The sequence below is a fragment of the Saimiri boliviensis genome, chromosome 8 (assembly GCF_048565385.1).
Source record: "Saimiri boliviensis isolate mSaiBol1 chromosome 8, mSaiBol1.pri, whole genome shotgun sequence".
Lineage (NCBI taxonomy): Eukaryota > Metazoa > Chordata > Mammalia > Primates > Cebidae > Saimiri > Saimiri boliviensis.
The window spans coordinates 120,334,950-120,479,128 of NC_133456.1; the positions used below are offsets into that span (position 1 = coordinate 120,334,950).

The 144,179-nt window shown below is 38.2% G+C and overlaps 1 protein-coding gene and 1 long non-coding RNA gene across 4 annotated transcripts; one reads left to right on the forward strand and one right to left on the reverse strand.

The window, feature by feature from the left end:
- Positions 1 to 20,420: 20,420 nt before the first annotated feature.
- Positions 20,421 to 36,983, reverse strand: LOC141585474 (uncharacterized). The gene is made up of 3 exons (XR_012519024.1): positions 36,757 to 36,983; positions 26,976 to 27,093; positions 20,421 to 23,294 (listed from the first exon to the last, which is right to left on the reverse strand). It is a non-coding gene; the product is annotated as an uncharacterized LOC141585474 (long non-coding RNA).
- Positions 36,984 to 37,000: 17 nt separating this feature from the next.
- On the forward strand, positions 37,001 to 73,169 carry RAB18 (RAB18, member RAS oncogene family). 3 transcript variants are annotated; one of them, XM_003938399.4, is made up of 8 exons: positions 37,001 to 37,168; positions 42,395 to 42,450; positions 60,709 to 60,770; positions 65,385 to 65,471; positions 66,396 to 66,468; positions 67,915 to 68,033; positions 68,108 to 68,174; positions 71,451 to 73,169. In XM_003938399.4, the coding sequence occupies exons 1-8, from the start codon at positions 37,101 to 37,103 to the stop codon at positions 71,624 to 71,626; spliced, it is 708 nt and encodes a 235-aa protein (XP_003938448.1). In that variant the 5' UTR covers positions 37,001 to 37,100; the 3' UTR covers positions 71,627 to 73,169. The 3 variants fall into 3 exon arrangements, with proteins under 3 accessions (XP_003938448.1, XP_003938447.1, XP_074261253.1); XM_003938398.3 differs by lacking the exon at positions 65,385 to 65,471; XM_074405152.1 differs by lacking the exons at positions 65,385 to 65,471; positions 68,108 to 68,174.
- The last annotated feature ends 71,010 nt before the right edge of the window (positions 73,170 to 144,179 follow it).

A 144,179-nucleotide genomic window follows, 5' to 3' on the forward strand; every position in this document is an offset into this window, starting at 1 on the left:
GCAATGCTAAAAAAACAGGTCTCCTGTGACCTAAGAGAGGTAATATATCTCACTTGTAAGGGTACAACTAGGTTCCTGGCTTGCTGGAAAAAAAAAGATACTTATTATTTATGTTTTTATTTAATTTTGAAATTGAACTTTAGGTGTCTTTATTAAAACTGAAAATAATATCCATATAAATAAAATGACAGATCTGTAAAAAAAAATCAGATGGCATTGAAATTGGTGGATTACACTCATTCTTTACCTACAGACATATTGCTAATATTTTTATTTCATTGTAGACGACCTACAAGCATGTTACTAATGTTTTTACGTCATTATAAGCTGCTTGTTGGCAAGAGGTATGCATACATTTTTATAGATGCTAAAAATACAGGGTTGGGCACAGTGGTGCATCCCTGTAATCCAAGTATTTTAGGAAGTCGAGGCTGGAGGATCACTTGAGGCCAGCAGTTACAGGCCAGTGTGGGCAATATAGCAAGAACTTGTCTCCACTAAAAAAATTTAAAAAGTTTAACTGGGTATTGTGGTGTGTGTCTTTAGTCCTAGGTATTTGGGAAGCTGAGGCTGGAGGGTTGCCTGAGCCCAGGAGTTAGAGGCTACAGTGAGTGATGATTTTGTCACTGTACTCCAACCTAGGTGAGATCCTGTCTATTAAACACACACACACACACACACACACGCACATACACACACACACAATTCGTTATATGATCTGGTGGTAAAAAGATTTTACATTGGAACTATAAAGAGCAGAAAATGAGTCTTCTCATTGCCCTAGACCACTTCTCTTTTCAATTTCCACAGTGTCTCTGAACTTTCCTTTCCAGTTTTCACTCTGTTCCTGAATAGTAACCATTGTTAGCTATTTTGTGTGAATATTTCCTAAAGTCTATCTACACACACACACACACACACACACACACACACCCCACACATACACACACACACACACACACACACACACAGTGCATCTGGATCTCATATATATATATACATACGAGATTGAGTTTGTCAGTTTATGTGTCAACTTGGCTAAGGTATAGTTTCCACTTATTTAATCAACGATCAACATTAACCTAGGTGTGTTGCTGTAAAGGCATTTTTTGTAGATGTGATTAAATCCATATTCTGTTGATTCTGAGTAAGGGAGATTATCCTAGATAATCTGGATGGGCCTGATTTAGTCATTTGAAAGTTCTTAAGAGCAGAGTTGAGTCTTCCCTGAAGAAAAAGGAATTCTGCCTGTGGATAGCAGCTTCAGTTCATGCCTGACAGTTCCAGACTTCTCCTCCTGATGGCCTGCCATATGGTTTTCAGACTGCTTAGCCAGCCTGACAATTGCATACCCATATTCCTTGCAATAAATCTTTTAATATGTATTTCCTACTAATTTTGTTTCTTTAGTTGAACCATGACTGATATATATATTTCTATAGCTTGTTTTTTCACTAGCAATGTATCTTAGAGATGGCTTGAACCACATCTGGCATATTATTTCTGTAGCTTGCTTTTTCACTAACAATGTGTCCCAGAGATGGCATATTTAACTGCTGCATAACATCACAAAAAATGTCATACAATAAGGATGTAGCATAGCCCATCTAACTATTCTGTTACAGTGGATATTTGAGTTGTTTACATTCAAATTTAAATTAAATTTATTTTCATTTGCTACTTTGCAAATTTGCTCCATTGTCCTTTTGCATCCAGCATTGTTATAATAAAATCGAATATCAATCTGATTCTTCCTCTTTTGCAGATAATTATTTTCCTTCTTTGAAGGATTTGAAGATGTTTTTCTTACCCTTTAATATTTCACTAGAACATAACTATGATTGTTTTCATCTGGATCAACTTTTAGTAGACTTTACAGAAGGAGCAGGGTTGAAAAAAATAAAAACATTTCAGTAGTCCCTTTCAATCTGAAGACTCATGTCTTTTGATAGTCTGGGAAATATTCTTCTGTTATTATTTTTTCATTCTTTGCGTTCTCTCTTGGAACTCCAGTAAGATGGATGCAAGGCCTTCTGGAACTCTTCCTCAAGCCTTAGTTTTCATTTTGTATTTACCATCCATTCATTCCATTGCACTGCATTTAGGGCAAGGTAATCAGTTTGATTTTTCAGCTTTGTGAACATGCTCTTCAGTCATGTTCATTCTATGCCCGTGTATTGAGTTTCATTTTAATAATGGTATTTTTATATTTTTAGGATCTCAAATTGTTTTTATAGTTGTATTTTTATAGTTATGATATCCTCCTGAGGATTTAATTTTACTTCTGTTAAAGGCTCATTTTGTTCGCTCTATTAACCTTTTTCCCTAGGGAGTTACTTCTGTTGATTCAGTTGAGTATGTCTCTTTTATGAGATTGGTTTTCCTTACCTATGTAGTAGTTGTTGGCTTGGGTCTTGTGTTTGTGTGCGGTCCGCCTCCAACGATGTGGATGAGGAACCAGATGTGTTACTGGATGACGAATGCCAGTTCCACACCCTTAGGAGGTGCTCTCTGCACTGCTTCGATGCTGTTCACAAAGGCTCTGCTCTGCCTCTCCAGCTTCAAAGCCCACACTTTCCTCCAACCTGGAGCAGATGCCTCAGCTACCTGCTACTGACAAAAGGAGAGGTGTGTGGGGCAGGAGGAAGGGGGTCAATCCATCCAGCCGATCATAGATAACAGCTTTGTCTTGGGGTTTCTCTTTTTTTAATTTTATTTTTTTCCCCCAATTAAAAAAATGGTAGTAAAATACATGTAACATAAAATTTACAGTCTTAGCCATTTCTAAGTGTACTGTCCAGTGGCATAATGTGCAGCCATCACCACCATCCATCTCCGGACCACTCGTCTTGCAAAACGGAAACCTTATATCTTTTAAACCACTCCCTATTCCTCCCTGCCTGCAGCCCCCATTTAACCATCATTCTCCTGTCTCTCTCCATGGTTTTGACTATGTACTCTAAATAAATACCTCAGACAAGTGGAATCATACGGTGGTTGTCTTCTTGTGATTGGCATATTTCACTTAGCATGATATCCTCAAGGTTCATCGTGAGTTAGCCTGTGTGAGAATTTCCTTCCTATTAAAGGCTGAATAATATTCTACTGTGTGTGTATACCACATTTTGCATACCCCTCAAACGCTGACAGACACTTGAGTTGCTTCCATATTTTAGTGTTTGTGATTAATCCTGTTGTAAACTTGAGCGTACAAAGCTCATGGTTCTTGAGTCCCTGTTGCCCATTCTTGACTTGAGGGTTTGGTCAGGGGAGGGTGGAGGAGATTCTTTGGTGACTATTTTGCTGGTGCTATAAACGGGAGAGTTACATGACATAAACCTATTTTTTCTTAAAGTTTTCATAATGTGGAATTGGCATGTACAATAATAATTGGAGGGTGTGTAAACTTTAATAAAACTAAAGGAATCTCAGGCCAAAAAGGCTGCTTAGTTACATCCTGATAATGTAGCCTAGGACAAGAACACAGGGAATTATGTTTATGTCATTTGTATCAATAAACCTAGCCCTTTACATTCGTTCATTTCAGGAGTAGCATTGTGCACTGTCAGGGCCACAGGCTCCATAGTTAGGCACCTGTGTTCACATCACGGGTCGGCAACACCTTAAGTGGGTTACCTTGGACAAGTTAAATGGGATAATTAGACTATGTGCTCCTGAGAAGCTTAGGTAGTGCTGGTACTTTGTAAGAAGTCAATAAATTCTAAGTATTGTTTTCTAAACAATATTAATATTATTAAAAATTAATATTATAATAATTATAATAAATATAATTATGATATTAGTATTTTTAATTTAAAAAGATTATAATCTATAATATTATAATTATTATAATATTATCATTTATGAGAGATCCAAGATGGCTGATCACTAACAGCTCGGGATTGTAGCTCCCAGTGAAAGCGCAAAGAACGAGAGGACGCCACACCTTCGCATGAATTCTTGTTGCTCACGCACCAGGAGATTCCCAGCGGAGGAGCCCCACGGGTCGCTAGCGCGACTCTTGTGACCGGCGAGGCGGTTTTGCCGGCGCCTCGGAGCGACGGTTCTTGGTGCAGAGTCGGAAAAGCACCATCAATCTTAACGCCGCTGATTTGGTCGGTGCAGTGGGTTGCTCAGATTTCGGCGCTGAGAATCAGTAAGTTGGACGTCCACTCAGAAACCTAATTACAAAGACGGTGAATTCAAAGACCACAGATGGATAAATTTATAACAAAGGGAGGAAAACGGCCAAAAAAGGCTGAGAATGCCCAAGATCAGAACGCCTCTCCCTCAGCGGGGGATCACAGTTCCTCATCAGCAATGGAACAAGGCTTGATGGAGAACGAGTGTGTTCCGATTACAGAAGCAGGCTTCAAAATGTGGATAATGAGAAACTTCTGTGAATTAAAAGAACTTGTTTTAACCCAATCTAAAGCAACTAAGAACTTTGAAAAAAGATTTGACGAAATGTTAATAAGAATACACAATTTAGAGAGGAATATAAGTGAATTGATGGAGCTGAAAAACAATACGAGAACTAGGTGAAGTATGCACAAGTTTTAACAGCCGAATTGATCAAGCAGAAGAAGGGATATCAGAGGTCGAAGACCAACTCAATTAAATAAAACAAGAAGACAAGATTAGAGAAAAAAGGATAAAAAGGAACGAGCAAAGTCTCCAAGAAATATGGGACTATGTGAAAAGACCTAATCTACGCTTGATAGGTGTACCTGAATGTGACGAAGAGAACGAATCCAAGCTGGAAAATACGCTTCAGGACATTATTCAGGAAAATTTTCCCAGCCTAGTAAGGCAGGATAATATTCAACTCCAGGTAATACAGCGAACACCACAGAGATATTCCTCAAGAAGAGCAACTCCAAGGCACATAATCGTCAGATTCACCAGGGTTGAAATGAAGGAGAAAATACTAAGGGCAGCCAGAGAGAAAGGTCAGGTTACCCACAAAGGGAAGCCTATTAGACTTAAGCAGATCTCTCAGCAGAAACCCTACAAGCCAGAAGAGAGTGGGGGCCAATATTCAACATCCTTAAAGAAAAGAACTTTCAACCCAGAATTTCACATCCAGCCAAACTAAGCTTCACAAGTGAAGGAAAAATAAAGTTTTTTGTGAATAAGCAAGCACTCAGAGATTTCATCACCACCAGGCCTGCTTTACAAGAGCTTCTGAAAGAACCACTACACATATGAAAGGAACAAACAGTATCAGCCTTTCTAAAAAAATTATCAAAAAGAGCATCAATATAATAAAGAATATACATCAACTAATGGACAAAATAGCCAGCTAATGGCAGTATTAAACTCACATATATTATTATTAATTCTAAATTTAAATTGACTAAATCCCCCAATCCAAAGACAGGCAATTTGAATAAAAAACTAAGACCCATCAGTATGCTGCATCCAAATCCATCTCACATTCAAGGATACACAAAGACTCCAAACAAGGGATGGAGAAAGATTTACCAACCAAACAGAGAGCTAAAATAAATAAATAAAAAGCAGAAATTACAATTAAGCAACAAAGATCAAAAGAAGCAAAGAAGGATATTATATAATGATAAAAGGATCAATGCAACAACAAGAAGAGCTAAAGATCCTAAATATATACGCACCCAATACAGGAATACGCAGACATACAAGACATAAAGAGACTTAGACTCCCACATAATAATAGTGGGAGACTTCAACATTAATATTAGACAGATCAATGAGACAGAAAATTAACAACGATATTCAGGACTTGAACTCAGATCTGGAACAAGTAAATGTAATTAACATTTATAGAACTCTCCACTTTAAATATACAAAATATACACTCTTATCAGTACCACATCATATCAACTTAGAAGTTTAAAAGAAATCTTGGTTGGCTCCTTGTTTGTTATTCCCTTCCCTCATTTTCTTTCATGTCTCCATTATTAACGACAATTATAGGCATACCCATATTTAGACTGCATTCTAGCCCGGGCAATAAAGCAATACCCCCATCCTCTCCCCCTCTTCCTCTTTCTCTTTCTTCCTCTTCTTTATTCTTTAAAAAAAAAAAAGAATAATATTATAATTTATAATGCTTGGAACAATTGTTTTAGTTGTAGGAAGGCTTTCTGATTTTTACTTTTACACCATGCCAGTGAAATGGATGCATCTAGAAAGAGTTTCTGAGGTTTTTGTGCTTTGTCCTGGCTGAGCTCTCTCCTCCCAGCACAATCCCTGGGAAAGCTGGGATGGGATGGGACAGATGGTTTATGCTATGGCAGCCTCCTAGAATATGGACCACCTGCAATACTTTCTGAGCTTGAAGATTCAAGTTGTGAAGCATTCTGTATTTCCTTTCAGCAATGTGTAGTCTGAATTTGAGGTCATTAGACATATTTCTCTGTTTTGACTCTTTAGCATACATGTCTACCAAAGGAACAAAATACCTTGCATGGCACCACTAAAACTCATAAAACAGAGAGACTTCAGAACTTTAAATTTAATTTTAAAAATTAGATATCTAGAAATAGTCTATTAGGCAAGGCAGTAGTTTTATTTTTCTTCCCCAGTGACAGTACATTGCACACAAATACACTGAAATAATTACAATTTTTAAAACTTTTCAGAGTGAAGCTCTGAAAGTGACAACATTCAGGCACTAACTTTGATAATGGGCAATTTAAACAACATATGGTAGCATTTGCAAAACTCTGTAAGTCAATGATCAGAATTAATTCATTAGACATTGAGATTTCTGTCATGTACTTGCATAGGTGTTGCCTTATTCTGTGGGGCCAGTGGTTCTTTTGGTGACATACCACGTAGCAGCTGGAAAACATTACTATTTTCTGTGCTTGTCAAAAATATTTTGCAATTATTACCCTAATTATACGTACGTGTGTGTGCATGTATATGTATATGTATATATAAACATACATATATATATATTACTAAGTCACAGTAAAGAAAACATTCATAATAAAGTGAACTATTGTGTGAAATGAATTGGATTTTAAAACAAAAATAAATATGAGTCGGATCTTGAGCTGAGTAGCAATTTTACATTAAAAGCCATACAGAAACAAATGATAGCAATTTGATTTTGCTTTCTTGAATCATCACACAACAGTTTTATATATTTTTAGTATATAAAAAGCATGGGTTATATCTAAGATTATATAGGTTATATCTTAGACTTCACAAGTCACTTCTAAGAGCTGGTAATAATTTATCATCAACATAAACTAATTAACCAATAAAAGTATTCTGAAGTGTTCAGTCTAATTATATTATTGCAGCTAAGTCAGTTGTAAGACCTCCATTTTTGGCAGTTGTGTTTAGTGTGAAAAATACTTTCAGGACTTAAAAATTGTTGTGAGTAACTGTTGACATTTTTAACCTCAGACCTAAAGAATTTTACAGATAGTAGGGAGCTAGGCAGTTATCTGGGCTACCTCCTTTATTTTACATAAAACTTTGGAGGTTTCAGAGAAGAACTTAAACGGTTTATTCCTGGTGATTGGGATCTGTTATTCCTACTTTACTTCTCTATATTTTTCCCTCTTTATTTTTACAATGAAAGTTCTGCAACACTAGTGGCTTTATTTTTGTCTATTTTTATGCCATAGCTAATAGAGTATGCTTCTTGGTTTGCTAAATGTACTTTCTTTTGGCTATTCAGTAGAAATACTTGTCTTGAGTCTGTAACTTGTTGGTGGAAATAAACTTCAAACTCTACAAAGTATTTTAAAGAGGTTTATTCTAAGCCAATATGAGTGACTGTGGCCCAGGGAACAGTCTTGATAGCTTCTGAGAAAGAATGCCCTAGGAAATTGGGTTACAGTTTGGTTTTATACATTTTAAGGAGATGGGAATTGCAGGTAAAATGCTAAATTAATATATGGAGGGTAAACATTTGCTTGGCCTAAAGAGGTGGGATATCTTGAAGCTTGCAGTGAGAGGAGGGGTGGCAGTGGGAAGGATTACAGGTCATAGGCAGATTCAGAGATTTTCTGGTTGGCAATTAGTTGAAAGAGTTAAGCTTTGTCTAAAGACTTGAAGTCAGTAGGAAAAAATGTTTGAGTTAAGATAAGGGGGCTTATGGAAACCAAAGTTCTAGTTATGTAGAAGAAGTCTCATAGGTAGCAGCCTTCAGTGAGAATTTGGTAAATGTACCTTTTGTATCTTTAAAGGTATCAGATGCTTGGTTAATCTCTCCTAGATCCAGGAAAGGGCTGGAAAGGGAAGCCTTCTCTACACTAACTGGAATTCTCTATAGGTGTCAATTTCCTCCACAAAGACAACTTTGTGGGGCAATTTCATAATATGTCAAATAAATGTATTTAGGATTAAAATATCTTGATTTCTCTCAGGATCTGCTATGTGTCACACAGTCCTATACCAGAGTCAGGTTGGCATTTGGTAGCTAATTGCCACAAAGAGTCCATTTTTTCAGTCTTATAATCTCTGTTTTAATTTTATTTAATTTTAAATTTATTTTAATCAAATTTTATTAATAAAAGTTATTACTTTTATTTGATTAATTTTATTTTACTTTATTTTAATGCTAGTCAGTTGTGTCTAAACTCCAAAAGGGAGGAGGTATAGGAGGCATGTCCAACCTTCTTTCATGTCATAGCTAGGAATTCAGTTTTTCAGGTCCCTTGGCCAAGAAGGGATCCATTTAGTCAGTTGGGGGGCTTAGAAAGTTATTTTTTTCTACAAACATATTAAACTTTCAGTGCCCGTCAGAGAAACAGTCCTTATCCTTATGGCTATCTTCTTATAATGTTTGCAGTACCACCGGCTGATTAATTTACTTAAAGTGATTAGAGTTCTCTCAGGTAAAGTGAAGAAAAATCTTTTTAAAATAAAATTACTTTAAATAATTGTACTAGTACCTGTATTAGTCAGTTATCACGTTGCTGTAATGAACTGCTCAAGACTGGGTAATTTATAAAGGAAAAGGTTTTAGGGACTCACAGTTCTGCATTGCTGGGAAGGCCTCAGGAAACTTAAAATTACTGCAGAAGGCAGAGGAGAAAGAGGTACCACCTTCTCAGGGTGGCAGGACTGAGTGAATGCAAGCAGGGGAAATGCTAGAAGCTTATAAAACCATCAGCTTTTGTGAGACTCAGTATCATGAGAGCAGTGTGAGGAAACCACCCCCATGAACCAATTATCTCCACCTGGTCCTGTCATTGATGTGTGGGGATTATGGAGATCACAATTCAAGGTGAGATTTGAGTGGAGACACAGAGTCAAACCACATTAGTAATTTATTAAATATATACTGTGGACTCTTATTAAACAACTTAACTTCGGGAAGATCTGGGGGATAGCTGGCCTCAGGAACACCTGGAACCAAGCCCTGTTTGCCCACAAGATCTTCATGGTTTATCCATTTTTTTCTGCCTGGCTTGACTTTCTTCTTTTTGAAAACAGGTGAATTTTTTCTCCAAATATCTGCGAATAGACCTGAGTTTGAATCATAAGAGTTTCACAAGTCCAGTTCTAAAATTCTAGGAAAAAGACAGTGGCTTAGCATGGGCTACATGCCTGCTTGTAGACCAGTCAGCTGGTGAAGGAAATGAATTACTACAGCAACAACATCTTGGCTCGTGTGACCACTCTTGGAGGTCAGTCAGTTGTATCCAGGAAGTGGGGTCATAGCAGCTTCCATCATAACCATGTGTGAGATTAGCCAAATCATTAAAAAATTTATGTGCCTCCATTCCTTCATCTGTAAAATGGGGTTGAATTGTTTCCCTTTCATAGAGTTCTTTGAGGAATTTTTTTTGAGAACATGCAGCATTCTTTGTATTAGTGCAAACCTGGAAGCTAGAGACAACATAAATACAGACATTCATTACTGTATTAGGCTGGTTTGTACATTGCTGTAAAGAAATACCTGAGACTGGATAATTTATAAAGAAAAGAAGTTTAATTGGCTCATGATTCTACAGGCTGTGCAGGAAGCATCTGGGGGGGCCTCAGGAAGCTTATAATCGTGGTAGATGGTGAAGAGGTGGCATCTTACATGGTGGTAACAGGAGAGAGAGAGAGAGAGAGAGACAGAGAGAGAGAGAGAGAGAGAGAGAGAGAGAGAGAGAGAGAGATGCCATGCTTTTAAACAGCCAGATCTTGCAAGAAATCACTCATTGTTGCAAGAAAGCACCAAGAGGGTGATGCTAAGCCATTCATGAGAAATCCATCCCACCATGATCCAGTCATCTCTTACCAGACCCCACCTCCAATACTGGGGATTACAGCTCAACATGAGATTTGAATTGTAATCAAACCTCATGTTGAACTGTAATCCCCAGTATTGGAGGTGGGGTCTGGTAATAGAGGCAGGGACATACAGCCAGACCACATCAATTACCAAGTGACAAGTTAAAGCAGTTGGTGTACTCAAGCAGTTAACTGCTGTGCACCCAAAATATATGTCCCCAACAGAAGGTGGGCTTCCTCCTACAACACATATGACCATTTTCCCTGGTCCCAGTTTGCAAAGGTGAGAGCAGAGCTCAACCTGGAATGTAGAGCCTGAGACAGAGAGGGACCATGATCCCTGTGTCCTAATGGGAAAGGGTTCTTCTTGAGTAGAAAGGTTAGGGCATAGTTCAACCTGCAGTGTAGAGGCTGACACAGAGAGACCATGCTACCTGTGTCCTAACGGGAAAGCGTTCTCCTTGAGTTGAAAGGTGGTTACCGAGTTTTGTTTTCTCCTATAGAGGAAAGATGAGCAAACACAGGGAGATAGGGACCTGGAAAAGAGAGGGTGCAGAAGTGGCCAGGTGGGGACACCGTGTGATGTTGGGGGGGGATTTGTTGGTGAGCTACAACCTGCAGGCAAATCCAGCCCACCACCTGATTTTGCATGGCTCAGGAGTGAAGAATGGTTTTTTACATAAAATGGTTGAGAAAGTTTTTAAAAAGAGTATTTTGTGACTTGTGAACATCATATGAAATTCAAATGTCAGTGTCCATAAAGAAAACTTTATCGGAACATGCCAGAACCATGCACTTATATATTGTCTAGGGCTGCTTTCCCCTGTTCAGAGTTGAGTAGTTTGACAGAGACCATACGGCTCCCAAAGCCTAAAATATTTATTATGTGATCCTTTACTGAAAACATTTGCTGGCCCCTGTTTTGTAGTATAATGCATGGATTTTTGGAAGAGTAAAATGAATTTAACATTTGCTGAACTCTCATTCTTGCCCAGCATGGCTATAAGTTCTTCTCATGTATGTAATATAATTCTGTGAACAATCCTATAAGGCAGGTATTATTATTATCTTCATTTCACAAATGAGAAAATTGAGACACCTTGGTAATTTTCTCAAAGTCAGGTGATTAGTGAGTAGAAAAGCTGGGATACGAACGTAGGCTGTCCAATTCCAGGTAAATAATCTAGTTTCATTTTCTGTCCTGTTATGTGATGTAACTCCTGCCAGTTATCCCTGAAAAATATCAGTATCGTTATGCAAACCATCACTTACTTGATCAGTCTTTCTGTGGAGAAGAGGATTGGCCAGCGACTATACTTGGGGTGCAATGGGAAGGGACACAATGGGAGGGGACAGTAGCCTGGAGGAGGGACACCAATTCACTCCCAGGCTTTACATTGGATGTCATAGAATGGAAGAAATCACTGCACATGCATGTGTGTTGGGGGGGTGTTATATACATAGAAAATGTCTAGAAAGTTTCATCCTAAACTGCAAATAGTATTTGCCCTTGAGGAGTGAAATGGATAATGAGGAATTGGGAGATATCTACATTTTAATTCTATGCTGTTTGAAATTTTAAATAAGGTTGTAGTCTTTGTAATGCTGTTTTCAGAAACTCATATAATCTGGTGAAAAGAACTCTGTGGCCTGTTTTTCCCTTTTTGAGGTAAAGTGGCTTAACTCTCAATTTTAAGTGTCTTAGGTATTGAGAAGAGATAGATTATTTAATAATACATTTTCCCAAGATGGTGCCTAGAGGGAAAGAAGATTATCCAGCCACCAAAAAAATGCCCAGTTCCTCTGTTTAGAATGAACCCAACTTAATCAGGAGTGGAAAGCACCTTCATTCTTTTCAGAGTTACACAAGGGCCCTGGGTTTCCCTTTGACATAAAGATATTCATCCCCTTCAGAGGATGAAACCCTTCACAAACAGCTTCTTATCTTTTCACTTTCTGCTCTTAGAGATGAAATAGGAAGTTTCTCCTCTGATGAAAAGATTAAGGAAACCAGCGTTTCCCTTTTGAGATGGGGAAAGACATGCAGTCCTGGCATCTTCATGCCCTCAGAAGGATCATATCCATTTTCTCTTGTCTTCCCTGCAAGTGACTGAGGCAAAGAACAGCCCCAGGGGTTTGGCTACTGAAGGCTGGAAAGGGATGGCAGGGCCCATTCATACTCAGCCATCACTCATGCACGAGGGCAGCTCCCAGCCCTCAGCTCTGGAGGGGTGCGGAGGGCTGGTCTTCCTGAGCTCTGCTAGGAATCTACTTGGTACCTTGGGGGACCACCTCAAGCTGATTAAAAGAGCAGTGAGTGTTGCTTCCGTTTTTGGTATAGTGTTAAAAATTGAGTACTTGAACAAGCTGGACATTTGAGTTCCACTTCTCTTGCAATGTTGAATAAAGACTCCTAATTTAGAAACACAGATTTAGGGGACAAATGATCACACAACTCACAACATAATAGCATACAATATTTTTTCCCAGCAATCACAATTAAAATAAATTCAGTATAAAGTTGCTAATTTTTATTTCTTAGAAAAAACTGTCACTTTTATTCTTACTCATATTCTTTCTCTTTTGTGGGGAGGAATGTCCTTCTTATGAAATTAATTTCATAAGAAACATGAAATTTGCAAGAACTGTTCTGGTCCTAAGGAGTTGGCAGTGAACAAGACACAGAACATCTCTATAAACATGTAGAGCAAATTCATAGTTTCAGAAAACGACAGCCCATTAGGGGAGGAGGAGGAGGAATCAAATACCTTCTCAAAATGACAGGCAAAAGGAAGATGTTAGCACCTTGGTAATAAAGTCTGCAACCAGAGCATAGTCATTGGAATATTTTCTCACAATTTTTTGTTTTCAAAGGTATATTTAATGAAATAGTTACTTGAACTCTCAAAAGAACAGACATTTTATGCAACGAAAAGCATATGCACCAAGCCAAAATACAATAGCACTTGGGTGTATAGTTCAGGGATCCTTCTAGTACCAGATAGGGGAACCCAGGCCCTCAGTGAGGGGTTGGTGGGGCTGATGCTGGAGGGAGGCTGCCCATGCTCCTAGCATATGACTTAGCTCAAAGCACAAGAGCAAATTCCAGAATACAAAAAAAAAAAAAAAAAGGCAAATATATAATGCCATACCAATAGTAGTAAGTGCTATAAGAGACATGAAGCAGAACCAGGAACTCAAGCAGTGGGACTCAACCTGGGCCCAGTGCTGTCAATACTCAAGAGCTTTAAAACATCCTGACACCTTGGTTCTACTTGGAGGGATTCTATTCCAGTTGGTTTGGAAAACAGCTTGGGAATGTGGATTTTAAAGCACTTTGGGTGATTCAGATGTACAGCCAGTACTGAGAACCACCAGGTTATAGAATACAAAACATGCTATTTTAGGTGGGAAGGTAGAGAATGCCTCTTTGACAGACTAACATGAAGAGAGGCATGAACGAAGAGAGAGAATGAGCCAAGAGCATATCTGAAGTGCATTCAGCTAGGTGCACTACACAGACAAGTCCTGGAGTGAGTGGATGCTTGGCTTGCCCTGAAAAGAGGAGGGAGGTAAGTTTGGGTGGTGCAGAATGAGTGAGGTTAAAGAATGACTTAGCATTAGATTGGAGAGGTAGACAAGAGCCAGGTCATTTGGAACCCTGTAAGGCATGGAAAGAACTCAGGTTTATTCTCATGTGATAAGAAACCATAGGGAGATTTTGAGCTGGGAGGGGAAATAATCTAATCTATATTTTGAAGGATTACTCTACATACTCAGATGTATGGAATATAGACCAAATATCAGGTGCAAGATATGTAGGGGATTGTAGGAGATGGGCCAGGGTGGTGGGAAAATTATAAGAAAGATGCAAATCTTCTTGGAAGGCTGAGAGGTTTTGTAAAACTTTGGGAGGTTTTGCAAAGCTTCAGAAAGGAATGAGCTGAAGGTGGCTGTCCTTATTCAGGGGCAAATAGGTGAAGAGTAGGTACAAAAGAATATAAAGTAGTTTATCTAAATAGCGTGTTTACTCATGTTGTCCTAAGATCGACCTTTGATCATCTGCACACAAAACTGCTCTCTACTTGGGGGGGTGGGGGGGGCGGTCGGCAATGTTAATTACCCACTAATGGTGTTTACTCGAGAATTTGTCATTTAATCTGTCCTATATAAATGTAGAGTGTCTCTGGCATATCAGGGCTCCCCAGCCAGACTCCAGTTTCTTTGGGGTCTGTGACCTCTTGGGTCCCCTAGCCACACTCACATAGACAAAACATCTGTGTCTGCATATTTCTGTCATCCATTGCTCAGGCAGAGTCTGCCAGTCAGATTTGGCAGGGGATCAGTTAGAAACCTACTGCTCTAAACAGGCTAGAAAGAATGGTGGTTTAAACTAAAGGTATTAGCAGATCCAGGTGGTGGGAAGTGGTTGCATTGGAGCTAATTAGACGAAGCAAAGCCAAAGGAATTTGCTTTTAAATTGGATGGTGGATTTGGGAAAAATAAAGGTGTAGGGCTGTCTCCTAAGGCTTTGTCTTAAGCAAATATTTCTGGGTAAACGGGGGGTGCCATTTATTAAGTTGAATGACAACAGAGAAAAGGTTTGTGTTGGCAGGAGGAGATCAAGTATTTAGTTTTTGGACATGTTGATGTTTGAGGTGAAATGATGTTGGGGTAGTAAACAGTAGATTTTTTGTTGTTATTTTAAATATCCTCAATTAACAAATGGTTGGTAAGGTTGGTCCCTTAATTTTAAAAGTTTTACTATTCTGTAAATATTTTAAGAGAGTAAATTTGTGCTGTAGAGCATGAGTAGGAAACATATTCATGTTTATAGAAATCTCTTGGTAAAACTTGTCTAAAATATATTGGAGCATTTCCACCTTTAAGAAATTAATGATCTTTCTTTGACTATGCTGTTGAAGTCAAGTGTTCTGGTTTTATTATTTCCCTGAAGTATCTACATTACAGCAGAATCAAAACATTACTCTAATATTAGATTTGGGGACTTACATAGAAATAAATTTATGAGAGTAGCTGGACCCAAATCCTTTTAGTTTCATGCCATTGTCTGACTATGACGTTATGAGACATCTGTGTTCACTGCAAGGTCTCCAAAGATGAAAATCAAGAATTTATGTAAACTAGAAAAGAAACCCTTCTCTTTCAGCATCTTAAGTGATACCAGAATATAATATGTTATAAATACTTAGAGATGTTGTTAATATTTAGTAAAGTCATATTGAATGTCTGAGATTTCTCCTATTATTTGGCCAAAGGAACAATAAAATAATTGCCTATGATGTCAGTGGGCACATTGTGAATTTGAAAGTTTGTGAGCTGGGTTCCCCTGTGGCTCAGAATGTCTGCACAAATATCAGAATCCAAAGTGTGGATTACATCATCTTCTAAATGGCAGTGAAATGAAGACTTCTTTCATGTTTCTCTGGTGACAGAAGCAAGGAACTAATTACATTCTTTTAACAGAAAAAAAAAACCAGAAAAAGCAAAAATTAAAATTTCCAAGGATCTTGATATCCTTCACTGAACCTAATTTCCTAATGTCAAATTACCTTGTTTACTGTCACTGGGCACACAGGTCTCTGTCTTGAAAATGTACTTGGCAAAATTGTAAAAGCAGTAAAAACCACCACTTGGGGACAGAAACCACATTTTGTAATTTCATTTATTGCTAATTTATTTGAAATGAAATTGCAGCTCAGTATCATATGGACACCAGTGAGATTACAAGCACGTTTAAGTTGTGCCTATTTGAGTCAATATTTTGGGAAATTTCAAGGTTCTTTTCATAAACATAAATACTGTGTAAGTAGCTGTGCAATAGTGAAGTCCCTACGATGTTTTTTACATCCATAATATGGTTTTTGACAGATTTCTTTTTCTGGATTTATGGCATGTATTCCCAAAGCAGAGCATGGTATATTTGTTGAGCAACGGCAGGAAAACACACAAAGCCTGCTTCATAGAGGCCTCCCAAAAGTGCTTTCTCCTGGTCTGATAAAGCCACTGGTGATAGGATCTGAAAAAGACATTGGGAGTGGCAATTCCCAGGGATTCCTAGTCTTCCTCTGCCTTAGTTATCATTTTGCTGCTTTTTTTTGTTGTTTGTTTGTTTTTGTTTTTGAGACGAAGTCTTGCTTTGTCACCCAGGCTGGAGTGCAGTGAAGTGATCCTGACTCACTGCAACTTCTACCTCCCGGGTTCAAGCAGTTCTCCTGCCTCAGTCTCCAGAGCAGCTGAGACTACAGGTGCCCACCATCTGCCCCACTTAGTTTTGTATTTTTAGTAGAGACAGAGTTTCACCTTGTTGCCCAGGCTGGTCTCAGACTCCTGACCTCAAGTTGTCTGCCTGTCTCGGTCTCGCACAGTGCTGGGATTACAAACATGAGCCACCGCGCTTGGCCAGTTTGCTGCTTCTTTTTTGTGAACTTTTCAAAATCATGAGAGAAGTTTAAAAACATGGTATTCCTGACTCAAGCAGACAATGAAATCCTGCTGGCAAAAAGAAAAATGAGTCTTTGTGGAGTTATTTGAGTCATACACAGACACACAGACATGCACACACACACACATCTGATAAAAATGGCTAACATATGTTTAGCATTTACTTTGCACTCTGTATTTTTAGCACTTAATCCTAAAAATGGCTCAGTGATGTAGGCATTACTATTAGCCCCATTTTACAGATGAGGAAATGGGCCTTAGAGATTAGGTAATTTGTCCCAATCTACCCAGCTACTAAGTGCAGCAGATGGAAACTCTATCATGGTTCTGCAAACAGTCACATCTATAAAACCCCCAAGAGCAGCCAACACAGTCTCCCAGGCTTCTGGGTTCATGAGTCAACCCAAAAAGGTGTACAGCACCAGCACCTTCTCTTCACCAACTTTAGGAGACCCACCACACTGCTAGGTCTGTGGGTGGAGAATAATTAATACTTTCTCTTAATGAACAGTATCCTAGAGGCTTGAGAGTTAAAGATATTTAAAGCTAGAAAGACTCAGCCAACTAACACCATTTACTTACCTGGCAAAATCTGGTTGATGGGCAAAAGGAAAGAACAATAATTGTCTAATAAAACTAACCTTGCTTTTACTGAAAATTAATTTGGAAAAGGATTGAACTTTTAATATATAAAAACTAGATTTGAAAGGGATCTCTGGCATCAACAACAGATCAATTCTGGTTTCTTTTTGTTTTAAGTACATTTTTGAACCTGAGTCTATGTTTTAACATTTTACATATTGTGAAGTTTCATCATAGCAAAACATGGCTCGCTTTCAGTTCTTAAGCTTCTCCAGTAGGAAAAGGCTTGTCTTGAAAGCATTTCTAGCTAAAAAGGCTTCAGCAAGTTCTGGCAACAGTTTGGAGTCATGAACAACCTTGTTCTTTCTCAAACTGTTCCATTCAAAAGTCATTTCTGCTTACTCCTTGCCAAATGGCTGGGCTACTCTAAACGCTGCTGCCTCCCAGAATTCATCTCCAGTCAAATTTGCCTTGTCACCTCTCCTGATTACTCTCAGATCTCTACACCTGAGAAGGGGACAGATCCAGAGGCTGGTAATACACTTAGGCAGTATTTTCCCTTTGGACTGCCAGCCTGAGGCAGGCCCAGGTGGGTGGTGATTCAAGTTGAAACTCACTTTGGCTCAGTCCAAACTTTTGGCTTTGATTTGTAGGAAAACTTTTTTTTTGTAAAGTGTGCCAGGGACATGTATTTTTGTTTTTTATATAACAATATGTGAGGAATTGTCATATAGGAGTAAGATTGCTTTGTGGTCCCTTAGCTGGGATGTTTCAAATGCTATATTACAAGGGAAATCATGTAAAGTTTAGGAACATTACATCCAAGGTTTTGCTAACACATACTGTTCTTAAGAAGAATGGGATTTAAGCACTCCTTTTAAAGAATTTTGAAGCCATCCTTGGGCTTCACAAGAAGTAAATCCACTTGCTGCTGCTACTGCTTTTTTCCCTCAAGTCATGAAAGGACTGGAAAATGATGAATCACAAACCAAGAAGAATCTTCTCATTGTTGTCTTCATCATCTGCCATGAGAGTATGTGACTATACAGAATCCTTAAAAATTATTGGCTGGGTGCAGTGGCTCATGCCTATAATCCTAGCACTTTGGGAGACCGGCCTGGGCAACACTGTGAAACCCCATCTCTAATAAAATACAAAAAAAAAAAATATATACAGCCAAGCATGGCGGCATGTGCCTGTAATCCCAGCTCCTCAGGAGGCTGAGACAGGAGAATGGCTTGGACCTGGGACACAGAATTTGCAGTGAGCTGAGATTGTACCTTTGCACTCCAGTCTGGGTGACAGAGTGAGACTCCGTCTGAAAAAAAAAATCTACCAAAGGAGATCCCATGAATTGCAAGATTGATTTATATTTTATTTGTCTTTTGTTTGTTTGTTTTTGTTTTTTTTTTTTGAAACAGGGTCTTGTTCTGTAACCCAGGCTGGAGTGCAATGGTATGATCATAGCTCACTGCAGCCTTGACCTCCTGGGGTCAATCAATCCTTTCACCTCGGCTTTCTGAGAAGCTGGAATCACAGGTGCATGCCACTATGCCCAACTATTTGTATTTTTTGTAGAGACAAGGTTTTGCCATGTTGCCGAGGCTAATCTGGTCTCAAACTCTTGGGCTCAAACAATCCTCCCGCCTCGACCTCCCAAAGTGCTGGGATTACAGGTATGAGCCACTACAGCTGACTGATTTTTAGGTAAATTTTTACATGGAAAAATATGGGTCCAAACTGATGTGAAGATCACTTTATTTCTCTTTTCAACTCTTATGACCAGTTTTTATCTATGGAATGAAGTGAATAGTTGTAAAAAATTATTAAGCAAACCACAACATTTTTTAAAACAGGAGTGATTGAAATGATTGCTTCAATTCTCTACATATTAATATAAAGCAGATATATCATTTATAGTCCAATGACCTATAGTCTAGTTGTGTTTCTCTAGTGAATTTTTTTATGATTAATATTTTAAAGTCTATCTAAGGCTTATAGGTCCTGAGAATGTGCATGATAAGAATCTGCTTGAATTAAACTAAAATTTATTATAAAGCATGTATACAAGTTAAAATTTATTGTTAATAAGTTAAAAGAATACTTTAGGTTGAATTATTTGGTGGATATATGAATGTTCCCTGTAAAATTCTTCCCACATCCCTGTCTACATGAAAATTTCCATAATAAAAAGTTGTGAAGAAAACCAGGCTAGATGTGCCTGATGGGACCTCTCCAACTTTCCCATTAGATAACCCAAGAAGATATACAAAAGGACAAAAACTGGAAACAAAACTGGAAACTAAGGGGGAGAAACGTCTGCAAAACTGAAGACAGTTCCCACAGTTTCCACTGTGCTATCATTGGAAGGGGGCAAAGGGATATGTTCTAGGACTATATGTGCTGCGAATTATAAACGAGAACAGCAAGAATAACATGGATAAAGAAAGAAAAAGGCTTTGACTCACCTAGCCTGGCCACACAGAACAAGTAGCATTCTGACCTACAGCCTCAAAGAGGCATTCAGCCATCTTCTTGCCATATATGGCTCCCTTATAAGCTGGCCAGAGTCAAGCTCCTTCTCCACTGACCCAACCCTGGCCCCTCTGTAACTGCTCTTCTCTGTGTCTATTCCAATTCTAAAACTCCTGATACCGCTGGGTGCAGTGGCTCATGCCTGTAATCCCAGTACTTAGGGAGGCTTAGGCAGGCAGATCACTTGAGGTCAGAAGTTCGAGACCAACCTGGCCACATGTGAAACCCCATCTCTACTAAAAATACAAAAATAGGCTGGACGTCATGGCACATGCCTATAATCCCAGCTACTTGGGAGGCTGAGGCAGGAGAATTGCTTGAACCCAGGAGGCAGAGGTTACAGTGAGCTGAGATCACATTACTGAACTTTAGCCTGGGCAATGGAGTGAGACTCTGTCTCAAAAAAAAAAAAAAAAAAAAGAAAAGAAATTTCTTAATCATTATTGCTTCCAATTTTTCCCATGTTCCACTCTCTGGCTTTTCCTTCTGAAACTCTAATGACATGTACAATTTTAGGCCACTATTGTTATCGTCCCACAGAGCACAGACTGTCTTTCTTTAACCTTCTTCCCCCACCCCCCCACCTCTGTTTAGGTTAATTTGGATAATTTCAATGTACTTGTCTATAGGCTCACCAACTTTTTTTACTTCTGTGTGTCCAGTCTGCTAAGTCCACTGAATGATTCTCATGGCTGTTATTGTACTTATTATTTCTACATTTCAATTTTTTGAAATCATTTCCAACTCCCTGTGTATATTGCCCACCTGTTTTATTCTGGGTGTCCATTTTTACCAACTAGAGCCTTTGACTTATTTATTATAGTTATTATTTATTTATTTTTATTTTTATAGAGATGGGGTTTCACCAACTTGGCCAGGCTGGTCTTGAACTCCTGACCTTGTGATCTACCCACCTTGGCCTCCCAAAGTGCTGGGATTACAGGTGTGGGCTACTGTGCCTGGCCTATTAAAGTAATTTTAAAATCCTTGTCTGATAAATTCAGTATCTGAACCATCTCTGGGTTTGCTTTTATAGACTATTTCTTTGTTCGACCATCGGCCACATTTCATTACTTTTTACATTGAAATTAAGAATTTCTAAATGCATCGTAAAATAAGTGAAAATATGGGAAAAGTATTGGAGAAGACGTCTTCGACTGTATAACTGACAGAGGAATGGTATTCAGAACATTTAGAGAACTTCTATGATGGAAAAAACATAGAGAATGGGGCAAAAAACCCTGGAGAGGCACTTCACAAAAGGGGAAATCTAAATGGTCACTAGGCACGAAAGGGGCTCATTAGTGATCTCATTAGTGATCAGAAAAACGCAAATTAAAATCACAGTGAGATACTCTTACAATATCATCATATAGGTGACTTTTGAATTTCACTGTTTATTGGCTTGGAATACTCTTTAAATATCTAGACATTTGGTATGTGGAGCTTACTTGTTGAAAATGGTAGTAGAGACTGACCATCAAAGACATTTCGGAAAATAATTTCGTATTGACAGAGAAGTGGCATGGTACCTTTCTTTAAACCATTTGACTGAAAAAATGTGAGACGTCACCATACCAAGAGTTGGCCGGAATGTGGGACTACAAGAACCCACATGTATAATGGATAACAGTTTAAACTGGTGCCACTGCTTTGGGAGATGGTTTAATGCTATATGGGTAAAGTTTAAGGTATGCCTACCCTATGATTCAGAAGCTTTACTTCAAGGTATAACCTAGATACATGTACAAGCATGTTCACACTAGTGCTGATAAAATTGCCTCAAACTGAAAACAATGCACATGGTTATTATCAGCAGAAAGGACAAATGGTGGTATTTTTATAAAGTAGAATCTAATACAGCGATGAATTTGGATGCATTAAAGTTGCACAAAATATGGATGCATCTTATTAAAATTTTTAGAAAAAAAAGTACATATGGTAAAACTATATATTTAAAAAAGCAGGAAATGATTCGTGTTTAAATTGGGATAGCAACTTGACCTTAAATGGGTAGATGGGTTGGGAGTAGGAAGGACTGCACTGGTCAGTTGCTGCAGTGCTAGAAAATGTCCATTATGTGACCTACATGATGGTTGCACCAGCTGATGTTTCTTCAACTAATTGTTAAACTATACATGTACATTTTATATGTGAATAATATTTCACAATAAAAAAATGTATGTTTGTATGTGATCAAGATAGACTGATTTTTGGTTTGGCATGTGTGGTCCCAGTAAATTTGCTCACTGACGCAGGAATTACACGTAATGATAAAGTTTTTACTGCTTAAAGAAAAGGAATTGAAGATGAGAAACAACATTCAGTTACAAGAAGAGAAGTCAGGATGGTATAGTTCAAAGTAGATATGGATTGACATACAAAAGGGCTAGTGAGCTCAAGCACTACCTGTCTTTTCTGGTGACATCCTCGCCCTTCTTTATCTGTGCTGAATTTTCCTACATTCATAATGACTTCAAAATAATTTTAAAGTTTTCTCCTAGAGATAGAAGATACCAGAACAGAATATTTCTGTTTTCCCAGCTGAAGCCTCCTTTGTTATGGAGAAATGAATGAATCACATCTACTCACTCAGAGTTTTACTATGCCTTTGAAGTTATGAATTTTCAAAGTACAGTAGCAAAAAAGGAATAACAGTATAATTTTGGGTTTTGTTTACAGAAGTTACAAGGTATATATTCTGAATTCAGGGCCCATCTTCTGCTATATGAATACTTCATTCTTGGTTTCATCCTTCACAGTTCTAGAGACAAGCTACAATTTTGTAGCTATATATGTATGTTTGTGTGTGATCGAGGGAGACTGATTTTTAAAAAGAGGTCTAAGTTTTAGTAATACTAAGAATTGGTTGTCAAATTTTTAACTCCTCTAAGAATAAAAAATAAAAATAAAATTACCTCCTTACATACACACACTAAAACTCTCATTAAAACTTCCTGTAACTGGAACAAGGATGGCTCTACCTTCTCAGAAAGGGAAAAAAGATCCTTATGTTCTCTATGAACACAATTACAGTGAGTATTCAAATAAAAGGAAGTTGAGGGAACCGAAAGATCCTTTCAAGGAAGAATGAATAGCTAAGAGAGTTAACAGAGGAAATAAGTACCTTCATTCAGGTCATGACATTGCTAATTTGGAACAGGCTGACTTCAAATGTTTAAAATAATAATCCTGAAGAAAAGCACATTAAATCACAGTAATATGATTTAAATTAGAGTAATAGGTGAAATTAGGCAAGAACAAATAATGGCTAATTTTGAAAAATCTGTCCAGGATGATTAATTACGTTATGAAAATAAGTTTTTAGGAAATGAATGATTTTCCATAGGCATTTCTGCAGGGCAGATACTTTTTGATTTGGAGAATACCAGCAGGCTAAGTCAAGGATTTCTGCACCTTTTCTGGAGTCTGCAGGTCGGGTTATAACAGGTCAGTATCTCCAGTTTTCTTTTGCATTCCTGCAACAGAGAAAAGGGAAGCAAATGCAGAGAACTGGAAGGAAAGGACCACAAACTATATTTTCGTGTACTCTAAGTGTAAAGAACTCTTAGGAGTTGGAAGGTGTATTAGTCAGTGTTCTTTAGAGGGAGAGAACTAATAGGATATCTGTATGAAAGGGAGTTTATTCAGGAGGTTTGATTCACACGATCGCACGGTAAAGACCTATGATAGGCCATCTGCAAGTTGAAGAGCAAGGATGCCAGTAGCGGATCAGTCTGAATCCCAAAACCTCAAAAGTAGGGACACTAACAATGCAGCTTTCAGTCTGTGGCCAAAGGCCCAAGAGTCCCTGGTAAACCACTGGTGTAGGTCCAAGAGTCCAAAAGCTGAAGAACTTGGAGTTGGTGTTTGAGGGCAGGAAGTATTCAGCATGGGAGGAAGATGAAGGCCGTAAGACTTACAAAGTCTGCTCTTCCATCTCCTCTTGCCTGCTTTATTCTAGCCATGCTGGCAGCTGATTAGATGGTGCCCACCAAGACTGAGGGTGGGTCTGCCTCTCCCAGTCCACTGACTCAAATGTTAATTTCCTTTGGCAACACCCTGAAAGATACACTGAAGAACAGTACTTTGTATCCTTCAATACAATCAAGTTGACACTCGGTATTTACTATCACAGAAGGCTTGGATCCTAGATACTTTTTTTTTTTTTTTTTTTTTTTTTTTTGAGACAGGGTCTTGTTCTACTGCCCAAGCTGGAGAGCAGTGGTGTAATCATATAGCTCATGGCAGCCTCAAACTCCAGGGTTCAAGCGAGATTTCTATATCAGCCTCTTGAGTAACTGGAACCAGGTTGACCTAATTAATTTTTTTTTTTTTTTTTTTTTTTTTTTTTTTTTTTTTTTTTGTAAAGGCAGGATCTTCCAACATTGCTCAGGCTGGCCTCGAACTCCTGGGCTCAAGTGATCCTCCCATCTCAGCCTCCCAAAAAGTTGGGATTACAGGTATGAGCCACCGCATCTGGCTCTCTAGATACTTAATAGTTGTAGGATTTAAAGTAAGACATTTAACCTTTATAGGGTTTTTTTCTTTTAATCTGTAAATTAGGGATAAAGATATTTATTTTATTTACATTGTTGGGTTGATGGAAAGATCAAATAAGTTATGTGTTGGGCTGAGTGCATTGGCTCAAGCCTATAATCCCAGCAATTTGGGAGGCCAAGGCAGGTGGATCACCTGAGGTCAAGAGTTTGAGACCAGCCTGGTCAACATGGTGAAACCTTGTCTCTATGAAAAATACAACAATCAGCCGGATGTGGTGGTGCATCCATGTAGTTCCAGCTACTAGGGAGGCTGAGGCAGGAGAATTGCTTGAACCCAGGAGGCAGAGGTTGCCCTGAGCCTAGATCATGCCACTATACTTATGCCTGGGCCACGGAGTGAGACTTTTTCTCCAAATACACACACACACACACACACACACACACACACACACACAAACAAAAACAAAAAATTCCAAAAGTAATGTGTTGTGAAAATACAAAGTAAATTATAGAATAATTATCACCGCATTCTAGAGCAACTCTGCTGCTTGTTACACACAGCTTTCCCAGCCTCCTTTGCCCTTGACCCGCTCTAACTTTGTTGTAGGACCTCTGGGTTCTATCATGAAGCCAGGGATAAGACCGCAGCAGGAGTAGCATGGACAGTGGGAGATGAAGAAGCTGAACAGCACAATACCAATAGCTTCGTTGCCCCAGGTTACTAGTTCCACCCTCTGTTAGATTCATAGCCAGGAAGAACATTTACTTAGCAATAACAGAAATGATTCTGAACAATCTTTTCACTAGCCCTGAATCATCTCATTCTGATTTCTAAAATTAAGATTCAGGATTGCTGGGAAGGCAGGTTCTTACTCTGAAGCAATTACCTTCTCTACCGGAAAGAGCTCCATCCACATTGTTGAATCATAAAATGAGCTCAGTACTGTGGAATTTCATTAACTGCTTAAGACAGGCAGGACTGTACAGGTTTTAAAGGTGGTAACACTGTACAAAATATAATGCACCTTTTAATGGGGTGTGTAGGAGAGTTCTAGTGAGAGAGTTCTCTTGACTTTCCTGGGGCAGTACACAAGCTTTGCATTGGTATTACAGGCTCATGGTTGATATTCCTGAACATCTAAGAACAGGGTCACCTTAGAAGTGAATTTTCTCATTCTTTTTAAGGGTTCACAGGCTAAGGAGGGGAACTTTAAGGTTAAGAGATGTTGATGTGTGTGTAGGCACTCAACAATATTGATATCAAGACTAACCGGATTATCTTGCCTTGCCACCAAAACTGTTTCTCAACAGTGGGGCCACTCACATTTTGAGCTGGATAATTCTTTGTTGTGGGAGCCTGTCCTGTGTATTGTAGGATATTTAACAGCATTTCTGTCCTGTCCTTATTAGAGGACATTAGAATTCCCCAACATATGATTATTGAAATGTCCCCAGACATTGCCAAATGACCCTCGGGAGGCCGAATTGCTCCCAGTTAAAAAATCACTGCACTAAAACCATTAATTTAACTTATAGTGCAAAAATACTTCCTACTTCTTGAAATTAATTGTTAGGAAGGAATCTGCTTTGCAAATAATCAGTCAACAAATATTATTTATTACTATTTTTTTTAAAACAATTATTTGTATGCCACTTTGTAATTTATAAAAGATTTCTATATACCTTAATATGGATGATAAAAAAGAAAAAGAGTTAATATTTGTTGACTATTTACTATATGCTGTCTGATAAAGGACTGGCTTCAAATACATCCTTTCATTTAGGTCTCACAGAATCTCTGTGCGAAAGTTATTTTCCCAAATTTTACACAAGAGAAAACAAACTAAGAAATGTTAAGTAGCCAAGCACGGTGGCTCAAGCCTGTCATCCAAACATATTGGGAGGCCAAGGTGGGCTGATCACTTGAGGTCAGGAGTTCAAGACCAGCCTGGTCAACATGGTGAAATCCTGTCCCTACTAAAAATATATTTTTAAAATTAACCAGATGTGGTGATGGGCGCCTGTAATTGCAGCTACTCGGAAGGCTGAGGCAAGAGAATAGCTTCAACCTGGGAGGTGTAGGTTGCAACAAGCTAAGATAGAGCCACTGCACTCCAACCTGGGCAACAGAGCGAGACTCTGTCTCAAAAAAAAAAAAAAAAAAAAAAAAAGTTCAGTAGTTTTCTTGAGAATACAGCCTATCATCTGACTTCAAGTTTTACTACTCTTTAACCCACATCACAGCTGGGACAAGTAGCAATTATGATTTATGTGTCAGAGTTAGCCATATCAGAAGAGCCATGGTCATTTTTTACAGGAGTGTCACATTTTTCCATTTTACAGTTTAAGTGTCTGGCCCCAAATCAGCAAGACATGTATCATCATTAAAAGAAAACTGAAGCTAAAATAACTGAATCAACTTAGTGTCTTTGGCTTACTAAGCGATGGTATCCTTTCACCTCTGTTTGGTTTGTACCTAGGCACATTGTAAAGCAGGTGGGGGCCAGGTGCAATGGCTCGTGCCTATAATCCCAGCACTCTAGGAGGCCAGGGTAGGTGGATCACCTGCGGTCAGAAGTCCAAGACCATCCTGGGCAACATGGTGAAGCACTGTCACTACTAAAAATTCAAAAATTAGTTGGGCGTGGTGGTGCCTACCTGTAATTCCAGCTACTCAGGAGGCTGAGGCAGAAGTGTCGCTTGAACCCAGAAGGCAGAGGCTGCAGTGAGCTGAGATCACACCACTGCATTCCAGCCTGGGTGACAGAGTGAGGCCCTGTCTCAAAATAAATCAATAAAATCAATCAATCAATCAAACAGGTGGGTAGCAGGGTAGCTAAAATAGCAGATGTTACCAAGGGTCTGAATCAATGAATGGGGTTTTTACTGCAGCCACATAAACAAATTCGAAATTACATATTAGATTCCTCTTTTCTTAAAAGTCTTCTAGCCATAACATCTTCAGAATGTGTTCCCAATCTGTATGGGCATCTTTTCCCAAGCTGCAATTTGTCATCACACAGCCTAAGCAATCCTCTCTCTCAGTATCCCCTCTTATTCCCTGAATTTCCAGTCCCTTCACCTTTAGCTCTCTCCTAAATTAGATCTTATTTAGTTATAGGGTAGAGCTATGAGTTGTCTGCTCCTTCCTCATGTTGAGGTCTGTCCACCTTCTGCATGTTTGAAAACACATTCATCACTTTGCTAGACCACTTGTTTACCCCTGGTAGTACTGAAGAACTGGCAAACACTTTGCAATTTCCTTCTTTCTTCTGTAATCCTTTCCTTGTGTAACTCCTCCCAAGCTCTGTAAGTGGCAGAATTCAATATGGACATTTATTTTCCCATTGATAAGAATCATCTGGCTGGACATTTTTGATGGGCACCCTCTGGAATTGGTGAGATAGGAGATCAGCTTCTTTCAATGGATATTAAGAGAGAGGTTTCCCAAGGAAAATAGGAGTGTGTTAACTGAACCAGGATAAATAGATTTGGGGTAATAGGAAACAATAGCTACTTAGCCTTCCATAAAGAATTGTGTGTACACTATATCAATGATTATCTTAAAACAATGTCTGCATATGCAAACTCATAAGTAAAATGTCAGAAAATACAATTTAACAGTATATAAAGGAATGACTTACCAAGATGAATCAAGATGAATCTTAGGATAGAATAATATAACAAATCCATTTCAAAATCCAACATAATATATTGGATTAATAACTTATCAGAAATGACAAACCATAGGTGAAGCTCTGCAGATATTCTCATTAAAATTAGAGGAAAAAAAGTGATGCATGTTATTGTCACTAATATTTTACTTTTTCTAATATGCTAGTCAATGCATTAAGGAAAAAGGCAGATACAAAAGTATCATAAATAGAAAGTGGGAGAATTGTCCTATCAACAAAAGACCAAAACAGATGTGGACAGATTCAGTTCAGTTTATCAGCAAGGAGAAGCTAATCTAAAAGACAAGGATAGAAGCATGCTTTGAAACAGGAGCAGTGGGAATATTAGAAACAGAGCCAGGTTGTTCTAAGAATTATCCCAAAACTAGAGAAAAAGAACAGGACACAGCCCCCAGGCAATGGGGCTGGCAGGGGTGAAGCCGGAAGCAGATTCCAGCCAGCTGGCCTGATCTATAATGCACTGAGAAACCGTGGCACTGTGAATAGAGAAGCCCCGACTCTCCAGATGCTGTAGATAGGAGAGTTAGGTAGGGGCCTAGACTTCCCATGGTATGTATTTGCCAACACCTCCTTGTGCACTGGAGCCATAGGCATGCTTGCCATGAGTACCCTTACATGAGAACAGCAGGGCAAGGGATTTTGATATGGTGCTGGGTTGGCTCATTGTTGGTTTGGGGGAGGGAGAGGTAGCCTATTCCTAAATAGATAGATACTCCTTTGAAAATATAATTGAGTTGATGGTGGAGGGCAGAGGGCCACAATATTACAGCCTTCTTTGTACCTCTGTTGGGTCCTGAGTTCTTGATCCATATCCAAGAAGAATGAGGTTACCCTGACAATTGAAGGGTGAGAAGGGTGGAGAATAATTTTACTGAGCAATGAAACAGTTCTCAGCAGATAGGGAATGTGAGAGTGATCCTTCATCCAAAGTTGGGTGGTCTCTCTCTCAGTGTGGCTGGGTCTGGGGCTTTTATGGACTCAGAATGGGGAGATTTGTGAGTATGCAAAAAAAGACTAAAACAAAGGCACCACTCAAAGGTGGCCACAGCAGTGTAGAAAACCAATTAGGAAAGGGTAGGTTTATCTAAAACAGGTGAAGGATGGAGATCAATCAGAGGAAAGTGTGCCAAATGGGAAGAGAAGTTTTCAATCTGGTCTGAGGATTTACCCAATACTGTCGTTGGCTTGAAGGCTGGGTTTCCACTAGGACCTGCCCCTGTCTGTCTTGGATTTGTCTGCCTCCTGACTCTATCATGACTGAGCCCATGGACATGGGCTCGGTTATAAACATTCATGGCAGAGCAGGGGTAACTATCAAGGATTAATTACCAAGCTCACACAATTGGGTCCGATCCTATTCAGCATACCAAAGATGACTGCTCTTATGCCGAATTGGCCACTGGGTAGTGCATACATTGGAGAGATCAAATAGCCCTGCAAAACTGTTGAAACTTGAAATAGGTAGGTTGAAATTTGTTTCCTGAACCCAGTCAGGTAGGCTCCTTGCTTAAACAAAATGTCAACATTCTGCATAGGGTTTAAATAAGATTCAAACTCTCATAACACAATATATAAACTGTTCAGAATGTAATAAAAAATTATTCAGTTTACAAAGAATGAGGGACAACTTAAAAAGACAATAAGTAGATTCCAGTGCTGAGATGATGCAGATTTTGAAATATCGAAGATCAAAATTATGACAACTTTAAAGATTTCAATTAGCTTCATTGCAATTCTAGAATAGGGCAATACTTCATTCCATAAAACAGAATAAATGTTCTGATGAGCTGAGAAGAAGAGGTTGGCTTTACAGACAGAGAAGAGCTGCAGAAAACAGAAGCAAAGAACAAAGAGCACATTAGTCATTGCAAAGCTATTGGTTTTTGTTGTTAGCCTGGGACACGGAGAGAGAACAACAGAAAAATAACTGATTAGTTAATATCAGGATACTTCAGGCTACTTTGAATACGTTTTAAAATTTTTTATTGATATATAATATTTGTATTTATTGGGTATGTATGATATTTTGTTACATGCACAGAATGTATAATAATTAAGTCAGGGCATTTCAGGTCTTCATCATTTTGAGTAGTTATCATTTCCATATTTTGAGAACATTTCAAATTGTCTCTTCTAGCTGCTTTGAAATATATGATACATAGTTGTTAACTATAGTCACCCTACTCCACTATCGATCATTAGACCTTATTCCTTTTATCTAAATATATGTTTGTTCCATTAACTAATCTCTGTTTATTCCCTTACTCCCAGCACATAGCCTTCCTTGCCTCTGGTATCTATCATTATACTCTACATCCTTGGGATCAACTGTTTTAGCTCCCACATATGAGTGAGAACATTTGATAGTTGCCTTTTTGAGCCTTGTGTATTTCACTCAACATAATTAGCTCCAGTTCAATCCATGTTGCTGCAAATGACAGAATTTCATTATTTTTTATGGCTGGTAATAGTCTATTGTGTACGTGTAACATGTTTTCTTTATCCATTTATCTGTTGATGGACATGTAGGTTGATTCTGTGTCTTTGCTATTGTGAATAGTGCTGCAATAAATACAAGAGTGAAGGCATCCCTTTGATAAATTGACTTCTTTTCCTTTGAATAAATACCCAGTAGTGGGATTGCAGGAGCATTAGGAAGTTCGAGTTTCAGTTTTTCCACCCAAAAACTCTGAGATCTGGTAAAAAAAAATTCACTAAAATTACAGGTTAAAAAAATGAACATACACAAATCAGTAGTATTTCTATACACCAATTATGAACTAGCTAAGAAAGCAATAAAGAAAACAATCTCATTTCCAATAACTGCAGAATAAAATAAATACATAGGAATAAATTTAACCAAGGAAGTGAAAGGGCTCTATAAGAAAACCTGCCAAATACTGATGAAAGAAATTGAAAAGGACACAAAGACATGTGATGCACATGGATTGGAAGAATTAATATTGTTTAAATCATCATACTGACCAAAGCAATCTATAGATTCAATGCATTCCCTATCAAAATACCAGTATCATTTTTTCACAGAAATAAAAAAAAATCTTAACGTTTATGTGCAATCAAAAAAGAACCTGAATAGCCAAAGCTATTCTGAGCAAAAAGAATAAAGCTAGAAGCACACTACCAGACTTAAAAATACATTACAAGATTATAGTAACCAAAACAGCATGGTATTGGCATAAAAACAGACACTTACATCAATGGAACAAAATAGAGAACCCAGAAATAAATTCATGTATTTATAACCAACTGAATTTTAACCAAAGTGCCAAGAATATATATTATGGAAAAGACACCCTCTTCAATAAATCGTGCTATGGAAATTGTATATCCATGTGCAGAGGAATGAAACTGGAACCATCTCTCACCGTATACAAATATCAACTCAAGATGGATTAAAGATTAATTCAAGACCCAAAACTATGAAACTACTACAAGAAAACATGGGAGAAATATTGCAGGACATTGGTGTAGGGAAAGATTTTATGGTAAAGACCTCAAAAGCACAGGCATAAAACACAAAATAAATAAATACGGTAATATTAAATTAAAAGGTTTCTGCACAGCAAAGGAAACAATCAAGAGAACCTGATGAATGAAAGAAAATATTTACAAACTATTCATCCAACAAGGGACTAATGTCCAGAATGTACAAGGAACTCAAACAACTCAGTAGTAAAAAAAAAATAATCTCCTTAAGAAGTGGGAAAAAGACACGAATGGTATTTCTCAAAAGAAGGCATACAAATGACTAACAGGTACCTGAAAAAATGCTCAGCATCACAAATCATCAGGGAAATGCAAATCAAAACCACAAGGAGATATTATCTTACCCCACTTAAATGGCTATTAAGACAAAAAAACAAAATAAAACCCGGACACTGGCAAGGATGTGGAGAAAAGGGAACTCTTATTGTTGGTGGAAACATAAATTAGCACAGCCACTATGGAAAACAGTATAAGATTTCTTAGGCTACTTGTTTCGTGTAAGGATTTAAGCAGAGGAAACTTCATTATTATATGGATTGAAGGTTGCTGTTATGTCTCTTGTGATTTCTCTGAAGGTCAGATAACAATTTAGTTTGGGTTTGGTGACATGGAACTGTAGCACAGATGACTCCATTTTGATTTTTAGTCTGGTCTTTTGGGTCCTAGAGCAAAAGCTTAGTTCAAAAAAGTGACCTCCTATCATTTTTATTTAACAGAAATTATTGCCAGGTATGGTGGTAGATGCCTGTAGTCTCAGCTACCCTGGAGGCTGAGACAGGAGGATTGCTTGGACTCAGGAGCAGCCAGCTCTGCGTGAATGACTCTTTCTGCATTGCAATTCCCCTGTCCTGATAAATTGGCTCTGTCTAGGCAGCAGGCAAGGTGAATCCATTGGATGGTTTCAATGTCTGGTGGGGATTTCAATGACTGTAGATGTAATGTATAAGACAGCCATAATGGAAGAGGGGGAAGTTACAGGAATCTATGAAATAAATAAAAATATATCATATTTAAATTTGTAGGATGCAGCTAAATCAGTGCTTAGTGGAAATCTTGTTATTAAATACTTTTATTAGAAGAAAGATGCCAAATCAACCAAACTTCCTTATGTAAGACTGGAAGAACCAAAAGCAAGCAGTGAGAAGGAAATAAAAAAGATAAGAATAGATATCAATAAAATTGAAAACAGAATAATGAGAAAAGTAAATAAAACTAAAAGTTGGTTCTTTGAAAAGATCAATAAATTTGATAAATCCCTGTCTAGCAAGAGCAACACACAAAAAAACTGTGAAGTCCAAATTATCAACATCAGGGAAGAAACACGGGAAATCACTACATACCCTGCATACATTAAAAGGATAATAAACAACTTCACTCACATAAACTTGACAGCTTAGTTGAACAAGAATAATTTCTAAAAAACACAATCTACCAAAACTGACCAAGTTAAAATAGATAATCCAATAGTCCTGTGACTATTGTAAATTATCAATTCTCAGTTGAAAATTTTCTGAGAAGGAAATCTCCAGGCTCAAACAGTTTTGGCAGTAAATTCTACAAAACATACAAAGAAGGAATAAGGCCAATTCCATGCAACTTCTAAAGAAATTAAATCAATAACAACTTTCCAAAAAATAAAGCACCAGATCCAGATGCTTTCACTGGTAAATTTTACAAACATTTAAGGAAGAGTTAAGTTTGAGTTTAGGTCAATTCTCCAAAATCTCTTTTAGAAAATAGAAAAGAAAAGACTCCCTGACTAACTTTATGAGGTCATCATTGCACCGATACCAAAACTAGACAAAGACAATGGACAGTAGGCTGGGCGTGGTGACTCATGCCTGTAGTCCCAGCACTTTGGGAGGCGCAGGTAGGAGGATCACTTGGGGCCAGGAGCAAGAGACCAGTCTGGGCAACATAATAAGACCCTGTCTCTACAAAAACAAACAAACAAACAAACAAACAAACAAATTAGCTAGGTGTGGTGGTGCAGGCCTGTGGTCTTAGCTACTGGAAAGGCTGAGGTGGGAGGATCGCTTGAGACCAGGAGGTCAAGACTGCAGTGAACTGTGACTGCGCTATAGCAATCTAGCGTGAGCAACAGAGTCAGACCCTATCTAAAAAAAAAAAAAAAAAAAAAAGAAGAAGAAGAAGAAAAAAGAAAATATAGACAAAAGTGCAGATCAATAATTCCTATAAACATAGACATAAAAATCTTTAAGAAAATATTAGCAAGTTGGGGGTGGGGAGGTGGGAAGAGATAGCATGGGGAGAAATGACAGATACAGGTGAGGGGACGGAAGGCAGCAAACCACACTGCCAAGTGTGTACCTATGCAACAATCTTGCATGTTCATCACATGTACCCCAAAACCTAAAATGCAATAAAAAAAAATAATAAGAAAAGAAAAAGCAAAAACAAAAAAAAAAAAAAAGAAAAAAGAAAATATTAGCAAGTTGAATCCTGTAATACATATAAAGAATAGTACACAAAACGAACTAGGGTTTATCTAGGAATGTAATGCTGGTTCAATAGTCAAAAATCAATACAGTAAAATTCACCATATTAACAGGCCACATGTTCATTTCAATTGATACAGAAAAAGCCTTTGAACAAATTCAATAACTACTTATAATAAGCCTCAGAAACATGGCATATGGAGAAATTTCCAAAACCTGATCGAAAACATATCACTTTAACTTACGTGCTGTCAATGGGGAACAACGCATTGACCATGTTGTGTTTTGTAAATGTAGGTTGCAGGTTTGAAGTTTTTACTACAGCTTATAGAGCAACAGTGCCACCTTATAGAGTATTATCTCCCTGCTGGAACCTTAACTGAGTGGGCATTGGGCCATCCCACTGTCTATCAGACTAGCTATTTCCCGTGCTGTGGTCTGGTGATAACACCAGTGAAGTCCAAAAGCATGCATGAGCCCATGGCCACACTTCTGCTGTAAAATAAGTTCCTTGGTAGAAGGTGATATTGTGTGGATTATAATAGAGAAGGTGAGAAAATGGGTCTGAAGTCAAATGGAGATAACAGAACAATGACCACCTTCTCAGCCCGGCTATACTGTCCCATGGGCCCTCAGACAGCACTGCTTGTGTCAAACTGCAAAGCCTAAAGTGGCTACTCCAGCTCTTGACTGTGAGCCCTCTAATCGTAGGCTAAAATCCCACCCAAGTGGTCAAAATGACATTTCAGCTACCTCTCCCACAGACTTTACTTCTAACCCTTCTCTCTCAAATCCCCAAGTTTTCACCCAAATAACTAAATAATGAAATGAACTCCTCCTTAAACCAGGCATGGTGGAATGTGACTGTAGTCCCAGCCACTTGGGAAGCTAAGGCAAGAAGTTCCCTTGAGCCCAGGAGTTTGACTCCAGCCTGGGAAACACAGTAATATTCCAACTCTTAAAAAAAAAAAATAAAAAAAAGTAAGAGAGGAAATGGCCAAGAGATGGAAAATATCCAAGAGAAAATGATATTGCTAAAGTTCATCAACAGTGTTACAGGTTGCAAGAGACAGCCCTGGATTTATTGATGAAGTTTTTGTTTTTGTATTTATCTTGGTGTGAATAGTGCAGTGCTATGGTTCTCAAACTTTTTGGTTGTACAAATTATTGTATACTCTTACAAATTATTGAGGACCAGAAAGAGCTTTTGATTGTAAGAACCCCAAAGAGATACAAGGTTATATCTCTCATTCATCCTACTAGAAATTAAAACTGAGAAATTTTTAAACATATGTTAGTTTGCTTAAAAACAATAGTAAACCTATTACCAGTTAATAGAAATGTTTATGAAAATAACTAGGTTAAAAAAATTGATAACAGTGGCAATGTTTTACATTTTAGGAAATCCCTTTAATATCTGGCTTAATATAATAGAAAACCAGTAAGTTCACATAACTCGTTCTTCCTTCAATCTGTTTTGCTAGTACACGTTATTAATATATATCCTCTGGAAAACTCCATTATATTATAATGAGAGAAGTGCATGAAAAAACGTATTATGAAAATAGTTTGATCTTGAAACCTCCTGAAAGGTTTTCAGGGATTTCTAGGGCTCTGGGAACCCCACAGCAGGAGAGTTTGACAATAATGTAAACCTCATAAACAAGGTCTTGCTATCATAATGAAAAGTAAGCTAGATAGACTTGACTAAAGTTTCTAGCGCTATTTAATGAGAAGTGGAGGTTGTTTCAGTGACATTACTCTCTAAGGTTAGGAATGAACTCTACAACATTCATTCAATTAATTCATTCAGCATATATTTACTTAGCACATATTATGTTCCAGGAAGTACTCTAGATATTGAGGACATACCAGTAGACAAAACAAAAATTCCTTGCCTTCGTGGGACTTCTAACAAAGTAGTAAAATATATAGTGTATCAGAGGGTGGTTAAGTCCTATGCAGAAAAACAATGTAAAGACATCTAGAGACGCTGGAGGGATTTGCATATTTCAGTAGAATGGACAGGGAAGACCTTGTTAAGAATGCAACATTTGAACAAAGACCTGAAGGAAGTGAGGCCATTTGGATAACTTTTGAAAGAGCGTTTCCAGCTATTTAACAAATTAATTTCCTAACATTCAAAATTTAATTTATATGTATTATTTAATCAAATATCTATTGTATATGACATTAGCTGCAGGTATAAGGAAATAAGAGACCTGATGTTTATTGAGTGCCTGGCATGTACCAGGTACTGTGCTAAGTATTGTGAATGAGGTTTGGTAACTTCACTAAGATTTACAACTTAATGCAGGAGGAAAGGTGTAGACATACACTTTCTGCAGTCTGGATGTAGCAGTTCCTACGAAGAGAGCTGGCTTGAAGTTGTACCACCAGAAGTTTATACGCACCTGACCTATCTGAAGTCTACACCTTCCTTTCAAGATAATTAGTATGTGGCGGGTGCTCTCCACTCCAACAGAGGGGAAGCCAGCAAATTAATACCTGATCACACCTTTTATAGAGCACTTCGGTTAACAATCTGTCTTCGCAAATTAACTCATTTAATCTTCATAACGATAAAAAGCAGATGTTCTAAGAAGCGTTACTGTGTCTTTCTGAGATTAAGAAAGGCTCAGAAGGCTGGACTAGTATGACAAGGCAGTTATAAGGTAGAGTTGGACCTAAATGTAAGATAATCTGCTTCAAGCACACTGCTTTTCCCACCGCAGTGCAGCTGTTAAGAGCAGCTGCTGAAATAAAACAGCTTCATACCTTCCTGACAGTTCTCCCACTGACTCGAAAGGAGGCTTAGGTTGAGGTTGGGGCGGAGCTAGACACCATGGAGAAGTCAACAAAGTCACACGCAGCGTTCCCCACCTGCGCTTGCGCAGGGGAGGAACACGCAGTCCGGAAAGACGCCGGAAATTCCGGCCTGCGCAGCCGTGGAGCTACCTCAAGGCGGAACTGGGGCGTCCAGGGCTTCGGCAGCCTGAACACCCGGTGTGAAAGGAAGGTGGCAGCCGTGGAGCGGCGCGCATGCGCAGCAGCTCCCCCTGCTGAAGGGCTGAGAGGCGCACCGGGGCCGCCAGCTGGGCTAGGAGCGGAGTCGGGTGAGGATGGACGAGGACGTGCTGACCACTCTGAAAATCCTCATCATCGGCGAGAGTGGGGTGGGCAAGTCCAGGTGAGGCGGGCGTGCGGGCCGTGACGAGGGTGGCTGGGCTCTTTCTGCCTCGGTGGCTGCTGTCTCCTGGGCCGCGACGGGAACTGTAAACGGCGGTGGCAGGCGCGGGCCGGGCTCGGGCCGGCTCAGCTCGCGCCCTCCTGGGCCTCTGGGCCGCGCTCTCCTGCGGCGTCTGCGCCCCTCGCCCACCTGCGCCTGCGTGGTTCCCGGCCTCTGCCCGGCCTAAGTTCTCAGCGTCGCTGTTCCTCCTGTGGCGGCGAGAAAACACAGTTTCGAGGGCCGCCGATCGGCCGGCGGGTTTGCTGCGCGGAGCTCAGGGCGTGGCGGGTGGGTTTGGTCCCAAATCCGGCCGGGGGCACCTCGCCTCGAGCCCCTCGGGGTTCAGGAGGATGCCTGACACCCCGAGACCCGGGAGACGTAACTTTCCCGCTTGAGGCTTTCTGTGGGGCCTTCTCTAAATCCATAATGTCCTCGGGAAGTTTCGTGACGTCTTAGGTCCCTTTCCTGGCCTGTCTGGGCGCAGCTTCATGTCGCTTCTCTTCCTTTTTGATTAGTTGGCTGTGAAAGAACTCCTGGGTCTTGTGACTGCCGGAAAATTTCCCTTTAGTGTGAGGTCCGAGTGTTGCCGCTGTGGACCACCTTTGAAAATGAAGTGTAATTGGTATTTCTCATTTTGCCACATCCTATGGAGACCAAAAATTAGTATTGTTTTTTCATTTTTGACTTTTTCCTTAGGGAAAATAATGATAGTGGAGTTGAGTATAAGGTAAGACATGGATCTAGGTGGATGTTTCTAGAGGGTTGTGATTTCATCTAGATCTTGGAACAAAGTTCTCCAGGTGAAGTCATTCTTGCCATCTGATTAGGTTATGTTCAAGGGCGTCCTAATCCTTAAACCACATATACACTCCAGGGCCTATAGTCCGTTTCATGTTTTAGCTATACCTTCTGATACACAGATCTTTCAAATACTTTTTTATATTTTATAAGTTGAAGTAGCCTTCATTCTACAAAATAGAATGAAAGCTCTCCTCAAATAACTTTTAAAAATTACTTCATAAAGCCTTAATTTTTAAAAAGCTACTTCAGAATTTGAAAGCTTATGCAATATATTCTGAAATTTTCTGTATTTTTGAAGTTTGACAATACATTTTCATAGTGTTCCTCATTTAATGTACTGTGTGTCTACTGGAATGAAGGAGTTGCACATACCAAGGAATAGAATAATGAAATACTATGGGTTAGTAAACAAGTATAATTTGTGTGTGAGTATGTGTGTGTGTGTGTAAAAGGGATGAATAAAATTGTTTACAATAATCATCTATTATTGCACATACATATTTAAGGGTTAAACAGTAATGTAGTAAACATTGTTTTCATAGGAATTTCATAGCCTTGTGATCTTTCTTTTTCTTTTCTCCTTTTTTCCTTGAGATATGGTTCTAAGTTCACACTTAGCAAATTAGTGTCTTTGAAGTCAGAATGGCTGGTTGTCATTTCATGTAGTTCAACCCAATACATGGTCCGTTAGCACTTTTTCTAAATGTATTGCATGGGTGACAAGTTAGGGTGTGTTAAAATTTTCTGGAAGGTTAACTGGAGTATATAAACAAAATTCCTCTGCTTTTTTTTTTTTTGAGACAGGGTCTTGTTCTGTCACCCATACTGGAGTGCAGTGGCATGATCATATAGTTCATTGCAGTCTCAATCTCCTGGATTCAAGCGATCCTCCCACCTCAGCCTTCTTAGTAGCTGGGACTATAGGCACGAGTCACCATGCTTGGCTAGTGTTTTTTATTTTTTATAGGGAGGAGGTCTCACTGAGTTGCCCAGGCTGGTCTTGAACTCCTGAGTTCATCAGATCCTCCTGCCTTAACCTCCCAAAGTGCTAGGAATGTAGGCATGAGCCACCATGACCAGCCCTATTTCTAAAATTTTTTTCCTAGTTGGGATTTTCTTATGTTGCCTAGGCTGGTCTCAAACTTATGGGCTCAAGTCAACCTCCCGCCTCATCCTCCTAAAGTGTTGAGATTACAGACAAGAGCCATGACACCCAACTGAGATTCTCCTTGTAGAGTGAGATCTGTTAAGTGGATTTATCAGTCTCCTAGTTCATGCCCCCAAAACAAACTTATGTGGGCCTAGTCTGTTTTAAACTTTTTCCTCGATACATAGCGATGGATTATCAACTGCTCATGCAAAGTTTTGATACTTTACCTCTTTCTGGAAAGGATTGCACTTAGTGAGAAAGTTGTCTTATTTGTCTAGCTAGGTGTACATTATTGGCCTATGTGATATGCTGTGGAAAACAACCTTAAACACTTACATTTCTGGATAAGATGAGAATAAATGACTCTACTAAAATAGAAGTATATGCCTTTAAAAGTGAATCAGTGCAGAAATATTTGTCATGGTTATGATCTTAAAAGTCTTATTTTAACCAAGTTTCTTTCTGTTTCATTACAGAGTTGAAGCTAGTGGAAGTGAGATAGCACTTGTGTTGTTGGGGGAAAAAGGATATCTTTAATCCGAATTAGTGGATTACTTTCTAGTGTATTTCATAGTGTTAGAGTCTAAAGGGTATGTGATAGTAGTCAGGATATCAGGATTATGAAACTGCTGCCATTTGTGTGACCTTGTGTGTGATACTTGAATGCTGTAGGCCTTCATTTCAAAAGTGAGGGGGTTGGAATAGAAACCTCTCAGACCTAAATGTATAAGACTCCGATTCTGTGGCTAGGCCTAGTGAGCTAAAGAGTAGCTGAGTGTATCAAGAACTGGAAGGGATTAGAGAGACCTGTCATCAAAATTGCTGTCCCTCTTATGCCCCTTGCCTTCCCATTCTTTCTGGTGAATTTCATTTGCAAGTTTAAAAAATGCGGATTAGTCATAATCACGTTCTGTTTATTATAAATTTGGTGTATCTAAGGCCCTGGTGGTAGTTACTCCTTCCATCTCTACTTCCGAATGGAAAACATTTTGCTCCTTTAACTTTGAGAGTATGAGGGTGTAAATATGCAATAATATAAGAATGGTGCTTGACTAATGCCCTTTTTGTCCTTAGCCCACCTGCACCCAGGTGAAAAAAAATGATGCTTTTACCAGGTGCAATGCCTCATCCTGTAATACTAGCTACTCAGGAGGTTGAGACAGGAGAATCACTTGAAGCCAGGAGTTCCAGACCAGCTTGGGCAACATAACGAGACCATGCTTGTAATAAAAATAAAAATAAAAAAATTAGCCGGCCTTGGTGATGCACACCTGTCGTGCCAGTTACTTGGGAGGCTAAGGTGGGAGGATTAGTGAGCTGTGATTATGCCACTGCCCACCTTAGCCTCCCAAGTAACTGGCACGACAGATGTAAGACCCTGTCTCTTAAAAAGCAAAGCAAAGCAAAGGGTGCTTCTTAATTATTTTGACATTGTCAGTTCCTTTCAAAATCTAATAGAGAAATGGACTCTCTGCCCTTTTCAAAGTCTAATAGAGAAATAGATTATCTGCTTAGAAAAATGCATGCATAGAATTTAGAATAACATTTTGGGATACCAGAATACCCCTCGTTAAGATCTGATGTGTACCCTTAGCTTGCATTAAAATTTGTTGTTTCACACCATCCCACCAATTCCTTGCCTCTCCTGACAAAGTAACATTAATAACAAGGGCCATTTAAGGATGAGCAATTATGGAAGAAAAACCTCTGGCTTTGTGTCTGCACATTGCCATATGTTCAATAAATAATACCCAATGTCATCATTATTATATTATTATATTATTACAACTAGTCTACAAGGTTATGTTAACTTATGTTTTTGTAATAATATTTTCTGTGGTGACCACATATAGATATGTATCTTTTCTATTCTTAAATTATGGGTAACTAAGTATGTTGGGAGAGAAGAACATTTTTGTAGGTAGTCTTTAAAAGTCTTGTTTGTATTGTTACCTATGTTCGAAGTAAGTAAATATAGTCAAGATGTTAACTAGTGAAATGTAGAATTTGACTCTTCTGTTTTACTTTGATTCTGTGGTTCTGGTTTTATGGTAAACACAAGAAAACAAAACCAAGTAAGGGAGAGTTAATCCTTCAAATATAATTAATGACACTGGATTTGAAAACTACCAGGAGACCATTATGTTTTGCAAAAACTCTGTGGACAAAACATACCTCGATCTGCAATAATCACAATCTATAAAAATAGTGCTAAGATTTTTCTGTAATTTAGACATCTGATGCAATTTCTTTGATTTTATTCATGCAAACAGGTCAATTAGGATAGTCTTATACTTTAGAAGATAATATGAGGGAAGACTGAATGACTTTAAAACCAAGGGCTTTAACAAAAACTTAGATTTTACATTTGAAGAGCTTTTAATAAATGACGCTTCTCCTTTGTAGTAAGTAAAATAATTCTGGAAGATGCAAAATCTTAGAGTACTCTTCTAATCTGGTGTCTTTTGCTTTTCTCCTTCCTTTCTATTTTCTTACCATATCCTAGGTTCAGTCCTTTGTTCTCTCTTGCCATAACTGTGGCAGTTGTCTTCCATTGATTTTCTTTCATTTTTTTGTTGGCATGAACTTTTCCAAACAAAGAGCAGTTCTTGTCATAACTTTCTTTAAAAGCCTTCAATAGCTCCAGTTGCCTACTTGGTTTTATACACCCTACCTAGTGTTTGCCCAGTATTCCTACTCTGTTTTAGGATCTTTCTTTTTACCTCTCTTTTTACTGCATCTTTTCTTCTCACTTAGGTAGTAGCCATACTGCATGTTACAGAATGCTAGGCTTTGATGTATTTCTGTTTTTGCCTGAATTCAGAGTGGGTTACACAATGAGATTTCTTAAAGTTAGTTTGTTGCATTCTAAGAGACTATTTTTTCCCTTTTCATCTATGTCAGTTAAAGCATGACATGCTGCTAATATCATTTTCTCAAAAGGACATACCAGAACAGTTAAAAAAAAACCAACAACCCCCACCTTTTGTACTTGGAGGATTGTGTAGGAGAGCATGGGGAATATATTTAATTGTAAACTACTTTGCTCTTGGGATTTTTAAATTGCCTTTCTAGTAATTTAACTCTTCTGTGTGTACCTGCTCTGAGGCAGTATTCCTAGGAGCAGGCCTATTTTTATCTGCATCTAATAATTTGTGACCAAATATTCATGAACACATTTATCATATGATTAGAAAATTCAGATTCCTAACTTGTCTTTTTAATATTTCTTTCAGCCTGCTCTTGAGGTTCACAGATGATACGTTTGATCCAGAACTTGCAGCAACAATAGGTAAGTGTATATTTAAAAATCCTATAAAAATGGCCAGTATTTTCTTGCCTTTGGCCTTTTAAATCTAAACCCTTCCACCTTCCTCTCACCACCCCACTGCCTCCTTGTCTGTTGAAATCTTACTTGTCCTTCAAAACTTAATATTGGTATCATTAAATCTCTGAAGCTTTTCCAGATCTTACCAAGATAAAATAACTTCATCTGTTGTCTCATGCCACTTTATTAAAACTACTGATAATGTGATTATCTGTACACACATTTCTTTCCTGTACTATGGATTGTCTTTTATTTTGCATTGTACAACAGTTATTTGAATACTTATTGTGTGCCAGGCACTGCTACTAAGAGGCAGGGTGATAATATTGAATAACAAACTTGGTCTCTGTCATCATGGACCTAAAAAAGTGTGTTAATTTTGTATATTCAGCATGTGCTACTTTGTTTGGCATGTATTCTTATCTTCATATTTGTATTGATATTAGTTATTAAGGATTGTTAGGAGCAATGATACATAAATGCCTTTTAAAGATAAAATTTAGATTGCCTGAAAGTGGTAGTCACACTAATTTATGAAAATATGTGAGAAGATAGAGGTAAGTATTTTGATATCACGTGTTTACACTGTAGACAACAACGTAAAGGTTTGAAGAGACTAATTGGAATAGTTGAAAGGTAGCTGAGCTGAGTCAGAGCTAGTCTTAGCTTTGCCTTGAATTAGGTGTAATCTTGATGAAGTCACTTGACTTACTGACTTCATCTGTAAATTGGGAGGTTTTGGGGAGAGAGAATGCTTTTTTTTTTTTGAGCTTTAAAATTTCATGATATGAGGAGAATATAGTAAAGATGATCCTAGCATTATTGTTAGGGAATATAAAGAGTTTCTCTTAACTGCCTTTATTTGTTTTCATTTATTATATGTCTATTTTTAACTTTTTATTGTGAAAAAATTTCAGACTCACAGATTTGTAAAAATAGCACAAATAATTCTTGTGTATCCTACTAAATTACTCCAAATGTTAATGTTTGTCACATTTGCTTTATCATTCTCTCTCTACATACACACAGTATTCTTTTTTTAAAAAATGAATAGTTTGAGAGTAGATTGTAGACATGATGTCTTTAATGTCTACATACTTTAATGTGTATTTTTTAAATGAACATAGATACAGTTTTATTGTCTATACACAGATTTTATCAGTTGTCCCATTAGTGTCCTATAAAGCGAAAGACAAATAATTGTTTTGGGTCCAGGATCATGCATTGAATTTAGTTATTTATCTTTAGCCTCTTTTATTTCATTTAATTAACTAATTTATTTATTTTTGAGAAAGAGACTATTGCTCTTTCACCCAGGCTGGAGTACATGCCACCATCTCAGCCCAGTGCCACCTCCACCTCCCAGGTTCAAGTGATCCTCCTGCCTCAGCCACCTGAGTAGCTGGGACTGCTGGCTTATGCCACCATGCCTGGCTAACTTTTTTGTAATTTTGATGGAGACGGGGTTTAGCATGTTAGGCAGGCTGGTCTTGAGCTCCTGACCTCAAGTGATCCTCCTGCCTCGGCCTTCCAAAGTGCTGGCATTTCAGTTGTGAGCCACTGCGTCGAGCCTCTTCAGTCTCTTTTAATCAGCAGTTCTTCAGTCTTTCTTTGCCTTTTTAGGGCCTTGACATTTTTGAAGAGTAAATAATTATTTTATAGGATGTCCCTCAATTTGTATATGTCCAGTGTGTCCTTACAGTTAGATTCAGGTTATGCATTTTTGGCAAGAATTCTGCAGAAATATTTTTCAGAGCACAGTGTCAGGAGGCATATGATGTCTGTTATCCCATTTACTGGTGGTGGGACTTCAGTTACTTAAGGTGATATATGCCAACTTACTTCTCTGTGAAGTTACTGTTTTTCCCTTCATAACTAATATATTTCTTGTGGAGAGATGCATTGAGACTGTATAGGTATCCTCCTTATACTTTCTGCCCCCTTGTTGTAGCACCCACTGATAATTTTTGCCTGTGACAAGTGATAAGGACAGTATATGATCTTGTCACTCCAACTGTGATGGTTATCAGATGTTGATTTTTTTCAAATGCTATCACTCTGTCTGCATATTTTGTTTGGAATTCTGTAAGTAAGAGCCCTTTTTGTTTCTTTTTATGTAAGGCAGTATCTCACTGTGTTGCTCAGGCTGGCCTCAGATTCCTGGGCTCAACTGATCCTCCTACCTCAGCCTCCAAAGTAGCTGGAACTGCAGCCATGCAACACCATGACCAGCTCACAAGGAGCTCATGTTTGTTTGTTTCTTTTACTTCATATGAACTCATGGTGCCTCTAAATTTTAAATAAATTATATTAGTCTTTACTTAGCTTTTGCATGACATTAGCATTTATGGATTTACTCTTATTTGGTCATAGGAAAGGGAATAATTTGAAACACTGTAATTCAAACTCCATTGTAATTTGGTTTTGTTGTATAATAATAATTATTATTAAATTTAATTAATTTGCTTATTTTGAGAGAGAGTCTTGCTGTCTTGGCCAGGCTGGAGTGAAATGGCACAACCTCGGCTCACTGCTGCCTCCACCTCCCTGTTAAAGCAATTCTTGTGCCTCATCCTCCTGAGTGGCTGGGACTACAGGCATTCACCACTACACCTGGCTAATTATTGTATTTTTAGTAGAGACAGCATTTTGGTATGTTGGTCAGGCTTGTCTTAAACTCCTGGCCTCAAATGATCTACCCGCCTCGGCCTCCCAGAGTGTTGGGATTACAGGTATGAGCCACTGTGCCCAGCCTGGTGTATTATTTACTCCTATAAAAATTGCTTAGTGGTAAAACCTTATTTTGGTCAGAACCTGCCTGAGTACATATTGGTAATGGCTAGCAAGGAGGAGAGCAGTAGCAACTGGCAGGAAAATTAACTTGCCTAAAGTTAAAATTTTACTGAAGGAATGAGCATATGTATAGATAATGTTAACTGTCTTCATTACAAACCCAAATGGAATTTGGGGGTTTGTAGCATCATAAATTATGAGTTTTCTTTATTACTAAAAAGCCTTTGTCTTCTGCAAAGACAAATACTAAGATTATAGCATGCTGGTGAAAATATATATAATTTGTTCCCCAAACAGGCCCTGGATCTTGAATCCGTTGAACAAAGTATCTTTTACAGTTAAACATGAGATTACTTTCTGCCTTAGGTAATAACCAGTATGTAGAGTTTTTTTTTTTGTTTTTTTTTTTTTTGAGATAGAGTCTCGCTCTGTTGCCCAGGTTGGAGTGCAGTGGAGTGAGATCTTGGCTCACTGCAAGCTCTGCCTCCCAGGTTCAAGCGATTCTCCTGCCTCAGCCTCCCAAGAAGCTGGGATTACAGGTGCATGTCACCATGCCTGGCTAATTTTTGTATTTTTAGTAGAGATAGTGTTTCACCATATTGGCCAGGCTAGTCTTGAGCTCATGACCTCAAATGATCCAGTTGGCTCAGCCTCCCAAAGTGCTAGGATTACAAGTGTGAGCCACCACGCCCAGCCCACACATGATTTTTAAAAAAATAAAAACAATTACTTAACGGCCTTGTGAAAATTAGTGTTTTATGGAAAATTGGTATTTTACCCCACAGTAAAATAGTAGTAAGGAAAATGTACCATTATCTCTCAGTAATTTAGTCAGACACTTAAGTTTTTGTCTTGTATAAAACTCCTTTAAGATAATTGTTGGATTTGGGATTTGCAGATGGTACTATAAAGTTAGAATTTTTCTTTTGTTTTTTTGGCAATTAGCTAAAAACAACAAAGAGAGGGAAAAACTGAAACACAAACCCAGCATCCCACTAAACTAGAAGACGGTTAAAAACCCAAGCCACAAAATAGGTGAGATTGTTGCCAGGAGCAGTGGCGATGAGGCCGGCTGCATGTGGGAAGAAGTAGAGAGGATGCCACAGCTGTGTAGCTCAAAGCCAGCAAGAAACATCCACGAAACTGCAGGCCTCCCTGAGGTACAAAACCTCTTGTTTACAAAAGTGAAGGGGGTTTCTTCCTCTCATGGCAGGAGCTTTCCTGCACCTGATTTGATTCTAAGAAGTTGGGGAGATGAAGCCAAACAAGGAGCCTCATAAGCCATTTTTGCAGGAAGTAATATGTGTCTATCTCTATAGCAGTTGGGGAAGAGATGACTTTGCCTTGTGAAAAACCTCCAGACTGCCTGTCTGCATTGGCTGTTGAGAGGTAAAACACAAAACTATCTCTTAGGTGAATCTCTGAATCACGAAAAAGTTGTGTCAGTCCAGAACTGGAGGCACTCTGGCCTTCTGTACGCACCTCCTACAAATAGCAGGGTCTGGACAACCAGCACTTCTTCAAAGATGAATAATTGAAACAGTTAAGCTCGACTGCCACAGATGTTTGGAAATCAAAAAGGAAGAAAGAAACAGAGAAACAACGGACAGGTGAACAACAATCACCTAAAATATTGCCATAAAGAAGATGAGCATTGTGATCAAACACTTTGCCATGAGTTTGGAAAGCTTAATGAAGTATTTACTGCTGAGAGCACAAAGCAGTTGATATAAGAGGCCAGGGAAGAAATAATTGTGGTTGCATGAGAAAATGCAAGGTAAGCTGATTGGAAAGTGGAAAGAAAAATAAATGAAATTAGAAAATAAGGCCATTACTGAAATGAAGTTGAAATAGAAAGGATCACGTAGATGATAGAGAACTGTGGAAAATACTGTAAGAGACAGAGTCTAGAAATGGGAAAAGCAGGTGAGTTTATCAAAATTAATGAAAATGTTAAAACAAATGTTAAATTATGATAGATATGGAAATCAGAAAAGGAAACCTAACATATGCATATTTGAGACTCAGAAGAAAATATAATGAAACACAACAAATATTTTAAAATGTAGTATAGGATAACATTTATGACATAAAGATAAACACTCATACACACAAAATTGCAAGCATTTAAAAAATTTTTTTGATACAGGGTCTTTTTCCGTCGCCCAGGCTGTAATGCAGTGGCACAAACACAGCTCACTCCAGCCTCGACCACCTGGGCTTAAGTGATCCACCTCAGTCTCCTGAACTGGAACTACAGACATGTGCCACCATGCCCAGATGATTTTTGTGTTTTTTTTTGGTGATGGGGTTTCACCATGTTGCCCAGGCTGGTCTTGAACTCCTGGGTTCAAGCAGTCCTACTACCTTGGCCTCCCAAAGTGCTGGGATTGCAGATGTGAGCCACTGTTCTCAGCCTGCAAAAACATCTTGACTGTTTTTTTTTTTTTTTTTTTCTTATTACACGGGAGTGTTTGATAAAAGTTGGTATGGTATTAGGTTTCTTTGTCTGCTATGACAAGGTCACAGGATAGTCCTTAATCAGGTACGTACCTAAGTAATTGGTGGTATAGATGGAATTGGTAAGCATGGATATTAGATCTTGTAGAAGTTAGTCACACTAATTTTATATAATCTGATAGGCATAATTCACTTTGATTTTTAAATTTTTTTATTTACCCCATTTTTGGTAACTTTTGAATATAAAAAGGGTGCTTTAAAAAACTATTTTCAAATAAAAGCCTAGAAAATGAATGTAAAACCATTTTTCTACTTCAGACTGGCTCACAACATGTTTCTTAATCTATTTTAAGATATAATTGTTAAAATATGTGAAAATGTCTTTTGAGGGTTGGTATATTTCAACTACACTTAGACAAATTTTGGTTGTTATCAGTTGATGTCATTCCCTTAGTGAGCTTTCAAAAATACCCATGACTTCTGCTGGGCACAGTGGCTCATTCCTATAATCCCAGCATTTTGTGAGGCCAAGGCAGGAGGATCACTTGAGCCTGGCAGGTCGAGGCTGCAGTGAGCTGTGATCCTATGACTGTATTCTAGCCTGGGTGACAGTGTAAGACCTGTCTCCAAAGATGGGAAAAAAATTGTCATGATAAACTTAAATAATACTGGAATTATCTGTTCTTTAAAGGTTACATTTCAGCTGTTGAATCAATCTGATTCTGCTTCCTTCTTTACTATTCCAACCTCTTCAAGTTTTCTATTCTTAGAATAGTCTTGGGAGTATAACTGCGAAAGTATTCATTTTCTCTTAAGTTAGTTGCAAATAGTATTCTTTTAAACTTTTCATTATCTGTGATTGTGGCTCTTTGTCATTTCTAAAATTGTCTATTATTGTTTTCTTTTCCTGACAAATGTATCTGTTTTATTTTTTTGAGGATTGCTTTACTTTTTTTCCCTCTCTGTTCTTCCTACTTCTGGCATATTTTGTTGGTTAAGATAAGTATTAAGTTCCCTTATTTTTAATCCTTATTGTTTGTTAAAGATGTTCTCTAAGAACCAATTCTGTGTTCCACAGGTTTTGGTTTGGAGTATTTCTTTGTCATTGCTCTGGATACTTTGAATTTTCAGTTTTGCTTTCCCTTTTGAACATTTGAAATCTTTGGGCCGGGTGCAGTGGCTCATGCCTGTAATCTCAGCACTTTGGGAGGCCAAGGCAGGTGGATCACTGAAGGTCAGGAGTTCAAGACCAGCCTGGTCAACATGGTGAAACCTCTATCTCCACTAAAAATACAAAAATTAGCCAGGCGTGGTGGCAGGTGCATGTAATTCCAGGTTTGCGGGAGGCTGAGGCAGAAGAATTGCTTGAACCCAGGAGATGGAGGTTGCAGTGAGGGAACGCTGCACCACTGCACTCCAGCCTAGGTGACAGAGAAAGACTCCATCTCAAAGAAAAAAAAAAAAAAGAAAGAAAGAAAAAGAGAAATCTTTTATTTATTAATATATTTCTATACCTTCTTCTATATACCTTAGGCTGTACCTTCGTCAGAAGGCTGGGGCTAAATCCGGCCTCTCAACTTCTAATTTGGAGTTCTTCTAATTATTTCACAGTACATCAACCACAGATTTGACCTGAATGTCAAAGAATGCTAAGTATAATTAAGAGAGAAGCAGTAAAATTAAATACGTTGATTAATTAAATGTGCCTGGGTCCACTTCTCTTAATAATTGACTATTAGTTAGTGTTGAAAAAGCACTTAAGATTGAAAATAGAAGAACCAGGCAAATGTAAAAATGCAAAGGTAGTGTGGTAAAATATAGCTTAAGGTAGAATTTAATGCATTGAACAGAATAAAGTAGGATAGTATGTGATGATGAAAGGCCCAGTTAATTAAGCAGCTATAACAGTCATAAACAAGGAGGCACCAAACATAGAAGCTATATATAAAAGCTTCAGAACCCAGAAAAGAATTTGATGAGGGCCGAGTGTGGTGACTCACGCTTGTAATCCCAGCACTTTGGGAGGCCAAGGAGGGCGGATCACCTGACGTCAGGAGTTTGAGACCAGCCTGGCCAACGTGGTGAAACGCTGTCTCTACTAAAAATACAACAATTAGCCAGGCGTGGTGGCTCACACCTGTAGTCCCAGCTATTTGGGTAGCTGAGGCAGGAGAATTGCTTGAATTCAGGAGGCAGAGGTTGCAGTGAGCCAAGATTGTACCACTGCACTCTAGCTTGTGTGACAGAGTGAGACTCCATCTCAAAAAAAAAAAAAAAGAATTTGATAAAAATACAGTTATATTAGATTTGTTGCACTTCTTTTGTAGATAGATCCAAAAGACACAGATAAGGGTGTAGGGAGTTGGACTAACAACAATCAACAAATCTTTCGAAAAAAGACCTCATTGCTTTAAAAGCCCATGGAACAATTATGCAGAATCAATCTCAGACTTGACAGTAACAAAGCAAATCCTAAATGGAAAAGAAGTAGAGGTTTTACAATATACATTCTTGATAATTTATTCTTTTAGAAAATATTTTTGATCTATTGGCTTCTTACATATGCATTTGTAGCAGTATTTTTTAAAAAATTATACATTAAAGTTGATTTTTTTGATAAACGGTTTGATTTTTAACATATGTATTAAATGTATATGGTCATATAATTACCACCACAGTTGGCATATCAGATAGTTCCATCATGCACAGAACTACCTGGTGCTATCCCTTTCTGGTCTATTCTAGTTTAGTCATCCTGCCTCTAACCCCAGTAGCCACTTATCTGGTCTCTAGTTTTATCATTTTGAGAATGTCTTGTAAGTGGAATCATCGGATATGTTACCTTTGAGACTGCTTACACTTGGCTTAATGCCTTTGAGCTTCATCCAAGTTCTGTGAATTGTTTGTTCCTTTTTTATTGCTTAGCTATATTCCATTGTGTAGATGCACCACAATTTTTTTTTCTTTTTTTTTCTTTTTTTTTTTTAATTGCATTTTAGGTTTTGGGGTACATGTGAAGAACATGCAAGATTGTTGCATAGGTACACACATGGCAGTGTGGTTTTCTGCCTTCTGTCCCCTCGCCTGTATCTGTCATTTCTCCCCATGCTATCTCTTCCCACCTCCCCACCCCCTGTCCCTCCCCCATTTACCCCCAATGGACCCCAGTGTGTAGTGCTCCCCTCCCTGTGTCCATGTGTTCTCATTGTTCAACACCTGCCTATGAGTGAGAACATGCGGTGTTTGATTTTCTGCTCTTGTGTCAATTTGCTGAGAATGATGGTTTCCAGGTTCATCCATGTCCCTACAAAGGACGTGAACTCATCATTTTTGATGGCTGTGTAATATTCCATGGTGTATATGTACCACATTTTCCCTATCCAGTCTATCATCATTGGGCATTCGGGTTGGTTCCAAGTCTTTGCTGTTGTGAACAGTGCTGCAATGAACATTCGTGTGCACGTGTCCTTATAGTAGAATGATTTATAATCCTTTGGATATATACCCAGTAATGGGATTGCTGGGTCAAATGGGATTTCTATTTTTAGGTCCTTGAGGAATCGCCACACTGTCTTCCACAATGGTTGAATTAATTTACATCCCCACCAACTGTGTAAAAGTGTTCCTATTTCTCCACATCCTCTCCAGCATCTGTTGTTTCCAGATTTTTTAATGATCACCATTCTAACTGGTGTGAGATGGTATCTCAGTGTGGTTTTGATTTGCATTTCTCTAATGACCAATGATGATGAGCATTTTTTCATATGTTTGTTGGCCTCCTGTATGTCTTCTTTTGTAAAGTATCTGTTCATATCCTTCGCCCATTTTTGAATGGGCTTGTTTGTTTTTTTCTTGTAGATCTGTTTTAGTTCTTTGTAAATTCTGGATATCAGCCCCTTGTCAGATGGGTAGACTGCAAAAAATTTTTCCCATTCTGTTGGTTGCTGATTCACTCTACTGACTGTTTCTTTTGCCGTACAGAAGCTGGATGCACCACAATTTTAGTTGGTTTATCTATTCATCCATTATAAGACCTTTGTGTTGTTTCTAGTTTTTAGTCATTATGAATAGTCCTATTGTAAACATTCAGATATAGGGTTTTGTATGAATACTAACTTTTATTTCTTTAGAATAATACCCAGTAATGGAATTGCTGGGTCATGTGGTATATGCATATTTAACTTTGGAAAAACTGTTTGGCCATATTTTTATGAAGTGGTTGTATCATTTTTACATTCCTTTTAGCATCATGTGAGAATTCTTGTTCTTCTATACCTCTCACCTATTATATTCCTACGAGCAGCCTTTTAAATTTTAACCTCAAATGGGTAAGTAGGTATGTGTACGGATCTCATTGTCATTTAATTTGCATTTCTCTATTGACTGATGAGGTTGAGCATCTTTTTATGTCTATACACACATTTATATATACGGAATATATATATGTATATTGCAGTGTCATGTCTTTTATTAATTTTTTAAGTGGGTTTTTTGCTTTCTTTTTGTTAAGTTTTGAGAGTTTTAAAAATATATTCTGCATTTAAGTCCCTTATTAGATGAATATGCTTTGCAAATGTTTTCCTCTCAGTTTCTGGCTCTTCTTTTCATTCTTATAAAAGTATATTCTGAGAACATATGTTGTTTAATTTTGATGAAATCTAATTTATTAATGTTTTCATTTATGGATGATGATTTCAGTGTTGTATCTTTTGCCTGACAGAAAGTTGCAGTGGTTTTCCCCTATATTTTCTTCTAGAAGTTTTAGAGTTTTAAATGTTACATTAAATATAATTTTTTGAATTAATTTTTTAATACAGTGTGAGTTATGAAGTTCTTTTTTTTTTTGTGCATGGATATCCAGTTGTTCTAACACTATCAATTGAAAAGATTGTCCTTTCTACACTGAATAGCTTTTGCAGTTTTGAAAAAGTATCAGTTGATAATGAAACATATGAAAGAACAACATTTAATAAATCAACAAAACCAAGTGGGGTTTATCCTACAAAGGACAAGTTGGTTTAACATTAGTGCATACTTCACTACTAAACTAAAAAACAAATATCATAATCATCTCAATAGATGCAGAAAATGCATTTGAAAATAATCCAACATGTATTTTTTTTTTATTTTTTTTTTTGAGATAGAGTTTCATTCTTGTTGCCCAGACTGGAGTGTAACGGCATGATCTTGGCTCACCACAACCTCCTTCTCCTGGGTTCAAACCATTTTCCTGCCTCAGCCTCCCGAGTAGCTGGGATTTCAGGCATGTATCACCACACTTGGCTAATTTTGTATTTTTAGTAGAGATGGGGTTTCTCCATGTTGTTCAGGCTGGTCTCGAACTCCCGACCTCAGGTGATCTACCCACCTTGGCCTCCCAGAGTGCTGGGATTATAGGCGTGAGCACCTGGCTCAACATGTATTCTTGGTAACACCTCTCAGTAAACTATAATTAGAAACCTGATAAAGGATATCTGTGAAAAACATACAGCTAACATCATACTTAATGGTAAAAGAATGTTTTCCCCTTAATATAAGGAACAAAATAAGAATATAAGCTCTCACCATTTCTATTGTACTAGAAATTTTTAGCCAGGCAGTAATACAAGAAGTAAAAGTCATCCAGATTGGAAAAGAAGAATGCAAAAATCCATGGGAATATAAAAATCCATATTTAAAATATCAAATGTGTTTCTGTATATTAGTAATTTAAAAAAGGAAGGTGAGAAATCAAATACAATTTTAAATAAAAATCTATGAAATACCTAGGACTAAATCTGACAAAATTTGTCAAAAACCTGTAACACTGAAAATTACAAAATACTTAGATAAATTTTTAAAGACCTAAGTGAATGGAAAGATACAGCTTTTTCAATAGCCATAGGATTTAATATTGCTAAGAGGTCAGTTCTCCCCAAAATGATCTGTAGATTCCGTGTAACCCCTGTCAAAATCCCAGCAGCCTTTTATTTGTAAAACAAGCTGATTGTAAGATTCACTTGGAAATGCAAAGGAACTAGACTAGCCAAAACAACTTGGAATAAAACCAAAACTTTATCACCATTAAGTATGACATTAGCTATGGGTTTTTTTTTTTAATATATGCTGTTTATTATGTTGAGAAAATTCCCTTCTGTTCCTAGTTTGTGGAGTGTTTTTATCATGAAAGGGAACTGAATTTTGTCAAATGCATTTTCTGCATCAAGATGATCATCATGTGTTTAAAAACGCTTCATTTTCTTAATGCGATGTATTTCATTTTTCTTGTCCACCTGTTCTTGCATTTAGTAAGATTGAATGTCCTTACAGAATTTACTCAGGTATAGAAAACTTGAATAAACTATTCATGTTTGTAAATTTTAGCAGATTGCATATTTGCAAGAATTTGCCCATTTCATTTAGATTATCCAATTCATTGACATACAATTGTTCACAGTATTTTTTTATGATCCTTTTTTTTTTTCTGTAAAATTGGTGGTATTGACCCTATTTTCATAATTGATTTTTGTAATTAGAGTCTTTCTCTCACTTTCTTCTTTTTAAAGTCAATCTAGTTTGAAAGTTTGTGTATTTTGTTGATCTTAAAAAAAAAAACAACTTTGGTTATTGATTTTCCTTATTGTGTTTTATTCTCTATTTAATTATCTTTGCTCATATTATTTATTACTTTTGTCCTGCTAGCTTTGCACATAGTTTACTCTTCTTTTTTAGTTCCTTAAGGTATAAAGCTAGGTTATTGATTTGAAGTTTTGTTTTCTTTATAATATATTCATTTACAGCTATAAATCTCTGGGCCAGGCATGGTGGCTCACATCTGTAATCCCAGCTCTTTGGGAGGCTGAGGCAGGCAGATCACCTGAGGTCAGGAGGTAGAGACCTGCTGGGCCAACATGGTGAAACCCCATCTCTACTAGAAATACAAAAATTAGCCAGGTGTGGTGGTGGGCACCTGTAATTCCAGCTACTAGGGGAGCTGGGATGGGAAAATCACTCCAGGAGATTGCAGTGAGCCGAAACTGTGCCACTGCACTCCAGCCTAGGTGACACAGCAAGACTCTATCTCAAAAAAAAAAAAAAAATTATCTCTTAATATTATTTCACTGCATTCCCTAAGTTTTAATATGTTGTATTTTTATTTGTCTCAAGGCAGTCTACTTTTTTTCTATGATTTCTTCTTTGACTTAGTGGTTGTTTAAAAGGGTATTATTTCATTTTCATATATTTATGAATTTGCCAGTATTCCTTCTGTTATTAATTTCTAGGTTTATTCCATTGTAATCAGAAAAATGGTTTGCATGATTTCGGTGTGTGTTTGTTTTTTTTGTTGAGACAGAATCTCGCTCTGTCACCAGGCTGGAGTACAGTGGCACAATCTTGGCCTGCTGCAACCGCCACCTCCCAGGTTCAGACGATTCTCTTGCCTCAGCCTCCCAAGTAGCTGGGACTATAGGCATGTGCCATCATGTCTGGCCAATTTTGGTATTTTCAGTAGAGATGGAGTTTCACCGTATTGGCCAGGATGGTCTCAACCTCTTGACCTTGTGATCCACCCGCCTCAGCCTCCCAAAGTGCTGGGATTACAGACATAAGCCACTGTGCCTGGCCCGATTTTGGGTTTTTGAAATGTATTAAGACTTGTTTTGTGGCCGGCATATAGTCTGTCCTGGAGAATGTTTCATGTATACTTGAGAAAAATTTTTTGTTGTATGGAGTGTTCTGTTGGCTCTCATTGGTCTTCAAGCCTTTTATTTTTTGTTGTTAATGTATCTTATTACACTATTCATAATTGAAGTGGTGTATTAAAACTCCGGCTGTTCATCATATGAAAAAGACACTCGCACAAGCGTGTTTATAGCAGCACAATTCACAATTGCAAATATACAGAACCAGCCCATATGCCCATCAGTTAACGAGTAGATAAAATGTGTAATATGTATACCATGGAATACTACTCAGTCATAAAAAGGAGCAAAATAATGAGATTTGCAGCAAACTGGCTGGAATTGGAGAACATTATTCTAAGTGAGGTAACTCAGTAATGGAAAACCAAACATCATAAATTCTCATTCGTAAGTGGGAGCTAAGCTGTGAAGAGGCAAAGGCTTAAGAATGATACAGTGGACTTTGGGGACTTGGGGGGAGGGTGGGAGAGGGGTGAGGGATAAAAAAACTGCACATTGGGTACAGTGCGCACTGCTCGGGTGATGGGTGCACCAAAATCTCGGAAATGACCACTAAAGAACTTACCCATGTAACGCATACCACCTGTTCCTAAAAACCTGTTGAAATAAAAAAAAAAAAAAAAAAAAAAAGAAGAGTAAAGTATATGGGAGTATTTGGAAAAAAAAAAAAAAAAAAAAAAAAAAAGAGGGTGATATGCTCTGGTTCTGTGGGGAGAGGCATGGAAACTCAAGTGTTTGGACCCTCCCAGACCTCATCCCTATGTGTCTCTCTTTTTGGCTGGTCCTGATATTGTATCCTTTGTAATAAAACTGTAATTGTAGAAATCAAAATAAAATGTAATTTGTAAAATAGAAAGATGTTTTGAAATTCAGTCAGGCAATAAAAATAATCAGTATTTTCAGTGGAGAGCTTGTGTTTAGGAAAATAAATAAATAGAATCTTCAACTGTTTTAACACTATTTTCCCCTTTAATTCTATCAGTGTTTGCTTCATATATATTGGACTTCTGTTCTATGGTGTATATTTTTATAATTGTATCTTCTTGAGAATTGGCCTTTTTATCAAAATATTTTATCTTTAGTCTCCTAACAGTTTTTGACTTAAAGTCTATTTTGTCTGATTTTAGCATAATCACCCTTGTTCTCTTTTGGTTACTATCTGCATGGAATATCTTTTCCTGTCCTTTCACTCTCAACCTATATTTATTTCCAGACCTAAAGCAAATCTCTGATAGACAGCATGTAGTTGAGTTATTAAAAAGTATTTTGCTAGTCTACTTTTGACAGGAGAGTTTATTCTGTTTGCATTTAATGTACCAATAAAGAAGGACTTCTGCCATTTTGCTATTTATTTGCTTAAAGAGTTTTTATTCCTGAATTCATCCTTTACTGCCTTTTTATGTGTTTAGGGATTTTTTTATAATAATATGCTTTGACTCCATTCACAATTCCTTTTTTTATCTATAGTCTATAGATATTTTCTTTGTTATCTATTTCTTTTTCAGTAAATTGTGGTAGCTTTTAATCTTTTGAGGAAATTATCCCTTTTATCTTAGTTGTCAAATTTATTGGCATAAACTTGTTCATAACATTCTCTCATTCCTTTAACCTTTGTACAAGCTATGAATGGTGTGATACTTTTCATTCTTTATAATGATAATTTTTGTCTTCTTTTTCCTGATCAGTTTGAATAGAAGTTTATAAGTTTTATTGGTTTTCTTATTGTTCCAACTTTTGGATTCATTGATTTTTTTAAAAAATTGTTTTTCTGTTTTTAATTTCTGGTTTGAACTTTGTTTTCTTTCTTCTACTTCTTTGGGTTTACTTTGCTGCTCTTTCTATTGTCTTAGTTTAGAAGCCTAGGTCATTGATTTTAGATCACTTTTCTAATATGGGCATTTAGTGCTATAAATGTTCCTGTAAGTATTGCTTTAATGGCGTCCTGCAAGTTTTGATGTGTTTTTCTCTTCATTTAAAATATTTGCTTTAAAATTCTTAGAACAATTTCATTATGATGTCTCTGAGTTTTTATTTTATTTTTCTTTTTTGCTAGGGGCTTATTGAGCTTTTATGATCTGTGTATTTGTAGTTTTCATCAAATTTGAAATTTTTCAGCCATTGTTTCTTCAGATATATTTCCCTGCCTTTCTTCTCTCTTCTTTTTCATCAACTCCATTGTTTGCCTATTAGGCTGCTTGAAGTTGTCCCATAGATGATTGATGCTCTCTCATTTTTTTTTTTTGAATCTTTTTTTCCTGCTTCCTCTTGGGTAGTTTCTTTTGCTGTGTCATCACATTCACTAATGTTTTCTTCTGCAGCATCTACTTTGCTGTTGATCCTATTCAGTGTATTTTTCATCTCAGACATTGCCATTTTCACCTTTTTTAAAATTTTTTTTGAGACAGTCTTGCTGAGTGCAGTAGCACAACTATGGCTCATTGCAGCCTTGATCTTTCAGGCTTAAGCCATCCTCATACCTCAGCCTCCTGAGAAGCTGGGACTACAGGGACAAGCCACCACGCATGGTTAATTTTTAACTTTTATTTTTGTCAAGATGAAGTCTCACTGTTTTGCCAGGGCTGATCTTGAACTCCTGGCCTCAAGCGATCCTACCACTTCAGCCTCACAAAGTGTTGGAATTACAGGTGTGAGCCACTGTACCCAGCCTTTTCATCTTAAGAAAGTTCTATTTGATCTTTTTTTATGTCACGCATATCTGCTTAACTTTTTGAACATGTGTGCAGTTGTCACATCTGTGTCAGTTCTAATTCAGTTTCTATTGATTGATTTTTTTCCCTCTTCAACAAGACATAAGCTTCTGCTTCCATTGGTATTTTCTGGTCTCCCATTCACATATATGTATTGTTGAGTTCATATTTTCTTTGACCTATTTCATGAAGGTTATTTTAGTTAAAAGTAGGTAATATAATTAATAGCGCTTTTGAAATAAGCAGTGAGTGCAACATGAAAATTTACAGGTGTGCCTAAAAAAGATTCTTATAAAGAAACTGAATTAAAGATCATATTAAAAATGATGAACAAGGAAAAGCTGAGCTGGCAGTTCTTCTATTTCTGTTGTGGGCTCCTGTCACTCACAGGGAAAGATTGAAAAGATGTTTTAATCAAACTTTGCAAGAAACTGGCAAAATCAAATCTTGCAGAAAGACTCCCACTGCTGCTACCAATTAAGACAAATTATTAGCCACTTAAAAAAGAGAAAACCAGGCAGGGTGAAGAAGCATTTTTAGCATGTGAGATCTGAAGAGCTCAATTGCTGCTGCATGTGTGATTCACCAGAGGAACCAAGAGAAGGTGACTGGGGATTTTAGGGGTCTGGATTGAGATGAGGTGCCCCTTCAGGCTACCCGTGTCTGTTGGTTTTGATAGTAGGACTGTAGTGGTGAGTGTGTCTTGTGGATGTTATTGGTAAGTTTCAGATATAATATGTCAAAAGCATAACTTAGAAACATTGTTAGTTATTCACATGCAAATTATTCTTATGTCAGAGACAGTTATTAGACTGTTGTCAACAAACATGCAAAACCAGGAAATAATAAAAGAGAAGGAGAAGTTGGGGTGTGGGAGGAATTCTTGAAGTGGTGAGTTTTTTTTTTCTTGGGTAAACAAATTAGCTGATAGAAAAGATGCTTGTCTGCTCTTTAACATGTATCTGGGATTATTAAGAAGAAAAAATAATTCTTTGTATGCTCCCTGAAAAACCTTGAGAATTTAACTGTGGAGTGTGCATGACAGAGGCCATTTCTGTGTGATGTCTACTAGTCGCTGTCATTTAGTACCTGCATCAAGTCACAACCATTTTCCTCTATGAATTTTCCCAGGGTTTGTGCCCTTTTTTTTTTTTTTTTTTTTTTTTTTTTTTTTTTTTTTGCAATAGGAAGAGAATGTAGATAATTTCATGTTTATGTAGATGGTTCCACTTTTAAAATGGCACGGTAACTTCTTTATCTGGACCTGGTAAATACAAGATTATTTAGTATGTGGGATTTTTTTGTCTGTTTGGCTGTGAAGAAATTTTATACTTAGGTTTTTCTTGGGCTATATAATCAGCACTGTCCTTTTATGAATGGTTGCCCAGCATCCTAGGCTTTATCAACTCCTTTATCACCCCAGCTCAAAACACCAAACTTAAAAAATATTTGGCATACAGAAAGACCTGGCATTGTTCACATTTTGAATATGCATTTTTATTACTGAATTTGTATAGGTAATGGATCACCACAAGTCTTCCAAGAATTACGAATATATTTCCATATTGGTGACAGGTGTTCCATTAAGCATTTAGTATGTAAGGGTGCTGTTCATCTTAGTTGGGGCTGTTCTGAATTAATTGTGACAAGCTAATAAGATCTTTTGAAAGTTTCTTTCCAAGCTTCTTGAGCTAATGTTTTCCCTCTGGCCAGTGGGGTAGACTGCACATTATGTTTTTGATACTCTTTAAAGACATGTGGGCAGTTGCTGTTCATTTAAGCCAGATGGCATGTGTCAACTCTTTTTCCTGGAAAGGGAGAGGTTTCTTCTTTGGCTGCTATAATAAAGCCTCGTGTGACTTCTTACGAAACTTTTTTCTTTACATAAATTAGTACTTATAGAAGCTTTTCATAGAACTTTGGGCACTCCTTTCTTTCACTTAGGAAAATTCTTAGATGATTGTGTATAAATGTTTTTATGTATAAATTCTTTTATTAAAATTGTGCTGTAGCAAGTTATCATTGATTGGCTATTATATAAAAATAGTATGTTTTTTAGGATAAAAACAAAATAAAGAGATTTTAAGACAAGCAGTGAGTGTCTCTTACCAGTTCTCCAAGCTGCTTACACTCAAGATCTCAGTAAGTGGTTGGCTGGCAGTGTATAGCACTCTTAACAACGGCATGTGGATGCTTAGGTAGCCCCTGGAATCTGCCATGATCCAGAGTCAGCCATGGATAGTCTTCTTTATGTGAGCACTGTAATTGCAGCTCTTGACTTGTAACATGTATAGTGAGTTATCACCTTAAATTGAATTTTATTTTTCCTTTTTGGAAGAATGGAAGGTAGGTGAGTGAGTGAATTCTGCAAGCATTTGATTTTTATTTATCCTGATTAAATCCTAAGATCTTGGATTTTAATGATACTTTTTATCTTCACATCCAGAATTCTAAGAATTTGGGGTGTTAATTGGGCATTTGCTGAAGGTGACTTTTCTGTTTTCTGTTTTTTTTTTTTTGGTAATGAAGTTTAAAAGTCTGTTTGCTGGGAGACTTACCCAAATTTTTGTTTCTTTAAGGTGTTGACTTTAAGGTGAAAACAATTTCAGTGGATGGAAATAAGGCTAAACTTGCAATATGGGTAAGAGTTTTTAAAATGTATTTTTAAAATATTAAACTTTACTTTTTAGGGACCCAAATTGATTTGTATAGTGTTCTAGAGGTGGTTAATGAACAATTTATATTAAATAACTTTTGGGAGATTTGATACTGATTACAGGAAAATCAAAGAGGTATAGCTTATTGAGTAAGCAGCTATGTTTTGTTTAAATTTTAAAATGCATAATTTTTTATGAATATTTCAAAACAGAACAGAATATTAAAAAAAATCTCATCTGCCAAAGAGAATCATAACTGGATGTGTTAAAAAGACCATTTAGACTGAACTAACACTAAAGACAATTGTTAAGTGGAAGAGGAATGATGTGATATTTAGGAAAAAATTTTATTTTTGTTTGTTAGTATAAATATTTGTAAAATTTGAGGTTTCAAACTTTGGGTTTATTTTTAATGCCTCATTTTTCCTTACTGACTTCTTTTCTTTTTCCTGTGAATCCAGCCATTCTGATCCCCATTGCTGTACTAGCTAGATCTCTTCATGCTAGTGCCAAATAAGGTAGCATTAACTGTCAAAAATATCCAAGATGTTCAGTGTCTATGTTTGTCTCTCTGTGTCTCCCTTTCCTCAATCTATTTACCTACCTACATACCAGTCTATCTATATCTATATCTAAATGTGATCGGTAATATATATATACATATATTCCAAATATATATACTGTTTTATATTTCTGATTTCCATATTTACTTTGATTAAAGATATATGTTTATAACATAAGAAATCAAATCGGAACTGATCAGCAGTCATCAAATTGAGGCATACAACCACATGGTGGTGAAGTGGTAAATGCTGTTTGTACATCTGTCACAGATTGAAAACAGCAAGTGTTCATGCATTGTGTGATGTCATTCATTTTCTTGGCATTCTCTGAATGGCACACTGTTTCTAATACACATTTATACCCAGATAACAAGTAACTATGTAAGTGTGTTTAATGTTTTTGTCAGTTTTTCCTCATGTACAGTACTTTAAATTTGTTAGCCTGTTTGCCTCTTTCCCCCAAATATATTTAATATCAATCAGAACAGTAATGTCTAACAAAACTATTTGGGAAACATTGGACTAGACTATGGTAAAATATGTTGAACGATGTAAGAATGCTGGCTTTTTCTGTACTACAGTGGGGGCCTGATTTCCATATACTTTTCATGGTTAATTTATTATCCCTTTCCCCCCTTACTGCGGTTTTGTGAAATATATAGATAAGAGTAGGTTCTGAGGGTTGCTGGTTGCATTAATATTTTTCTCTTATAGTTTTGTTTTAAATTTACTTTCTAGTTTTTGCCTAACAAAAAGGTTGGCAGATATTATTGAAGAGACGTCTTTACCATAGACCTGTAAATGTTTTTTAAAGAAGAGAGGTTTGTAAGAATAATACAGGGTCGATAATTGAGACAATAAGACATTAGTAGAGAAGACTGTCCATAAATGTGTACCACTGAATTCATTTCAGTGAGCATTCTTGAAAGTATCTACGGATGTGTGTACATACGCTACACATACGGGTATGTGCAGTTTTCCAAAAGAAAGGGATTATATCTTACATTTTTAAACCTGTTTGTCCTTCCTGCCCTCCTCCTGGCACCCCCCACCCCACAGTATGTGCTATATCCGTTTATATGGCCACCTAGTTTTCCATTTCATAGCTGTACTTTAATTTAGTCAACCTTCAGTGAAAAATACTTATATTTTTTCCAGCTTTTCACAAAAATTAGAGCTTCTTGAGCATCCTGATTTATACTTCTGTGTGTACTTGTCCAGTTACTTTAGAATGTGTAGCTGGAAGTAGAAATGAATATGAAGTATTAACATTAATGTATACCAAAAAGCCTTTTTTTCAGCTTATACTACCACCAATTATATTTTCATATTCATTCTTCCACATGCTAATCTGTACTGTTATCATTCTTTCTGTTTTTGCCTCTGAGTGTTGCTGTTTTACTTAAATTTGCATTTCTTTTGATAAGAGATTTTTGCCTGTTCAATTGGTCATTTTAAAAAATAAATTTTCTTTTTACATATTTTATCTATTTTATATATTCTCATTCATCTTTTTCATCACTAAAGTCTTTATATAATAAAAGTATTAGGTCTTCATGCTGTTGGCAAGTGAAAAAAAAAGTATTAGGTGTTTGTCATGTGGTACAATTTTCTAATCTGTCATTTGCCTTTAAAATCATGTTTCAGTTGAATGTACATTTGTGTTCTTGTTTGTGTGTAATACTCTGCTGTATGCTACAGATTTTTTTTCCATTTTGTCGTGTACCTTCAAATATTTTTAAGGATGAATAATGGGGGTGGAGAGGTGAACAGGAGGTAAAGTGTGTTCTTGTCATACCAAGGTTTTAATATTTATATGGTAGGATCAGCTGTTTTTATCATGACATTTGGGTGTAATGTTGTATTACGAAGGCCCTTCTACTCTATTAGAAATATATGAATCTATAGTTGCCTAATTCTTCTGTAGTTTTATTTATAAAATGAGTTTCTCTCCTACTCGCAAGCTTCTTTTAGGATGAAATAGAATAATTAAGCATAGTCCTGCCCCTCTTGCTTCCTGAAAGTGCATACTCATGACCTAAATGGCATCTGAGACCTAAATGGCATTCCTTCTACTGCCTTTTGCTATGTCCTTGCTTCACTTTCACTTTATTCTATTATACTTACATTCTATTATTAAGCCTTTCTAGATCTTTCCTATCCCTGAATTTTTCTATATATCTTTGGTAATTTCTTCTTTTCTTCCGCCATCAGAAAATAAAACCACAGGACAGAGACAAAAAGCTGTGCTTCTTTTATCTTACAAAGGTGTTATTATACCTACCACATATTACTGTTTGGAAAACAAACACAAGCAAAAATCAAACTTCTGTTTAAGCATATACACTTTCTAGTTATTATAAATCCTGATCCAATGCTATTGCACAGGGTTCCCTCCACCTCCTAAATTATAACACCTATTTAAACATTTTTATAATTGAATCCAAAAATGACAAGGCTCTGAACATTTGGCCTAATTACTAATATTCACAAGTAAAGTGTCAAAGTCAAGTATAATATTTCAACATTAAAACTTTCTTGCTATGGTCTTTACTTTTAAAACATTGGGATTTATGGATATTTTAACTGGAATTGCAGTTCTGATTTTTATGTTGTGTTTCATTAAGGCAGTTTTTGAAGTTGATCTCAATGAAGACCAGAGAGAACAAAGTTCATGTTCACTTGTTTTCTGCCAGCTTTGGAAGTTATGGATACAGTTTCCTTATGCAAATAGAATAAACTTTTTTTCCTGTTATCACAAAGTCTTGGGGCTAAAATGCTTGCTCCAAGCTGTTTGTTATGAAAATGGAACAGTATTGCATGTATGGAAAATACTTCTTAAATTTCCAAATTCACCGTTCCAAAACTGAGTTTTGTCTTTTAAATAATGACTTTCCTTCTTTTTTTTTTTTCCTCTCAAAAAAAGATAGTCTGTATTACTAAAAGTTAAATGCTTAACATGGTGCAATTCTAAAAGTTGTAATGTATCTGGATACCGAATAATTTGAATGTTGCTAATTTGTCATTTTTTTGCATGTAAGCAAATAGCTAGGACACAGTCTCCTAATGATTTGTCATTTTAAAATATACATTTTTATTGAGTCTTTATGAATTAAGATTTTCTGAAATAGGTACTAGTGCAAGGCTATGAAGAGCATTTCTAGTTTCTTAGGTATATCATCAATTGCCTCCTAAAAGTGGTGGCAGTAAAAGTGGTGACACTTTCACTGATACACATAGTAATAATTTTACTATGATATACATAGTAGTTATAGCATTTGGCTTCTAGTTGATTCTTTTTTTTCCCTGCAAATTTGGGTTTTCATTACTTGAGCATAGTGATCAAAAAAGATCACTGGTCATCCATGTGCTGTTTTGTTAATGATTATCAAACAACCGTATTGACTTGTCTCATGTTATCAAAATTATAATCTGCTTTAGGTAGATAGCAAGTTCACTTTGCTTTAAGCAGCTTTTAATTTATATTATTGTTTTTGAGAAGTTGAGTAAATATGCAAGTTAAATAATTTTAAAATCCAAGGCAGGTTTTGTAAGAAACTTTAAGGCAGAGAAAATTTTGTAAAGAGAAAAACCATTTATTTTATACATTTATTTGTTTAGAACATTTACTTTAAATCTGTTACTTTTCTACTTAAACATGGCAGGGTGGGGATTAGTTTCTGTGGTGGTGAGAATTTGGAAGGAAAGGCATTCAGATTTATGTAAGTATGTCTGTGGAAGAGTGGTGAATGTTCAAAGTGATTTACATTGAAAAGTTATTTTCCTCTTAGTTTCTCTTTTGGGGTTACAAAGGACCCCAAAAGATACTCCTTAGTATCTTGCTAAAGCCCCTCAAGCCCCCCATTGCTGGTTTAAATTCCTCTGCAATCTTTTACACCTCTTAGAGGTTATTCTAACACTTTTTATATCATCTAGAGGAGCTTCAGCTTTTCCCATAGCAAACTCTCACTTCCGGCAGTGGGACTGGTAGCCAAGTTGAGGGTTGATACATTTTTTACTTCTACTTTTTTTCAGGTTACTTTACATTGGCAGACTGAAAACTTTTTCTTAAAGGGCCAGATAGGATTTAGTCCAGACCTGAAGTGGCCCATATGGCAATCTGTAAGCAAATAGGCCTACTATGTTTCAATAAAACTTTATTTAATAAAACAGGTGGTGGGCTGACCTGCTTTGTATAACCTTCCGTACCTTGAAGCCATATTCTAGGGACGGTAGAAAGACAATAAATAGAGAGAAGGAATTGGGCCTGGAAGTAAAGGCTTGTTAAATAGGTTCATTATTATTATTATTATTATTTTTACTCAACAAATTCTGAGCAACTGTCTTTTTTGAAGAATTGCTTTCAGCCTGATGGTTAAACTGGTGATTAAACAGATGAGTCCTTGCATTATGCAATTTACATTTTCTACCTAGTGTACATTGTTCATTTACCCTAATTTGAGTCAGAGACAACATGTAATAAAGAGTGGCTTGGTTATATACATTTTCTCAAAAGGAGATACATAGAAAACACTTAAAAGAGCCCAACCTAAAAATCCGTTATCTAAAATAAGACGTTCCCATAGTTCTCTTCAAATCAGTAAATCAGTGGTTTTTAGCCTTGATTCTACATGAAAAGCACCTGGAAAGTTTTTTTTTGTTTTGTTTTTTTGTTTTTTTAAAATAACTGTCATTACCTTCGACCAGTTGAACAGGAATTTTTTGGAGGTTAGACTCAAGATTCCCAGAAAATTTCATTGTGCAGCTGAAGTTTAGAACCATGGCTTTCGTATATAAAAATCTTAAATTCAAAATGGCAGAAAACCTTCACATTGTTGTTGCATTTCTCTAGAGATCAGTATTTATAAACAATTTTATTTTGTGACACTTGTCAGTTAAGTGAACACTTCTTATTTAAATTCCCATTTTTTAATGAGCTCATGCATTAATATTATTTTTAGTAATGCTCTTTTACTTTCTGCTCTTAAACTAGTATATTGAAGGTCTATTATTTATACTTTATTTACTAATAATGATCATTTTTAGGATACTGCTGGTCAAGAGAGGTTTAGAACATTAACTCCCAGCTATTACAGAGGTGCACAGGGTGTTATATTAGGTAAGTGTTTGCTTTAATTAATGTACTATTTAAAAATATTTATTGGAGTTTCTGATTGTCCTAGTCTGTGAAAGTTAATACATTTTTGTTTTACTTCTCGTTAGAGCTACTTTTAGGTACCTTACAGTTGTATTAACTTCATGTAATATTAATGAATATTAAAACTTTTGATTTTAGTCTTTTGTTTAGTACTTAAAAAATAAAGACAGGACTGACTTGGTTTGAAAGCACATGTCAATGAGAACATAATTGAAGATTAATTAGCATATGTCAGACTGTCTTGGAGTATACAGAACCTGGGCTTCAGTCATCAGCATATTAATATTTGCTACAGTTTATAAAGGAGGAAAAGTTTTTGTTGCTTAGTAGAATCCGCTTTATTAGTCCTAAAAAATCACTAAGCACTTAACACTATTGATTTATAATCAAGCAAAATTTAGAAACCAAATGTGAGGCCAGGCGTGGTGGCTCACACCTGTAATCCCAGCACTTTGGGAGGCCAAGGCGGGTAGATCACGAGGTCAAGAGATCGAGACCATCCTGGTCAACATGGTGAAACCCCATCTCTACTAAAAATACAAAAAATTAGCTGGGCATAGTGGCGCGTGCCTGTAATCCCAGCTACTCAGGAGGCTGAGGCAGGAGAATTGCCTGAACCCAGGAGGCGGAGGTTGCGGTGAGCCGAGATTGCGCCATTGCACTCCAACATGGGTAACAAAGAGCGAAACTCTGTCTCAAAAAAAAAGAAAAGAAACCAAATGTGGATTCTCAGTGTAATTTGTTGGTTCCTGATATTCCTGGAAAACTGTTTAAAATGAGTATTGTTCAATTGTATTAATAGGTAGAATTCTCTTAATATTGTGGCTTGATAGTGACACTTAGCCTTTAGGTTCAGCATCTCTTGAGTTTAGAAAACACTTTAATAAGCTCTTTATTATAATGCACAATGACATAAGATGAAAATGATAACAAGAAGAACATTAGGAACCCATCCACTAACTGTGCTGTAATTTTTTCAAAGCTGTAAATTCTGGTTCTTGTAAGAAACAAATTAATGGGGTCATAGATGTTTACATTCATAATTTTTTTTGATATTTTGCCACAAATTTGAATCTAAACACTCTGGTTTTTGGATAGACCTCGTTCATCGTTATCAGTGGGAACAGCTGGTGTTTTGCTTTAATGGGTATTAAATGGGTTTTCACTTATTACACAGGATATAATTTCATTTCTGTGACAGTATGTATTAATAGGATTGAAATGTGTTTTAAAAAAAACACTTGTTTCTTCCATTTGGATCAGTAGACACTGTTAATCGCTAAACACAATAAAAAACAGACTTGCCAATATTGCTTACTAATGCTAACTCCTAGCTACGTATCAGAAATATGCCTTATCTTTAATGCTTCTTATCTTTAATGCTTATTGTGACTCCTTTTATTTCAGTTTATGATGTCACAAGAAGAGACACATTTGTTAAACTGGATAATTGGTTAAATGAATTGGAAACATACTGTACAAGAAATGACATAGTAAACATGCTAGTTGGAAATAAAATTGATAAGGTAAGAAGGCAGACACTTGGCCTCTTGGTTCTGTATTTTGGTAGCCTTTCTTAATCATTGCATTTATCTTTTAGGAAAATCGTGAAGTCGATAGAAATGAAGGCCTGAAATTTGCACGAAAGCATTCCATGTTGTTTATAGGTAGGTGTGTGAATGAATATCTATACTTTCATTATTAATGAGGAATTTTTAAATGGAGTTTTTGCCAAGTTTATTTCTTTATGAACCATAAAATGTATTTATAGTATTGTTCATAGTTGCCTTATGCTACAAAATCGTAACTATGTAACAAGGTTCTTTATTCTTTTTTCTGTAAAACGTATGATCATATTATGTGAAATCATATAAAAAACAGTCAAATCATTTCTCTCAGGATGTAATGACATTCAGTAAAGTTTGGCACCCAGTGCTAAAGTTGTGCCTTGCTGGTCCATATGCTAATATCATCAGCACCACCTGGGAGCTTGTTAGCAGTGCTTCAGCTCAGGCCCTACCCCAGATTTTCTGAATTAGAATCTGCATTTTAACAAGCTCTTCGTATGGTTTGTATGCACATTAATTTTTGAGAAACATGGTCCAGTAGGGGTTGCCAAACTACAGCCTGGTCCAAATCTGGCCCCACCATTTGTATTGGTACATAGCCATGTCCATGCATTTACATGTTGTTTGTGGCTGCTTTTGTGCCATATGGCAGAGTTTAGTAGTTACAACAGAGGCCATATGGCCCACAAAGTCTAAATATTTACTATCTAGCCCTTTACAGAAAGAGTTTGCCAACCCCTGATCTAGAAAATTGGATGAGCTATATCAGAATAACGAGGGGAGGCCAGGCACGATGGCTCACACCTGTAATCCCAGCACTTTGGGAGGCTGAGGTGGGCGGATCAGAAGGTTAAGAGATCGAGACCATCCTGGCCAACATGGTGAAACCCCATCTCTACTAAAAAATACAAAAATTAGCTGGGTGTGGTGGCGTGCGCCTGTAGTCCCAGCTACTAGGGAGGCTGAGGCAGGAGAATTGCTTGAACCCAGGAGGTGGAGATTGCAGTGAGCCGAGATTGTGCCACTGTGCTACAGCCTGGCACCTGGCAACAGAGCAAGACTCTGTCTCAAAAAAAAAAAAAAAAACAAAAAAAAAAACACAACCCCCCCCCCAAAAAAAAAAAAACAAAAGCAGAATAACCTGGGGAGCTTTTCTTACACCGTGGTCCAGAGAGGCCGAAAGACTGGACACGCCTAGTCTAGAGGGAGATCTCAGGCTGAGAGAAGAGTGAGTATTTCCTGAGGTAGGAACCAGGCTAGTGTGTTAAAGGAACAGGAAGAAAGCATGTGTACTGGAGCATAGTGTGTGTTGAGAAGGCTGATGGAAAAATGCCATTCAAATGGTGAGGAGGTGGATCACGTTCTAATTGTGGTAGAAAGCAGGGAAGCAGTGGTGTGACCTGATACTTTGTAAAAAGATCCTGTTGCAAAGAAAATGGACTAGGGGAAACAAGCAAGAGACTATTTCTTCTCTTGCAGTCGCCCAGATGAAGGAAGCAGTGGTTTGACTGTGCAGTAGTAGAGGGTGGTGGAAAATGGGTCGTTCTGGGAGGTACAGTGAAGGTACAGCCGATAGGATTTGTAGGTAGATTTGGTATGGAGGACAAGAAAAGAGAGCAATCAGAGATAACTCCGGGTTTTTGGCATGAGCAGTGAGGTAAATTGTGCTCCCAGTAATTGGGATGTGAAAGATTGAGATAAGAGTAGGTTTAGTGTAGGGAAATGAGGAATCAAGAATTTCGTTTTGACATAAGAATGAGACATTTTTCAGATAAGCGGTATAAGTGCTGGTCATTGGCGTTTGCGGGCATTTAAGGTCATGTTATTAGAATGGTGACTTCAGGAAAGAATATGGATAGAAAAGGGCTGAAGAAACCTGGGCAATATAATGAGACCTCATCCCCAAATAAAATCAGTTCTGTGTGGTGGCAAGTGCCTGTGATTCCAGCTGCTCTGGAGGCTCAGGTGGGAGGATCACTTTGAGCCTGGGAGGTCAGGGCTGCAGTGGAGCTATGATCATGCCACTGCACTCCAGCCTAGGTGACAGGGTGAGACCCTGTCTCAAAAACAAAACAAAAAAGATTGAATCCTGGGGGATTCCAGCAACTAGAAGTCAGCAGAAAGAGGAAGTGCCAGCAAATAAAGCTATGTATGACATGCAGCGAGATAAGAGGATTTCCAGGCATGTTCAGAGTCCTGGAAGTCATGGGAACAGCTTATTTAAAAGAAGAGGAAATGATTAGCAGTATCAGATACCAAAGATGTCAGATATAATTAGGATGTTGAATTTGACAGGATAAAGATTGTTGGTAGTCTTGGAAAAGAATGATTTTAATGGAGTGGTGGGAACAAAAGCCTAATTAGAATAGTTCGAAGAAAGAATGTGAGATAAGAAGGTGGAAGGAGCTTATGTGGATAACTCTTTAGAAGAGCTTTCAAAGAGGGTAGAGAAATGGGTGGCTACAAGAAGGATATATGGCCTAGAGAGCAAGTTTGTTTTTTAATAAGATGGAAGATAATTTGGCAGACTTTTCATCTGATTGGTATGATCCAATAGAGAGAGAGTGTGTGTGATCCTTCAGTAAATGAGAAGGGATGGGACTCCAGGAACAAGAGAAGGTGATGGCTTGGAGGCAGCAGGGATAGTTAATTCATTCTCACAGGAGGTAAGGCAGAGCATGAGGACACATACATAGGTAGCTTGGTAAATTTATTTGTGGGAAGATGAGGTAGTTCTTGACATATTGCTTCTGATTTTCTCAGCATAATGCTAGCTAGATTATTAGCTGCGGAAGAGTGTTGAGAGGAAGGAATAAAGTAGTCATCTCAGACAGTGAGAAAGGTCATCACTAAGGAAATACAGGGTTGGAAGCAGTGCTGAGTGTCCAGTTGAGTTTCATGAGCAAACATTTAGAGTGGGACCAGTGTTCATGGTGGTTTGTCATTTTATCCAGCTACCTGGAGCTGCTTGGTTGAAGGCACAGAATAATCAAGTTAATTTTTTAACTTGCATGAATTTCCGTATTTCTGCCTTGGGAGCTAGTTTTAAGAATTAACTGAAAGCTTAAGGAAAAAACTTTCACATACTATTTAAGTAATAGGGCTTTAAAATTTTAATACTATCACAGTTTTAATATTATAAACCAGCATTTTTTGGGGTATAAATTTATATACTAATATTCTTACGGATAGAATTTAAGTTGCTCAATTTTGAGAGTTAGAAATTCACTAATTATTGACCTGTGGGGAAAAATTGCTGTTTTGGATATTAATGTATTGCAGGGTGATATTTATGCTCTGTTAGTTTACCAGAAAAACATGAGGATATGGCCAGAAAGGGATATACTACGAATGACATTTTTCCTTGAATTTCAGAGGCAAGTGCAAAAACCTGTGATGGTGTACAATGTGCCTTTGAAGAACTTGTTGAAAAGATCATTCAGACCCCTGGACTGTGGGAAAGTGAGAACCAGAATAAAGGAGTCAAACTGTCACACAGAGAAGAAGGCCAAGGAGGAGGAGCCTGTGGTGGTTATTGTTCTGTGTTATAAACTCTGGGAAATTCCGTCTCTTGCATATTTGATCAGATAGTTACATCTTTCTGTATATAAACTCTTTAACTGCTATTTTAGGGACCTTGCAGTTTGCACATAGTTATTTTATATCATAGCAGTAAATATTTGCAAGATATCCCACTCATCGGCCCCAAGTAAAATGTTATGGTAAGCATGCACAGTTTGCAGTCTGTGGTTTTTTATGTAGCACAAAATAGGTGTACCTTTATAAGTACATTCAATTTTATGATTTACATTTATCATGTAATTTAAAAAAATCCATCTATCTACTATATGTCGATACAAAGTCTGCTTTTGGTATTCTTTTTGCTTAAATACTTCTATTAATTTCCGAATTACTTGGTATGTAGAACTCCTAGAACCACAGGGAAGAATAGAGGTATCATCAAACATGGCAAATTTTCTTTCAGGAATAATAAAGAGCATGATTCCACAACTTTTCTAGGATGTTTGAGATTCTTTTTTAGTACTAAGCAAAATTTTCATTACAGAATGTAGCCCAGGCCAATTTATAACTAAATCTCTATTTGTTCGGATGATGCTTCTAAACAGCATTGATAGCTTAAAGACACTAGGTATTTTTAACTTACTTCAATGATTAGCTCAGTTGCTTAACTGGAGTTTTAATCCTGTGATATATATATTGGATTCATGACTCAATTTTTAGTTATATGGTGTTTGGCAGAATGGCAACAAGGTTTTCGCCCGTTTTGGTTTCAGGAGGACATTAATAGTGTGTTTATTGTAACTCCTAGTACTAACCACTTTTAAAACCAACCTTTTTTTTCCCCCGTAAGTGTTGGTAGTGTTTGTCCAGGTACCTCAATTGTAGCTTGTATAGTGTTGATGAATATCTGTATCTTATGGCTTCTATAATGGCTAGTTGGTATTCTAAACCCTATTTCTGTGTTTTGAGGGGTGGGGGAAAAAAAGGCATATTGCTTCTAGGTTCTGATGTGTGAGGGAAAATACTGTCACAATGAAAATCTTGACAATTTACTGTAACAAGTAACCAATAGTTTACCAAAACCAACTGGTACAGATTAATAAATCTTTTTCACAGTATTCAGTTTTCTCACCTCTTGCTATTGTATATTGTATATTTGCTCACTCATTTGTTACTTAATTTACATTGATTTCTGCTATTTTAACTCCCCAAATAAGTTATTTGTCCTTTAAGATTGGTTACTATAATACTTAATTTCTGGGCAGTTTGTTCTCTGTATACAATTGCAAATGATAAGCATTTTTGTGAGTGACCACCTTTGCAATATGTTTGTTAATGAATTTACTTCGTGTTGGATTTTTTTCTGAAATGTACATCTTCACATATAAAAACCTCACATTCTACTTGATTTTACACTTCTTAGTCTACATTACATGTGGTTGAAGGTTTTATACATTCTGTATGCTTTTGCTAAATATACAATATTTACTACTAGAAATTTGGAGAAAGAACACTAACACATATACTTGCGATTTGCTCATGTTACATTAAAACTTGAGATTTGTGTATTTATGTGGTCTCTATTAACAAGACTTTTATGTTTATGGTTTTTTGCTCCTTGAGCTATATAATAATCTGTGTATTAGACTGTTGTCTTGATTTGGTCTAAATTTGAATACATACAAATTACTTGAATATAACAAAAATGAATTTTGTTTGATAGATTTATATTGTAACCTTTTTCTAGTTCTTGAATAAATATAGCCTGCTTTCCCTAGATGCATTTGTGCAGGAAGTATATACATTTCCCATTACTCTAATCAGCTGAAGGATATTTAATACGTGTTATTCAAATTATATTATGTGGCTTTCATTTTACTGTTTTGTTGCAACCTTAGTGTTTTGTAGTGGAGGTTTTGTAAGTGAAACAATTGTAGTATCCAGTCAGGCACCTATGTAGCAGGGTTTTGTTAATTCTTTTCAGAATCATTGAAGCAGTCTTAAAGGGTCTTTTGCAGATGATACAAATTAAGAACAATTAGAATACAGTATTTTGAGTTCTAGGACTACTGAGATTGACCCACACAAATAAAGAACTATTCAATTTTTGAGAAATAGTTAACATTTATTGAAAGCTTCCTTGGTGCCAGGTACCGTTATAAGTGCTAAATTATCTTATTAAACCTCACAGCAACCTTAAGAGATTAGTACTCCTATTATGCCCATTTTAAAGATGAGGACAATAAAGTGTAGGTGTGTTAGTTAACAGCCAAAGATGACATAGCTACTCAGTCATTGAGGTGGGTTCCAGTCATGGCATTTTTACTCCTGAGCCCATACGCTTCACCATCACTCCTTTTACAATGTCTGGTTACTAGCTGTTTGTTACACAATCGAGTTAAGGCAGTTCCACTATTTCTTTGTCATTCTTTTGTTGTATGTAATAGAAATATTTCAGACTGTCTGGTTATAGAGTAAATCCCATGATGTAAACCTACTTCATGAGTCATGTGACATAAAGGTTAAGGTAGTGGAGTAGGTGGTTTTAGTTCTTCTACCTGTTCAGAGTGGAATGAAAATCCTGACTTAGAAAAGGTACAAAGTTAGGGGACTTAGGATACCTTCACTTCCTGTGTGAGAGTGGAAATTAAGTATGGAAATAGTCACTTGCTCAAAATTGAAATCTGAGGGGAATGTTTTGATTTCATGTATTTGATTGCCATCCACAAGCTCATACTTGGTGTTGACACTCTAGTTGAATGTTTTGGAGATAGACTTGATTTTGATTTATCGTAGTTTGCATATTCAAGAAATAGACATGATTCTTTACTAAGGGTGGGACTAGCGCCATAGCTCATAAAAGAATTATTACACTAGTACTTGTTCTGCCTGTGAGTTGACACAGACTTACATTCATAGTATCTTTAAGTACAACTTAACATGTATTTTTTTTCAGATGAACAACATTATCTTCAGGTTTTATAGATCAGAGATCCTCTCCATAGTGAAGTATTATATATTCCTTGGGAGTACATTTCACCAGTAATACTTAGGAAGTGTTTTGTCTTTCCTGTATTTCTTTAGTTAGGCATGGGGTAAAAATGTTATTCAGTTTTCAGGAGCCATTGTTCTGTCTCCAATCTTGCCCTGTATACCCAACTATATAGACTTCACCCTGGGTTTTGCCTAAAATGTTGAAACAAGAGAATAAATAGGCTAAGTCAAGACTAGGAGCTAAGGAATATAGAATCACCCAAGTCTTTTTTTTTTTTTTTTTTCCCTCTCCACAAATGGGAACATCTATCATGCTGGAGGACTACTATGATGGGGTTTTACTTTTTACTGTTTGTTGCTAGCTTATTGTTTCATATTTAGAAATCAATTATGTTTCTGATTGTGGTATAAAGTTTGCTTAAGTGCCCCTTAATTAAAGCTGTTCCATGTATGCAAGCACATACACACATACTTTGAACAGTTGTGTGAGTGCCTGTTCTCAGTCTTGCCCCCTTTACACGTTTCTCATACACATACAGGCTCTTTCTTTTTTTTTTTCTTTTTCTTTTTTTTTTAACCAGAGAAGCAACAAATTATGTAGTTTTATTTGTGTTTCTTTGATTACTAGTAAGCTTGACTACTTTTAATATTTTATTGGATATATGTGTGACTGTCTGTGCAATCCAGCGTCTACTTCCTTCTCTCACCATACCACCCCCTGCCCTCACCCCTGCAAATAATCACACGTGGTTTGGATGGTATTGTCACACCCTCGGCTTTCTAGATTAACTCAGTTACCTTTAAGCAGTGCGCCACTTCCCCAGTAGCAGTGGTTCAGGGGTAGGCTCCTGACCCAGATCAGACTACTGAGATAAAGATGTTTGCCCAGGCTTTTTGAGGAGCGATTGAAGACAGCTTCTTGGAGATAGTGTGCTGGGAGGAGTCACATTCTGAACTTGCTGCAGCTCATTTTTCTAATATAAAGGAACCAACTTGAAGCAGTACCAGGAGAATGAGAGCGAGTCTATTGGAGCCCTTGGGAACCTCTGGATCAAACTGGACCTGAAGTGAGTGAGATCTGTTTCTCAATTTTCACTTGTGTGAGCCAATAAATTCCTTTTTTTGTTGAAGGTAATTTGACTTTTTTTTTTTTTCTTGCAACCAAATATATGTTATGTGAGAATGTGTGTGTTTTTCTTACAGAGGTGCTTGTACATCAAGTTAGTTACATCAATAATAGATTATTTGCATAAGGAAGAAGAAAGTAAACCACTTGAAAAGCCACTACTTTTGAATAGCTATTAACATTTTAGATTAGTTTTACATACTTCTTTATGGATATAAACATAGAAAACTATAAATGAGTTAACTTCATACATGCTGTTTTAAGGACCCCTTGATTTATAGGATCTGGTTTCTTTTCATTTCCTCTGTCACCTGAGCACGCCCTCTCATCCCTCTCCTCCCTGGGGTATCAGTGTTACATCCTAGCACATGTGCTCTTTCTGCATTTCTTGATGTTTATAATTATATGCAAATATGTACAGATACATATTTTATATATAGTTATAATTTGCTTTATATTTAAACAGTATATATTATTATTATTTTTGAGATGGAGTCTCGCTCTTACTGCCCAGGCTGGAGTGCAATGGTGCAATCTCCGCTCATTGCAACCTCTGTCTCCTGGGTTCAAGTGATTCTCCTGCCTCAGCCTCCCAGGTAGTTGGGATTACAGGCGCCTGCTACCACGCCCAACTAATTTTTTGTATTTTTAGTAGAGACAAGGTTTCACTATGTTGGTTAGGCTAGTCTCAAACTCCTGACCTCAGGTGATCCACCTGCCTCTGCCTCCCAAAGTGCTGGGACTACAGGCGTGAACCACCATGCCCGGCCATGCAGTATATATTATAAATTGGAACCATCAGTATATTCATCTCTGCATGTTGCTTTTCTTTGTTTTTTTTTCTTTATTTTTTAGAGACAGGTGTTCGCTCTGTCATCCAGGCAGGAGTGCAGTGGCGCGATCACAGCTCACTGCAGTCATAACCTTCTGGATCCAGGTGATCTTACCTCAGCTTCCCAAGTAGCTGGACTATATTTTCTTAAACATTTTTTGTAAAGACAAGGTCTCCCTATGTTTCCCAGGCTGGTCGCAAGCTCCTGGGCTCAAGCTGTCCTGCCTTGGCTTCCCAGTATGCTGGGATTACAGGCATGAGTCACCACGCCTGGCTGCTTTGCTTTCCTAACAGTAGATTGTGAAAATCCCCCCAAGCCAATTTTTGTACAGCTAAGATCTATTTCAATGATTGTACAATATTGAAATTCTAGTGTGTCAGATGCCACAATTTATTCAACTGTTTCTCTAATAATGGGCAATTACCTTGTTTGTATTTTTTTGCTACTGTAGATAGTACCATGATAAATATCCTTGTACACGTATCATTTTGTTGGATGTCTATGAGTTGGATCCATAGGTCAGACAATGCATTTTTAAACTTTTGATATATATTGTCAATAGCTTCCAAAAGTCTATAACCTTTTACACTTCCACTAATGTAGCACATGTGGACGTATCATTTTCCCTGCATTCCCCATCAGCCCTGAGGTGTTATCACTTTGATATTTATAAGGTGTAATTTTTTTTCAGCTTTTATTTTAGAGTTGGGAGTACATCTGCATGTTTGCTACAAAGGTATATTGTGTAATGCTGAGGTTTGGAATACAAATGAATCTTGCCCAGATAGTAAGTATATATACATACTTTATATATATGTGTGTGTGTGTGTGTGTGTGTGTGTGTGTGTGTGTGTGTGTATATATATATATATAGAGAGAGAGAGAGAGAGAGAGAGTCTCACTCTGTCGCCCCAGTGGTGCAATCTCAGCTCACTGCAACCTCTGCATCCCAGGTTCAAGCTATTCTTCTGCCCCAGCCTCCTGAGTAGTTGGGGTGCCACCATGCTCAACTAATTTTTCTATTTTTAGTAGAGACAGGGTTTTGCCTTGGCCAGGCTGGTCTTGAACTCCTGACCTCAAGTGATCCACCTGTCTTGGCCTCCCAAAGTGCTGGGATTATAGGCGTGAGCCACCATGCCTGGCCAGATGTATCTTTTGAGATGTAACTTAGTTTGCATTTTCTGCAGTCGTTTTCATGTTTGTAGGCTTTTTTTTTTTTTTGAAATGATTATTTGTATCCTTTGCCAATTTTTCCGTTCAGTTCTTTGTGGTTTTATTATATGAGCTCTTTGTATGCTACAGATATTTATGTATGTATGTTATAAGCATTTTTTCTAATCTAACCCTTTTAAAATTTTATGTATTCTTTACAATTTTTAAAAAAGCATTTTTATCTCTTCTGGTGGGCTCTTCAACTCTTAGATTTGACATACAGGCTCCTTAACCTCTTCTGAGATTTCTGTTTCATTTTTTTCTTTTAAAATCTTGAATAACTTGGAATTCACTTGTTTATGGCACAAGGTAAGGAGCCATCTCATTCCTCATACAGGTATCCTGTTATTCTGCACAAAACATGAAATAAGCCTGCTTGTTCCTACTGAGCCAAAGTAATGCTATTGCCCTAGATGAAATTCCCATAAGTACTGTAATCCACTTTGACCTTCTATTTTAGGGGCTTTTAACCTGGGAAAGTAATGTATTTTAGTATAATTGGTTTTTCTTTAATCCTGTATATTTTGTGTTTTAAAAAACATTCTTAGAATAGCTCTGCAGGTTTCATCAGACTGCCACAGGGGCTTGGTAAAGCAAAAGTCTTGATAATGGTGGCTTTAGATAATAGAAGACATAGTGTATGTCTTGTAAGGCAAATCCTTAAAGCAAAAGTCTTGATAATGGTGGCTTTAGATAACAGAAGACATAGTGTATGTCTTGTAAGGCAAATCCTTCCATGTGCATCATTTTGTTTTTTTTCAGAATAAGAATTTTTTTTTAAGCAGAGTCTGTCGCCCAGGCTGAAGTGCAATGGCACGATTTCTGCTCACTGCAACTTCTGCCTACTGAGTTCAAGCAATTCTGCCTCAGCCTCGAGAGTAGCTGGGACTACAGGTGTGTGCCACCAAGCCCAGCTAATTTTTTGTATTTTTAGTAGAGATGGGGCTGCACCATGTTAGGATGGTCTCGATCTCCTGACTTCGTGATCCCCTCAGCCTCCCAAAGTACTGGGATTACAGGTGTGAGCCAATGTGTCCAGCCACATGTGAATCTATGAATCTTAAAGTAGATCCCTCACCCATTTTTTCTTTTGGTGGGTCCTTTAAAAAATATTCATATGAAGGGGGTTTATTTCTTTTAATGGAATATGGTTACTAATCTTTTGCCAGTAATATGTATTGCTGACATCTTCACCCAGTGACTTGTCTTTTGAATTTGTTTAAAATTTTGCATCCTTAAAAGTTCTAAAAACCAAAATTTAATTTTTAATTAATTTTTAAAAATTCTAATTGGAATCACACGATATTCCTGCATTGATTTTGAGAAAACTGATAATTTAGTGACAAGACTTGCCATGAGGATACATGAGTATCTTTCTGTATTCATATTCTATACCATTTTTAGTAGTTTATAGTTTTCTTCACATAGGACCTATACCTTCTTTATTAAAATTCTCCCTATGAATTTCATTTGTCAGTGTGAATAAAACATACGTTTTCTTCATTTCAGAATTCTATGTAGTTGTCACTAATAAAGAAAAGCTATAGACTTTGCTGAGTTTATTGAGTCACCTAATTAATTTCTTTAATTTGGTACTTTGGTTTAACTAGGGTTTCTTTCATTTTCTAGGCAAAATAGCAAAAATATAATTTGTAATTTTTTAGTTTTTATTGCCTTAGATGAACTTCCCATAAGTACTGTAATCTACTTTGATTACATAAGGCTATGTCTTGATGAGCTTTAATAAATATATGCACTTCTATAAATACTATCATAGTCAAGGCCAGGGGTGGTAGCTCACGACTGTAATCCCAGCACTTTGGTAGGCTAAGGCAGAAAGATCGCTTGAGCACAAGAGTTCCAGAGAAGTCAGGGCAACATAGTGGGACCTCGTTTTTACCACAGAACTTAGAAAGTATAGCCAGGTGTAATGTGGTGCAGCTATGGTCCCCACTATTCCAGAGGCTGAGGTGGGAGGATCATTTGAGCAGTCCAGGTCAAGGCTGCAGTGAGTTGTGATTGTGCCACTGCACTCCAGCCTAGGCTACAGAGTGAGACCCTTCTTGCCTCCTCATCCCCCCTAAACTGCTATCAGTTAAAATACAGAATATTCGTATTCCAGAAAGTTTCCTTGTGTATTATGTTGGTCTCCTCCCTCCCACCTCTACTATACCTGACACTGATCAGGGCTTTCCTGGCCACCCCTAGGCAAGCTGGCTCTCATCACTTTGAAGTCTCCACCTGCATGTTCTAGACTTCCTTTTTCTCTTCCTTTATTAGAGGCCTCCATCTTGCATAAATCTGTAGAAATATCTCATAGAATGATATTCTTCACTGCCCTCACTATTTTGTTTCATTTTTAGTATCTCACCCTGTTGCCCAGGCTGGAGTGCAGTGCTGCCATCATAGCTCACCGGGCTCATGCAGTCATCCCATCTCAGCCTCCCAATAGTGGTGACTACAGGTGGACACTACCAGGCCCTGCAAATGTTTCTGCTTTTTGGACAGATAGGGTCTCTATGTTGTCCAAACTGGTCTTGACCTCCTGGGCTCAGGTGATCCTTCTCCCTAAGTCCTTTACTATTAAGATTTGTTCTTGGTCAAGTGTGGTGGTTCACGCCTGTAATCCCAGCACTTTGGGAGGCCAAGGCAGCGGTTCACTTGAGGTCAGAAGCCTGACCTACATGGTGAAGCCCCATCTCTACTGAAAATGCAAAAATTGGCCAAGCATGGTGGTGGTTGCTTGTAGTTCCAGCCATTCCGGAGGTGGGAGAATTGCTTGAACTCAGGAAGCGGAGGTTGCAGTGAGCTGAGATCGCACCACTGCGCTACAGCCTGGGTGACAGAGCAAGACTCTGTCTCAAAAACAACAACAGAGATTTGTTCTTTTCTTTAATCTTCAAAAAATATTTTTAACGTGTTCTCAGGGAGGGCATAAGAACCAACTCATGTCCTTGGGTGTACTCTCAAGTCAGAGCAGTCATTTGGTTTTTTTGGTTTTGTTTTGTAGAGATGATGTTTTCACTGTGTTGCCCAGGCTGGTCTTGGGTTCCTGAGTGATCCCCTGTTTTGGCCTCCCACAGTGCTAGGATTACAGGTGTGAGCCACTGCACCTGGCCGATCATTTGTTTTTTAACTCTTAAAGGTAATTATTTCACTTTTGTGCTGATGGTGTTATTAATCCTTTATGGCTTGCATATTTTCCTTTTGGTTAAGAAGGCAACCCCATCCCAAGGTTATACAGCCATTCTCAAACATTTTTTTCCTGCTATTTTCATAGTTTTGTTGTTTGCTTATTTGTCTTTATATTTTATTATGTAATCCATCTGGAATTTATTTGTGTTTATGGTGTTTTTATGATGTTTATTTTCTTCCAGTCAGGTAGCAAACTATGCCAACACAATTTAGTAAATCTTTTCTCCCCTGAAAAGAAATTCCATAACTTGTTGATTTATTCAGAAAAGATTTACTTCAGATCTCCTATTTGCCAGACACAGTTTCTAAGTCCTAGGGATAGAGTAGTGAATAACTCAGAGTCAATATCCTCATGTTAGTTTATGTAGTAGGATGGAAAACAGAGTAAACAAATAAATTACATGATTTTGAAATAAGAGTGGGAAGAAAATAGACTAACTGGATAAAAACCGTATCAGTCTTAAGCAAGTCCTCTCTGGGCTAGTGACATTTGAGCAGAGACTCTAGTCAACAAGAAAAGATGTTGTTACACATACGCATATGTGTGGGAGAAGAGAGTTTACTGGAGAGGGACTGGCAAGTGTGAAAGGGCCTGAGCAGATGCTGCTTGGTGAGTTCAGGGAATAACAAGGCCAATGTTTGTGTAGCACAGAAAGTGAGCAGGAAGGTGTTAGAAGGAAGCAGGAGTCAGACCATTTAAGACTTTGTAGATCCTGGTGGAGTTTGGATGTTATGCTGACTGTGATGGGAAGCCAGTGGAGAGCTTTAAATACAGAAGTTTCAGCAGCAAAACAAATGATCCTATAAAAAGTGAGCAAAAGCTCTGAATAAACTTCTCAAAAGAAGACATAGAAATGGCCAATAGATACATGAAAAAGAAATGTTCCACATCACTAATCATCAGGGAAATCCAAACCAAAACCACAATCAGATATTATTTCATACCTTTTAGAATGGCAATTATCAAACAGACATAAATGCCGGTGAGAATGCAGAGAAAAGGGAACTCTTCTACACTGTTGGTGAGGGTGTAAATTAGTACAGCCACCATGGAATGGAGAGTTCTTAAAACAAAACAAAACAAAACTAAACTAAAAATAGAACTACCATTTGATTCAGCAGTTCCACTACTGGGTATTTATTCAAGATAAAAGAAATCAGTCTATGAAAGGGATATCTGCATTCCCATGTTTATTGCAGCACTAGTCACAATAGCCAAAATGTGGAATCAACATAAGTGTCTATCAGTGGATGAATGTATAAAGAAAGAGGAGCCGGGCGCGGTGGCTCAAGCCTGTAATCCCAGCACTTTGGGAGGCCGAGGCGGGTGGATCACGAGGTGGAGAGATTGAGACCATTCTGGTCAACATGGTGAAACCCCGTCTCTCCTAAAAATACAAAAAATTAGCTGGGCATGGTGGCACGTGCCTGTAATCCCAGCTACTCAGGAGGCTGAGGCAGGAGAATTGCCTGAACCCAGGAGGCGGAGGTTGCGGGGAGCCGAGATCGCGCCATTGCACTCCAGCCTGGGTAACAAGCGCGAAACTCCGTCTCAAAAAAAAAAAAAAAAAAAAAAAAAAAAAAAAAAAAAAGAAAGAGGAATACTATTAGGCCATAAAAAAGAATGAAACAATCCTGCATGATCTGCACATGTGCCCCAGAACTTAAAGTATAATAACAAATAGATATATAAATCATTTGCAGTAACATGGTTGGAAAGGGAGGTTATCATGTTAAGCGAAATAAGCCACGCACAGAAAGACAAATACTGAATGTTCTCACTCATATGTGGGAACTAAAAATCCACAGATGAATGGGAACATTCAGTATTTGGATGGAGGTAGAGAGTAGAATGATAGCTACCAGAGGCTGGAAAGGGAAGGCAGGCAGGAGGATGAAAAGAAGTTGGTTAAGGGCTACAAAAATACAAATAGAAGAAGAAATTTCTAACGTTCAATAGCACAATAGGGTGACTATAGTTAACACTATATTGTGTATTTCAAGATAGCTAGAAGAGTGGATTTTGAATATTCTCACAACAAAGAAATGATAAATGCTTGAGGTGATGGGTAGCCTGAATAATCAAATAACTTGATTATTGCACATTTTATACGTATGTGAAAATATCACCTGTATTCCATAAGTACATACAAAAATTATGTACCAATAAAAAGTTCTCACTGCAGAAAAATAAGTACATGAAGTGATGCGTATGTAAACTAGCTTGACTGAGGAAAAACAGGAGTTGTATTATTTAGGATGAGGTTTGGATGTATATAAACTGAAAATTCAAAATAATAATTGTTTAAATGTGCAAGTGTTTATTTTCTTATACCAGAGAAGTCCAAAAATGATCCCTCAGCACTGCTAAGGGTGACTCTATTGGCCATTTCTATCCATCCTCAAGACTACCTCATGGTCCAATGTGGCTGCAGTGTAGGAGAGCTCTGTTTATCACATCCATATTTTAGGCAGCAGGAAAAAGAGGAGAGGAAGATGAAAGAGCATACTCCCTACCAAGTCAGTTGTCTTTTCGGGGAACTTCCTGAAAATTTACTGAAAAATTATTTACTGAAAACTTCCTGAAAAATTATTTTGGACATATTAAATTTAAGTTGCCTGTTGGATATCTAAGTGGAAATTCTGAGTAGAGATTTGAATATAAGAGTCTGGGGCTCAGGAGAGAGTGGAGACCTGGAAATATATATTTGAGGATTATTAGCACAGAGATGAAATTTAAAGCCATAGACACGAGACATATAGATCACCAAGGGGATAATATATCTATAAATAGAGTGATAATAAGAAAGTGCTAAGTAATCCTAGAACCTTGTGCTGTTTAGACAGTAGAAGGAAAAGCCAGCAAGGGAGACTGAGAAGTTGCCAGAAAAATCTGGGGTGTAGGATATCCTAGAAGTCAGTCTGAAAAAAGAGTTCAAGCAGTGAATAATCAATGCTAATAATAGCCAACATTTATTGAATTGTTATGGTGTGCCAGACAATGCCAAAGTGCCTTATATGTATTAAATCACAGAATCCTTCCACAACCCTATAATGCAGTGCTTGAGTAGTGTGATCATCATCCTTTTACAAATGAGGAAACCTTGGCACAGGGAGGTAAGTAACTTGCCCATGTTTTCACAATTAATTCAAGACCAGATTCTTGTCCTCTGGTGTACAGTGCTTTGAGACACTATCCCAGGCTGCTGAGAGCTGAGACATACAGGAACAGGGGATTCATATTTGGATTTGGTAATATAGAGGTCACTGGTGACTTTGACAGATTTCAGAGGTGGGTGGGATGAATACCTAGAGAGAGTGGGTTAAAGGAAGATGGGGAAAGAAGCAAGTGGAGGCAGAGAAAATAGACATCTTGCTGGAAGAGAGTCCTAGCTGGAAGTGAGGAGAGGGAAAGTGGGCCTAGGAAGAGAGAAAATGGGAGATGTTACAGAATGTTTTTGTGTTGATGGGAAGGAGGCAGTGAGGTAGGAGGCAGGGCTTTACTCTCGACCAGGTTGAAGACTGGCTGAAATGGAAGAGGTGAAAGCACCTCTCCATAAGATGCATCCACCAGTGCCATGTCAGTTCACCATTGCCGTGGCAACACTCAGAAGTAACCACACTTTTTCTAGAAATTTCTAAATAACCTATTAATTTGCATGTGATTTAAAGTTGGTATAAATATGACTGCAGAGCTGCTCCTGGGCTCTGGGCGCACTGCTGACGGGTAGCCCCGCTCCACAAGGGTCAGTCCCTCTGCTGCTGCTGCGTACTGCTGCTTCAGAAAGAGTTACTGTCCAACACCCCTGGCTTGCTATTAAAGTCTTTCCTGGGTGAAGTCAAGAACTCCCCTGGGCTAACCCCCAATTGGGGGGCTCACCTGCCCTGCATCAGAAATGATCTACTAGAGAGAAGGAAAGTTAACAGTCATGAGAAGGAAAACTGGCAGGAACAGAACACTTGAGGTGAGAAGGGATGGAATTTACTTCTTGAGTGGAGATCATGACCTCAAATAGGAGCAGAGATAGAGCAGCCCGGGAAGATCGCAGGGGAGCACAGATATTAACAGACTTGTAGGTCTGGGGTGGGAGGATGTAAGAGTTCTCTTCTGATTGCTTCTGTGTTATTCATGTAAAAAGCAAGATCATCACTAAGGTAAATAGAAGAGAGGATTTGAGAAAAGAGAAAATGGGAAATAATTATACAGGACAGTAGGAAAGAAACTCTATTAGGGGAATATAATAGAACTGATCAGCACTGCAAAGTGATTATTTAAAATGTGTGCTCAAAAATAGAGGCCAGTCAGTTTAATTCTGTATGTTTTTCTAGGCATGTTCAGCTAGGGACACAGTTGAATTTAAGCAGGGCTGGGATCTTCCTAAGGAAGCAAAATAGGGGATAGATTCACAAGTTATCTAAAAGTAAACACAAGGGACAAATATTATAATGTGTTATGGAATCTGAACTGGATAAAGAGGGAAGTGAGGTTAATGAGAAGTTGCTAATGGAAGGGAGAAAAAGTAAAACCAAAGGATGGGTGTTCCTAATGGTGGCCAAATATTTCAGCCTGGATATACTCAGGCAAGGGACCTAAAAAGAAATGGCAGAGAGATGCTTAACATTCAGACACTGGGCTAGGTCCAGGTTATAATCTAGCATATATGCCCAAGGTGGTGTGGGAGAAAGCTGAAAGGGAGGAGGCCCTGGTGCTGGACGAATCGTGGCTGTTTCTTCAAATAATAAATTCCCATATACAGTTGAACTTGTTTCTAAATTGTGCTCTGTTCCTCTGACATAGTCCTATGCCAAAATCACAACCATTTTGATTTACAGTATATTTACAAACTAAGTTCTCCCTCACTTTTTTTTTTTTTTAGTAACTACTATTTTGGCAAGCATTTTACCCAGTTACAAAATAAAGTCCTTTGGAATTCTGACAGGAGCTGCATTAAATTTATATATTAATTTGTAAAAGTGACATTTAAAAACATTTTCCCATCCAGAAACATGACATACCTTTCCATTTATTCAGTTCTTGTTTTATGTCTGTTAATAAAATTTTAGGGTTTCCTTCATATAGATTGTCTAGCTACATTTGTTAATGTATCCCTAGGTATTTTATCGTGTTGTTGCTATCATGTGTCCAGGGTTTTTTTTTCCATTTTAATTTCTCATTTATTTTTCTCCATGAAAAGAAAAAATGACTGTTTATGTATTTCTCATACACAGTGTCTCACCAAATTTGCTACTAATGCTAATGTCTTTTTAGTGTTTCTTGTTTTTTAGGATCATCACAATATGTGTAAGTAAAGATAATTTTGTCTGTTCCTGTTTTCTAACAATAGTTTTAGTACTTTGTCTTTTAAGGTACTATTTGCTTTTTTTTTTCCCCCTTTTGTTTCAACAAATAGTTTTTACTATTTTAGGATATTGAGTTAATTGTATTCTTTCAATATTTACTTTAATCTTTTTTGAAATGGCAGCTAAATTTTTTCAGATTTTTTTTTTTTTGCACCTATTGATAGAATCAAATGGCTTTGTTGATAGTTTAATGAATTATGTTGAAGACTTTCTACTTCAAAACCATCTTTACGTTCTTGGAATATATCTTGTCTGTGTTGTATTATTTCAATACGCTTATGGATTTGACTTACTCCTATGTGTATTTATAGCTTTTGCATCTATATGCTGCAGAAAGGCATGTATGGGGTCTTGCAAATTGATCTATGTTAAGCCCCTATTATGATGGCAGTTCATAGACACAATTGTAATCCCCCTGTAGATTTCTAGGGGGTTCCATTGTGTTCTATGGGAATGGTGCCTCTTGGAGGTTCTGTGAACCAAAACTATGTAGTTATCCAGGGAGACCCTACCTGAAAAAGTGTTTGGCCCAGAGTAGATCAGTTTACCTTAAATTTCCAAATGTATTGCCACTGAATTCTATATATGTATCATGTCTCTTACTTTTAATGTCACCTGTAGTTGGAGTTATATCTTATTTCTTCCTCCCAATTGTATATTTTCATCATCTCTCTTTTCCCTCTTGTTCAGTCTTGCTGGAGGTTTAATCTGTTTCATGTGTGTTTTCAAAAACCAAGATTTTATTTAAAAACTTTAAATTTTAAATACTTTTTATTTTAAAATTTTATCTTTTTTTAAAAAAAAAACCTTTTTTTGAGATAATTATAGATCCATGAGAAGTTATAAAGATAATATAGAGCGTTCCCATGTACCCTTGATCCAATTTTCCCAATGGTTGTGGCTTACATATCAAAACTAGGAGATCAACCTTGGTAAAATGTGTGTGTACTTCTGGGCCATTTGCTCACATGTGTGTATTAGTGTAGTTCACCACCACGATCAAGATACAGAACAGGTCCATCCCCACAAAGGTCTCTCTTGTTGTGACTCTTTACATTTATGCTTCCTCCTTCTCCTACTTTCCCTAACCTTTGGAAACTAGTAATTTGTTCTCCATCTAGATAATTTTGTCATTTCAAAAGTATCATATAAATGGAATCATATAGTATGTAATTCTTTTGAAATTACTTTTTTTTTTTTTTTTTTTTTTTGAGAGATAAGGTCTTGCTCTATCACCCAGACTGGAGTGCAGGGGTGTGATTGTAGCTCACTGCAGCCTTGAACTCTTGGGCTCAAGCGATCCTCCCTCCTTAGCCTCCTGAGTAGCTGTGACTACAGATACATGCCACCATGCCCAATTAATTAAAAATTTAGGGTCTTGCTGTTTTGCCTAGGCTGGTCTCGAACTCCTGGCCTCAAGTGATTGGCCTCTCAAAGTGCTGGGATTACAAATGTGAGCCAGTGAGCCCAGCTAGCATGTGATCTTTTAAGATTAGCTTTTCCCACTTGACATAATGCCTGTGATGTTCAGCCAAGTTGTTGGGCATATCAACTACTTGTTTTTATTGCTCAGTAGTATTTCAAGGCATGGATGTTCCACAGATAGGTTTAATCATTCACCTATTGTAGGACATTTTGATTGTTTTCTCTTCTTGGCTATTACAAATAAAGATGCTGTGAACAATTGTTTACAGATACTGTGTAGCCAGAAGTGTCAACGAAGTGTGATTGATCGGTCAATATATCCTTGATTTTTTCATTCTCTGTGACTTTCTTTTGATTTATCATAATTTTTAGAAAGTTTGTTAGTTGGTTTACTTAGTTTATTTATTGTTAGCTTTTCTTTTAGTAATGGAAGCATTTAAGGTATTTCCTACTGTAGTATATAGTTTAGCTATGCCTAGATATATATATATATATATATATATATTTTTTTTTTTTTTTTGAGATAGAGTCTCACCCTGTCACTTAGACTGAATGCAATGGCACAGTCATGGCTCACTACAGCCTCTCCCCGCTGGGCTCAAGTGATCTCCCACCTCAGCATCGCGAATAGCTGGGATTACAGGCTTGTGCTACCACACCTCGCTGATTTTTAATTTTTTGTAGGTGAGGTTTCATTATATTGTCCAGGCTGGTTTCAAACTCCTGGTCCTAAGCAATCCTTCTGCCTTGCCCTCCCAAAGTGCTGGGATTACAAATGTGAGCCACTTTACCCAGACTGTACTATCAGTACCTCTTTGGGTAGGAACTATTTTGAAGGGTGTGCCTTAATTTCATATTGTTCTGCCTTTAGGCTATATTATTTCCTTCTTGTTGTAAACTTCTAGGTTTTCTAATTATTGTTAGAGAATGTGGAACATAAAATCTCTCTATATTTTGGAATTCATTAAGGTTTTCTTAATAGTCAAGAATTTTTTTTTCTGCCTGGTTTGTTAATATTTTATGATTACTTATTTTAGACGTACAGTTGGATAATACAGGGCAGCTAAGGGCAAGACCAGTTCATTAGGCTTGCTGGTTTACAAGACTGCCTGACTCTGATTCAAACATGCAATGATGTTGATGCTGGGGACCTCAGTTTGTGGCATCTAAAATTTTTCCAAGTAATAGAGAGATGTGATATGAAGATGGGCTGAAAAGTATTTAGCATTCAAGCTGGAGAAGAGGAAGACCAGGAAGAAACATGATAACAGAAAGAAAAAACACTATTATTTACTGTTTCATAAGTGCTAGGTCCCATGCTTGGCTTTTACTCCTATTGATCGTTTAAACTTTTGCAACAATCAAGTGACTAAGTGTGACAGTTTTTATTTTACAGAGAAGGAAACAGGGATTTAGAAATATTAAATAACTTTTTCAAGGTCACAGAGCTAACAAATAAGAGTTGGAATTTTAACTGATTTTTTTTTTCTTTAGATGGAGTCTCGCTCTGTCACTCAGGCTGGAGTGTAGTGGTGCCATCTCGGCTTACTGGACCCTCTGCCTCCTGGGTTCAAGCAATTCTCTTGCCTCTGTCTCCCCAGTAGCTGGGACTACAGGTGCTCGCTACCACACTTGGCTAATTTTTGTATTTTTAGTAGAGACGAGGTTTCACCAGGCTGGTCTTGGACACCTGACCTCAGGTGATCTGCCTCTGCCTCCCGAAGCGCTGGGATTACAGGCATGAGCCACCCCGCACCTGGTCTTGACTGATTTTTGAAGCTACTTCATACACATAAGAAGTTTAATGTGTAAGATTTGTGGAGTACAACGTTTTATACAGATATGCCTATTAAGTAAAACACATATTATTCACATCTATAACATTGTAACTTTGTGTACTTTGTCAGATTCTGAAAGAGCTATGTTAAGGATATTATCATGACAGATGATTTTATTACATTCCTATAGTTTTGGAATTTTTAGCTTTATGTTATTTAGTTCATGAAGAAATACAATGTGTATATTCTTTATCATTGAATCTTTTACTGTTACATAATATTCCCTCTTTTTCTTGTTTAATTAGTTTCGGCCTTGAATTTTGTCTAATCTGATAATATTACAATTGTGTCCTTTTCTGTGATTTCATTTTAAATAAAATTTTCATCTTTATAAAAGAATATAGATAAAGCAGATACATTGTAAAGAGTAATATGGTAAACACCCATTGAAGTCCTACTGTGTGTGTGTCTGTGTGTGTGCACATCTATACACATTTATGTAGTATAACTTATTTTTGGAAGTTTCTTAAGTTTCTATATAAATTCGCTGTGGTGAAGAAATTGAAAGCAGACGTTTTACTTTTAGATTTTCTTTTCCAACTTTCTAAAACTTTGAAGGACATGTGAAATACAAATATGGAAATTCAGATTTGTTTTTAAACTTTACTAAGATTTTTTTGAAGTGTGAGCCCAGAGTACAGAACTGGAGTGGTAGCAAATGTAGGTGAACAAATTTGTAAACAACTCGCTTTTATCTACAAATTTCATGGAGAGAGTACCTGCTTAAACCATTAGAAGGGAAGGACATGGAAATGCTGAAACTCACGGAGTTTCAAATGATTAAGATGCAATTATTAGAAATCCCATTCTGTCTCCAGTGAAGAATATTATTCATAAAAATTATATCTTACACTTTGAGGTAATTTTTTCTAGGTCAAAATTTACATGATAGGACTGCTACAAAAAAAACCCAATATTGTTTTTCTCTGCCAGTAAGATATAAAAGCTCCTTGGAAATGAATTTATAACTGTGTTTTAGTTCTTGGGCTTGCCCATTTCATTTTTTTTAAAGAATTGAGATGGGGGTCTTTGCCACCCACTCTGGAGTGCAATGGCACAATCATAGCTCACTGCAGCCTTGACCTCCTTAACACTTTTTTTTTTTTTTTTTTGTAGAGCTGGAGTCTTGCTATGGTGCCCAGAATGATCTTGAACTCTCAGCCTTAAGGGATTCTCCCATGTTGGACTTCTTAAAGTGTTGGGATTACTGGCAATGAAACACTGCACCAAGCTAGAAAGACTTGGCCCATTTCTATTGCTTGGCTCATGTGGCTTAAGAGAGAACTTGAAAGTTGAGAGACGGCTGGGGGTGGTGTAATCCCATCAATTTGGGAGGCCGAGGCGGGCAAATCACTTGAGGTCAGGAGATCAAGACCAGCCTGGCCAACATGGCAAAACCCCGTTTCTACTAAAAATACAGAAATTAGCTGGGAGTGGTGATGCACGCCTGTAGTCCCAGCTACTCTGGAGGCTGAGGCAGGAGAATTGGTTGAACCCAGGAGGGGGAGGTTGCAGTGAGCTGAGATCATGCCACTGCACCCGTCTGGTGACAAAGCAAGACTCTGCCTCAAAAAAAAAAAAAAAAAAAAAAAAAAAAAAAAAAAAAGTTGAGATACAATAATACAAAAAACAAGAAGGAAAGATTTTGATTTTCAGTGAGGATGTTGCAGGCAAAGTGGAAAAGAAGCATTAAGACCCATTTAAATTTTGTTATTATCTAAATTTTGCAATTTAGCTATTAGCTTTGTAAAGTGTTTATTCAGGGCAGAATTGTAGCCTGTCCATGTTAGGCTGTTTCTCTGCAGTCAGTCTGGGGAACAGAATTTGACTAATGATATATCTAAATCCACATAATAATCACTCAAAATGAGATAATGTATTATTCATTTCATATGCATGTGCTGTATAATACTATGGTTATCAAAAATTGAATTAGGATAATTACACCCAACGAGAATAGGCTTTTCTATGAGAAATACATGTGGTTGTTATGCTTTCTTTTTAACCGTCCAACAAAAGAGAAAAGGCGTGATATAAATGGGTGATTGTAGAATCCATGCATCTAGAAAATGATTATTTTGTCTATCTAGATTGATTTTCTTTTGCATGTGGATTTCCAATTGTCCCAGCAACATTTATTGAAAAGACTTTCTTTGCTTCATTGTATTGCCTTTATTTATTTATTTATTTATTTTTGTCAAAGATCATTTGGCTATTAGAAACCCATTCGTTTGGAAAATGAGATCTCTCAGTTCTCCACGAGGTGGCAGCAGCTCCTCGGTAACATGCAGGACCCTGCGGTCAAGTTCAAAGAAGCCTTAGCCACTGTCCAGCTGATAATTTTCACAGGCTGTACTTTCTTTGGCCAGGTTTATTCTGTGACTTAGTTTCTTTTCTTTTTTTGAGAAAATTCAGCGACAAGTCACCGTTTTATTATATCTGGGCCCTCCTGCTGTAAGATTTCATAGCAATCCTGGGGCCAAATTATAGTTCAGCATCCACAGAGATTGACTTAGTTGGAGGGGAGGAAATGGAAGCATAACCAATCTTGCATTTTGGAGGGGAGAATTGCTTCCTTTCTATTGCATACGTTTATCTTTTTAGAGAGAAGTTTTAGGCGGTTTGAATAGAGGCATTACAGATAAAGTGAGATGTTACCAGTAGTTTGTAAAACGGAGTCAATTTAGAGCTTTAAAATCACTTATTATATATTTATATATTTTTCCTTTAGACTATTTTAGAGATTATACTAGGCTTTTTTTTGTGTGAGAGAAAACTATTTTCTGGATACACTCGGTTAAAATAAAGAATTTAAAATTGAGCTTCATTTTCCACCAAACTTTTAGAACTAAATTGTTGGATGATTTTGACTCTAGTATATTGAATATATTTAATTCTCATAGGCTTCCTTCTCCAAATGTTTCAAATTATAAGACAATCCTTTCATTGTATTCTTCATCAGAACCTGGCACTGTCCCTCTTTCTCTGCCTTTCTTTGCTTAAATGACGCTATTTCTGGATGAGTAATGATAGAAATACTTGATCTAAGTATATGTTTATAATGTTAAAGCCATTTTTAGAATGTTCAGAAGCCCTCTTTCTGCTGCTAACATTCTTGATCACACTTCCCGCTTCAAAAATCTTGGTTCTAGTGATAGTCTACATTTTTATTGTTGTTTCTATTTTCTTAATTTTTTTTCTAGATTGATTAATACCATCCTGTACTTTTTCACAAATGGACTTTATTTTTAGAGTAGTTTTTGGTTTACAGCAAAACTGAGCAGAAAGAACAGAATTCCCATATATCCTCTGCCATCACACATGCACAGCCTGTCCATTATCAGCAACCTGCACCAGAGAAGTGCCGTTGTTACCATCAATAAAACTATAGAGACACGTAATTATCACCAAAGTCTGTAGTTTACATTAGAGTTCACTCTTGGTGGTGTACATTCTGAGTTTTGACAAGTGTTTAATGACGTGTGTCTACCATTGTGGCATCATACAGAATAGTTTTACTTCCCTAAAATTCTCTGTGGGTTGCGCGTGGTGGCTAATGCCTGTAATCCCAGAACTTTGGGAGGCCAGGTGGTCAGATCACTTGAGGTCAGGAGTTCGAGACCAGCCTGAACAACAAGGTGAAAACCCTGTCTCTACTAAAAAATACAAAATTAGCTGGGCATGGTGGCAGGAGCCTATAATTCCAGCTACTTGGGAGGCTGAGGCAGGGAGAATCACTTGAATCCAGAAGGCAGAGATTGCAGTGAGCTGAGATTACACTACTGCACTCCAGCCTGGGCAAAAAGAGTAAAACTCCATCTAAAAAAAAAAAAAAAAAATGTTATCTGTGCCTATTAATCCCATCCTCTTCCTTAACACTGGCAATCGCTGATATTTTTATTGTATCCATAATTTTGCCTTTTTCAGAATGTTGTATAATTGAAATCATTACAATATGTAGGATTTTCAGATTGGCTTATTTCACTTAGTAATATACACTAAGTTTCTTCTATGCCTTTTAGTGACTTAAATAACTCATTTCTGTTTTAGCACTGAATAGTATTTTATTCTTTGGCTATACTCATTTATATTTTTGCTCACCTACTGAAAGACATCTTGTTTGCTTCCAAGTTTTGCTAATCATGAATAAAACTGCCATGAACTTGTGTGTGCATGTTTTTGCATGGATGTAAGTTCTCAATTCATTTGGGAGAATACTGGAACTGCCAAGCTTTTACAAAGTGGCTTTTTGCATGCCCACTAGCAATGAATGCTAGTTCCGTTTGCTCCTCATCCTCACCAGCATATGATGCTGTCAGTGTTTTGGGTTTTGGCATTTCAAATAGGTATGTAGTGTCAGCTTGTTGATGTTTTAATTTGCAATTCTCTAATGACATATGTTGTTGATCATCTTTTTATATACTTATTTACCATTCTTGTGTCTTCTTTTTGAGTCATCTGCTAAAGTCTTTTTTAGTTGGGTGGTTTGCCTTCTTATTGTTGAATTTTAAGAGTTCTTTGTGTGTTTTGAATAACAGTTCTTTGTCGGTTATATATTTTGCAAATATTTTTTCCCCAATCTGTAGCTTGTCTTTTTATTCTATTGATATATCTTTTGCAGATAAGAAAATTTAATTTTAATTAAGTCCAGCTTATCAATTCTCTCTTTCATGGATCATGTCTTTGGTGCTGTATCTATAAAGTCATTGCCATACCCAAGGTCATCTGGATTTTCTCCTGTATTATCTTCTAGAAGTTTTATAGTTTTGTATTTTACATTAAGGCTTGTAATCCATTTTCAGTTAATTTAGTTAAGGGTCTTATGTCTATCTAGATTGATTTTCTTTTACATGTGGATTTCCAATTGTTCTAGCAACATTTTTTTGAAAATACTGTCTTTGCTTCATTGTTTTCCTTTATTCTTTTGTCAAAGATCATTTGATTATATTTATTTAGGTTTATTTCTGGGCTCTCTATTCTGTTGCACTGATTTATTTGTCTGTTTTTAAGCCAATGCCACACTGTTTTGATAAAGTTTAATAGTGAGTCTTCAAGTCAGATAGTGGCCATCCTCTGACTTTGTGCTTCAATCCTTTTCTGTGTCTGCTGCCTTTGGGATTTTGGAATTGTATAAGCTCTACAAATCAAGTTAGAGAAATGGACATTTTGAAACTGTTAATGTTTTGTATCCAGGAACATGGAATATCTCTCCATTTATTTAGTTCTTTGATTTCTTTCATCAGAGCTTTGTAGTTTCTCTCATATAGATATTGTACAGATTTTGTTAGATTTACAGCTAATTATTTCATTTTTGGTGGTGCTAATGTGAATAATAATGTGTTTTTAATTTCAAATTCCACGTGTTCATTGCTGTTATATAGGAAAGTGATTTATATTTGGAAGACGGCTCTGCTTACCACTATACCACTAAGACACAATTGATATTATTATGTTAACCTGTATCCTACAACCTTGCTATCATTTCTTATTAGTTCTAGGAAGTTTATCTTTTTTGTTAATTCATTCAGATTTTCTACATATATAATCATGTCATCTGAAAACAAACACAGTTCGTTCTATTTCTTCTTTCTCAGTCCGTATACATTTCATTTCCTTTTCTGGTTTCATTGTATTAACTAAGACTAACAGTATGATGTGAGAGTGGTGAGAGGAGAGCCTTACCTTGTTCATGATTTTAGTGAGAAAACTTCTAGTTTCTTACCATCAGCTATGATGTTAGCTGTAGGTTTTTGGAGATTTATTTTTATCAAGTTGAGAAGTTTCCTTCTAATCCTAGTTTTCTGAGAGGTTTATCATGAATACATGTTAGATTTCATTAAATGCTTTTTCTGCATCTATTGGTATAATCATGCAATTTTTCTTCAGTCTATTGATGTGATGGAATTACACTGATTAGTTTTTGAATGTTGAAACTACCTTGCACACCTGAGATAAATCTCACTTTGTCCTGGTTTGTAATCTTTTTATACATTGTTGCACTTTTTTGTTAATATTTTATTGAGGATTTTTGAGAGATATTGATCTGTAGTCTTCTTCCTTAATAATCTCTTTGTCTACTTTCTATATTAAAGTAATGTTGGCCTCATAGAATGAGTTAGGAAATACTCTTTCTGCTTCTGTCTTTTGGAAGATAGAAAGTTACCACAATTTCTTCTTAAATATTTGGTAGAATTCACCAGTGAATCCATCTGGGCCTGGTGCTTTCTGTTTCGGGAGGTTATTAATTACTGATTCATTTTCTTTAATATATATAGGCCTATTCAAAGTATCTATTTCTTCTTTTGTGAATTTGTTAGATTGTGAAATCTAGGTGATGTATTAGCATGTATTAGCCCACCGTGTATTAGCTATTTTTTCTGGTTCTCTCTCTGGCCCTGCACCCCCTGGCAGGCCCCACTGTGTGTTGTTCCCCTCCCTGTGTCCATGTGTTCTCATTGCTCAGCTCCCACTTATAAGTGAGAACATGCAGTGAAAACATCTTTATTCTCATCAAAAATTGCAGTAAGATATATCAGCTGTGAACTTCTCCCCACAACTTCTGCCAGGCTTTCAGTGGACTCATGCATCTATTCTCTTTGTTTATTAACCGTTTCCCCATCACTTTATTACTTCTTATTTGCACTGTATCCTGGAGAATGCCTCAGCTTGAATTTCCAGGTCAGCACTTTAATCTTCACATATTTCCTTTCTGTAATTCAGCCCACAGATTGAGGTTTATTTGTGAAGTTGGGGGATGACAATCATTTCTATCTTCCAACCACTCTGATCACTTTTTTTTTTAAAGAAGCTTTTTCTTGTAATATCTTCTCCTCTCTCTGAGGATACTAATGATTATTTTTCAGTCTTCTTTGTTTCCTTTGTAAATTTTGTTTCCTAATGTGTCAGTTCTTTTTCACATTGTTATTTTCTCAGATATCTGGTGATTCTTGGATGTGTGTTACTATTGATGAGGGGAGATTACCATTCTGGTACTTTTAAGTGAAAGGTATTCCCTCAGTAGTTTGAAAGTGCTTGGATTCCTGGAAGTGAATGTGGATTCCAAGGTTATACAGGGAGGGACATGGAGGATGTGCATGAAGCTGAGCTTCCCTCTAGGGAAGTAGTACTTTGTCTTGTGGGTGCAGGTCTGCTATATATATATATATATATATATATATTTTATCAGCTGCAATTCATGTGTCAAGTTACTGCATTTATGTGGCCCTGGCATTTTTGTCTCTGAGTCTTCCACATCAGGACTCATACTTTGTTTAGAGGAATGTACTGTCAACATATTAAGGCAAAAAAGAACAAGGTTTCCACATAGTCCCTAGTTAGTAATCACAGAAACATGAATCTTGAGAACTGGAAGGGCTTTCAAGATTTGATGGAATGGAGTCATAAGTCAGTAACTTTTCATCCGGGATAGAGAGATGTGTTAGTTTCCTATTGTTGCCAAACAAGTTACCACAGACTTAGTGGCTTGAAACAACACAGATGTATTGTCTTATAGTTCAAGAAGTTAGAAGTTCTAAAATCAAGGTGTTGACAGGGCTACATTCCTTCTGGAAGCTCTGGGGGAAGATCTGCTTCCTCACTGTTTCAGGCTTCTAGAGGCTGACCACATTCCTTGGCTAGGGCCTCTTCCTCCAGCTTCAAAGCCAGCAGTGCAGTCTTCAGATCTCTTTCTTCCTCTGACCTCTGTGTCTGTCATCACATCTCCTTCTCTGAGTAAGATCCTCCTGCCCTTCTCTTGTAAGGACCCTTGTGAATTCATTGGCCCTATCTAGATAATCCAGGGTAATATTTCCATCTTGAGATCCTTAACTGTATTAGTCTGTTCTCTCACTGCTGATGAACTTTAGGGGACACATTCAAACCATGGCATAGGTTAGTCTTTTTATACAATTGAAATTCACTAGAAAGGTGAACAAGCAAGAACATGGAATCCATAGTCAAGAGAAACCAACCCTGAGATAACCCAGATATAACTGAGGCTGGGTAATTTATAAAGAAAAAGAGGTTTAATGGACTCACAGTTCTACATGGCCGGGGAGGCCTCACAATGATGCTGTCAGGTGAAAGGCACATCTTACAGGGCAACAGACAGGAGAAAATGAGAGAGAGCCAAGTGAAAAGGGAAACTCCTTATAAAATCATCAGATCTTATGATACTTAGTTATTACCACGAGAACAGTGTGGGGGAAACCGCCCCATGATTCAGTTATCTCCCACTGGGTCCCTCCCACAACACGTGGGAATTTTGGCAGTACAATTCAACATGAGATTTGGGTGGGGAGAAAGTCAAACCATATCCTTAACTAAATCAATTTTGCAAAGTCCTCTTGGCCACGTGAGATTCACTGATTCTGTGGATATGGATGTGGCCATTTGGAGGAGATCATTATTCTGAAGTGTGTGTCTTATTTTGGGCTGGTGGGGCACAGCGGTGGGTGGTCTCAGGAGCACTGAGGTTTGGGGTAGAGTCTCTAGTTATTCCTCTACCCTTTCCCTGTTGGTCTTCCTACTTTTCCCTATCTCCATACTCGCATGATGATAAGCATCCCACTGAGTCTGTACATTCTCTTTTCCAGTTGGTCTTGGCTCATTGCTGCTCCTCGTTGCTAGTATCTCAAAGCCATCTTACAGGAATGTGGAAGCCACACCTCCCAATTCCACAACTCAAAGGATAAATGTTAACATCTATGCAAAGTATTGTCAGAAAGAGTATGAAAAAAGGTAAGGTTCTTTATGGAATCTGTACAGGCCTGTAAAAATCCAATTTATGTACCAGAAATGACTACATATGTTATTCAATAGAAATACTTCTACCAAATCCTGACATGTATATGTGCTGGGCCTGCATTTAATCGAGGGTCGTCCCTTTAGATTATGATGTGAAATGCCCATTTGAGGTCTTTGATGGGAACCACATGGCAGAGCTTTGCTGCTTAGCCATAGAGTGGGGCAGCCCCTCTGCTGCACAATGCATCCTGTGTAACTTTCATGTTCCACAGATGGCCTGCTTTTCTGTGTATATTATCAGATGCTTCCTTCTCAAGCTGTAAAATCTGATGATAGAGCCCAAATTTAATATATTCAACTTGAGCTGTTGATAGAATTAAAAACTTACCAGGCAAGGATGTCATGTTTACTCAACATCAGAAACAGAGTACTTTTTAATGTTGTTTTTGTTGATCTGGCCAATGTACTCCAAAACTTTGTGCTCTGAAGAAAAGGTAGAGAAGCAAAATAACAGATAGAGGAGCAGTGGGAAGTGGTGTCAAGACCTGGAAAGGTCATTCCGTTGTGGAAGGAGGCCAGCTGACATTCCATTTTGCAATACTTAACAAGACAGGAGGTCTGGGCATGATGGCTCATACCTGTAATCCCAGCATTCTGAGAGGCTGAGGAGGGAGGATTGCCTGAGCCCAGGAGTTGGAGATCAGCCTGAACAACAGGGAGACCCTATCTCTCCAAAAACACAGAAATTAGCCAGTGTAGTGGTGTGCTTCTGTAGTCCCAGCTACCTGGGAGGCCGAGAAGGGAGGATCACTTGAGTCCAGAGGTTCAAGACCAGCCTGGGTAACAGGGTAAAACCCAATCTCTACAAAAAAAATATGAAAATTAGCCAGCTGCGGTGGAGTGCACCTGTGGTTCCAGCTACTTGGGAGGCTGAGGTGTGAGAATCACTTGAGCCTGGGAGGTTGAGGTTGCAGTGAGGTGTGATCATGCCACTGCACTCTAGCCCCCGTGTTGGAGTGAGACCTTAACTCAGAGGAAGAAATGAAGAAGAAGAAGGAAAAGAAGAAGAAGAAGACAAGAAGGAGGAGGAGATTAAAGTATGTGGTAAATAATTTCCCAGAATAAACATTATTTCATGTATGGTCTTGATTGAAACACAAATTTTCTTTTATAATTTTTTTAAAAAAATTATGAAATAATTCAACATATAGAAAATAGCAAAACATTTATGTGCTTAAGATCCAGATTTAACACATCTTAACACTTGCCTTGTTTACTTTAGATATTATTAAAAACAGGACAAATATAAAGTCTCCTTTGTATCCTTCCTGGCAGGAACATCCTCTTCCCATTTTATGAGTCTGGCCATTCTTCTCAAGTTGACAACTTTCTCAACTGGACTTTTGCCTCTAGGAAGTTTCTGTGCAGTCATGAAAGTAAACATTATTGGCTGGCTGTGGCGGCTCACGCCTGTAATTCCAGGACTTTGAGAGGCTGAGGCAGTGGATCACTTGAGGTCAGGAGTTCAAGACCAGCTTGGCCAACATGGTGAAACCCCGTCTCAACTAAAAGTACAAAAAATAGGCAGACATGGTGACGGGTGCCTGTAATTTCAGCTCCTTGGGAGGCTGAGGCAGGAAGATCACTTGAACTTTGAAAGGGGGAGGTTGCAGAGAGCCAGGATTGTGCCACTGCACTCCAGCCTGGGCAAGAGAGCGAGAATCCATCTAGAAAAAAAAAGTAAACATTATTGTTTGGTGTGTTTGAAACTTTACATAAATGGTATTATACTGTACCTATCATTTTGCCACTTAATTTTGTTACTCAATATTGCTTTTTGAGATTTATTAAAAAGGATACATGAAGCTTTAGTTTATTCATTTAAATTGCATCATTCTGTTTCATTGTAGTAACTGCATATTTTATTTATCTATTCTCTTACTGATAGGTACTGAAATTGTTTCCAGTGTTTTGCTATTTTTAAAAAAAGCTGCAAAGAGTCTAGTTATTGCTTTTCTTGTTTTCGTTTGTGTATGTATTTGCTTTCTAGATTATTAATTTCTGTGAAGGTTTTCACTTTGTGCTTTTTTAAAAAAAGGTTTACTCCATTAATCTTTTTCTAACCTCTCCTCCCCCTTTTTAGAACAGGCTATTGTTCCAGGCTGGAGTACAGTGGTGTAATCAGAGCTCGCTGCAGCCTGGAACTCCTGGGCTTAATTAATCCTTCAGTCCCAGCCTCCCAAATAGCTGGGACTACAGGTGTGCACCACCATGCCCAGCTGATTTTTAATTTTTTTTTTGTTTTTGTAAAGATGGAGTCTCCCTATGTTTCCCAGCCTGATCTTGAACTCCTAGCCTCAAGCTGTCCTCCTGCCCCAGCCTCCTAAAGTGCTTAGATTATAAGCATGAGCCACTGTGCTCAGCCTCTTAGCCCTTTGAATTGAATTGCTAATTCTTCAGGCAAAACGTTTTACCATAAATAAAACCTTAGTACATTTTCATAGGTTTTAATGTGTTCTATATTCCCTGCTATTTAATTTCAAAATTTCAAAATTTCCATTGTGAGTTTATCTTACAATGATCAGGTTTGTCACTTTAACTTTTAGTTTTGAAACTTGTGTGGTTAATTTTTTGGGGTGGGAAGATTCTATTACTTTGTGTCTACTTGACCTATCAGTTTAAGAGGGAAGTGTGTTAAAATCTCCCACTCTGATTTTAATTCCATTTCATATCTCCAGTCTTGCCCTCTTACTTTGAACTCCAGACTCTTGTACCCTTCTTGGAGCCTCTTGTACCTCTACATCACACCTTCCAGGGCATGTCTCAGAAGTCTAAAATGTAACATATGCAGACAGAGTTCTTGATTTTCTTTGGAAATAGATCTTTGCTCAGGGATCCGGCTCTCAGGAAATAACACCTTCTTTTGTCCAGTCATTCACACCCCAAATCTTGTAAGCATCTTGTTTTTCTCTCGATTTGTTCATCAAATCAACAAACACGTCTTCGGGGATTGGGGGCTTTGAAGAGAGGTTGATTAAGGGGTATGGATAAACAGTTTGATAGAAGAAATAAGATCTTGTGTTTGATAGATCCATAGGGTGACTAGTTTACAACCATCAACTGTATATTTCAGATATCTCAAATTGAAATCAGATATCTCAAACTGATTTGATCTTACAAATTATAGGAATGTATTAAATGATCACATGTACCCGGAAAATATGTACATCCATTATGTATCAATAAAAAATAAAATTGTGTCAATAAAATAAAAAATAAGGCCAGGCGTGGTGGCTCACACCTGTAATCTCAGCACTTTGGGAGGCTGAGGTGGGCAGATCAGTTGAGGTCAGAAGTTTGAGACTAGTCTGCATAACATGGTGAAACCCCATCTCTATTAAAAATACAAAAACTTAGCTGAGTGTGGTGGTGTGCACCTGTAGTCCTAGCTACTCGGGAGGCTGAGACAAGACAATCGCTTGAACCCAGGAGGCAGAGGTTGCAGTGAGCTGAGATTGCATCATTGCACTCCAGCCTGGGTGACAGAGTGAGACTTCATCTTTCTCTTTCTATATATATACAGACATTATTTATACACTATATATATATATATATATATATACACATCTATATTGTATATAGATGTATATATATGCATGTATATATATTGTGTGTAATGTGTATGTATGTGTATATATACATATATATGTATATATATTGTGTGTGTATATAATGTATAATGTATATATATTATATATACATTATATGGGATGTGTGCATTGCAACTCTTTGTCCCAGTTTATACCTGCTGCCTCATCATAATTATTATGTCCCATTATATATATATATTATGTATACATTATATATAATGTTATATATAATGTATTGTGTATATATACATACATATATATATAGTATATATATACAATGTTCTGAAGATGATAACCCAAATTATATCACCTCTCTTTATGGCCATCCCAGCCTAAATCACCATTATTTTGCCATATGAGTTAGAATAACCTTCTGACTTTGCTTGGTGTCTCCTCCTTTGCTCTAATTCCTACCACGTATTCATTATTCCTTGATAATGCAGATAGTCTGTGATAATTTTACTCTGAGGCCAGACAAGTTAGCTTACACCTGCAATTCCAGCCCTGAGGCCAAGGCAGGAGGATCGTTTAAGCTCAGGAATTTGAGGCTGCAGTGAGCAATGATTGCATCATTGCATTACAGCCTGGGCAACTGAGTGAGGTCCTATCTCTTACAAAAACTTTTTTTAACTCTAAGTCGAAATTCTCAATGACCGTCTGTCATGTTTATAATAAAATATAAAATCATTTCCATACCTCTACTATTTAGAGTATACAATAAAATGTGATAGCAAAAATCCAAAAGAATTTACTTTTTTCTTACATCATAGCCTTCTCAAATTCCATGCTATTTTAGCTCACCATTTTTATATTTTTTTTTTGTGTGTGTGTGTGTGTGTGTGTTGAGGAGGGCTGGTCCCTGAAACAGGTATTATTATTGTTTTATAGAGTCAATTTTAGATATCCATGTAAACAATTAGTTTGTTCTACATTCTTTCTTGTATGTCAAACTTTTCATTTGGAATCAATCTAAATTATCTCTTTAGAAGATCTTTTAGTGAGGATCTGTTGAGGGTAACTCTTGGTTTAATTTTTGTCCAGAAAAGGTCTTGATTTCACATGTATTCTTAATAGGATTTTTAGGGTATGACACAGATTTTCTATTGTCTGGAATAATACATAAATATATACTTCCACAGCATTCTGGCATCTCATTCTTACTGCTGAGAAGGCAGCTTCCAGTGCGGTTGTTCCTTTGATGTTATTTTCTTTCTAGCTGCATTTAACATCTTCTCTTTGTCTTCTACAGATTTACTATAATGCCTCTAAGTATAAATTTCACTTGAAGTTTATTATAGGACACTATCAGGATTACCTTAATATTAGTTGTTGGTTCTAGACTTTTGGGGTCATTTAGATAGCGTGTCATAACTGACACAAGTACCAGCTAGTGGTTAACTTTTCTTTTTTTTTTCTTTCTTTTTTTTTTTTTTTCTTCTGATACAGAGTCTTGCTCTGTCTCCCAGGCTGGAGTGCAATGGTGCAATCTCGGCTCACTATAACCTCCACCTCCCGAGTTCAAGCGATTCTTCTGTCTCAGCCACCTGAGTAGCTGGGATTACAGGTATGTGCCAGTATGCCCAGGTAAGTTTTGTATTTTTAGTAGAGACAAGGTTTCACCATGTTGCCCAGGCTGGGCATGAACTCCTGGCCGCATGTGATCCACCTGCTTTGGCCTCCCAAAGTTCTGGGACTACAGGCATGAGCCACCGTGCCCGACTCCCAGCTAGTGGTTAATTTTTAAAGACTTTTTTCATTCTCTTCTTAGTGTCAAATTTAAGACAGGCAAGTTTCCTTGCTGTCTGCCTCTGCAGTGTGGGATTTTTCCTAACTCATTCTTTTATGTAGGGTCCCAATTCTGTGGAATGTCATTTAGAATCCCCATCACAAGAAGACCCTAAGTTTTGTCTCTTTTCTCCTGATCACTATATGGCCATTAGAGTAAAAATGTTAGGTTATTGGCAGATGCCTTCAGGAGAGCTTTTAAATTTTTTTTTTCTTCAAGAACTGAATTATTTTCCTTTCCAGAGTTCTATATGGACTTAACAAAATAAGCAACTCAGAAAAACATAATTTTTTTTTTTTTTTTTTTGAGGCGGAGTTTTGCTCTTGTTACCCAGGCTGGAGTGCAATGGCGCAATCTCGGTTCACCGCAACCTCCACCTCCTGGGTTCAGGTAATTCTCCTGCCTCAGCCTCCCGAGTAGCTGGGATTACAGGCACGCGCCACCATGCCCAGCTAATTTTTTGTATTTTTAGTAGAGACGGGGTTTCACCATGTTGACCAGGTTGGTCTCGATCTCTTGATCTCGTGATCCACCCACCTCAGCCTCCCAAAGTGCTGGGATTACAGGCTTGAGCCACCGCGCCCGGCTCGAAAAACATAATTTTTAATCAAGAAATGCCTGTGAATAATTATAAGATGTTCTTGAAGGTGCCTACTACATTCTTCCTTCCTTCTTTCCTTCCTTCCTTCCTTTCTTTCTTTCTTTCTTTCTTTCTTTCTTTCTTTCTTTCTTTCTTTCTTTCTTTCCTTTCTTTCTTTCTTTCTTTTTCTTTCTTTCTTTCTTCTCTCTCTCTCTCTCTCTCTCTCTCTCTCTTTCTTCCTTTCTTTCTCTCTCTTTTTTTTTTTTTGACAGAGTTTTTCTCTTGTTTGCCCAGGCTGGAATGCAGTGGTGCGATCTCTGCTCACTTCAACCTCCACCTCCTAGGTTCAGACGATTCTACTGCCTCAGTCTCCCAATTAGCTGGGATTACAGGCATGTGCTATCATGCCTAGCTGATTTTTTTTACTTTTTTTTAGTAGATACTGAGTTTCACCATGTTGCTTAGGCTGGTCTCAAACTCCTGACCTCAGGTGATCTGCCCGCCTTGACCTCCTAAAGTGCTGGGATTACAGGCGTGAGCCACCATGCCCGGCCTTACTCTTCTCTTTATCAGAACTTTATAATCCATATTTACATCTTCAACAATTTTTTTTATTTGCACTTACCAGGAAAATTTAGGCAGCTCATAAATTCTTAACTTGAGAGTATTTCAGATATCTATATATGTCTGATATATATCTGATATCTACATATATATATATGCTAGGTAACATGAATGAATTATACATCATAAGGGATAAAGCATAGGAAATCAGTAATGTCAATGATTTAACTGCAAAGAAATGCCAGTTTCTTCTTTTTCAAAATCACATTTACTTTCAAGATTATTGGAGGCTTGAAAGGCAATTACATGTTATCCTAATGTACCTTCCAAAAACAACGGACTACTGAGTACGGTAGTACTGATTTTCATAGGAAAGGACGACCTTCCATCTTAATAGGTCAAGGAAACAAAAAGTTATTCATGATTGAGGAGACAGAGGGGTGAGCTGGCTTGAGAACTTGCCCCAGGGTACCCACCTCTCAGCTGTGAACGAACCGGGCTTTGGGTTCTTCCCCCACCTGTGGAGTCTGCACACTGGATTCACACCCTTTTCTGAGTTCTGGCCAGGAGGCTTCTTGGCCTGTTCTACTTGTTACAAAGTTCAGCTGAAGACTTCCTTCTGACTGTGGCATTTTCCTCTGCACCTCTGGTCATCCTCCTGAAGGGTCCCTGTGGTGTCAGGCAGGAATGGCCTGCTTGATGCTCTAGTGAGCTCCCAGGGCCTTTTCCTGCTGCTTCCTATACCCCTGTATTTCACTCAGCTCTCTAAATTGACCCAGCTCCAAGTAAGGTTGGAAACTTCTGTCACAAACTAGACCTTCGTTTTCCCCAGTGGGGGGGGTGTGTTCGGGAGGGGAGGGTCTCCCTTTCCCACTTCTGCAGTTTGGGAACTCACAGTGTTTAAGGTGTCTCTAGGGTACTGCAGGAGCAGTCTGATGCTAAATGGGTGGTGTCGTGCTGAGATCAAAATTGGTCTCTGTTGAGATGGTAAAGCTCCACCTTGACTCCCTGAGAGCTGTTGCTATGCTGGTTCTAACTGAGCTTTGTCTTCAGTCTCTTAAAATGCAGAAATGTGAGAAAAACCAGAATCCTGAGTTCATGTATCTTTTATGCTGCTAAGGTCTTTGTAAGTTTCAGGAGAAAGTAAACACCCTAGGCATATATACTTGCTTTTTGTGACATTTCCTCAAGATTTATTAGGCTTCTTCCAGTTTTGGCAACTTCTATTTCTACATGATTTGGTGAGATTTGATATGTTTTTCAGGACCCATCCTGAAAGAGAATTATTGCTTGGATGCAAAATTTCAAAGAGCAAAGTAAGAACACAGGCTTTCCAGAGCAATTGCCACCATATTTTTCAGCTCTGTAATCCAGAAACACAAGATTGTCATATAAGAAACACAAGTAAGAGATTTTCTCCAATAACAATAACATCAAAAATCCCTTTGACTGCAAAAAATTAAATAGATTATAATTAAGAAAATATTTAAAACAAAATCCAGCTGTTAATCTACATGCTGATGTTTTTCCTGTTTATAATACTCTGATTGAAAAGACTAAAGGGGGATATCTCAGGGTAGCATAAAAACTTACTACTTTTATCATTTTCATCTAAATTTTCCTGAGCAGAGGTGCATTCTGGTTGGCTAATATAATCATTATACTAACAGTAAAAAGAATGAAGGAAGCTCTATTTAAACAGAGAATCAGAACCTAGCTAATGTCATCTGGAATATTTTATGAGTTCAAATATTTATTGTAAGAATTAATTGATTGGAAAGTACTATTAAATGAAATGTAACAATATTTACTTTCAAGTAAATTTAAGTGAAATTTACTTTAAAATTATACAAATAATATAGATTCATTTAAGAAAAGTTAAAAAGTTTGGATAACCAAGAAATATGAAAGTATAAGAACAAGCTTACATATTACTGATTCCCAGTTCATCGCCCAAAATGCCCTCAAAAGAAAAATCAAATAAGTACTATCTGGGGGACAGAATGAGACAAGTCTTAGAATCAGGAACAATGCCAACTATATTGTACAAATGTCAGAGTCCCTGCTTCATACATTACAGTTTGGACCAAGTGAAAGAAGATGGGAGAATCCTGGGTCTTCTCCTTTTCTAAGAAAGCTGTGAGGTATTTTTGGAAGTAAGAAAAAGACACTGTGGTGATGAGGGAGGGAACAACACTGCAAAGGACGCCTCTGGAAGCGTCCATGGATCACTGGGAGTTTGACGTGCTGTGGTGCCAGCTTCCTGCGGGAGATCATGGAGAAGCTGAAGTCTCTAAGAGGCAGCCGTAGAAGGAAAAACAAAAGCTTCTTTTCTACATGTTTCTATGGTCTGCTGACTTCTTTGAAGCACGTGTGCTCTTTAGTACTTGGGGATGTCCCCAGTCTTCAGGGGCTGAGTAATTAAGATAAGAAATAGACCAGAAAATAAACTAGATCAGATTTACTTGGGGCTATTTTTACAGCTTTGAACTAGCAGTAGCAAAGGGAAAGTTAGGGGAAAGCTATAAATTCTCTTATCAAATGAAAGCCTGTGTTCACTACAATTTGATTTTTTATTTTTTTAATCTGAAACTTTTTATTATTTTTATTTTTTATGAACAAGATCTTGCTCTATGGCTCAGGCTGGAGTGTAGTGGTGCAATCATAACTCACTGTAGCCTGGAACTCCTGGGCTCAGGCAATCTTCCCACCTCAGCCTCCTGAAGAGCTGAGACTACAGGCACGCACCCCCATGTCCAGCTAATTTAAAACTAAAGAGATGAGGGTCTTGCTAAGTTGCCCAGTGTGGTCTTAAACTCCTGGCCTCAACTGATCCTCCTGCCTCAGCCTCTCAAAGTGCTGGAATTATAGGCATGAGCCACCATGCCTGGCCTTGGTTTTAAAAAGTCATTGAAATTCTTGGTGGCTGGTTAATGCAGAGAAACAAATAGAAATCATAGTCCTTTCTTCTTGGTAGACCATCATACACCACAGGTATGCTATAATGGCACCAGGGACATCATTATAGGAAACCAAACAAATGAAAAGCTCACAATAACATCAAAAACAGAAATAAAGTTGCCAAAGGCAAAATTTGAGGGCTGGTTGGCCCCCATGATACTCACATCCCTCTGCACAATTCAGACTATGGAATGATCAAGAGACAGCAATGTAAATCTGCATCTCTCAGGTCATTTAAAAATTATTTTTGAACATGTGATGCACATGTTTAAAAAATTCACAAGGTAAAAAATTTTAATAATGAGAAATAATCATTTTTTCTCTTTATTTTTAATTACAAAAAAAATATACACTTGTTATAAAAAGAGTCAAACATTTAGGAGAGATCAAGGTGAGAAGTTAAATTACATTGGTTCCCTATTGCTGATGTAACAAAATACCACAAATCTGGTGCCTAAAGCAACTTAGATACGTTCTTTTATAGTTCTGAAGGCCATTAGTCCTAAATGGATTTCCCTGGGCCAAAATCAGAGTCAGTAGGGCAGCACTCACTGGGGGCTTTGGGGAGAATAATTTCCTTGGCTTTTCCATCTTTTGGGGGATGTCTTCATTCCTTGGCTTGTGGTCACATCACATCACGTCTCCTACCTCTGATCCCACTGTCACCTCACTTTCTCTTCCATGTAAAATCTCCTTCTGCCTAAGGATCCTTGTGATTACATGTAGGGCCCACCCAAAGAGTCTCCCCAGCTCAAGACCCTTAACTTAATCACATCTCTAAAGTCACTTTTGCCACATAAGGTAATATATTAGGCCGGGTGTGGTGGCTCACGCCTGTAATCCCAGCACTTTGGGGGGCCGAGGTGGGCGGATCACGAGGTCAAGAGATCGAGACCATCCTGGCCATGATGAAACCCCGTCTCTACAAAAATACAAAAATTAGCCGGGCGTGATGGCACACGCCTGTGGTCCCAGCTACTTAGGAGGCTGAAGCGGAAGAATCACTTGAACCCAGGAGGCAGAGGTTGCAGTGAGCCGAGATTGCGCCACTGCACTCCAGCCTGGTGAAAGAGCAAGACTCCGTCTCAAACAACAACAACAACAAAAAAAAAAAAACAAACAAAAAAACAAGATAATATATTCACAGGTTGTGGGGATTAGAATGTGGGCATTCTTGTGAGAGCATTATTTAGCCTTCCACATGAAACCTCCTCCACTTACTCCAATTGCACCCCATCCCTCTAACTCAGAGCAAACCACTATCAACTTTTAGGGTTGTATTTCAATACCTTTGTCATGTTATACATCTATATTCCCACATGCCTGTAGGGCTCCTCTGCAGGTGCATGGAGCAATCAAAAATCAAGTGTGCAGGAATTTGTGATTATGTCACCTGGAGAGCCATGAATGTAACATGTGTCTAAAATGCATTCAAATTATAAGCACTATAAAAAATTAAGATGAAATTCTTGCCCAATCACTGCTAAGTGGACCACAAAACATTTCAGTTCATAATATTATTTTATTTGGCTTCTCAAAATAGGTTCTAGTCCTATTCTCTGTAGATCTCAGAATAACCAATGAGAAGTAAATCTTTATTTCTAATTAAAACACAATGGAGGGAGAGACTTGGAAAGGGCAGGTCCCAATTCTGAAGCCAAAAGGATGTGGGAAAACCCAAACTGTTAAACAGCGATCAGCACCGTGGCACACATTTTGCTTTTTCCTTTGATCCGCTTGTCCAATAAATGAATGCCTTTAAAATTTTTATTTTAAAATAAAGTATTTTATTTTGTTATTAAAAAACTTCATTTTAGGGATCACAATTTGATTGGGCCATGTAGTAGGTCTGGGAATAAAGGAAACTTTAGCTAACTGAGGGGAAAACTGAGAGTAAAATAAATCCTAAGTGGAGTTACGATTCACATTAGGGCTGAGTGTGGTGGCCCACACCTGCAATCCCAGCATTTTGGGAGGCCAAGACCTGCAGATCACATGAGGTCAGGGGTTCGAGGCAAGCCTGGCCAACATGCTAAAACCCCGTTTCTACTAAAAATACAAAATTAGCCATGCATGGTGGCACATGCCCGTAATTCCAGCTACTCCAGAGGCTGAAGCAGGAGAATTGCTCGAAACTGGGAGGCAGAGGTTGCAGTGAGCCGAGATCGTGCCATTGCACTCCAACCTGGGTGACACTAGGGAAACTCCTTCTCAACAACAATCATCACCAAAAAAAAGATTCACATTAAGTCAAATGTGGTGGCTCCCATCTGTAATCCCAGCACTTTGGGAGGTCAAGGCAGGAAGATCACTTGAGGCCAAGAGTTCAAGACCAGCCTGGGCATCAGTGAGAACCCATCTCTACAAAAAAAAGAAAAAAAAAAGTCACTTTAATGGAGTTTACTAATGTAGGTTGTCTTCTAGTTTCTATTTCTCCTGATTTATTTTCCTTTGGCGAGAGAATCTCTATCTTTTGACCACAGAAATGAGTACTCAGAATAAAGTCTATGTGGTTTAGTCTCCCTTGGTAGATATTTTCACATAAGTGATTTTTGTCAAAAAGATTCAGGGGTAAGTAGTGCAAACAATTTCCAATATGTGTGTTTCTCCCTTCCTGTATCCTACTAAAATATGAACCTGATAGCAAGCCGTCTTGGACCATATCATGAGGACAGTGCTCTATGGATCTAACAAGATAGACACAGCCAGCATTCCTGGTAACTCCGAGGAAGAGAGGCCCCTGAACAGCTTAATTCTGGACTCTTCTACGAGAAAGGAATAAAACTCAGTTTGGTTTAAGTCACTTTATTTCATGTCTCCGTTACATGCATCCAAACTCAAATCCTAATAATCCTTGGACATTTAATTTTTGGTACATTATAATTAAATCAAAGTAGAAAGGAATTGTTCCTTGTCAGTTACTGAATGAAAATCCCCAGATGTTTCTAGCCTGCTGAGAGCGATTTTCTACCAAACATCAGGAGGTCCAGGAGGCAGGTCCATTGGCTTGGGAGAGATGAAATTTTATGGGATTGACTTAGTAGTGGTGTGGCAGATAAACTTTAAGGTGGTCCCAAGATCCCTTCCTCTTGGTATTCAGGCCTTTGTGTAATTTTTTCTTCTTAGATGTAGACCAGACCCATTACTTGCTCCTAAACAACAGAATATGGCAAAGGCAATGGCACGTTGGTCCCATAATTATGTGACATTATATGACTGTGTCTTGCTAGCTGACTGGCTCCACAGACGTTCTCTCTCCCTTGCTGGCTGTGAAGAAGCAAGCTGCCAGAACTAAAGCCACATGGAACTCATTGCTGCCAAAAGGAATTGGGAAGCAAATCCTTCCCTAGCTGAACCTCCAGCGGAGAGCCAGTCCTGGCCAACACCTTGAATGTAGCCTTGTAAGACCTTCTGTGGAGGACCAAGCTATGCCGTGCCCAGATGTGTGACCTGCAGAAATGCTGAGGTAATACATGTGTGCTCATTCAAGCTCCCACGTTTGCAGGAATTTCTTACGATGCAGAGTAGAAACATAGAATACAAGTGACTGGAAAACAATAGCAGGTGGCTTTTTAGCCAAACTGTGCATGATTTCAAGGGAGCAGGAGATTTTAGAGGCAATTAGTTTTATAAAGGGTTTATGAGTCCATTTTACACTGCTATAAAGAAATAGTAGAGACGGGGTAATTTATACGGAAAATAGGGCTTATTTGGCTCATGGTTCTGCAGGCTGTGCAAGAAGCAAGGTGCCAGCATCAGTTTCTGATGAGGGCCTCAGGATGCTTACAGTCATGGTGAGGAGCTGGGCTTGCCACACCATCAAAGAGGAGGCAAGACAAAATGTGCAAGAGATTCCAGAGTCTTTTTTTTTTTTTTTTTTTGAGACAGAGTCTCACTCTTGTTGCCCAGGTTGGACTGCAATGGCGCGATCTTGGCTCACTGCAACCTCTGCCTCCCGAGTTTAAGCGATTCTCCTGCTTCACCCTCCCTAGTAGCTGGGACTATAGGCTTGTGCCACCAAGCCCAGCTAATTTTTGTGTTTTTACTAGAGCATTTTTCTCCATATTGGTCAGGCTGGTCTCAAATCCCCAACCGAGGTGATCTGCCCACCTCGGCCTCCCAAAGTGCTGTAATTAAAGGTATGAGCCACTGTGCCTGGCTTCCAGTCTTTAACAACTAGATCTTACCTGAATTTATGACTGTGGGGAGGGCACCAGGCCATTCATGAGGGATCTGTCCCCATGACCTCCCACTAAGCCCCACCTCCAACATTTGGGATCACATTTCAACATAAGATTTGCAGGGGAAAAATATTAATATTATTAATATCTAAACTCTATTAGAAAGGAAAGGGAAATTTTTCCACATGCTGAACATTCTAAGTTGACTAGAAAAAAATAAAGACGCATATAGAGTAAATTTCTAAGACCTATGCTGGTTTTAAAAGCTGGTGGGATTTGGGATGATGGTGAAGAATGAAGCACATCAAAGATAAAGACATCCTATTTCCACTTCTATCAAAAAGGATGATAATGAGAGAGATTGGCACCCAGAGTAGGATGGAAATATACTTGACAAGAGTAAAAAATTTCATAGAGATGCCAAGAATGAGAGATATTTGTCAGTTTGAATTTTTTTTAACTACACGTATTTTGACTATGAGCTTGCTAACCTTTTCCTTTCCCAAAATAAAAGCATGCCTTATGAAAGGGAAATTGTTACATATATGTGCGTACATGTGGATTCATCAGGAGCTAATTATTTAATTATAGATGCTTTGAGTTTTCAAAATTTTTTTTTATTGGGAATGTAAACTTCTAGGCTTAAAATTGATGAGAGACGGCTCCTGAAATGGACAGGCTCCTTTCTCAAAATTAACTGGATACATCATATAGAGGAAAACAGAACATAGATGTTAGAGAATACAAACAACACCCACAAAAGAGAAACTCTTGTGGCAATGGAAGAAAGTTTTGAAATGAGGTGGTAGTTATGGTTTGTGACTGGGTGCCTAGTGGCTAGAGTCTGAGGCAGAAGGATCTGGTGCTGCTATGAGAGGTTTAAGGAAAAGTGTGTACAATTCAGCTCTTGCCAATCATTCTCTGCTGTTGTAGTTATTATTGATAACTGCTTCCTACAGAAACCAGTGACAAAGACCCAAAGGTGGTACACACACCTGTCAGGTGAGAAGCTGGGAAAAAAATCTGGAGATTATGTAGCCCTGGAAGTCACCCTCTCCCACTTCCCACCATTATACTGTGATCATTCTTATCTGGGTCCCACCCCCAGAGATTCTGATGTAATTGACTTGGTCTGATGACCTCAGCATCATCCTTCTCAGAGCTTGCCAAGTGATTCTAACATGTAAGTCTTTATCTGAAGGTGTTGCTTGTTGACAAAGGAGGATGATTAATTTTGGTTTTATGATGCCTGAGACTTTCCAGACTAAGACTCATGCCCATTCACTACTCCTTGTCCTCACTTGGAATGACAGATCCAGGTGTGGGCTTCTGGAGGCATTTGAGCCCTTTCTTGGCAGACCCTATATGATATCCCTGGGAGAGAATGATTTCATTAGCCAAAATAATGAAATATTTATGGAATTTAATTATCTCGAAAGAAAAACAACAAAGATCCCTTGAAGTATTAGAACACAAGAATCAAAATATTTAAACAAACGTATTACATATGTTAAAGGACATAATGAACAATACATGGACATACTGGACAATATTTGGGATGACATTTCAACATAAGATTTGGAGGGGAAAATAAATTACTTCAGAGGGGAAAGGGAAATTTTCAGTATGAAACAGAAGCACAAAAACATAAAAGTAACCTAGTATGAATATTAGGTATGAAAAATTAGGTAATAAAATAAGAAACTAAGAAGATGGTATAAATAGTAGCATCAATACACAGGTGAAGATCCAACTGATGAGCTAGAACAGACTGAGAAACAATCCCAAGAAGAAAATAGAATACAAGGAAATAGAAAATACGAAAGAAAAGAGATATGGAAAATAGGAGCAGAGGTGCTAACTTTTACAGAAAAATGATTCCAGAGGGAGAGAAAAATAATGATGGAGAAAATAAAATATTTAAAAATACAATGTAGAACTTTCTCTAAAATTAAAGAAATAGGAAGACTTCAGATTGCAAAGACTCCTAATGTATCAAACAAGAGATAAAAGGAAAAACCTGTTTGATAGACTTTGTTTCTCGAAGTACTGATTACAGGATTACAAGTGTGAGTCACCATGCCAGGCTGAATGCATACATTTTAAAAAATTGCTGAAAATTAATGAGTCAGGCAAAATAAACCAAAGAAAGTGGAAAAGAGAAAATTAGTATTTTACAGCTGTGAAAATAAATTAACTACAGACACATACAATAATGTGAATAATAATTTAGTAATGTTCAGTGAAAAAAGACTATATTTATCATGGCTCCTTTTTTGCTTTGCTTGTTTATTTGTTTTTCATTATGGTAAAAACCATGTAACAAAAATATTTGCTATCTTAATCATTTTTTATTCATGCATGTTCTGCTTATGTATTCTATCTCGACCATTTTAAGTGTCCAATTCAGTAGTAAGTATAGTCCATTGTTGTGAAATAGCTCTTGAGAACTTTCTCATGTTGCCAGTCTGAAACTCTAAATGTGTTAAACAAAAACTCCCACTTTTCCTTTACCCTTTAGTCCCTTGTAACCATTTTATTCTATTTCACTGAATTTGATTTTAGATACCTTATATAAATAGATTCATGTAGTATCTGTCTTTCTGGACAGGCTTATTTCACTTAGTAGAATGTTCTCAAGGTTTATTCATGCTATAACATGTTAGAATATCCTTCTTTTTAAAATTATTTTTTAATTATTTTAATTTTTGGTAGAGATGGGGTTTCTCCATGTTGCCCAGGCTAGACTTGAAGTCCTGAGCTCAAACAATCCTCCCGCCTCAGCCTCCCAAAGTGCTATGAATTAAAAAAACATAATACAAGTGTGAGCCACTGGACCTGGCCCCATTCTTTTTAAAGGCTGAATGGAATCATATTGTACATAGGTACCACATTTTAAAAATCCATTCTGTTGATGGACATTTGTGTTGCCTTCACCTCTTGGTTATCATGAACAATACTGTTATGAGAATGAAATACCTATTTTTTAAGTTCAAAGGACATACAAAACTATTTATTTTAGTCATCAGATAAAATATTCTAAGATATCTAGGGAATGCTAAATAGAAAATTTAGGGTGGTTGGTCATTTGGGAGCAGGGTTTGAAGGCTGGGGAATGAAATAAAGAGATGTGATGATCAGAGTTATGCTTCTCCAATTGGCCAGCCACTCATGACTATTTACAGTATTATAATAAATACATACACAAGCAAATGAAATAAATTTAAAAAAACTATGCATGAACAAATGAAGATAGTGTACCATAAACCAAAGGTTTGAGTTTATTCAGTTGTGTTCACCTGGGATTCATTAGAAAGACAAACACAGATGTCCTCTGTGATGTGTATCTATTTGCAGGTGCTTAGGAAGTGACAAATAATTCATTCCTTTATTTTTTAATTCGTGAAATTCAGAGTATATTGTTTTTTTGTTGTATTTTCAATGGATTTACTCAGGTATAATTGTCCTACAATAAACTGCACATATGTAAAGTGAACAATTTCATCAGTTTTAACATTTTTATGCACTCATGGAACGATCGTTACAATCAAGACAATGAACATATCCACAATCCCTAAAAGGTTTTTCCTGCCCCATTCTAATCCTCTTTTCTGATCCTCCCTATCACCCCAGGCAACTACTGACATGGTTCTTGTTCTATAGATTAGTTTACATTTGTCTAGAATTTTATATAAATGGAATAATACATACTTTTTGTTATCTGGCTTCTTTCACTCAGAATAATATTCTTGTATGTAACAGTTGGCCATTTCTTTTTATTGGTGGGTGGTATGCCATTGTGTGAACGTAGCAAGTTTCTTTACTCATTCACTTTTCTAATTTGGCCATTTTAGTAGGTGAGTAGTAACTAATGATAGTAAGCATCTTTTCATGTGGGTATTTGTCATCAGTTTATTATGTTTTGTGAAATATCTGTTGAAATCTTATGAGTTTTTTAATCAAGATTTTTTATTTTTGAGGTTTAACAGTTCCTTTTTTTTAACTTAAAAAAAGTACGCTTTAAGTTCTGGGATTCATGTGCAGAACGTGCAGGTTTGTTATACAGGCATACACGTGCCATGGTGGTTTGCTGCACCCATCAACCCATCATCTACATTAGGTATCTCTCCTAATGCTATGCCTGCCCTAGCCCCACACCTCCTGACAGGCCCTGGTATGTGATGTTCCCCACCCTGTGTCCCTGGGTTCTCATTGTTCAGCTCCCACTTTTGAATGAACATGTGGTGTTGGTTTTCTGTTCCTGTGTTAGTTTACTGAGAAGGATGGTGTCCAGCTTCATCCACATCCCTGCAAAGGACATGAACTCATTGTTTTTTATGGCTGTGTCATATTCCATGGTGTATATGTGCCACATTTTCTTTATCCAGTCTATCATTGGATAGCCTGGACATTTGGGTTGGTTCCAAGTCTTTGCTATTGCAAATAGTGCTGAAATAAACATATGTGTGCATGTGTCTTTATAGTAGAATAATTTACGATCGTTTGGGTATATAACCAGTAATGACATTGCTGGTTCAAATGGTATTTCTGGTTCTACATCCTTGAGGAATTGCCATGCTGTTTTCCATAATGGTTGAACTAATTTACACTCCCACCAACAGTGTAAAAGTGTTCCTATTTCTCCACATCCTCTCCAGCATGTGTTGTTTCCTGACTTTTTAATGATAGCCATTCTAACTGGTGTGAGATTATGTATTTTACGTATAAGTCCTTTATCAGATATAATTTGCAAGTCTGTAGCTTTTTTATATGCTTTTTTTTCTTATTTTGTGTCACATGTTAACACCCATTTTTATGCTCTCAAGAGTGTATTTTGAAGAAAAGAAGTTTTAAATTTTGTCGAAGCCCAATTTATCAATCTATACTAATATGGATTGTGCTTTTGGCATCTTATTTAAGAAATTATTGTCTAACTTAAGGCCACATACATTTTCTCCTATGCTTTCTTTCAAAGGTTTTATAATTTTATGTATTCATTAAGATCTCTGTCCCGTTTGAGTTAATTTTTGTATATTGTGCAAGGTGTGGGTAAAAGTTGGTTTATTTTTTGCATGTGAATATCCAGTTGTGCCAGCACCATTTGTGGAAAGGACCATCTTTATCCCACTAAATTGCCTCTGCATGTATGTTGAAAAACAGTGTTGTCTATATTTGTGTAGATTTATTTCTAGACTTGAATCTGTTTCCCTAGTTTATTTGTCTATTTTTATTCCAGTGCCACTGTTTCAATAACTGTAAATTTATAATATAACTTGAAGGCAAGTATTTTTAATCCTTAAACTTCTTCAAATGTGCTTTGACTCTTCTAGGTTCTCTGTTTCCATGTGAATTTTGGAATCTGCCATCCAATTTTTACTAACAGGCTTCTGAGATTTTGATTGTGATTGCATTGAATCTATGTATTCATTGGGGGAGCACAGACATATTAGAAATATTGAGTCTCTGGTCCATGGACATGGTATATTTCAACCATTTAGGTGGTCTTTAATTTCTCTCATCAATTTTTAAACAGTTTTTAGAACACATGTCTGGCACTTTTTTTTGATGTATTTTCCCCTAAGTATGAAATATTTTTGGTGGTATTGTAAATGGTACTTTTTAGAATTTCAATATTGTTACTTGCTTTTTATTGATTATGTTTTCTCTCTTCATATAAACTGGACTGTTTAAGTGTTGATTATGTTTCTAAAATGATCTCAAATTCGGGTGGTATGACTTTCAATTATGAGAAGATTCTTTGCTTTTCTGAATGTACATTATGCTATTAATTAGAATTTATGTGAATTCTTTGCTCTCTTTTCAAGGAATATGCTGAGGCAATTTACTGGGGTAAAGATGGCCTTTTCAACAAATGGTGTTAGCACAATTGGATATCCAAACCCCAAAACCAACTTTGATGCAACAGAGGAGCTGTCATTAAAACTTATTTAATGTGATAAGAAAAAAAACCCTGTCAACCAGAAATGTATATACCCAGAGAAATTATCTTTTAAGAAGGAGGATAAATAAAGCATTTTCAGACAAGCCAACTTAAGACAGTTGAGTAGCAACAGAGGAGCTGTCATTAAATGGATGTTTGTTAGGCAAAAGTAAAATGATCCAAGATGGATGAACTGAAATATATACCAATAACTAAAGAGAGAAGTATTGGTGAAAAACACTGACTGTGCAAACAGTAACAATGTCTAATTTGAGCTATAACATACCATAATATAAAAACAGAGGGAAACATAATCAAAGTAATGTTATAATGTTCTTTTATTACTGAGGAAGATGGGGAAAGATATTGACTAATATTGAATTGTTAAACATGGTTATTAAAATATCTAGAGAAAGCTGTAAAATAGAGATATGAAAAAACATTAGTAGAGAGAAAATTTGATCAAAAGAGGGCAAGAATAGAGTAGGAGAAACAAGGAAAATGCTGTAGAATAGGATACACAAAATGCTACAGGAGAAACAATTTTAAATGTTGCATATTGATATAATAAATGTAAAGATACTACACTTTCTACGTAAAAGACAAAGGTTGACAGTTGAGATTGAGAAGTCTAGCTATACACAATTTAAAAGAGACACATCTAAAGCATAAGGGCACAGAAAGAAGTTTAAGACAGAAAAGGAAAAAGATACTAAGCAAAATTAAAAGCAACTGAAAGGAAGATGTTGTTGCCGTGTTCATACTAGATACAAAATACTTAAGGCTAAGTGCATTACTAGTGATAAATAAGGTTCCTGCATAATGATAAAAGATTCAATTCACCAGAAAAACAGAACATTCTATACACTTCCATGCACTTAATACCATAGCCTCAAAATATATAAAGCACATATTGAGAAGTACAAGGGTATGAACAATCCACTACAGTAGAGGAAGAGGCTAGCATTCATTTCTCAGTAATTAATGCATTCTTTCAACAAACATATATTGAGCACACCTATTATGTACCAGCATTGGGAATACAGAAGTGAATTAAATAGAAAAAATCTCTACCTTTAAAGAATTCTGATTCTGAGGATAAGTCAAACAATCAAAAACACAGGACACTAAAGATTTGAATAGCAAAATAAACAACCTTTATCTGATATGGAACGTTTTTCTATATCCTATGCAAAATATTTACGAAAATTGAGTATATTCTAGGCTAAAAAGTAAACACGCACACACACACACGATTAAAGTTACATAGATCATGTTTTCTGACCATAATGTTATTAAGTTAGAAATTAAAACCTGTAGAAAACATTTTTGCATCATTCAGTAAAGCTAAAGATGTTCAAATCCCATGACCCTGTGATTACACTTTTAGGTTTTCACTCTTGAGAAAACCTGGCATGGATGAGCTGGGAGAAATGTACAAAAATGTCAAAAACTATTGGAAACAGTTTGTGTGCAAAGTGCTGCAGAAAGTAGCAGTAAGAGCAATGTGGTCTATTCCTACAGTCAGCAAAAAACATTATAATACAGCAATACGCCTGCATGCATCATCAATGTAGATGCATTGTAGATGCTAAGAGGGAAACAAAAAGCTAGAAAAGGCTAGACTTAAAGTTCGAGATAGTAGGAAGGGGATACAGGAAAGTGCTGACCGGGGTTTGACAATGTTTCCTTCTTTCTACCTGGGTGTTGGATTCAAAGTGTGGTAAGAAGAATTCTAAGATGGCCCCAATGGTTTCTGCTCCCTGGTGTTGTATCTGCGATTAATCATGAAATATTGGAGAAGGGATTTTTGCAAATATAATTAAGGCTACTAATCAGTGGATTTTGAGTTAATAAAAAATGAGATTATCTGGGTGGGCCAAACCTGATTACATGAAGTCTTTAAAAAGAGAGCATTTTCTCCAGCTCACTGCAGAACAGGAAGTCAGAGATGTAAAGCATAAGATGTGCCATTGCTGGCTTGAAGTTGGAGGGGACCATACATCAAGGAAATAAAGACTTAAATCCTGCAACTTCAAAGAACTGAATTCTGTCAACAAGAGTGAACCTAGAAGCTGATTCTTTCCTCCAGTGAGAATTCAGCCCAGCTGACACCTTTATTTCCACCTCATGATACCTTGAGAAGAATCCCTGCCCCACCATGCTGGAATTTGATCTACAAAATTGTGAGCTGATAAATTGATGTTGTTTTAAGCAGCTAAGTTTGTGGTAATGTGCCGCACGGCAATAGAAAACTAACATACATTGTTATTTGTATTATTGTAGCTGTTTCATTTACATATTTTATAAATATTCTTTAGTTTGGTTTTATTATCTAATAAACTTTTTCTTTTTTTTTTTTTTTTTTTTTTTGAGACGGAGTTTCGCTCTTGTTACCCAGGCTGGAGTGCAATGGCGCGATTTCGGCTCACCGCAACCTCCGCCTCCTGGGCTCAGGCAATTCTCCTGCCTCAGCCTCCTGAGTAGCTGGGATTACAGACACGCGCCACCACGCCCAGCTAGTTTTTTTTGTATTTTAGTAGAGACGGGGTTTCACCATGTTGACCAGGATGGTCTCGATCTTTCGACCTCGTGATCCACCCGCCTCGGCCTCCCAAAGTGCTGGGATTACAGGCTTGAGCCACCGCGCCCGGCCTTTAAACTTTTTCTTAAAAAAGAAAAAGCCAGAGAATAAATCTCTTGACTTCAGCGGGCCTTCTGAATGGTGCATGTGTAAAAAGGGGAGAGTGGGGGAGTGTAAAAGGAATATAAAGATTTGTCCTGTTCAAACACGATAATATATATTAAAGATACATCATAAGTTATGGGTCATGCCTAAAGCTTTTAATAATACATCTTTTATTAGACAGCATAAAGTTACCAAAAATGATTATAATAGTGAGCTAAGAATGCATACTACTATTTATGGAGGCCCAGAATTTGAAAAATGATTCAGTCCTGTTTATGCTATGTAATGATGTTATTTTTGTACTAAACATAGGGGTTGTAAAGTGATTCTGTATGTTAGTTTAAATGTGTAAATATTTCTCTTATGGCATCCTTATGTACACTGATCATGAATATTTCATTTTATGGTGGGCTTGAATTAAATCCATTACAATCAAAGAAGGCATCTGAACCTGGAGTGAGGCTGGCATGACGGCTAGCATCCTGAATCCATCAGGCACAGAATTGCTACAAGTAATATGAGTGAAATAAGGATATAAAACCCTGGGGCCTTAAGGAGGCAACTCCATTGACTCCAAAAAAACATTTTAACAGATGTGATATGAATGGCACCAAATAAATAAAACCTGATGTGAGTAATCAGCCACAAGATGGCATTTGAATACAGAGGTATTTAAAGTCTGGGCCACTACTGTAAAACTTAAATACATGCCTAAAATGGGCTACTTCCCTTCTCCATTCACTTTCTCTCATACCACCATGAGATTAAAATCACTGTTTATTTCCTCTAAGCCTAACAGTCATAAAACATCTTTATTTTCAACTTGCTTGTTTTTGATCTCTTGTGATGGTCAGTCTTGTGTTTTAACATGACTAAGCCATGGGGTGCCCAGACATTTGGTCAAAGACTATTTTGGGTGTTGCTGTGAAGGTGCTTATAGATGAGATTAACCTTTACTTATATTTCTTTTTGTTTTCGGGACAGGGTCTTGCTTTGTTGCCCAGGCTGGAGTGCAGTGGCATAATCTTGGCTCACTGCAACTTCCGCCTCCTGGTTCAAGCAATTCTCCTGCCTCAGCCTCCTGAGTAGCTGTGACTACAGATATGTGCCACTATGCCCATCTAATTTTTTGTATTTTTAGTAGAGACAGGGTTTCACCATGTTGGCCAGGCTGGTCTCAACCTCCTGGCCTCAAGTGATCTGCTTGCCTTGGCCTCCCAAAGTGCTGGGATTATAGTCATGAGCCATGGTGCCTGGGTGAGATTAACACTTAAATTGGTAGACTGAGTAAAGCAGATGGCCCTCCATAATTTGAGTGGGCTTTTTCAATCAGTTGAAGGCCTGAATACAACAAAAAGCTGACCTCCCTGAGCAAGAGATAATTCTTCTCTGTGGTGGCCTTCTGACTGGTTCTGCAACAGCCTGCTGGCTTTGGACTTTAACTGGGATGTCAACTCTGCAGATTTTGGACTTTTCCAGCCTCCATAATTGCATAAACCAATTCCTTGTAATAAATATCTTTACCTCCCCACCACCCCACTCCACACAATGGGTTTTCTTTTCTCCGAAGAAGCTTTACTAAAAAAAGTCCCAATTTATTTGTCAAGTTTTATACTGACTATTCCCATTGTAATGAAGGTTCCATAAAGGCAGAGACTTTGTTTTGTCTGCTATTTATTCCCAATTTCCAGACTTGCTCTTAATAACTGTGCAAAGAATTATCCGGTGAATGAAAGTATCTCTCTTGGGGGAGAAGTGATGCTTTTAGATGATCTGAGTGTGGCACCAAAGGGAACAAATATGTAATATGTCACCTTGAGCAAATGGCATCTACTTGGGTGATTGATAAAATAGTGTCATATATTGAAAATAAAAAGTGAACTTGAAGAAAATGTGGAAGAGAGCTAAGGTATCACTCTATACTAGAAGGGGAAGTTAATGTAAACTCAGAAGGGATAATCTATTCATGAGTTTTAAATACGGTTTATATATATGTAACAATGATATATGTTGATAAAATTTTTTTTTATTGCATTTTAGGTTTTGGGGTACATGTGATGAACATGCAAGATTGTTGCATATTTTGAGACTTAAAAGTTTTGGCTGGCACTGAAGTTTGCAGTCATGCATTTCCGTTGCCCTAGAGATCGTCAGGCCTCTACAAATCATCCAGCTCAAAGTAAGCCAGATATAAATCAGTGTCAATTGTGGTTATAAATTCTGGATGCCTATACCAGGAAAATGAAAGGTACAGAAATTAAGGGATAGAATGAAAGCAAACATTTAACGTGTTTTATTAATGGTTGTTGGGGCTGTGAATGTGAGGCAAGGGTATCATGTGTTATGTGTGTGAGCTGCAAGCTTTATTGCAAATCACCACATCTTAGTGCGCAGTGTTACTATGATAAATAGGTGGTTTCTCTATTGTAAGCAGTCTTACAAAGTAAAAACAAAACCAAAAAACTAATGAGAAATATATCCTGTGTAACTGACTTATTTAATGGGTTAAACAGAGTGGGGTACAAACAGGAAACAGTGTAATTTTTTGCTGACCAGTGCCTTTAAGCAAGCTCTTTCTGATCCCTGTCTCCCCGCTCACTGATGACATCTCTGGCAGATTCCATGGTCTTCGGCTCACGTTTGGCCATGAGAAGTGTCACATTTTCAGGTTTTAAAAGTCCAGTCCCTGCTGGTAGGAATGTAAATTAGTCCAGCCACTGTGAAGAGCAGTTTGGAGATTTCCCAAAGAACTTAAAACAGAACTACCATTTGACCCTACAATCCCGTTACTGAATATATACCCAAAGGAAAAGAAATCTACCAAAAAGACACTGGCACACTATGTTCGTTGCAGCACTAGTCACAAGAGTAAAGACATGGAATCGACCTAGCTGCCCATCAATGGTGGATTAGATAAACAAAATGTGGTACAAAGATGGCCAAATAGGAACAGCTCTGGTCTGCAGCTTCCAGTGAGATCAACACATAAGGTGGGTGATTTCTGCACTTCCAGCAGAGATACCCGGCTCATCTCACTGGGACTGGTTAGATAGTGGGTGCAGCCCATGGAGGGCATGCTAAAGCAGAGTGGGGTGTCACCTCACCTGGGAAGCACAAGGGGTCAGGGAACTACCTCCCCTAGCCAAGGGAAGCTGTGAGAGACTGTGCTGTGAGGAACTGTGTGTACCAGTCCATATACCATGCTTTTCCCACAGTTTTTGCAACCACAGATCAGGAGATTCCCTTGGGTGTCTACACCACCAGGGCCCTGGGTTTCAAGCACAAAAACTAGGTGGCCATTTGGGCAGACACTGAGCTAGCAGCAGGTGTTCATACTCCAGTGGCACCTGGAACACCCAGAATCATTCACTCCCTGGAAAAGGGGCTGAAGCCAGAAAGCCAAGTGGTCTAGCTCAGCAGATCCCACCCCCACAGAGCCCAGCAAGCTAAGATCCACTGGCTTGAAATTCTCACTGCCAGCACAGCAGTCTGAAGTCAACCTGGGATGCTCCAGCTTGGTGGGGGGATGGGCACCTGCCATTACTGGGGCTTGAGTAAGCTGTTTTCCCCTCACAGAGTAAACAAAGCCTCCGGGGAAGTTTGAACTGGGTGGAGCCCACTGCAGTTCCACAAAGCTGCTGTAGCCAGACAGCCTCTCTAGATTCCTGCCCTTTGGGCAGGGCTTCTCCAAAAGAAAGGCAGCAACCCCAGTCAGGGGCTTACAGATCAAACTCCCATCTCATTGGGACAGAGCACCTGGGGGACGAGCAGGCTGTGGATGCAGCTTTAGCAGCCTTATATGTTCCTGCCTGCCAGCTCTGAAGAGAGCAACGGATCTCCCAGCTCAGCGCTCAAGCTCTGCTAAGGGACAGACTGCCTCCTCAAGTGGGTCCCTGACCCCTGTGCCTCCTGACTGGGAGACATCTCCCAGCAGGTGTCAATAGACACCTCAAACAGAAGAGCTCTGGCTGGCATCTGGTGGGTGCCCTTCTGGGACAAAGCTTCCAGAGGAAGGAACAGGCAGCAATCTTTGCTGTTCTGCAGTCTCCACTGGCAATACCCAGGAAAACAGGGTCTGGAGTGGACCTCAAGCAAACTCCAGCAGACCTGCAGCACAGGGGCCTGACTGTTGGAAGAAAAACTAACAGAAAGGAATAGCACCAACATGAACAAAAAGGACATCCACTCAAAGACCCCATCCAAATGTCACCACTTCAAAGAACAAAGGTAGATAAATCCATGTTGATGACAAAAAAACAGCACAAAGAGCCTGAATATTTAAAAAGCCAGAAGGCCTCTTCTCCCAAGGATCACAACTCTTTTCCAGCAAGGGAACAAAACTGGACAGAGAATAAGTTTGATGAATTGACAGAAGTAGGCTTCAGGTGGTGGGTAATAACAAACTTCTCTGAGTTAAAGGAGCATGTCCTAACCCAATGCAAGGAAGCTAAGAACCTTGATAAAAGGCTAGAGGAATTGCTAACTAGAATAATCAGCTTAGAGAGAACATAAATGACCTGATGGAGCTCAAAAACACAACACAAGAACTTTGTGAAGCATACACAAGTATCAATAGCTGAATCAGTCAAGTGGAAGAAAGGTTATTAGAGATTGAAGATCAACTTAATTAAATAAAGCATCAAGACAAGATTAAAGAAAAAAAATGAAAAGAAATGAAAGCCTCCAAGAAATGTGGGACTATGTGAAAAGACCAAACATATGTTTGATTGGTGTACCTGAAAGTGATGGGGAGAATGGAACCACGTTGGAAAACACTCTTCAGGGTATTATCCAGAACTTCCCCAACCTAGCAAGACAGGCCAATATTCAAATTTAGAAAATACAGAGAACACCACAAAGATACTCCTTGAGAAGGGCAACCCCAAGACACATAATCATCAGATTCACCAAGGTTGAAATGAAGGAAAAAATGTTAAGGGCAGCCAGAGAGAAAGATGAGGTTACCCACAAAGGAAGCCCACCAGACTAACAGCAAATCTCGCTGCAGAAACCCTAAAAGCCAGAGGAGAGTGGAGGCCAATATTCAACACTCTCAAAAAATTTTCAACCCGGAATTTCATATCCAGCCAAACTAAACTTCATAAGTGAAGGAGAAATAAAATCTTTTATAGACAAGCAAATGCTGAGAGATTTTGTCATCACCAGGGCTGCCTTATAAGAGCTCCTGAAAAAAAGCACTAAATATGGAAAGGAAAAACCAGTACCAGGCACTGCAAAAACATACCAGATTGTAAAGATCATTGACACTGTGAAGAAACGGCATCAACTAACGGGCAAAATAACCAGCTAGCGTCATAATGACAGGATCAAATTTACATGTAATAATGTTAACCTTAAATGTAAATGGGCTAAATGTCCCAAGTAAAAGACACAGACTGGCAAATTGGATAATGAGTCAAGACCCATCGGTGTGCTGTATTCAGGAAACCCATCTCATATGCAAAGACACATATAATCTCAAAATAAAGGGATGGAGGAATATTTACCAAGCAAAGGGAAAGCAAAAAGTAAAACAAACAAAACAAAACAAAAACCAGTGGTTGCAATCCTAGTCTCTGATAAAACAGACTTTAAACAAAGATCAAAAAAGACAAAGAAGGACATTACATAATTGTAAAGGGATCAACATAACAAGAAGAGCTAACTATCCTAAATATACATGCACCCAATACAGGAGCACCTAGATTCATAAAGCAAGTTCTTAGAGACCTATAAAGAAAGACTCCCACACAATAATAGTGGGAGACTTTCACACCCCACTGTCAATATTAGACAGATCAATGAGACAAAAAATTAACAAGGATATTCAGGAATTGAACTCAGCTCTGGACCAAGCAGAACTGATAGACATCTACCGAACTCTCCACCCCAAATCAACAGAATATACATTCTTCTCAGCACCACATCACGCTTATTCTAAAATTGACCATATAATTGGAAGTAAAACACTCATCAGCAAATGCAAAATAATGGAAATCATAACAAACAGTCTCTCAGACCACAATGTAATGAAATTAGAACTCAGAATTAAGAAACTCACTCAAAACCATACAACTTCATGGAAACTGAACAATCTGCCCCTGAATGACTACTGGGTAAATAACAAAATTAAGGCAGAAATAAATAAGTTCTTTGAAATCAAGGAGAACAAAGACACGACATACCAGAGTCTCTGGAACACAGCTAAAGTGGTGTTTGGAGGGAAATTTATAGCACTAAATACCCACAGGAGAAAGCAGCAAAGATCTAAAATCAACACCTTAACATCACAATTAAAAGAATTAGAGAAGGAAGAGCAAACAAATTCAAAAACTAGCAGAAGACAAGATATAACTAAGATCAGAGCAGAACTAAGGGGATAAAGACATGAAAAACCCTTCAAAAAATAAATGAATTTAGGAGCTGGTTTTTTGAAAAGATTAACAAAATAGACCACTGGCCAGGCTAATAGAGAAGAAAAGAGAGAAGAATCAAATAGACACAATAAAAAGTAATAAAGGGGAGATCACCACTGATCCCACAGTAATACAAACTACCATCAGAGAATACTATAAGCACCTCTATGCAAATAAACTAGAAAATCTAGAAGAAATGAATAAATTCCTGGACACATATATCCTCCCAAGACTAAATCAGAAACAAGTCAAATTCCTGAAGAGACCAATAACAAGTTCTAAAATGGAAGGAGTAATTAATAACCTACCAACCAAAAAAAGCCTGGGACCAGATGGATTCACAGCAAAATTCTACCAGAGGTGCAAAGAGGAGATTGTACCATTCCTTCTGAAACTATTCCAAACAATAGAAAAGGAGGAACTCTTCCCTAACTCATTCTATGAGGCCAGCATCATCCTGATACCAAAACGTGGAAGAGAAACAACAAAAAAAGAAAATTCCAGGCCAATATCCCAGATGATCATCAATGTGAAAATTCTCAATAAAATACTGGCAAATCAAATTTAGCAGCACATCAAAATCTTATCCACCACAATCATGTCAGCTTCATCCCTGAGATGCAAGGCTGATTCAACATACACAAATCAATAAATGTAATCCATCATAATTAGCCAAAAGAGGCAGAAAAGGCCTTTGATAAAATCCTACACTCCTTCATGTTAAAAATGCTCAATAAACTAGATCTTGATGGAATGTACTTCAACATAATAAGAGCTATTTATGACAAACCCGTAGCCATTATCATACTGAATGGACAAAATCTGGAAGCATTCCCTTTGCAAACCGGTACAAGACAAAGATGTCCTCTCTCACCACTCCTATTCAACATAGTATTGAAAGTTCTGACCATGGCAATCAGGCAAGACAAAGAAATAAAGAGTGTTCAAACAGGAAGGAGGAAGTCAAATTGTCTCTGTTTGCAGATGACGTAATTGTAATTTAGAAAACCCCATTGTCTCAGCCCAAAATCTCCTTAAGCTGATAAGCAACTTCAGCCAAGTTTCAGGATACAAAGTCAATGTGCAAAAATCACAAGCCTTCCTATATGCCAATAATAGAGAGCAGTTGGTAGGCTTCTTAGTAGTGGCTCAAGCAGATATGGATCCTATCTGGTCTCTGGGTGAATAGATCTACTTCCAAGACCTTGGTCAGTAGGGATGACACTGGGACAAGGGTCTGCTTCAGGATCTGTAGTTGGATCTGTTGATGGTAGGCCTGTCGCTAAGTGCATAGGTGAGTGCGGCTCCTCCTAGATCACTGCATAGGTCTTTGGGTGGGCAGAACTGACCTTGGACCGCAGCTTGGAGAGACCATGTCATAGGGTTGCTTCAGGGTCACAGCTAAGACTGAGCTCTTTAGGCCTGCCCCTAGGGGCACAGATGGGTGTGTTTTCCAATGGATCTTTTGATGGGTAAGACTATTCCTGGACTATTTTTATGGTCTGAGAGGGGCTGACGTCCGTTCCTGGACTATGGCTGAGAGGCGCTGAAGCCCAGTCACAAGACAATTTCAGAATCTGTAGTTGGACCAAGGTGAGCGGGCCTACCTCCTAAGGTATAGACAGGTGTGTTTTCCAGTGGGCAGTCAGGATCACTTCCAAACTGTGGCTGAAAGGGTCTGGAGCCTGGTCTTGGGTCTCTTGAAGGCTTATAATCAGGACTGAAGTCTGTGGGCTTATTACTCCAGGCATGAGCAGGCGTGGTCTGTCCTGGGTCCTTTGGCAGATGGTGCCGGTGGCAGGACCAGCTGGGGGAGTAGCTGAGTCTACAGGAGGACAGAGATGCTAGGACCCCAGTCAGTGAGCCTGTCAGCTGGGTGCTGGCCTGTCTTCTCAAAACGGCCCTCCTCAGTTGCAGGCTTCACTGGGCTTTTGGATTCTCCCACCTGGATCCAAAAGGCCCCACAAAGGCACAAAGTCCATGGATAGCGGCCAAAATATTGTTGCTGTGGTGGGTTCCCAATGGTGGGACCACCTATCCTGCCATCTTTCTGCCATTACTCCTCTATATGTCTCTATTTTTTTTTTTCTGAGGTGAAGTCCCGCTCTGTCGCTCAGGCTAGAGTGCAGTGGCATAATCTCTGCTCATTGCAACGTCTGTCTCCCAGGTTCAAGCGATTGTCATGCCTCAGCCTCCTGAGTAGCTGGGATTACAGATGCCCACCACCACATCTGGCTAATTTTTGTATTTTTGGTAGAGACGGGTTTTGTCACGTTGACCAGGCTGGTTTCAAACGCCAGACCTTAGTTGATCCTCTTGTTTTGACTAGGATTACAGGTGTGAGCCACCAAGCCTGGCCTATTTGTCTCTATTAATTGACATTTAGGTTGTCTCCATTTCCTTTATCCTAAGCATAACACCTTTGTGCAATGCTTACTGTTCAACAAGGCCAAGCCAGTTTACACTCACCAAGACCATATGACAATACCCATATTTTACACCCTTGGTAATACCAGGTGCTAGAAATCTTTTTAATTTTTACTAAATATACAGGCCCCCAAAAGGTATTTCCTTTTAGTTTGAAAAAAAAATAGTGAAATTGAGCACTTTTGCATACGTGTATTGAACTTCTTTCTCTTTTATTTCCTTTATTGTGAATTGATACTTTTTCCTCTCCCACCTTTTAGTGCTGTCTCTGGAAGTCCCATTAGGTCAATGTTAATACAGACGGGGTGGGATGTTTAAAGCTCAGGTTTTCAAGAGCCAATATTACCCTGTGGCAGGTTACTGTGCCTTAACTGGTTTTATCCATAGACGGAACAATTTTTACCCAGACAAGGAGTTGCACAATGTCTTTCAGGGATGAGATTACCTAGTAAAATTGGGTGTGTGGGCCAGATGTGCCTGAGCTGTACAGCAACTGTACAGGCTGCAGTGAGAGGAAGGGCAAAGATAAAGGGTATTGAAGCATGACTTTGACTCTCACTGAACAGGAGCCATCAGGAAAGACTTAATGGTGGGGTTAGACCTTCTCAGGCATTGGTAGGTGGAACAATATTTACTGTTCATAAGCTGCAAGGAAGCTGAGTTCTCCCTACTCTACTGAGCACTCAGGAGATTCTAGGTTAATGTGGCTGCCAGGCCTAAATAGGCAGGACCACAGTAGCTGCTCCAAATGTCATTTCCATCCAGGGCCAAGGAGGGAAGTGTAGAGGGCTCAGCTTTGAATTTAAGTGCTCGCTCTCGAGCTGAAGAGTCACTCCCACCATGTAGTTTCCACTTAGCTCTAGATTATAGTTGCCATACTGAGAAAATAGAAACATAAGATGTCCAATTAAATTTGAATTTCAGATAAACAATATAGTAAGTTTTTAGGGCAAGTCTATTTCATGCAATATGTGGAATATGGTAAAAAGTACGGGTTGTTTATCTGAAACTTCTATGTAACTGGGTGGGCTGTGTCTTATCTGCCTGCACTATACTAGGCTGATCAGTTACATACACAGTCAATGTAACTTAGCTTTAGATTCCCAGAACCGAAATTGTATAGCATATTGCATTCAGGAGCAGTCCATGGTAGAAAAATTGGCCTTTGCAATGGCTCTAGGAGCCCAAACTTCATAATCATCAAGAGCAGCTTTGATCTTCCAGCTGAAATAAACATGGGGAATGAAAGAGAAGCCATCCTTGGCAAGTCTCACCAGATTCAACAGGAAAGCCACTGTAGCACAGCACCAAAATGTTTGTTCACATGAGAATGCTAAGTAGGTTCTGGATGGAGCCACATTCAGTGGAACATTGGTTGCCAGAAACACACGGCCCAAAAAGAAAATGAGAAATTAAGATGACTGACTATTCTGGATGGGAAATGAAGATTCCTCAAGTAAGACTCAGTGCCCGAGGCTGCATCATTGCAGAAATATTAGTAAGAACATAGCATTTTCAAAATGCCACTTTATGATAGTGAGTTCAGTTTGTATAGGTAGCTTTTTCCCCTAGATATGATCATATATGGTGCCAAAGTTACCTTTCTGATGGATAATTTCTTCCAATGGAGTTTAAATTTCCAGGAAATGGATTCAGGAGAGCCGACATAGACTAACCAGTGTCCTGTGAACTGTCCTTCCATTTTGTCCTTCTTTCAGACGTCAGTGAGTTTTTGCTTTAGAAAGGAAGGAAGGAAGAAAGGAGGAAAAGAAGCAACAGAAACTAGTGTTTATAGAAGCATAGGAGGCCTGTAAACCCGGCACTTTGGGAAGCCGAAGTGAGTGAATCACGAGGTCAAGAGTTCAAGACCAGTCTGGCCAAGATGGTGAAACTCCGTCTCTACTAAAAATACAAAAATTATCCAAGCGGGTGGCGCACACCTGTAACCCCAGCTACTCAGGAGGCTTAGGCAGAGAATTGCTTGAACCTGGGAGAAAGAGTTTGCAGTGAGCCGAGATCATGCCAGTCTGGATGGCAGAGTGAGACTCCGTCTCAAAAAAAAAAAAAAGAAAGGAGGACAGACACTTGTATTTACTGATCTACTGCTGGTGGAAATAAGCTTTGTGAATATATTTAAAAAATAATATGGCAATATTTATTAAAATTTCAAGTATGCATATTTGTAAATACTCTTAATCCATCAACAATAATTGTAGAAATCCATCCTCCAGATATACATGTATACATATACACATATGTGTTTAGATTTATTTATGTTACTGCACTGTTTGTAATAGGAAAAAATGGAAACAACCTGAATGTCCACCAATATATAGTATAGCCATACCATGGAATAGTCTGCATCTATGAAAAAGAATGTCTGTAGACTTTTTCTTTTAACACAGTGGCTTTTTTCCAAGATTATGCCCTTAAGACCTTGTGAGAGCTTGCTCTGAATTTCTGCTGGCTGAGCTTCAGATAGGATAGTTATGATGGAAAAAACTGTGTTTGTGATCCTGCGTTTAGTAGCAAAACAGGTGTCCCTCTCTGGGGCCACCCACGCGATCCTGCTTATGTACTTAACGAGTTCACAACTTTTTCTCCTCTTCCCCTGAGAGGCAGAGGAAATAGCATCATCCTTCCCCCAAACCGTTTTGGGTTTCACCAGCCCCTGTGTGCATTGCTCCAGACCCTTAGAAATATGACCAATTGGGCGGAACTACGTTAAAGAGTTTAAAAAAAATGATTTAAGAAAACACTTGGAGTAGGGTAGGTGGGGAGAAAAACAAACACAGTATGGGTTTTTCAATAACATCTTGAACTTATAACTCAGTGAAATATTGTCTTTGAGCCATTAATGAAACCCACATTGCACCCGTGGCCTTGATGTTGAGTGTGCAGGGCCTGGAGGGAAGGCATGGGGCGGGGGCAGCTGTATTTACCATCCCTTGCCTCTGTGCTCCCTGTTAAGTGCTTGTTCCTTTTTCTATTTGAAGATAACTTTTGAAGCCCCCATTGCTTATGTGACATTTCTTTTGGGAAGAATTGGATGAGAAATTCAAAGAACGTTTGACTCTATGTCCCATGCCTGCCACTGCCACCTGGGTAGACTGAATAACTTCTGGTGTCCCCTGGCTCTGACCTCGCTCTCCCTGGTTTGGGTTGTTGAGAATTCCCCACTGAGCCTCAACTGTTAACACCAGCCCAATGGAACAGCAGTCCATGGGTGGAGGTGCACAGAGCCCAAAGGAAATCAGAAATCTTAGAAATAGCAGATTTCTAGGCTGGTAAAAACTTTAGAGGGGATTTTTTTTCCATTTTGCTGTTTTCTTTCTAAAAAAGTCCCCCCATCACCTGACCCATAGACTGAAAGGAAATATGAATTCAAGAAAGACTTACTTTAAGCTTCTGACAGTTGCTATAGGACTGGCCGCCCATCAACCAGTGCTTCTCCGAGTGTGGGCTGTGGGTGAGTTGCACCACGTTGCAATGAGGAGATGTGAAAAACGCAGATTTGCAAAGGCTCCAATTCGGTAGGTCTGGAATGGGACCCAGAAATCTGGGTTTTAAAGGCTTCCAGGTGATGTGTAGAGTCTCTCAAACGTAGGAACCACTAGACTCAATCTACCCCAGATATGTGTTTTCAGTGCCAGTGAGACAGGCAGGCAGGAAGGCACATTCAAAATTGTTAGACAGTTGAGATTTGGACCTTGAGCTCTTAAGCCATCCAAGATATTTTCACTGAAAGGCAAAATCGTTCTTCCTGATCATTTGAAGGATTGCGACTTCCCATATGGCTAAAATTAAAGCCGACACTTTGTCTTATTTCAGTGTCTACATAAGCAAATTGGTGATTCTGGCTGTCCGGAGTCACAGGCTCTCCTTTGGCTGAGGAGAGTTGGTTCTTTGTACTCATGGGCTTTCTTCCACCTGCAGAGGGTGCAAGATGCTGACATCTGGCAAAGCTTGGCGAGAAAAGACAAGAATGGCTGATATTCTTGCAGAGAGGTAGATTTTATCTTCTGAATCTTATAGAAACTGTAGACCTCATCCACAGACACATTTTCATACACAAACTTTTGCACAAATTTCTGGAGATACATAGATCTTCCTGAACTCAAGTTTAAGATCCCTTGCTAGAGAAATAACCTTTTTTTTTTTTTTTTTTTTTTTTTAAACTTTGGTGCTAGGCATTCATGGAAGGTATATTCTAATGGAGCTGGAATTAAAATTATCTAGTTTTTGAGAAAACAGTGGATGGGGTAGACAGCAACAAATATAAAATGTTGATAAATATTGAAGCTGCATGATGGTTGTATGAGAGATTATTGATCTACTTTCTTTGGGGTATGGAAGTAGATTAATAACAAATGTTTTTAAAAACATCTACTTTTCTTCTACCCAATTTAAATTTTGTGTCTTATTTATTAAGGGAATATGGGATGCCAATTGAATGTTATAGAAGACTGATCAAGTCATGTGGATAAGATGCAATTTCCAAATTTTGCAGCTATAAAAAATCCTGTATTGCACACCAAACATCAGCTTCCACTTGTAATTTACAACCTGTTCCATTTTCCAGGGATTTACATCAGTCAACCATTGCCACAAAATTCCGCTTACTATGCCATCCCCAAACCTGGTGACATACAAAAATAAACTTGTATTTGGAATCACGTATCTGCTGGTCAGCTGTGATAAGCTGGCTTCAAACTTCAGGCAAATTGGGACAGCTCTGATGATTTCAGCAGGTCAAGTGTGTTCCAGGCATTTCTCATTTTCTTGGAATTGTTGAGCTGTCTAAGGCAGGTCTTCTCATGAGAGAGGCTCAGAGAGCAAGAGCATCACATTGCCAATATGCTGTTGAACAAAGCAAGTCACATGACAAACCCCATAGTCACAGGGAGAAGAACATTCAGCCTCTAGAAGGAAGAACTATAAGGTTATGTGGCGACAAGACTGGATACAAAATAACCAATAATCTATTAACTATAGGGCGAGCACATTGTTTTTTCATTTCTAATAAAACATAGTGACCTCCCATGGGTACTGGAAGCTATCCAGGCCTCAGTTTCAGGCAGAGGAACCCACGGTGGACCACTTTCTCCAACCAGATTTCCCCTCCCCTTGGCTTCTTTGGGGTTTGGCAGGATCATTTCCAATCCTGGTTCTCAAATCTCCTAAAAGTATTATGTCAGTGATTAGGTGGTTATAATATATAAAATCCAAAAGGCTGTCAAATTGGATGCAGACATGTGAGAGCTAAATAGGCACACAAATAGGATGGATGTATTATAGATATCAAAACACCAGGTCTGTTTTTTCAGGAAGCTGTAAGAAGTATGGAGCTGGGCACTGTGGCTTACGTCTGTAATCCTAGCACTTTGGGAGGCTAAGGCAGGCAGATCATGAGGTTGGGAGACTGAGACCACCCTGACTAACATGGTAAAACCCAGTCTCTACTAAAAATACAAAAAATTTGCTGGGTGTCATGGCACATGCCTGTAGTCCCAGCTGCGCGGGAGGCTGAGGCAAGAGAATCGCTTGAACCCAGGAGGCAGAGGTTGCAATGAACTGAGGTCTCACCACTGCACTCCAGCCTGGGTGACAGAGTGAGACTCCATCTCAAAAAAAAAAAAAAAAAGAAGTCTGAATTTACCAGCTTACACCACCAAAAAGCTGGCAAGCTTACTCCCTGTTGTGAACACAGATTGTGGCAGGTCCATTCTTGCCTCCGATAAAGGTGTTTTTTTTTTTTTTTTTTTTTTTTTTTTTTTTTTTTTTTTTTTTTTTTTAAGGCCAGATAGGAAAAGGCCCAACTCTTTAAACCTGAAATTCAGGTGAAAGGTTAATATCTTTTCTTTTTCTTTTACAACCTGCCTCAGTTAATGAGAAGATTTTTTTTTTTTTGTCACTAGAAGTCATATCCCAAATCCCCTTTAGAAAAATATATATAACAATTTTAACAATTTTCCTTTTGGGACTTGATGTTACAGGCTTCCATTGCTGAAAATTTATTACCTTTGAGTGTAGATAGGACAAACATTCAGGATAAATTATAGAAATAGTTACCGTTTTCTTCTAACGAGGACACATAAGGCTTATTTGTGCCATCCATTTAGGGAAAAGGTTTGGTGGCTGAATTATAAAAGTAGCCCCTTTTCTCTACCTCTTCCTGGATCGTCACCCTTTGCAGTGTGACTTGGAAGCAGCTTCCTCCCACCAAGAGACAGAGTCTGTTTCCCCAGCTCTTGAATCTAGGCCAACTTTGTGACTTGTTTGATCCAACAGAATGAATGCTCTAAAAGAATGTTCTGAGTCTAAGTTAGAATAGGCTCTGTGTACTTCTACTCTTGTTTAGAACCCTGCTCTGCAGCCATGCAAAGAAACCCAGATCAGTCTGTTGGAGGCTGAGGGAGCACGTTGAGCAGGGAAGGCTCTCCCAGCCAGGCCCCAGATGACTACGTGAGCCTAGCTGAAATCAGCCAGGCCTGCCCAGATCAGCACAGCTGTCCGGTTGACCTATGGAACTTGCGAGTGAGCAAAAATAAAGATTTATTGTTCTATGCTACTGAAATGTTGTGGTAATAAACAAGAAACATGGGAGGAGTCAGGGAACTCAATTTTAAGAAATGAACCTGCTGAACAGACAGAATGATATCTTCCCAGTGGGATTAGGTGACAATGGGATCAGCTTAAGGGAGAGGATATCAGTACAAAGAAAATGAATTAGCCAATTTTAAGATGCCCCTGGATGGTTAATAATGATATGTTGTTGTAACAGCAGATCATTTGTTCCATGGCGTTTTACAAATATTATAATGTGTCAGGAATTTTAGATGAAATTAAACTCTTAAACCAATGCGTGCTCAAGTGCTGTTTGTAGGGGCAGACTGAAGTGTGGTGGCACCATAGAGAGAACTGGCTAAAGCCTACTGAACCTATGCCAAACCTTTGCATATCAAAGAGAGCCAATCAAGTCACATGGATAAGACATAATTTCCAAATTTTGAGGCTGTAAAAAAAAATCCTATATGACATACCAAACATCAGGTTCCACTTGTAATTTACAACCTGTTCCATTTTCCAGAGATTTGTATCAGTCAACTATTGCCACAAAGTGCTGAGTAACATTCCACCCCAAAACTCAGTGGCATAAAAAAATAAACTTTTATTCTGGATCATGTATCTGCTGGTCCGCTGGGGAAGACAGTTGTTACATGTGTTATAGATGCCCTGTTCCACCATCCAGAGATGTGTTCAGAGAGTTCAAGAGAGTTCTCCCCACTGACTCTTGGTTCTTGGGAGATTTTTTTCATGGTGGCCACAACTCAGCGTGGCCAGAGTGTGTAGTGAGTGCCTGATTCTTTAAAGGTGCTGGCATCCTAGGTAGGCCTTGGATAAGTTGAGGAATTTGTCTTCCGAAATGACAGAAAGTCTGCTAAATAGCCCATCTAGTTTCCTCCATGAAGAATAATTCCAAGAACCAGTCAACTTCTCTAGCTCTTCTCAGCAGCGGAAGACAGATGGTTCTGAAATGTGGGATTGCAATTCTCACAAGTCAGGTTTCCTCTGAATTTCCCACATGGAAAACTGCATGGCAGGGAACTATTAGGCAAGGCTGCAGATGTCCCTGGGCTCCATTCCTTCCAGTCCAGCTGGCTGCATGCAAATCCAGAACAGAGTCCCCTATTCCTTTCTCCACATACCACCTTCCATCCCGTACTGGCCTTCAAGAGACACTAGCAAGGCTGCTATACCTTACTGCAAGTATGCAGGTACAACACCTGCCCTCTGTCCTCCACCCTCTGCATGGGTTGCCTAGAGTAATTTGGCAACAACACATTCCTTATAATTTAAGGCACTTCATGCTTTAAAGGTGCTTTCTTTCTTTTCTTTTTTCTCCTCTTTTTTCTTCTCCTTCCCCTCCTCTCCCTCCTCCTCCTCCTCCTCCTCTTCCTCCTCCTCCTCCTCCTTCTTCTCCTCCTCCTCCTCCTTCTTCTTCCTCCTCCTCTTCTTCTTTTCTTCCTCTTCTTCCTCTTTTTTGAGATAAGGGTCTTCAGCCTGGCCAAGATAGGAAAATTTGCCTAGCACGGTAGCGGGCATCTGTAGTCCCAGCTACTCAGGAGGCTGAGTCAGGAGAATCACTTGAACCTGGGAGGCAGAGGTTGCAGTAAGCTGAGGTCATGCCATTGTACTCCAGCCTGGATGACAGAGTAAGACTCTGTCTCAATAAATAAATAAATAAATAAATAAATAAATAAATAAATAAAGATAAGGGTCTCACTCTGTCACCCAGCCTGGAGTGCAGTGGTGTGATCATAGCTCACTGTAGCTTTGCCCTCCCAGGCTCAAGCAGTCCTCCCACTTCAACCAGCTAAGTAGCTAGGACCACAGGCACAATGCCACCATGTCTGGCTGTTTAAAACAAATATTTTTGGGGGTCTTGCTGTGTTGCTCAGGCTGGTCTCAAACTCCTGGTTTCAAACAGTCCTCCTGCCTCAGCCTCACAAATTGTTGGAATTACAGGCATTAGCCATCATGCCTCTCCTAAAAAATGCTTTCAATATCTCATCTTAAAAATAAAAATGATTTGGTAGGAAAGAAAGGTTATTTTATGGACAATAGCAACGGAGACACAAAAACTCAAGGTGATTGCAAGAACCTGGTGACTAACCCATAGCCTGATGCTCGTGTGACCCAAAGACCAACATTGCACGCGCAATGTTGACTCAGCTCATAAATGTCTTAACATTGCTCGAATGTTGAAAGATCACTGCAGAACACATTTTCTCAGAGCACCAGAATTTTCCTGGAGCAGCCCTTTTACTTTGCTAATTTGAGACTTTTTGTTTGGATGCCTTAGAGTAAGTGACAAGAGAAGAGAGGGGAAAAGTTTATTTTAATGCTGCTGAATTTAATGACAAGTAATTGGTTCCACAGGTACTGTATTCATTGACCTTCTTCCATATGGAGCTCTCAGAAAATTCCATTCCTATTGATCCCCTCTGATTTTAATGCTATAATGATGTTGTTCCTGCACAAAAGGGAAATGATTATGTGCTGTGACTGCTACACTTTGAATTGTGTGAATAATTGTGTACATATTTATGTACATATCTTTGTTGTCCTAGTGGAGCTCTCAATGCACTTGAAAAGGTTTGTGAATGTCTTTTCTAAATCCCCTCCAGATGTGTCAAATCGCGTACTGCAAATCAGACTTGTCTTTCCTTTTTTTCCTTTTCCTTTGGTCTGCTGGTATTTGGTCTTAACGTGCCAAGCATTTTGGATTATACAAAGGAGATTACTACAGAAGAGGTTTGTTCTCTTTGCCGTTTCCCTTTCTTTTCCAAATAACTCTTTTTCAATGTAAGAAGTCAACAAGCTTCCTGTGTTATTCTTTGGACTTCTCCCTACAACATTCAAACCTTTGTCTAGGCCAGAAGAAGAGTCGAGGAGGCTCCCTCCAGCCTGGCAGCCAGCTTTCAGTCTCCCCTTTCCAAGTGAAGAAATAAATTAAAGCTGACACTTGGAGTGTGTGTACGCCTGCTGCCTTTATGTTTGTACTCGGGTGAGCTTATTTATTTTTGGTCCATTGCAAAAAGATTTATGACCCTTAATTATGAATTCTGACACTCTTGTGCTACATGGATGCACTTAGATTGGTTTTTCACTTTCTGATGGCTTTGAAAAGCTTTCTTTTTCAACTTGAAACCCTCAAGGGCAACAAGGGTCCCTTTTTACAGAGGGTCTGGCCAGAGCCACCGCCTACAAAGGCTGTGTTTGCAAGGCCTGGGCTTCCTCAGGGCCCGGGGATTGATGGATGGATAGTAACCTTGGCTGTGGCTTTATTTACTCTTTCTTGGCCCTATTCAGAGAATTCAAGTGAATATATAAAAATGTGTTTCTAAATCAAAGCTGGCAAGCAGAGTGTCAGCCTGGAAATAACCTTTTCATGACATTTCGGGAAAACAAGAGCACTTAATTACTTGGAGTTAAAAAAAGATAACAGTTGATGGCTGATCTGGCTGGGATCATAGTATTGGCTCAGCAAGTGTGAAATTGCATTCATTTTGCAAAACAGAAACACTGACGTGACTTTCATGAACAATTCATCCAAACAGACATAGGAAGGTATGAGACCCTTGTGTTTTCTTCTGCTAACACACTGTTGTTGCTTCTTGGCCAATCCTCTTCCTTACCTGTCTGATTTGGTTTGGCTGTGTCCCCACCCAAATCTCATCTTGAATTCTCACTGGGAGGGACCCAATAGGAGGTAACTAAACCATGGGGGCAGGTCTTTCTTGTACTGTTCTCGTGATCGTGAAGAAGTCTCACAGGATCCGATGTTTTTATAAGCAGGAGTTTCCCTGCACAAACTCTCTCTTTGCCTACTGTCATCCATGCAAGATGTGACTTGCTCCTCCTTGCCTTCCACCATGATTGTAAGACCTCCCCAGCCACGTGGAACTGTGAGTCCATTAAGCCTCTTTTCTGTATAGATTACGCAGTCTCAGGTATGTCTTTATCAGCAGCATGAGAACAGACTAACACATCATCCCTAATGCCGATGTTTTTCTTCATGTGGTTACTGTGAGATAGACCCCTCACTTGACCTTGTCTTCATAACTAAGCAAAAAGAGAAGTCAGTCTGATGGGAACAGTAGTGGTAGAACTTGGCATTGGCCTAGGCCCTGAGTGCTTTGCAGGTAACGTAGGAGTTTGCCCTGCAGAGAGAGGTGACATGAGGAACTTGAGCATCATCTAGAAATCCAGGCATATACTGGAACCTGGGAAGGATTCTTGACTCCTCCATTTCTGCCTCCCTTTCTCCGATCAGCTTCCAGTTACTGCCTTTTTGGTGTGTGGATCATATTCTTGGGGCCCAAGATGATGGTGGTAGTGATGGACCTAGAATCTGGCCTTTTTCACTGGAGAGCAGGTGGAATATTTAAATATTTTTTGGTCAGAAAAATTGTGAGAGAAAAAAATAATGTAATTATAAATTTCATTATAAAATTAAGAAATAAACATAATTCTAAGCTTGAAACCAAACCTAAGTATATTATGGAATAGGAAGTTAAATTGACTTAACATTTAAGGGTAAAGTGTGATGGCTTATGCCTGTGATTCCAGCACTTTGGGAGGCCAAGGCAGGAGAATTACTTGGACCAGGAGGTCAAGACCAGTCTGTGCAACATAGCAAGACCCCATCTCTACAAAAAATAAAACAGTTAGTTGGGCAGAGTGATGTGTACCTATAGTCCCAGCTACTCAGGAGGCTGAGGTGGGAGGATCCCTTGAGCCCAGGAGTTTGAGGCTGCAGTGAGCTATGATTGTGCCGCTGCCCTCCAGCCTAGGCAACAGAGCCTGTGTCTTTTTTTAGACCCTGTGTCTAAAAAGGTTTTTTTTAGACCCTGTGTCTAAAAAAACCCAAAATAACAACAAAAAAGACATAACAGTCTAAGCCTGCAGTGAACAGGCTACCTTCCCAGAGATCACTGTCACTTACCTCCAGGTGTTAGCATACTTTGGTGGATAACTTTGAGAAGCGATGTTCTATAGCACTTTCTATGGCGGTCCCCTCAACCCCCACCTGCTAGCTGAACAGGGTTAAAATAAGTTTCCTTGCTGGAGAAAATGACACAGTTTCTTTGGTAAATTCATCCTTGTGAGAGGACAGCAAGTCAAACAAACCCCAACTAAAGAAGCCACCTTCTTCCTCCTTCTCCCCCGACATTTGCTGTCCTAAGTGATGCTCAAGCTACAGTGGGAACACCCTCAAATGCCCGGGCCAGGGTCCCTAAACCTGGACTCCATGTTACTGAAGGATTTCTCTAACCACCAAGAATTTTGCATAACTTGTTCCAAAGATCCCCCAAATGACACAGTTGTCATAAAGAACCCTTTTGAAAACCCCTGCTAACCATACCAGAAAACTTGCTGTTGTGATTTTTCAAACCATGAACTAGAATGTCCCTAGTTTTCATTACATGGTCCCCCCATAAGTCCCTGTCCCCATAAATCTTTCAAATGCCAATTAAATCTCACCACTGTCCTGCTGACTTACACCTCTCTGATGACATCCCATGAGCTGGAAACAAAATCCAGATTCCTTGCCATGGCCTCCATAACCAACATGACCTGCTCTGCTTGTCCTTTCATCTCATCTCCTGACTCTCTCCCATACCCCATTAAACGTAAGCCACAGTGGTTCTTTCTCTAACCTCAATGTGCTCACTTTTAGCTTAAGGAATAGGCACCACGTGGATAGCTGGCTGCTTCCAGTCACCTCTGTCTCTATGCAAATATCACTTCTCAGTGAGACTTCTCTGACAACTCCATGGGGTGAGGGGCTCCCACCTATCCCCACCCCATACCAAAGGGCTGCATTCAGTGGCTGCTGTGGAGAAAAATCTCAGGGCAAGCAAGAGAGCTTTTAACGGGAGACTGGTCTAGTTGGAAAGATTCAGGATGCTCCCCGGGGAAGTGAAGTTTGCATGCATCTGAGGCTTATGAGAGATAATTTTTCCAGATGGTAATTTGGTATTAATTTTGTTATTAGCTCAGCTTGGAGAAGATAATATACTGAGAAAAGAAAATCAAATGGGAATTAGGAACACCTTAGAAAACCTGCTGAGTCTCTCCCAGCATGGTAGACTTCAGTTTCAGGTCTTTTTACACTTAAATTCACTGACTTAACGGGCGCAATGGCTTATACCCGTAATCCCAGCGCTTTGGGAGAGTGAAGCAGGCAGATCACCTGAAGTCAGGAGTTTGAGACCAGCCTGGCTAACATAGTGAAACCTGGTTTGTTAAATATACAAAAATTAGCTGGGTGTAGTGGCATGCACCTGTAACCCCAGCTACTCAGGAGGCTGAGGCATGAGAATCACTTGAATCTGAGAGGTGGAGGCTGCAGTGAGCCAAGATTCCACCACTGCACTCCAGCCTAGGAGACAGAGCAAGACTCCATGTCAAAAAAAAAAAAAAAGAAAAAAGAAAATGCACTGACTTTCCACTTTCACCCTTTTATTTCCTTGTTTCTCTCCTTTTTGTTTTTCTGCAAAGCATTAAGGAACTCTCCTCGCCAAACAGATATTTTTTACCAACAATTTGCTTTTTTTCCCCTCCGGAATTGGTTTATATTTCCAACATTGATACTTTCAACATTATATTTTCCTACATGTATTCATCTTTCCTGTTTGTCAAATGGTGATAATCAGAGCCTAATCAGGCTCTCCCAGGTACATTTTTGGTTTTCCTTAAATTCTGTGTGCACCACAAAGGAAATATCTTTATTTAAATCAGCCCCTGGGAAAGGTGGTTGCAGGAGCCATTTGAAGCTTCACAAGTTCCGAGGCACCTTCTTACCTTTCTTAAGGCAGAGCTCATGGAAAGCGGTAACATTAAGTGGAGCCTGGAGACTTAAGAGCTGCTTCAGGTTCCCCACGCTCCCACCTGGGAAAATTCACAGTCACCTCACACTGTGAGGTGCAGGGGAGGGTGTTCTTTTCAGCTGTCTTTACATCAAAGTGAATGAAGCACCCAGGTGGCCATTCTTGCTCTCCATGCCTGGATTACCTGCACATTTCAAGGAAAGGAATTTTTGTCCAGAATCATAGACAGAATTCCATGTGGCCAGTTAGAAAATGCCAGTTCTCTGGACAAATTGTTCAAAGTCGAGCTGCCGCACTGGATGCATAAGCTGTTCATTTGTTTCTCACAGCTGTGATTTACCAACTACCATGCTATAGCTGGGCAGAGGTCTGAGCACAGGAACCCTGCGTATGAGGTAAGCTCTGTGTGCCATAGACCAGGCGTCCCAAGCTCTCAGGTCATTGAGTGTCCCATGGGCTTCTTAAACAGAAAGAGCAAATGTCCCTCTTATATCCCTATTTGGAGCTGTGGGGATGCATGCTAAGTGCTAACTCTGCCAAGGCAGAGATCTGTACATCCTGTGAATCTTGAACAATTATCTAAATAAAACATTAATGTGGATTTGAAAAACACAAATTTTCAAGTCAAAGGGTCAGATTCGAGAAGAAGCAATTATAACAAAGAAAAGGATTCCACTTTTTGCCGGAAAGTGTGCTTAGAAGCTAAGAAGAAAAAATACTCTGGATGAGAATGTTTTCTAAGATACTCTTGCAAGTTAAGATTGGTTTTTGCTTTAGGTAAGAACTGAATTGGAAAGAAAAACATTCAGCAAGACAAAAAGCTTACAACAGAGTTTTGGAAAAAGGTCTTTTTAGACTAATGCAGTTTTGGAATTGTTTTTTGGAAATTGTCTTTTAACTCTGTGATCTGAGCTTGTGCTTAAAGTTTTGCAGAATGAAGAAGCCTTTTGGTGTTGGCTGCATAGTGTCCTGTTAAGAATTCAGCATTTATCTTATCAAGAGATATAATATTTTATCTAATAGGAATATTTTGTCTTTTTGTGTTTCTTCGAACTGAGAGAATCTGAATTCAATATGAAAAGCAAACTATGATGTTCATCTTTCAAACAGGCAGCCAGCTTGCTTAGCAATGGTATCTCAAATCAAGGTGAAGTTATATTCATAGCACCAGGGATAAATCCTCCACTCTTTGCTTTAGAAATTTATAACAACCTGGGAATCAGGTATTTTTGAGCTGTTTGGTTTCCATTTCTAATGG

Excerpts from the sequence above, each read along its gene's own strand:
- RAB18 (XM_003938399.4), top strand. The coding sequence starts at position 37,101 with ATGGACGAGGACGTGCTGACCACTCTGAAAATCCTCATCATCGGCGAG. Across the intron at positions 37,169-42,394 it reads AGTGGGGTGGGCAAGTCCAG|CCTGCTCTTGAGGTTCACAG; the intron begins GTGAGGCGGGCG and ends TATTTCTTTCAG. Across the intron at positions 65,472-66,395 it reads AGTGGCCCATATGGCAATCT|GATACTGCTGGTCAAGAGAG; the intron begins GTAAGCAAATAG and ends GATCATTTTTAG.